This window comes from Clytia hemisphaerica, unplaced genomic scaffold, assembly GCF_902728285.1.
Source record: "Clytia hemisphaerica strain Z4C2 unplaced genomic scaffold, Clytia hemisphaerica genome assembly, whole genome shotgun sequence".
Lineage (NCBI taxonomy): Eukaryota > Metazoa > Cnidaria > Hydrozoa > Leptothecata > Clytiidae > Clytia > Clytia hemisphaerica.
The window spans coordinates 64,293-175,715 of NW_027104599.1; the positions used below are offsets into that span (position 1 = coordinate 64,293).

A 111,423-nucleotide genomic window follows, 5' to 3' on the forward strand; every position below is an offset into this window, starting at 1 on the left:
TGCCGTCTTCAGCGAAATTCCTCTTTAATTCGAGATTGTGCTTACGTTGAGGTCGATATCGAAGAACGAGTTTCTGGCATAGGGAAGATTTATCATAGACATTTGTGTCAATTTAAGACCAAACTTTTTGATAAACACGATGCGTTACCTTTTAAAACCGTTAGAATGCCCGACAAATCTTTTAAAATAACATCGAAAACTTTTTCCTGCATAGGAGCTGAGATCCTCCATATTGCTCGGATTTCTTCTTTAACTAGTAGTTTTCTATATAGGAAAATGCTGGCACAAGATGCAAGCAAAGCAGGGATACGAAGCATCTTGAGCAAACTTTATGGTAGGTGTACGTTTTTTAAAGAGTTCGTTGCTGACATAAAATTATTCAATCCGTTTAAACGATATACTTGACATAAACAATAAATTTGTATTGGAAATGTGTCAATTTTTATGACACCTTGCTGTCAAAGATACCCAGGGGGGACTCGATTTCGAAACAACGGTATGTTCCGCGCAAAATCTGCTTTTCAAAATCGTACCCTTACAGTGCAGTTCAATATGGCTGAAAAGGTACCCTTTCAGTGCATTTTCTCATGATTTACCCAACCCTTATAGTGCACTATATTTTCCAGCTGTAAATCTGCGTGATAAAAGAAACTTGGAAAATTTTCTGTTTCAAAGAAAAACTGAGAAAATTATTCTTGTCAGCTGTAATTATCAGACAAGAGAAACTTTTTCAAACAAACGAGAAGTAAAAACTTTTCTTTTTATCAATTATTTTGAATTTGTTTTAAAATTCGACCCTTGCAGTGCAACCTCACAGAAACACACCCTTACAGTGCATTTTGGGAAGCAGAAAAACCCCACCCTTAAGCGCGGCACATGACGTAGGCCAGATCATATGAGTGCCCGGGCAAAATATCATGCTGATATTTTTTAAATATAAGTTTAACATGAAAAATTTTTCTTTTTAGCATTGTTACGTTCTTTAATTTTTACAAAATAAATCAAACTTTAAATCTCACTCCAAAAAGAATCAAATAATTTTTCTTTATCCCAAAGTTTGGATTTCATTTCTCGCCGTCTTTCAGTTCCTCTATCCAGACAAGAAGCTAGTTCTTTTATCCAGACAAGAAGCTTGACATTTTTTGTGAGCTTCGAGGCAATTTTTCACTCGGCTTTCTGCTTTTTCGACAACAGCAAAACACTGCATTAGGGTTTGAAGGTTTTTGTCCGGGGGACTTGTATCAATACATCTGTTATGCGCAGATATGTAATTTTTGCGCAGATATGTAATTTCTGCGCAGATATGTAATTATTTTGCGCAGATATGTAATTTCTGCGCAAATATGTAATTATTTTGCGCAACTATGTAATTTTGAGCTGCGCAGATATGTAATTAAATTTCTGCGCAGATATGTAAAACACGACCTTTTGGACTTAGTTATTTTTTGAAAAACTGACTCGATATTAACATTAATCGACCGCCGGAGGCGGTTTCTTTCATAGTGGTACGCTAATCTCGTTTTGCCTCCGCTCATTACTTCGTCTACCATTTACTTTCGGTTTTTTAACTAGATTACCCAGGTGTTTCTCTTTTTTTTGGGCTGAATGTCTTTTATTCGGAATTGAATAATCGAGACATGAAAAATGACTATATTGTAATCTGTTTTCAATGAATAATCTAAAATGTACTGGAGATGACATGTAGGCGTTAATAATGTGCGCGCGCTCTTTCGCGAGCGTGATGCGTGATGGAAGGCGGTCGTTTCAGTGTGGTTTAGATCCACACTGTTACCTAGTTTTTCATATACAAGAAGTAATATCTTGAACATTGTTCTTGGACTAAGGCAAACTTTTGGCGATTGTTGTTTTTATTATAAGCATCATCTTTATAAGAAACAAGTCAATATCTTTTTATCAAAGTCATATTGGCTTTCGGCGTTTGGTTCTATCAAAGCAACTAGGGGACTGTGCTAATGAGGAAATTTTTATTTTTCTTGTAAGCATCAACTTTATAAGAACACAATTTATAACTCTTAAACCAATGATTATTAGCTTTCGGCGTTTGGTTTTTTCAAAGCAAATATAGGATTGTGCTTAAGCTAGAAAATTTTGTTTTACTTATAAGCATCAACTTTATAAGAACACAATTTATAACTCTTAAACCAATGATTATTAGCTTTCGGCGTTTGGCTTTTTCAAAGCAAATATAGGATTGTGCTTAAGCTAGAAAAATTTATTTTTCTTATAAGCATCAACTTTATAAGAACACAATTCATAACTCTCAAACCAATAGATATTAGCTTTCGGTGATCGGTTCTTTCAAAGCAAACATAGGATAGTGCTTAAGCTAGAAAATTTTGTTTTACTTATAAGCATCAACTTTATAAGAACACAATTCATAACTCCTAAACCAATGATTATTAGCTTTCGGCGTTTGTTTTTTTCAAAGCATATATAGGATTGTGCTTAAGCTAGAAAAATTTATTTTTCTTATAAGCATCAACTTTATAAGAACACAATTCATTACTCTCAAACCAATAGATATTAGCTTTCGGTGATCGGTTCTTTCAAAGAAAACATAGGATAGTGCTTAAACTAGAAAATGTTGTTTTTCTTATAAGCATCAACTTTAAATGAACACAATTCATAACTCCTAAACAATATTTGTTAGCTTTTGTTTGATAAATCAAAACTTTTGAAAACCTATTCCACTTAGAAAAAAACCTTGTTCTTATAAAATTCTAATAAACTAATGTTAGATTTAGCAAAATTCCCTATTTCTTTCGATAGAGCCATTGTGTCATTGTGAATGCCAATTCCACTTAAAAAAAAATTAAATTCGTCTCCTTTTAGATGGCTTAAAGTCAAATATTTTGCCTTAGTTTAATTTGTAAGGGGAAAATAAGAAAGACATTTAATAATTTTTTTAAATATCTTTAACAATCAGTGTCAAAATATTCCTGAAGTGTATAACATTCTACATAATTTAAAGTTCGAGCGAAAATCACAACTTCGATAATCCCACTCTATTTCATTGGATAATTCAATCAAATATAATGACTTTGCTCGTAGATCGAGCCATGAAAAGGAAAAGGGAGTTTTTTTTTATCATAAATTAGTCCATGTATTGGTAAAGACAACCAATAGAATTTTACTTTATCTCACTGTAATGTAAAGAAATGCAACCCATATCTACAAAATCAATAAAGTTTACATAGGTGTGACTATCTGGAGTCGAGGTTCTATCGAAGATCTCATTTGTACTTTTCTATTAGGTTGTAAAAACTACCGTATTTCTTCGAATGAACGCCTTGGGCGTAATTTTAAGACTTTCAGGAGGGGTGTTAAAGAAAAGGGTGTTAATTAAAAATTTTAAAACCTCCCATGAGGGGAGTCTTTTTTCTTAGAGAAGGAGCGTGTATTCGTAGGAATACGGTAATTACGGAAAAGTATATACTATTCTACCAAGAGTTGTTTTTAGGAAAAATTAATATGCTCATATTGTGCGCCGTCCCTTGTTTACTTTGTAAGAACTAATAGCTGAAGGGTATATCACCGTCTATCAAGAGTTATTGATTTGATTCTTATAAAGTAGTTGCTTATAAGAAAAACAAATATGATCATACTATGCGCCGTCCCTTATTTACTTTGTAAGAACTAATTACCGAAAGGTATATGACCGTCTATCTAGAGTTATTGATTTAATTCTTATATAGCTGATGCTTATAACAAAAATAGTCACATCCATTTAAGACCCTATTCTATGTTTCCTTTGAAAGAACCAATCACCGAAAGCTAAAACATAGTCGTTAAAAAGTTATAGAGAATTTTCTTATAAAGATGATTCTTATAAGAAAAATAATTACTTTCATTTTAGGCGCTATTCCATGTTTCCTTTGAAAGAACCAATTACCGAAAGCTAAAACTTAGAGGTTGAAAAGTTATAGAGAATTTTCTTATAACGATGATTCTTATAAGAAAACTAATTACTTTCATTCTAGGCGCTATTCCATGTTTCCTTTGAAAGAACCAATTACCGAAAGCTAAAACTTAGAGGTTGAAAAGTTATAGAGAATTTTCTTATAACGATGATTCTTATAAGAAAAATAATTACTTTCATTCTAGGCGCTATTCCATGTTTCCTTTGGAAGAACCAATCACCGAAAGCTAAAACATAGTCGTTAAAAAGTTATAGAGAATTTTCTTATAAAGATGATTCTTATAAGAAAAATAATTACCTTCATTTTAGGCGTTATTCCATATTTCCTTTGAAAGAACCAATTACCGAAAGCTAAAACTTAGTGGTTGAAAAGTTATAGATCATTTTCTTATAAAGATGATGCTTATAAGAAAAATAATTACCTTCATTTTAGGCGTTATTCCATATTTCCTTTGAAAGAACCAATTACCGAAAGCTAAAACTTAGTGGTTGAAAAGTTATAGATCATTTTCTTATAAAGTTGATGCTTATAAGATATTACTTCTTGTATCTGATAGGAATTAGCTAAAATACCTTAATTCGAAAAAAGGTAAAAGTAATGGTAAAAGCTATCAAGGGGGTACCATTGATTTTAAAGATCGTGTTTTACATATCTGCGCAGAAATTTAATTACATATCTGCGCAGCTCAAAATTACATAGTTGCGCAAAATAATTACATATTTGCGCAGAAATTACATATCTGCGCAAAATAATTACATATTTGCGCAGAAATTACATATCTGCGCAAAAATTACATATCTGCGCACAACAACATCGTCTTCTATAAAAAGCTCAAAGTAAAGTGAATTTGACATGAATTAAAAAGAAGTGCCTAAGAGGACCTCAATTATTTAATATCGGTTATTGTTGTAAAAAATTTGGTATTTATTCGATTTTGACAGAAGGAAAAGTTACCCTGAGTATCAGAGATTGAGAATATTTCAACCTCTGAAGACCAATAATAGAAATTTTATCACTGTAGAAAAAATCAAAGATGAAGAGCAAATATTACCTTATTAATGTCTAGCAGACTGTATCAGTATGCAGTTTACTATTTACGAATTCCCAAGAAACCTCCAAGTGTAATTGAAGTGAGTTTCTTTCGAAAGAAATCTTTTACTGATCCCCAAATATATAACAGTAATTACTAAACTTTTAATTATGGAAATGTCACTTTAATTGAATCGAAATAATAGACAGACTTTATGTTATGATTCTTTATCACTGACTTTTTTTAAAAAGCATATCGATGACATTTTTGAGTCGTGTTTTCAACGACGGGAATAAAAATATCAACTTTGAACTTAATCCAAGATCATGGATGGTCGTCATGGTTTCTTTGCTCTGCGTTGATTGCGCGCTGAATAGAATCTGGATTGGTCGGCACAGCGCCGATATATGATTTCGACCTGTGCTTTTCACAGAGTAAGGAAAAGTGACATTTTATCCCACAGGAAATGTCAAAGAAAAGTGGTGTTTTTTTTCAAAAAGGAAAGTAGTGTTTTTATCAAGGTGTATAATTTCGTAGAATTAGGTCTAGATTTTTTCAGTACATTGTATATATTTTCTATCGTGTTCCAGGTTGCCACGGGCCTATTTCCCACGAGAGCCTTGGAACGGTTACGGTACAAGTCTGTCTCAATAAATTATCTCGTTTTATTCACTTTTCTTCACTTCCTTAGTTTTTGCTTTCAAGACCTTTAACAGTACCTGCGTTTTGTCTGAAGGATTAGTAAATAAATAAGGTTATTTTCGGTTCAACGATTAGAAAATAAGGTACCTGTGTTAATATATGTTACAAAAAGACCCAAGATTTTGTCGATGAACTTTTTGATGGAGAAGAACAAAATGTTAGGCTTCAAGGATGTCTGTCAAACAAGCGCTGAAAGTTTTATATTTTTTAAATATCTATTCAAGAAAAGTTTAGCTTTTCACCTATAATATCTTTGTCTGAATTGTATCATAAGACAACTCGGATATTTATTTGTTGCTTCCTTTCCAGGGACACTGTAATGTAAGGGTGGAATTTCAACAATATACCAAAATTCTGCCCAAAAAATCTCATTCTTTCTCTAAAAAATTTTAGATAAAAATGCACTGTAAGGGTACGAACTATTCGTTTGGGAATGTGAAGAAGAAATTTTAATAAGTGAAACAGTGCAAACATCATAAGTTTACTCAAAAGTTTAGAACAGTTTGTGATATTAATTTTCATAATAGTTATCGCAAAATTACAAAATAGTGGTACTTTATTGGTTTTTTATCTGTGGACTTTGTTCATATTTACTGCCATCTAGAATTGAGAAAAAGTTTTTGGTATGAGTTCCCGGGGTGGGGGGGGGCACTCAAGGTAAATGACCTACCAGACGTTCGGCCCTTAAGGGTGGGTTTTTCATAGTTCAGCTAGTGCACTGTAAGGGTAGGAAACTACAAAACTGCACTGAACTGCACTGTAAGGGTAGGAAATTGTGATAAAAGGCCAAATTCTTTGGTAAAATTGGCACAAAATTGGTCAGGTTTGAAGGAAAAATTCCACATTTTCTTGGAAAATTGCAAAAATTGCGAGAAATTTTGAAAAAGTGCACTGTAAGGGTATGATTTTTCATGGAAATTCAGTGCACTGTAAGGGTCCAATTTTAGAAGCCAAATTTTGGGCCGAACGTATGGTCGTTTTCAGATCGAGTGCCCCCCCCCCCGGGTACGAGTTTTTAGGATTTTGATTATTTTTCCATCTAAAAAAGCTGAGATGTTTGATTTTCATGTCTGTTCCATATTTTAATGTAAAATGTCTGAAACTGTGGGAAAATATACGATCAAACTTAAAGCTTGATAAAATGTTTTTGTATATCAAGTTTCATCTGAAACCTTTTTATGTTTCTTTCAGCAGTGTGGCTGTGAAAAAAATTCCTAGAAGTTTTTCTTTCAACTTTCAGAACTTTTCTATCTATGAACAGATTATTGCAATGAGTTGACAATTTGTTTATTTGTTTATTTGTGTGTCATACAAAAAATAAACAATGACGAAGCCTACTGAAAAACCTACAAAGTCTTACGTGAGCAGTCTAACAGGATTTATTTTCTAACAGCATTAAAAGCATACAGAGGACGCAGTAAAGGAAGTCAAATGGCTTAGAGCTTTAAGACTGTCAAATACGGTTTGATGCGATTCTTGGTAGTATGATTTGCACTTTTGTAATCAAAGCTGTAATTCATTTAGAGGATTTGTTGTAAAGAGCTTCGAAAGTTTTTATAAGTAGTTCATCAACAAAAAAGGATATTATTGTGGTAGTATTCGAGTGCATGATATTCATAGTTGAAAAGTAAATTTATAGATAGTAAAATATGTTGCTCCATTTTGATAGTTCTTTCTACACCGTTGCTTCATATTGATCAGTCGGGAATTGTCCTTTGTAAAAGGGGTACGTTCCAAGTATAGTGGGCCGGAAAAATTCAGTGGGGATGCAAAAAATAGTACGATGTTTTGCAGTGAGGATTTGTTTATCGGAATAAAATTCTCCCTCTCCACTAGGTCTGTGAAAAGGGCAGAGTGTAATAACAAACTCTCTGGTGTTGTGAAGTATCAATTGCACGGAGGAAGCGAAACTAAAAAGACTGTATTTTGCAGCAAAATTTGACCGTTCGTTTCTAAATAGAGTTGTTTTTGATTGTAGGATGATGATGTATGTGTGCGAATTTTACCAGGTTGTGAGAGTTGAAATACTTGTCTCTTTTTGTAAGCACAAGACAAGAAAAGTTTCGACTGGATGTTTATTACCTTAGACCTCTTGTATAGAATCCAATATTGCACGGTATTGAAGCAACTCCAGAATTCACTTCTCTATAACCAGGGCTTTCTGGTCCAAGCAATGTGGTTTCATATCCCAGTAGAGTACAGCTTTGCAAACAATAACATTCTAGCTATACATGTTTTTTTTTTTATAAGCATACAAAAATCTGAAAACCGGCTCAGAGATGCTTAGGTCGAAAGCTTAATAAGGCTGAAAAATGCTTGAGCGGATGCTTAAATCTAACGCATAAATTTAGGGAAATACTGAAAATCCGTAAAATTCCAGCCAAAAAAAGCCAAAATCAGGAAAAGAACATTTCGTAGGCTCAAGTAATGCTTGCCATATGCTTAATTTTTCCCCATATCTGAGCCTAGATATGCTTATAAGTGCAATGCTTATAAAAGAAAAAACATGTACTGAAGGTTGTTTCTTGTCCAATATACCTACAGTGATACCATGCAGTTTCAACATGTTATTTAATATATCTTATTTTGAAGAGATAATGTATGTACTATTTTAAGATTCGGTATTTTTTTTTTCTTATTCTTTGTGAAAAAACAATATAAGAACAGGAATTTTTTCAACAGGGATATTTTTCAGATAAGCCTTTTACATACTAAGGACCAAGAACTAATTGGAACGTAGAAAAAATTAGCCTAAAAAATCGTGTAACACGGTTTATAAACGACTCAAGTCTGCTTCGAGGGAGATTCGAATCTAACCTATCAGTGATAAATCTTTTCTTTGTTTCCATAGATATCAGTTCGGAGGAATTTCCAGCAGATTCAAAATGCTTAACAACACAACAGTTGAAGAATGTATGACGTCATATTCTGGTCGTGTTTATATGTCGAGTGATCAAATCAACTTTCTTATCGCTTACGATATAGCCACTGGGTTTTTCAACTTCCTAGCTAATGGACTAGTCATTTTCGCTCTCGTACTATCAAAGCAGACTGGAAACCCGTCTCTGAAACTCATTTTCTTGCTCAGTGTATCAGATTGCTGTTTAGCCGTAGTCGTGCAAAGTCTTTTCGCTGTGATGATGTTCAAATTTCCACACACGCAAAACTGTACCTTTGAAATGATGACGCAATTTTTTGGAATATTTTTTACTCACACTTCAGGCTATATTATTGCGTTGATTGGCTTTGATAGATACGCTCGAGTCAAATTTCTTACGAAATATTCAAATATTATGACCTCAAAGAGAGTTAAAATTCTCGTTATCATTGTCATTTTGCTATCAGTAGTTCAAGCTACCCTTTACGTGCTTGGAACAACATTCGGTATTTTCGACAAAACCAAGAAGATAGGCGTTGCCGTTGACTTCATTGTCGTTTTATCAGTTGTTATAGTAACCATAATGGCGGTCTGTGCAGTGAAGTCACATCGTCGAAATGCTGGTGATCAATCAATGATGAAAGCTGTCGATCAAACAGTGACTCGCCTCGCTTCCAAAATCCTGCTGACCATCATCATTTTTTACGTCATCTATGTTATCATAGCTTTCTTGCATTCCGCTCAGGCGGATAAATCGACGGGCGCCAAACGCTCTTGGTTGGAATTCGGTGTGTTTCTAGGTTACCTGCTAACCTACACCAACTCTTTGGTTAACGCTCTTATCTTTCTTAGCGTTAACAACAAAGCGAGGATGGAACTTTTGAGGAGAACCTTTAAAGGCAGAGATTCCAAAGACGATCACACTGGATCAGTATCTAAGAGCAACACTCAAGAGATCTCAATAAAAGACTTATCTTGATTGATTTCTTACAAAAGAAGAACGTCATTTTCTCGAGAGAAAGACCTTTATAAGTAAAACCAGAAGTTATCAAATTTCATCAATTTGAAGACGAATGTAAATTTGTCATACTGAAATGCTCTCCAAAAAGAGTCAGAAACAGAGATAATAGATATTTAGGTCAAGGATTAAAATCTTGTCCAAACAATCGAAACAATCAATTTTCAGGTGGATGACTTTATTAATTCTTCATTTCATTTGAGCTGTAATCTATAAGTTTTTTAATTCAAGAAATATATAAGAACTTGAGGAATCTTCTGTTGCTTTGAATATATTCTTCCATACCTGACAATCAGTGTAAAGTCAACCTTAACTCAACAAGTTTTATGGTCCATTTAGTTAACACACCCCTGTGTCACAGACCCGGTAGACCCCAGCCCAACTGGAAAATTTGGCAAAAGTTTCGTCCCGGTGGGAAAATACCCTGGAATTTCAGCCCCACTGGGAATTTCAGTTTGATTTTATCCCCATTCGAGATCCAATGTTTAAAGATTGGACTCCAAAACCATCCCCACTAGATTTTTTAACCTTGGAACAATAAAATTTCTATAACCATTGAGGTTTCAATAGGAATTTTTATCCTCACTGAGGAAAAAGTTCCACCGGGGCTGTGAGACAGGGGTATGTTAACAATGCCTTAAAACCTTACTCCATAACACAAAATTTCCTTAATATATAACTCGAACAAATTTGCGTTCCCATGCATATTCGAGTGGTGGATACTACACTGCAGTAAGATATCAAGAATGCAATGAAAAGCTTGTAGAGATTGTTAGCTGAGAAGCATTGTGAAAAGTGGTTTTTCATTCGATCTCCTTTGGATGATCGGTTTCCAGCCTGGTAATGTCACGCCTGTAAAACTGGTAGGGAACATGACATAGACTGTAGAAAGGGGATTGAAAACACAGGGATTTCAAATTATATTTCTGAGGCTCACAAATCCAGTACATTTTCTCAAATTTTAGCTTCTCAAACTCCTACCTCATCCTTTTCATGATTCTGACGTACAATGTCCATCATTAAAATGGGTCTTTTGGCACGAAACTGTGTACTTTATCAGAGTTCAGCAAACGTCTTTATAAGAACAAGCCATATAAAAACGTAAGGCTTCGCTGGCCAAAATGCCAAGAACAAGTTAAGAACATTTAAAGGCTCAAAAACACTCTAATTCTTAGGAGAATTGTCAAAAATATTCACAAAATGGCCAAAATAAGAACATTTTTAGGCTTCAAACTCAAAAAGTTAAGAACATCCAAAGTCTTCAAAAATTTTGGATGTTCTTATAAAGGAACTGTGTATCTTTGATAGATTGAGATGTAATGTCAGGGTATTTTTCAACCGGGAACGACACAGTTGCGACACATGGGTACAACAGAAAAAAGAATGTCTACAAATAATAATTTAAAAGTTCTCATAATATTAAAATCCTCAAGGAATTCATCTATTTACAAAATATAACTTCTTTTAAAATTTTAATATTATTATAATATTTTACTTGAGCAGCTTACCCAAACAACCTTTTCTGAAAATCATTGCTGATATTTGACAAGCTGTACACTGGAACAAACTTGGTCAAGTATATTATTGGTAAATACACGGAGGAAATTTGGACATTTTTTTTATCTTTCCCGTAGCTTTTGATCACCCGTTCGGGGTGAATACAATATTTCTGTAAACTGTGTTTTTAAATTCTATTGCCTATGCAATAATTAAATCGAATTAAGATTGCCGAAATTTGTTGTTTAAGGTTGATACTGCCGCAATTTACAAGTGGGGATACAGGACAAGGGTTTTCTTCGTGGGCCTCACTTTGAGGGACTTTGAAGGGAACTTTTGAAGGCACCCTTGTATATATATATATCAATAGGGAAAGGGTGAAATATACATTACTTTGATAAGTTAAAATAAGATTTACAAAGTTATCCAAAATTCTACATATAAAATAAGCTAAAAATTTCATGAAACATTACACGTCCCTATAATATTATTTACAAAATCTCCTCCAATAATTGAAAGATCTACGTCACAATTAATCTAAAATGATACGATGCGTATAATTTAACTAGATTCCAAGTTTCTAATGAGACAGGGCAGTTCGTCCACTGTAGTGTCCATTCTCTCTCAAGTACCGTCACCTTTCTTACTTCTTTTGATGTTTTTTGTTCTATTATTCAAGACCCCGTGGAACCTTATCGATCCCCCATTTATCAAAAAGTCGAAAACATTTCCTTTGTGTGAAATATATTCATTAGGATGCCATAACATTTATCATCCCCTGAAGGAATATAACTTGTTTGTACGCTAGGGTAACACGTGGGTTAAAGGCACTCGAGGGTAGAATGGAATATAACATCTCATTTCTTTTTTTGGTTTGAAGGTTTGTCAGTCATCTGGCAAAACGTTTCCTAGAAAAACCTGGGGATAGCTCCCACAATAAAGTGAGAAAAAACTCTTCAAACTTTATAGCGTTCCAAGTGTATAAAGCAATTCCTCTGGATAAAACTTTTGATGCCAATTTTCTTTTGACGTTTCATCTGTACACGTGATATCTATTGTTGACAATTTTGGCCCTCACTGAACGGGAGGTTAAAGAAAGTTGTAGAAAGACTAACAACATTTGATGTCTCATACGAAGTCGTTTTATTTGTGTTGGACACCAAACTCGATAGCTGCCCAATGTTTAGTTTATTCAACATGACTGTGATATCTCCCTTGAATTCAGTGACCTCTGTTCGACAAAGAATACATCTGAACGACGCGTGATCACGCAGACACGTAGCAATATAGCGCCATGCGCAGCTTCCACACATCACTTGATGCTGGCATGGCAAGGTGAACGTCCTGGGCTGGAACTCATAACAAACCAAACACAAGTTATCAGTATTAATATTACTTATATCTGAAGCTAACGCCCTCCTGTATTCCATTTGCTGCAGTTTTGACATCATAAACGAAAACTCGACAAGGTTGAGCGACTGGATTGAACGTAGCACTCGTGTATAATACAGCCTGAGTAAACAAACAACAAACAAGTAGACAGTCAAGGACGTAACGGTTAGAAATAATAACAACACTGGGACAAAATCCCATATGTTTGTTCCACAAGTCTTGAAAATCCAACCACTAACTTTATAGTTTCCAAAACATAGTCCGATGAATGACAACAAAAGGAGACCTGTATGTGATATCGTTTTTAAAAGAGTTGCCATTTCCAGAGATGTGATTCAAATAATCAAAGTCATTCCAACAAAGTCTTGAACACTGAAATCATCCCTTGGTCTTCTTGTTGTTGCTTCGAATGTTTTTTTCTTTTCTGTTCTTCTTTCTTTTTGTCTTAATTTTTCATCTTCTCTAATATTTATCACCTAGTTGGCAAACAAAGAAAATTCTTCTTTAAGTTTAATATAGTCTTCTAGACACCATCGTGTTTTTTCATTTTCGCTTATATTCAACAAACTAATATCACTATGTATTCAAACCTTTTCCATGATGGAACAGCAAAATCCGAAGCTCACAAATTTCTATTTACTTTTTTTACGCTATATCAACATTTAGAGAGCTTTGTTGAGGAATCAAAAACACAAAAAAAGATCTTTTAAAGCAAAAACCATAACATTGTAATTGGAGAAGATTGTATCTCTCACACGCGTAATTTGCACGATATGCCGCATGACATGAACCGTCACTTTGCGTGTGTTCTTTGGAAGCTCCAAGCGAAAGGCTTGTTTCAGAATCAACCAGAACAAAAAAGTAGCTTTTGTCATGTTTATACTTCTACTACGTATTTCAAAGTTTAAACGAACCGTCCTTCATATTACTTGCCAATCTATCCGTTCCTTAATCTATTCTACTTCCTAACTATAGTCATTTATGTCTGTTTCACTTGATTTATATAGCACTTCCTAGCTACAGTACAGTCATTTGATTGTCCATTTCAATAAGGTTGCTCTAGAGAACAGATCCTACGTCGATCGACCTTTAATCTTCACTGGATCCAACACAAACAGGGCTCCTTAATATTATCGATCTTAAGTGCTAAGCCTGAAGTTTAGTATCTATCTTAGAATATTTCACACTTTTTTCTATGTTCTACGCATGCTTGGTAACTAGTTCTTTTTGTTCTTTTGAAAGCGTTGAGAAGATTTGATTACTATCAATAAAAAAGTTCGAAGAACATGTTTATTTCACACCTCTCTCCTCGTTCATCTCCATCCAAAACACGAAGTCAGTGATGAGTTTTCATTCAAGAATAGCCAATCAAAAACAAAAGAACAACAGCAAGATAAAAAAGTAGAGGGGAAAATATGTCGAAAATCACGATATTGATCGAAAATATCCTAAACTACGTAAAACACAGACAAGAGAAGAAAACGAACCAACTAGAATCGTGAAAAGCAAGCTAATGCGGTCAAAAAGATATAGAATCTCTCCTCTATCTAAATACGACAGAATTTTTGAACCTCATTCAAGACATATGTTACCTGATCTCCTTTCTCTGGTCTGTTTTATAAGGTTTTAGAGAAGCTATTAAAGGTAATGAAACATATCATTGAAATATTCATCCCTCCTACAGTGATCAACGCTCTAAAGAAACTAAACATAAACAAAAGACTTGAAGAGCGCAAGGTGCAACTATCTTTTTTAAGAGGAGGGAGGGTGTTGAAATTTTACAGATTGCATACGTAATATCAAACGCCCACCAAAAAATTTCTTCCTGTTATTTTCAATATCGATTTCAATATTGTAAGAAGGTTTTGAGACTAATACTTTTGTTAGACTAGCTTCCTGTCTAAAATCTACCAGTGAATACACGTTTCTATAAGAACAAACTATATAAGAACATATAAGTCTTCAATGGCCAAAATATTAAGAAGAATTTAAGAGGGAAGCAGACAAAATACCCGCAAAATGGTGAAAATAAGAACATGTTAAGAAAAATTTGAGGCTTAAATCTCAAAAAGTTAAGAACATCCGAAGGCTTCAAAAATTTTGGATGTTCTTATTAAAAAAAACGTGTATCAATTCCTTTGTACTTTAACTTCAATTATAACACTCCAACAAAATGAAAATGTAAAAGCAATTTTGTTCCAGTCTTGTTACTACATTTCATTTGAAGTAACTTCCTAATCTTCAGTTCAATCTTTTCATAAACCTTGTAAAGAAATTTTTTCGAACAAAAGAAAATGAAACGAACAAAAGAAGAATACACAAAATGTAAGCGCGGTATTGTTTGTAAACATACAAAACAGCGTTCGTACCGAGTGTTTTGAGCATTATGTTTTTGCGAAAATGGGCTTCAAAACCTCCTGCGACAAATCGAAATAGAAATGAAGGAAAATCCTTACCGTGGTCTGTCAAAACACCGTAATCCAAACCTCTTCTTCCAGCAGCAAGATGTTGAAAATCTTTGCCGACCTTTATCATTAAGCTTTGTATAAAGTATAAAGAAAACTCTAAGAATCTGATAGCTTGAATTGTAGTGCCTGCCCCTCCTAACGCGTATTTTCCTTACCCCCGGCTCAAAGAAAGGGGTTTAGTATATAGGGTGTGGTCGATTATATCGGAGGGAAATATCTTAGTGCGCACGCGCGCAATTTTTGAGCGGGAAAATAAGTCCGATAAACCGAAAATCCGTTGCAATCCGGAATTGTTTACCCGATAAAATGGAAGAAAAAAGTCAAACTTGAAAAAACTTAAAAAAGAAGGAAAATCAGGAATCTTTTGTGAATCATTTGGAGAACACGATAATTGAGAAATGGTTTGTAAGTAAAAGAAAGGATATATACATTCAATCCTGTCATATGTTTTCTTTTCTATCATTCTGTCATTATCAGTTATCAATGAGTAGTTTGCGTTTGGCAGCATGACGAACTGACAAAAAGGTTGTCTATACGTGTTTTGTTATATAACAACAAAGACAAACTCTCAGTGTGGAAATGATGCAAAGTCTAAGCCAAATTGTTATTTGTTAAAACTGAGGTCTACGCCAGAAAAAGTTCTGCTTGCGGAACAGCAGAGAAAGATTGCAGGGCCGGGTTTTGGGGGCAGCCCAAAAAATGATTATTTAGATCAGAAATTTAGTGTGGGTTTTGTGGTACGTATACCTGTAAAAGCCCCCCAGCCAAACGCGCGGGTCCATGCATGGCATATAGCCCTGCGGTGTGGGTTCAGAGGGGACGAAGCACCCCCAAAAGCCCTGGGAAAATTTGATCTTCTCATCCCCTAAAAGTTGTTCAAATCAAATAATTAGCTTTATATATATTCTATTTACATTTACACGTTGTTGACTTGGTGAAGGCTTCTTCATAAAGACGAAAGACATGTATCTATTTTTTGGATCCGGTATGCAGGAATAGTGTCAGGACCTGCAGGCGACCTGGTAGGGTTGGGTATGGGTGTGGTTTGGGTGTGGTTACGTATCAGATTGGCTAGGAATTGGGTTATTATCAGTTAGGGTTAGGGTTGGAGCTCAAAACAAGCACTCTTTTGTGATTTTCTCTTAATACAGTCTGGTCTGCAGTTTGTACAATATAAATAGCCGTCAGAAGCGTTATCCTGGCATGAATCCGTGGCGCAGTGTATAAGGGGCGACGTCCATATTCAAAGTCGCCACGCGTAACGGGAAAAGACCGTTAGTGGGTAGGTATATCGGAATGTTGAGAGTTAGCTGTGGCATTGATGTCATGACCAAAATGAAACTCCACTAAAAATTCCAAGGAAAAAATCAAAGATCGCTTATCGTAGCGCTCACTTCTTCGTTTTTTCCTTTAGCATGCTATCCAAAATCCTTTCCCTGAGCAATTTAGGGGTGGTTTCAGAGTATAACATTCTTGCCTTGGGAGTTTTAAAAACAAAGGCCGTTTAAAAATTGTAATGGAATTCGGCCGTTGTAAACCTCTGAAAATGGCGACCTTTGTAGCGGGCCGTTTGTTTTGATTTTAGCGGGAATGAAATCATGAAGACCGTTAAGGTGTGGGTAGGTATGTTTTGAAAGTAACGGTCTTTTCCCGTTACGCGTGGCAAGATTGAATATGGACGTCGCCCCTAAGGCAATGGGTTTCAAAACATCGGAACTTTGCATTTAGTGGGTTCAAATCCCACTGGTGGCGATCTGTCGGTAAGTCATTCAGTAAGTTAGAAAACATAGAAAACAACTCACAAAGAACCAGAAAGTCAGAAAAACTACGAACAAGAGACTGGAAAGTATGAAATAAGTCCAGATCTGTCTTTCGTCTTTGTGAAGAAGCCACCACTGAGGGAAAAGTGATAAGCAAGTTAGATATGCGCTTTTTTATAAAACTTGGCCTCGTGAAATCGGGTGTTAGAATGGTGGTGCTTCTCTCATGTCTTAAAAAAGTAGCTATTGAACTTACGCCAATATCTTATTTTTTATCCGTTCCTTACGTCAATACGTCAAAAGTAATTACTGTCTCACTCCAAATTATATTTGGCGTCCCTCCGTCATTGACATTAAAATATAATTTTTTTCAGCCTTTCTTTTTCTACCCCAAATTTACCGGGGGTTACTGGAAGTAAAAGTTTATCAATAGCAGAATAGACCTTTTGCTAGATGTGATGGTTGGATAGGTAAAATTTCCGCATTAAAACAATGAAGAGAAAAGATTTGTGTACACTTGATATATATGCATTTATGTGGCATTGTTTTCATGCTGAAGTTTTTAATTATAAAATAAAACATGATATCCTGACTAGCACAATTAGTTATATATAATTTGTTTTTAGAAAATCAGGACATTTTTCATACCCTTTTAGAGTCTGGTCATCGGACGCTACCCCTCTTGAAATCACTAAGATTTTGGTAAAAACAGCCTTTTTAGCTGAAAAACACAAGAAAAAGTGCCCTTGTTGGCCAGCAACGGACACTGCCCTGCTTTTCTAAAATATGGCCTAAATAGCCCAATCTTCATAATCTTCATGAAACTATAATAAATAAAAAGCTTATTGTGTTATTTAGAATAGTTTTGAAGCTTTGATGTCAAGATTTCATAAGATATTTTACAGTTCATACTTTTAATAGCTTCATTCCTAAGCAAAGTCAGTCAGTGAAAAATAGTGTCATTTCAAGGAAAGGGTTGAAATCAATATTTTCTTCCACCAGGGCATACTATGGTTACACCTACTTAGTCACCATATTCTGGGCCCCTCCACTTTTCAGATAACTGTGTGGGCCCTGATATTGATAACTAGGTGAGCTGGTAAGCCAATTGCTCTGTCTTTGAAATTGATGGTACTGTCTTTCTTATGTTTGATTTTATCGGTTTGTCTGATTTTCAGAAGTTTATTTTTAAAGAAAAAGTTGTATAATAGAATAAGATGATCATTAGAAGAGTTTTCAACAATGGAAAGTGGAATGGTTGAATTTCTTGATTGGGAATATCATGCTGAAGGGAATGCAAACATCATTGTTAAGAACCAACAACAAAATTTAGCTCTCAGAATTCGAAAGTATGCCAAAGTACAAGAAACATCACATTCCAACAAACTCGGAAACCTTTTGTCGTTAGAGCAAGAGCAGTTATTTCTGAAGCTTATTTCATCAACTTATTTTAAAAATGAAAACCACTACCTTTCTCTGTACACACCTGTGTATTTGTCAAAAGAGTTTTTAGTGAAGCTCATGGTAAACATTGATCTAAAGAGACCAGACTATCGCAAAACTAAAACTATATCTTTAGAATCTCAAACTTGCATTTTAATGCCTTTCATTGGCCAATTTAAACCTGACAGATCTTTTTCGAGTGATTTATTTGTCAGCGTTGAGATCAAACCTAAGTGGGGATTTATTCCTACCTCAAAATTCATAAAGAACACAATAAAAAAGAAAGTCTGTAGATTTTGTTTACATCAAAATTATAAGGTGCAAAAGAGTAACAAAACTCTAAGTAAATATTGTCCTCTTGATTTGTTTGGTGGATGTAAAACAGGTGTTGAACATGCTATCCGATCTTTGCTTCAAACACCACAAAATAACCTAAAGCTTGCTGTCAGCGGCACAGTATGTTGTATTGATGAATTGGACTCACAGAGTGCCATCAATTATGAAAGTCTTCCAAAAGTCTTGTCAGAAATATTTTACAAAGATTCTGAGCCTGGTACTTCAAACCAAGAAGCAAAGATACAAATATGTGAACAAAGCAATTTTAAAAGACCCTTGTATGATGACTGTATGAACTTTGGTGTAAAGGGGATTCTGAATTTATTGAGAAAGATGCAATGTTTGGACACACTTGATGTAGAATATATTTTCCCTCATTATAAAGACATTCTTGAGAAAAGCGGATATACAGAAAACGATTTTTTAGATTACCACTCAGACCTATGGACAAAGTTTTTTGGTTCAGAACAAGATTCGTTCAAGAGAACTACACAACCTGAAATTTGGGATATTTGTCAATATCTTGTTTCTGCAACATTCAAAGATTGTAGTATCTTGATCACATTTTGTGAACTGGTCTCTACCAAGGATGATGATCTCCATTCTAAAAGCATAGTCATAGTTGATGGAAAGAGTTATCAATATGACATCAAATTGATCGATTTGGACCCACGTTTGTTGCAAAATATTCCATATTATTATCAGCAAGATTCTGATATTGCTTCTGCTTGGAATGGTTGAATAATATTGTTTTTTGGATTTCAGATTTTGAATGAAATAATATTTTTATATTCCCATAGCAGCATGGTTTTGTATTTCGAATGCATTATTTTTTGTAATTTTTTCATATTTCAAGAAAATGTTTTGTATCAAATTTAGATATTGGGTTAGATATTTGTATAGTAAGACTCACTGACTTTTAGTGATTTACTATTTGTCCTATTCAGAGGCAATTTACCAAAATATTTCTATTCATCCGTATTTTCAAAGGAAAATTTTTTATATCCTTTTATCGCTAAAATATTTCTCGTTTTCAAGCATAATTCCAATTTAAAGACCGTAAATCTGGTTTCTTGGTAGCTTTTTATTCAAAAGTCTTATTTTTTATTTTGTGACGTTACGCCAAAAAGAAGATGCTCAATTGTCATTGAACTCGTTGTGTGACGTCAATTTTTGAAATATGTAGCCTCCATGGAAGCTTTATATTCATTAATATTGGACAGCAAAGAAGCCAATCAAATGTCGCTATTTACGGATAATAATCTTTTGTATTTAAGAGAAAATTCAGTTCCTGTATTTTTGAAGGAAAATGGTTTTAATTATGATATACACGTTTTCTTTTTATAAGAAGCTTTAATTTAGCTCAAAGTCTAGATATTCCTTATTTTTTCAGAGAATTTCAGCCTCGAAATTCCTTAACAAATTATTACATTGTATCACTTTCTCCCCTTTCCTCTTTTCTTCACATCATTTTTTAACAATAATCATAATCGCTCTTTTTTGTTTTAGACACAAAATGCAAAATCATTAAACAAAACAACTTAATTTCTCACCAAAATAAAAAAATGGCAGAAGCCTTGGTTGCTGCAGCCTCGTCAAACTACCATCCAAGAAACCCCACCTCAAAACCACCTATCGGACTATCTAAAGACAAATATGTCAATCAAGTCAAGAAGCAAAAAAATGTTGCAAGTTATCATAAAGATGATGGTTTGTTTGGTGATAAATTGACGGTTGAAAAATCCAGTGTTGAAAAATCTTTGAGTTGGGGTAATTTGACTCAATTATCTTTAACAGATCACCATAGATCTTTAAGCGCAAGCAACATTTATGCTTTACAAGACCCCGACCTTTCAATTAAAGCTGCTATCTCAAAGAAAGCGTATGATAAGCCACATACTTCGTTTTCAAAAGAAAAGGCAAAGTTTACAGCATGGACGCAAAAGTATTACCATCAACTGACTGTTGGTTGTGGTAATCGGAGATGTAAAAACATGTTTTGTAAGTCTTCGTCTAAAATGAAGAAATTTGATCAAAGAATGATTTCCTTAATCAGTATCGAACTCTCAGGCTACAAAAATCAGTATCTGTGTATTAAGGATAAGAAAAGACAAGAGGCGAAAGTATTGGATGTAGATTGTTTTAATATTGACACTCCCACAGAGAAGGATGAACAGGTGCCTTTCTTGTATCGCTTTTACTCCATGTCACCATTTCGCAGTTTGTTTTTACCGTGTCCGTTGACACACTCTGGTCTTGGCTTACATAAGACACACAGTCAAGGCGAGCTGAATACACCAAAGAAAGCAAAACCAATTGTGAATAAACAAGAATCGAATTTAACAGACACTTTCAAAAGTCATTTAACATCCTTTACCACTTCAATTTCGAGCAGTGTTAGCAATATTTTCCATTACGCTAGTAACTCTGATATCAATACCCAAAACGTGGAAAATAACAAAATTACGGACGATGAAGGAAGTATCCTTGATGAAAAGGAATGTGATGAAACATCTTCATCCCCAAAGTGTGGCGATCAGTTTTTGACACGTCGCCGTATCCCAAGTGTCCGCATTTTCGGTGATGAGTATGCAGTGGATAGAGACACAACCTTGCACGACAATATTGATGAGTTTGAGAAAAGCGTTGCAGAGGAATTCAAGAAAGAAGCATCTGAGAATGAGTTTGAGGATTCCGTTTTATCGGAAGAAGATGTGACCATTTTCCATGACGATGACGAAGAGGAAGAGGATTCAGAGGAGCCTGATGGATATTCCTTAACTCATCTAACGTTAGAAATGTTTCAAAAAATATTGAATAACTATCAGGAATGCAGTGATGAGAGTTTCCTGTTGAACACGATAAGAACTGTCTTTGCTTCATGGGATGCACTCATGCTCAGTTTTCTTGATGAAGGAATCTCCAAAAATAAGAAACATCCATTCAGTGTTAAAATTGATGACGTTCATGACGTGTTTTTATTATTGGAGCAGTTTGACAAACATGATAAATTTCGGACAGTTTTAACGGACACTCTACAAGTTATGCTATTGAAAAAACAGTCGATCAAAGAACCGAGAGAATTGAAACCTATAGTGGTGATTCTGTTGATGCCATACTTGTTCAATTACATTGATGTGGTTCTGGAAGTCTCCTCGATGATCAGTCGCTTGTCTTTGGAGCACCTGAGTGTTCTCTCGTCATTTATCGCTGATTGTTTCCAAGAAGATAAATTTGTTTATCTAATCGAGGTAAATATTCAACTGTCTACCTTTTTTTATATACAATGTTCGTTTACACGTTACAGTTTATATTTGGATGATCAGTCAAGTGAAAAATCAGTCTTTGTTAGCGGCCTTGGAAGCTAAACATTTACTTGCTTCTCAATTGCTTTCCACACTCTTAATCAAAGTGAACAATTTTTAATCAGATCAATTTTAAAACTTGTGCACTTTGTTTTGTAAGGCAAGTGGAATCATTTCTCAGATTCCCTAATGTATTTTCGCAACCATTTTCAGGGCATCAAATCGCTCATCGAGACAGAATCAACACGAAACAGTGCAATCTTACGTAACAATGAGCGTGTCGTTTTCTTATGCAAAACAATGCATCTTTTGTATACTGCAAACATAGTCAATGGCGATCACCAGACGGTTGTGTCAAATGCTCTTTTCTATTGTGAAGAATTGACGAGCAAAGTGGACTTTAAACAAGTCTATGCTTATTGGAAGCGAAGGTTTACTTTTCTCTTTTTCTCATCCAAAACTAAAAACATTTGCTTTTTCAATACGAACCACCAGAAGCCAAAGTACTCTAAATCTGCTACAGTCTTATAGTTGGCCATTGTCTGATTTTAAACCTAAATCAATATTTGATGGCCATAGATTATTGTGTTCAATACATCGATGATATCATTTATTCTGTTTTCAGGAACTTCTCGACGACCAATTCTATTTTGAATTATCCCTTTCTTCTTGAACCGGCCGTAAAAGTAAGTTCCTGTATTCCAAACTCGTCTGCACTTTTCCCAGGCTTTATTTACGTTACTAATGGACGCCAGAGATACCCTGGTGTCGGCTGACACTGCAAGTCCCCCCTCGGACTTTTTCAAAACAACACTTCATAAAAAATCTGACGTTACAAAGAAGGCCCTCCAATGGTTCCAAAATCAGACAACAAATGAAATCTTACGCTAAAACCAGACAAAGCCAGGGTATTATCAATAACCATAAAAAGCCGATGATACACAGGGAACGGCGTTGCATGTGCTCAGTATTATTTCTCTGAAAGGAGACGTCTTAAAACTCTATTCTGCTGGAAATTAACAGTACGTAGCCCTGGAACGAGACAAAATAAACTGTTAGATGAATTCTCTATAAATTTGATACACTAAGCGTTCTGATTGTCAGGTTAAAAGAGCATACTTCTGTCCTATTACTTTGATTGATTTTGAAATCTCAAAAAAGCAATTATTGTACGCGTAAAGATTCTCCTCAAAATGAAAAAGATTTTATTGAGTTGAATATGCTAATATCTTCCAGCAAATGTTTTTTGTGAGTGATATATTTCATGATATATAAATAAGATAATTAAACAAACAATAGGTACAAGTCCTGGCTTAATAGTATATAGGTCTCCCTATCTGTTGAGTGGTGAAAAAGAAAGCAGCTATTATTATTTCATTTTCCCAGCTTTCCTAATCTGTTTTGCCATAGGTCAATGTTATACACATCGATGCCATCACTCAAATGCGTGAAGAATATCAAGATGCTATCGTCCATCAAGCCCGCATGAATCAAGTGCAAAAATCGTGGAGTGACTTCAACGACGCTTCGAAGCGGTCACATGAAGTGCGTTCAGCCATGTGTCCATACCTCTTACTGGAAATTCGCAGAGAGAATCTAATTAATGATACGTTGAAGCAATTACAAGAAAAGGTTTGATTCACTTGTGAAGTGTTTTTTCAATGTATTTCTATGGAAGAATTGGGACGAGATGGAGTTTTTACAAGCTCTTATTTGATTTGGGTGGTCGTTAACCAGTAATAAAACAATTTTGTTACTTTTTCTAAAGAACGCGTCATTTTTATTACTTCAAATGACCAATTATCAAAGTATCTTTAAAAACTACATCTCATCTGGAAGAATTGACCTAAAATTACAGCCATTTAGTTCGTCACATCTTAATTTTAGACACTAGCTCGTCAAGATAAATACCTGTCAAGCCTTTTTATGAATTCTTAAGATAATCTTTGAAAAAGTCTGCAAAAACGCATTGCATTTCAAATATCGTTTCCAAATTTTCGCAGAGTTTTAATAAATTTTTCGTTGTGAGCACGCTTTAAGAGATCAACCATTCTTTCTGTCTTCTTTGACAGAATTCGGATTTGAAGAAACCGTTGAAGATCAAATACACAGCTGGTGGCGAACAAGGGCTCGATATGGGTGGACTACAAAAAGAATTCTTTCAAGTTATCGTGGAAACTGTTTTTGACACCAGTAAGTTGTCTTTGTCCAAGTTCTTTGGTTTTATTATTGGTACTCTTTTTCCATTATTTTACCAGTTTACCTTTCTTCAAAATTACTAGCAGAATCAAAACTGTTCATTGATACGTAATTTATTATTGTCTGTGACTGTTCAACTTGTTCCAGTAGAAGGTTCTTATTTCTTTGCTACGAAGCACGTAAATCATGGAGTTGATGCCACCGTTCGATATGATGACACAATATGAGAAATTCATCAAATCTGAACCTGATTTGTTCAACCCAGGGTCGACGTATGGAGCAATGATGTACAAAACGAGCGGACTCATGCAAACACTGTAGAATACTGCAATTAATAAGAGTGTTTTAGCCGCCTCTCTCTTGTTCTCGTTGGCAATAGTCTGATGTTGTTCTTCATCAATATTTGCTCTCACTTGCATTTCCATACTACCTCTGACGTTTGTTCTCAATTTCATAAATGCGAGAATATTGACGACCAAGATAATGTTAGTTAATGTAAAGAGAGCGGCGCTAGCCCAGCTTTGGATGTCAATGTATAAAGCGACGTTCCCTGATTGTTGGATGTTCGTGTAGGCCCAATAATACAAAGCTGCCCACGAATAACTAAACACTAAGATAAAAACACAAGCAGAGTAGACAAGTCTTTGTGGGATACGCTTGAAAGGCCACTGGATGCTGATAAATCGTAGACCCGAAACCACGCCGAAAAGCATGGTACCGGTTACAAGACACGCCGTATTCAAGCTTAAGAAAATGATGATGATTTTGCAGCTGACGCTTTTAATTTTTAACAGTGTTTGAATCACAAGGGCCGTTAGAACAGCCATGATATCATTGATGGAAAGTGCGATGAACAGTTTCTGTGAGATTGTGAAACATCGGTTGGTTTTATATAACCCATGGATGAGAATTGTGTTTGTGATCAAAGTGAAAACGATCACAAATATCGGCAATATGATCTTTACGTAGTTTTCATAATCGTATCCGTAAGACACAGCAAAAGCGCAACTTAATGTCGTCGTTTCGTTCTTCATTTTGAATCAAGTTCGTCCGAAAACCACTTTGTGTAAACGTATGAGCAAGCAGATGGTTGTCGAAATCGTCTCCCTTCATTAGACGTTGCATATTTGTTCTACTAATTATCGCATCTTTAAGTAAAAGTTTTCAATAGACTGAAAGAAAGAGTAGGAAATCTCGACTATTTTTTTTAATAAACTTTTTGGGTAAAAAGGGATTGCTAATAAGTACCGACAAAACGCACCGGGTGTTTGTTATTTTTTCGGTCTTAAGGAGGGGCGTTTTTTCGAAGGGGCGTTTAAAAGAAGGGGGCGTTTATTAAATAATTATAAATCGTAGTAGTAACTCTGATGAAGTGAATGAGCAACTTTTTTGCCCTTGATTTTCTTTGAGTGCAAATTTGTCAAGGCGTAAGAATAGGTCAAAACTTGTTTGAATACTGAAAGACTAGAATTATTAACACATATCTAAGTTTCCCTTAAACTGAATCTTCTTGACAGCTACTTGTTTCAAGGAGGGCGTTTATTCGAGGGACGTTTATTCGAGGGGTGTTTATTCGAAGTAATAAGGTATGAATATAAGGTGAACTTTTCTCTTTCTTGACAGATTACGGTTTATTCAACGAATCAGAAGACGGGAACGTGGTTTGGTTCAACGCGTATTCCTTTGAAGCCACCGTTATGTTCGAACTGGTCGGAATCCTTCTTGGTATGTCTACTGTAATGTTTTGTAGTCAAATGTCGACATGAACAATATCAGTATTTAATTGCTCCATCATTTTTCTAGCAGTATTTGTTAAAAGGTCTTTCGTCTCGGTGAAGTACACGTTTTTTTTTAATGAAACTAGTTTTACCAAGCAGCCTCAATGTTTCTTAAGAAATCGGCCTTTCGAGCCTTAAATGTTTCTTAAATGTTTCTAAACTTTTTGACATAATCAGCTTATTTTTCATGCAAAGAAAAAAAACATTTGTTTTGATTAGAAGGTTCTTAAAAAAAAACAAATTAAAAAAATTTATTTTTTCATTCTCAGCCTCGGCATGTTTCTTAGATGTTTCTTAGTTTTTAGGCATTCTCAGCCTCATGTTTCTTAAAAGTGTATTTCTTAACAAAAACAAATGTGAATATAAAGAGGGTTTTCTATACAATTTCCCAAAGTTTCAAGAATATGTGTTGATTCGCTCTGTAAAATCCATTTTCCGTCTCAGAGGAAAAACCTTGCTTCGACCACTGTTCTAGGCATATCTATTGTTTTAGTAGTTCAAATGCAGTTTCTACTACAACCTTCCAAACATCATTAAATGGGCTTTTCCAGAAAAAATTTTTACCCCCACTGTTGAGGATGATGATTTTTCGAAGTATCAAACCCCCTGGATTCTCTATCCTCTCTTATAAAGATGCTTACCCTGGATATCGTATTTTTTACTTGAAAAGACCCCCTGTCTATCCGCTCCCTTGTAGATATTTAACCTCCTGGATATCCACTTTTTAAACAAAAATCGTTAACCCCCTTGATATCCGATATCCTTAACAGGGGGGGGGCACGGACTATTTCTGGAAAAGCCCAATATACCTTCAGAAGCACTATTGGTGACTTTTCGATTTATGTCATTTCAGGTCTGGCCATCTACAACGGTATCATTCTTGACGTGCATTTCCCGTTGCTGGTCTACAAGAAATTGTTGGGTTCCAAAGTAGCCTTGCAAGATCTCCATGATATTCAACCAACGCTCGCCAAAAGTTTGGAACAATTATTAAATTACTCTGGCGATGTAGCTGATGATTTCTGTCAAACGTTTGAAGTAAGATTTTTTACAAATAAGATTTCGGTCTAATTACATTAAAGCCTTGCACTCTTTTTTTTTGATTTGATAAATTACAATCACGGGTTTGAATTCATCATTCCTAGTTACTTTCCAAGCCTAAAAACATGGCTTTTGAATTGAAAGCTAGAGCCCACATGCAAATTATATATCAAACCTTTTTCTCCTAAAGGTGTCACACTCAGTATACGGCAAACCGACCAACGTCGAGTTAGTTGCCAACGGGCATGACGTATTGGTTACTAATGAGAATCGCCAGCATTTCGTGGAATTATATGTTGATAATATTCTGAACAAGTCCATCGAGAAACAGTTCGAAGCTTTTAAAAATGGATTCTTTCAAGTAAGTAAATCTACTTCTTTTTCGCGCGTCTTTTTCGCCCACGCTAAAGCTCTAAGGGAGCGGGTCGATTTCCCGTCAGAGAGGAACGATAGCTGTTTTTTTATGTGCCGCATTTCCAGTCTATTCAGCTACCCTTGCGCGTAAAGCTGAAAATATTTCGGTTATACCCGTGAATCCCCGAATACGAGGACTGAGTCATACTGCCAAATCCTTGACGCGGTCTTGCTAAATTCTGTAATCTAAATTTTTATTTTTTGCCGACCTTCAGAATTTCAGCGTGTCGGATGAAAATTTCTGCATCCGGGTCCCAGCTAAACACCTGTGGATCTTGTACATGATGTTGGTCGCAAAAGTGTTTGATTTAAAGTTTCAAGTTTATGGTACCTTAAAATTACTTTAAATTTAGAATTCTTCTTCTCAAGTGGGATACTGAAACGATGTGGCTTATTTTATGTAGGCCACTGTTAATAATCATCCTTTTTATCGTTCTTACTTGCAACAGGTGTGTAATGGGCCCATCACCAAACTGTTCACGCCACCAGAACTTGAATTATTAGTATGTGGTAATCCCAACCTAGATTTCTTGGCATTGGAAGAAGCAACAGAATATCGAGATGGTTACTCTAAGACGCATGCGCTTATGATTAGTTTCTGGAAAATTGTTCACAAATTCACTTTCAAACAAAAACAGGCTTTGTTGATGTTTGTCACAGGTTCATATCGCGTCCCCTTGAAAGGTTTAGGTGCGATGTCTTTCTATATTCAACGCAATGGTCCTGATTCTAACAACCTACCAACCTCAATGACCTGCTTTAACCGGCTATTGTTACCTGAGTATATCACTGCTCAAAAACTTGAAGACATGTTATTATTAGCTATTGAAAATTCTAAAGGTTTTGGTTTGACTTAAGACTTGTGATTTTGGTGATGAAGTTTATACTTGAAAACTGTTACTGTTTCAATATTCAGGCTGATGATTTTTACGCTTATCCAACTCGAGATTAAGACGTACCCATTCAATTTTTAAGCTCCATCAATTCGATATAAGGAAACGTTATGTCGTTCTTTCACAAATGATTTTTCAATATTCTGCCTGATAATTGTATCCGAGCCCTTTAACGAACTTGGAAATTTCATTTCTATCAGTTTCTAGTCTATTTAAGATTATTTTTAGATAGAAATTTACATTTATTGTCTGATTAATTATTGTTTATAACAAGGATAACTGCATACTTATAGAAAATGGTCGACAGATTCTAATAAAGTTAGTCTCGACAGCGTTGGCAGTGGAAATGCTTATGCCTTTTTAATGGTTTCAAGGATTTCGAAACGCGATTTTTTCATTTTCAAACTAGTGCAACCTCAAAAGCAGCAGATTTTTCTTAATCTGTGCGTGAACGAGCCTCTGAAATTATTTTTAGTTTTAACAAGATTTATTATACACTGGATATACAAGTGCCTGATTTTTGCTGATTTCTCATGTTCTAGCTATGTCTGCAGTAATGGTGTTATTGTTCACTCTCCTTCCCTCATTAAATGATTTTTCGAAGCATTTTTATTGCATTTCTTATCGAAAATCACTTATCCAATTCCCAAAAGAGAATTAAAACTTTCCTGTGAGAGTCAGACTTTTCTACTTAACTGCCAATTTTAAGTCGTTATGACGTTTCAAGTTATGAGAAAGATGCAAAAGACGTGTTGTGTAAAGGAAATTGAATGTTGACACTGGAAATTTTCAAACTTTAACCACAAAAAAACCACCTTGCCACAACGTGCCACGAAAAGATTTTTCATACCACAGTGACATCAAGACACTCAGTCTATGACTATGGTCTAATGTAACAGTTTTGGAAAGATATTTCCAATTGAAAATTTCGTGTCACTATAAGCATTTTGTCTGAATTTCTTGTCTAGTGATGTTTTTCTCACATTAGATTTCACAAATGTATCCGGCTTGGTATTCTAGCCTTATTTTCAAAGTTTTTTCCCTGCAAAATGACGAAAAGAAAACGCTAGGGAACTTTTTTTAAATGAGATTAATAAAAAGCTTTTAAAAATCAGATGCCTTCGAGCCGCCATGACAGTTGTCCTTTGCGGACATAGCTAGAACATCAATTTTTTCTGAAACAAAGGTAATACGATGGTCGCTCTCCACCGTTTTATGAGTCATTTATCCAGTGTCTCTTATAATTCGTTGGCTTTAACGCATTAAATAAAGGTCGAGGCTAAAATTTTCCGTTGCTTGCCTTCTTGTACATAAGAAATATAGTTTGTTTTTTTATTACTTAGATATTTTTAACATTTTTTTTTAATTTTTTGTAAACGCTTACCTTACCATTTTTCGAAATTTTCTAATTCCATCTGTTAAATATAATAAGCTAAAAATTGACATAATCGATTTACATTGTTCTGAATGTTCTGGACATTGCAATTCTTTGAAAATATTTGTCTGTTTAGATTTCTAACATACCACACCTTTGTCTTCCAGAAAGGATTTAAAAAATGGAAATTATAAAAACGACGATGCTCCTGAAGGTACGGCGATCAATGTCAAAAAAAAACAATATGACAGTCAAGAAAGAAAAATTGAACATTAATCAATTCATGATCATGTACTGAAAAATGAGGTATATACATTATTTTTATTCACATTATTCTTCTCTCTTGCTTATAATTATCTTAGGGAACTTAGTTATGATTTTTGACAGCCTTTTCATTTTTGGAAGTGTTTATAAAGCAGTTTTAAAGACAGTTCTTTTGTGATGAAAACTCTGCTGACAAAGCACAATAAACAAAAGAATTTCTCAAAATTTGTGCTCGCGCGGGTAGAAAGTTGTTTTTCTTTTATAAAAAGATGCTGTATAAGGGGGCCCTATAAGCAAATGATAAGTTAAATAATGTCCTTTAGATTTTTATATTTCTTATTATACAACAGTGAGGTTAAGCAAGAGACTATTTATGACATGGGAATGTGTGTACCCATCTGTACATCGCCCGCTCGAGAATAATCTTGGAAATCTTATGTACAGGTGGGAAAACACATTCTCACGCCATGAAAAGCCTCTTTTTTAATCTCACAAATAATTTACACAAAGTTCCCGTCGTCGATAATTTTTTTGAATATAGTCAAACATTTTCCTAAACAAACCATCTTGGTGTTGCTATCCACCTTCTCACATTCTCTACTCTTGTTCTTAAAGAACTCGTCGAAAACCATCTTCAGCTCATCCGAATAGATATTTGGGTTTTTCATTTTCGACGGCTGTTCCACAGTATTACTCTGAATGTCTTGTATTGTTGGTTTTGTATCTTCCAACGTAAAAATAGCAGCGTTTAGGTTTCCAAAGTCTTGCGATTGTAAGGGTGCAGTGTCCGCCATTTTGTTTGGACCGAAATCTGATGATCGTGTTTCAACTTTAAATTTAGTTTGATTGACGTTTGTCAGTGTAGCGAAATTTGAAGTGTTTGTATCGTTTGCTCCTGATTTCATGTTGACAGCCGGTGCGGCGTTTTGTGGTGACGTGTACACAACTTTACCACCCTTTCGTTCTTCGTGCTCAATCAATCGTTTCATTTGTATGAAATGCCGACCAAACTTCTTTGCACCTCCATCTGACGTATTTGGGTCCACCACTTTCAGAAATTCCGCTTTCAAATTACGATATTTTTGACTACATTGTTCAGAATTGACACTGGTATTGAAGCGTTTGTTGATGATGTTGGCTATGACGCTCCACACTTTCGTTTTCTTTGTCTTGGTGTCGTTAAAATAATTCCTATTTTCTTCATAAAGCTCCAACATAAGGGTCGTTTCTTCGTCTGTCCAATAATGTTTATCACGATTCAACAACTCGGAACAAAAATCATTCATCTGATCAAAAGGCCAGGCGCCCGTACCCGCCATTCCGCCTGCATTTCGTTGATTAGCTTGCTGTGGTGTCTGTAAGAAATTCTGCGTTGGGGTTGGACCGAAATCTAAGGGAGCTAACTGTCGATAGTACAAACCTTGAAAAGGTAGTGTTGGGTAAGGCATGTAATTGTTCATATGATTTCTCATGTTGTTCCTGATGTTATACGTTGCTTTTATCGTATTATCCGGCTGACAAAATTTGCCGAAGTTTTCGTATAATTGTCGATCGAAAGGCGGTAGAGAGTTTCGATTCATATCAAGTTGTGGCGGAGGGGCAGCTTGCTGTTGTTGAGCGACCTGTTGCATCTGTTTCATTTGTTGTTGAATAAGATTGAAATCATCTGTTGTCGAGTTGCCAGGGTTACCCATTGGATTCGGTTGTCGTGCTGTTGTTAACATGCGAGTTGCTGCTTCGTTGCCCAACATTTCTAAAAACAAAGGGAAAAATGAAGCATCGGTGATTTGAATATCGAAAAGCAAAGAAGTGTTCCCTACTTGTCATCAGATGTAGTGATTCGTGAATTTTCCACATTTAAACTCAACACATGCAGAACCATTTCGCCTAAATAGTTTTCCAATTAAATGCCCGGGAATAGTGAAAAGGTCTCTGAAATTCTTCATTACGATGGTTTCAAAGTTTCTTTCTACTCAGGACCTAGACTAGAATAGTCGTTGAATGAAAAACATCACACCGGAAAATCTTACTAGAGTGGTAAAATCGGGAAACCGTATCTAGAACGATATTCTCAAATTTCAAAATTAGCTTGACAAGAGTCTTCAAGTCTGTTATTTTCCTTCTCTCTCGCGCGCTAATTCCTGTGTGAACGTTTTACCGATTATACCTAGCCAGTACCCGACTCCTAAATTTTGTTGCGCGTGGTAAATAACAGACTTGTTTACAAGTCTACTCAGGACCTCATTCGTCACAACTCAAAGTTTTAAAGATCCATCCGAATATCCTGCGACACTGGGTTAGTTATGCCCACCAGAAAAGTCCTTGAAATAGTATCTTAAGACCCCTTATGTATGAAACTTTTCTCAATTGTCCAACCATAGCGGACAACGTTTTTACTGGCAGCTACATATAAAAACTTGATGAGCAAACATTCTATCTATGAGTGTCATAAATTCTTCCTTGTGAACACTGACCTTTATATATCCCTGGACCAAGCTATATCCGCCATCTTCATCATCGAAGTTTTTTGAAAGTTGGTACCCGCAAAGAAGCCATTGTAGTGTTTGAAACTTTGCCTACCGACAAACGGCGCTACATCACTAGTGTAGCGCTCTCTCTGCGGGTACCAATTTCAAAAAAACTCCGATCATAATATTTTGCTTGGCCGGCATTGAGTAACTTGGTCCAGCCAAAGGTCAGTGCTTGTGAAAGCCTTTGCACTAAATCGTACTTGAAATCAGTGAAAAAATGATTGAAATAATCTGTGACATACCTTTTGAATGGCGATGAAAAGTGGTGCTGCTTTCTACTCTCGCCACAACTTTTGATTTTGAATATATGAAAGGAAAATAAATCAAATTAAAATCCAATTTTTTTCTCGTTAAACAAATTTATTGGAGCGAAAGATTGTGCGTGTAAACAATAAATAAGCCGTGTTCGTGTTTGATGGTTCGAAGAATTCGCAATGTGAGTAACTGTTCGAAATCGCTGTTCGAATTTTCTTTGCAATGCTGAGGTTTTACACTCTCTATTTAGGTTGTTTTGACCAAAAAATTGTACATCGAGGTTCTCACTCGAAGATTTAACAGTGTCTTGAATCTGGTTTATCGTGTAAAAGGATGCACACTCAATTTGAAATCTAGCGTAGAAAGGGTTCGATTCTTCTTTGGAAAACTCACTTGCTTCTGATTGGCTGAGAGAAACAAAAAGAGGATCGTGTTTGTTTACAAGAAGTCGACCATTCACGCATGGTTAATTAAATGCACTCGAAACGCATGAACGGTCGTTTCTTTGAACACCTCTCATTGGTTCAAACTGTAAACAAAAATCATTGGAACATTCGAATTAATTATAATTCCAATGGGAATTCATTCTTATGTTTACGGTTTTGGCCGGTTTCATTCGGAAGAACAGGTTTCTTAATTAGGTTTTCTTTAGGTTTAATTTATCTAACAAGTCTTCTTTTATCATTTCTCAATTAGGTTCCCCCATTTCTGAAACGTTTTAAAACCCTTCTTGATTCTGTTTCTTCAAATTTAAACTGCCCAATCCTTGCACAAAGAGAGAATGTTACAATTCGATTAATACTACACTACACCACTGCAAATACCTACCCTCAATGAGTAGTTTCTGATGGAATATTTGCTTGCGTGGTGTAAGTTTTGGTTAGAGAGACTCCAGACTACCTGGACTTGGAAAAGATATTCTTGCTAATTGTCAGCATAATAAACACACCCCCTGACACCAGTGATAAATGGGGCCTGATTTTAGGGTCAGTTCCCTGATTTCGAATGTGGTCACCGGAAATGAATAATATAATAATAGAACGTTAAGCACATTTAGGTTACAAAAATTGGCCCTCAAGTTCAACAAATCTGCTCTAATTTTAATTTGGAAGCAAAAGAATTGCTGTAATTGCGAAAGTTTCTTATGAATTCAGATGATTTTAAGCAACTTTAGGAAACTTCTTCAATTCTAGAACTAGTCGTGTTCCTACGTTTTTTAAATTTCGGCCTACCTGTTCTTATAAACTGACTTCTAATACAAGAACATATAAAATGTTTCACAACTAACAAAAGAAAACTTCAATTTTGACTTATATCAAAAGGATATAAACGCACCAAGTAATTTTCAAATGAGGATTTAAATATTTTTCGGTTAAAAAAGACAAATTACAGTTGGTTAAAAAATTACAAAAAATTTAATGTTTCTTTGGTGGGAAAACGCAGACTTTGACTTTGTTGTCAAAGATCAATCCATGTGGACATTTTCTGCAGAATGGTTTTCCAGCAACACATTGAACGTAATAAGTTGGTTTGTGTGGGTATCGGAAGACAACGTAGTCACTGTGTGGGTAATCAGCGCATAAAGATTTTGGGCCTGAAATAGAAAAAATTGATATAATTTTCTTTAGTGAAAGCTATCTTGCAAAAAGACTAGCTGATCGTAATAAAAACTGCTAGAGCAGTATTATCCGGGAGAGCCAGTGCGGACAAAAAAGGTTAAAGTTTTCCCTAACAAAGCAAGCAAAGATGTCAGCAACTTTTTCTGTATTATCACTGGCAGAGTTTTGACCTTTTAATGGTCTGATTTTAGCTGTTTGAACTTTCTAAGAAAAAATTTCGGTTGCTAGGAAATTCAACGCTTCTTACAGTCATCTTTCTTGTGTGGTTTGTGTGGGTGTGGTTTGCAGTGATGACCTTTACATGCTGGCTTTACAGTACGTCGAATGCAAACATTGAATTTCTCGTTAAACTCATGGTGAGCAGGGCATCGTTGGCAAACTGGTTTTCCATTGCTGCATTGGACGAAAACATCAGGTTGGTGTTTGCTCAATCCAAAGATGGCTCCATTTTCTTTATGGTCACACAAACTATGTGCACCTAAAACAAGAGTTAGAAATTAATAAAGTTAATAAAATTAGCATATATATTTAGGTTATGAACAAGAATCGGAGTCTAAAATCTGAATGTCTTGCCTTTTCAAACAAATTTAAAAATGAATTTAGAATTTAGATACTTAAAAAAAATACTTACATGGGCTGTATAAGTGACTTGCGCTGGCAACTAAAATGGAATGAACGTAAATTCCATTAAAGTGAAAATATAAAAATATAACAATCTTCGGCAAAATTTGAGGAAAGACCACCCTAGAATCCACAAAAATATCAGATTAAAGTCGAAAATTAATCGCACCAGTAAACTAAAATTGTTATACTCTGGTTTCTAACAAAGAGCTGTAACACCCCGGGGGGGGGGGGGGGGGGTAATCGGACAAAATGGGTTACGTGGATACACCGCTGGCCAGGGTACCTTTTTTAACCTCCAAGAGTCCCAGGTAGTGTCACAAAAACACCAAAATAAAAAAATCAGTACCTTGTATGGTGCCCTTTTTGGGAAATTTTGGGAGAAAGTAGAAAATTTGAGGACATTTTGGAATTTCAGTCCCATTCAGGGTCATTTTTTTTCGCAAAAAGCTCAAAATCAAACAAATAAACTTACCAGCGATGATGGCGATCAAGATGATGGTCTTCATTTTTGTTTTTTGTTGAGATCTTCTTAAACTCGATTGGAAGTTGAAGATGATTTGAAATGAAAAACCCTCCTCTATTTATACCGAACCAGTTTCCGGTGGAAAAATTTCAACGATATTAAAAGATCATCCAGCAAAATTAGTGAGATAAAACGCTAATGAGCCTGAAATAATCTCTTAATATTAGAAAGTTTAGAAGAGCAATTACAATACAATACCAACCGGTTTAATTGGTTTTTGTACAGGAAAATTCGAAAAAAGTAAACAATGTATTTAATGCAATGACTGTTACATAAGAAAGAACTTTTTGCCCATTAAAGTTTACAGGCCCTTTAGTAGAGTGCATTTTGTAAACTCGCTCGACTGTTTTATTAGAAGCACTTGTTATACATTTCTGGAAAGCTAAGGGGTAGGGGAATCGAAATTACTATGTTTCCAATTTTTTTTCGGACACTTTGGTGTGATTTTCGGACAAATATGACGGTCTCAGGCGAAAATCATAGGTTTAAAAATTAATGAAAATTTTAGCTCGAGAAAACGGAGACCTGTTGTATATTTTTGGAAAGCTCTCAAAAAATTAGGATTAGAGATATATCGCAAGTATAGGTGATTTCAGTGCCTAACTCGAGATATTGAGCTTCAAAAAGCGCAACAACTGGACAAAATAGCTGTTTCTGGCTGAAAAACACGGTTTTCAAGGGTTAATATCTCGAGTTAGATACAGAAAAAAAGTTTTCAGAGCCCTTTTTCGCTTCTTATACGCATCAAGGAAAAGAAAGTTTCTTAATAAACATTGAGCTTCATGTATGAAATAAAGGGTCCAAACGATTTGAATTCGAAATTTTCTTCAACCGAGGGGGGGGGGTGAATGAAAAAGTACGTACTTACCAGTGGGTGGTATAGCCATTTGCGTACGCTTGCGTACAGGGGGGGAGGGGGTACTCGATTTTCGACATTTTAGTGCGTACGTACTATGTGGACGGCCCCTAACGAAACATGGGGTTGGCGAACGGGTAAAAGATGGATCACTTTAAGGACCTGACTTGATTAGAAGGTTATTTTACTGGAAAAATAAAATCCCTTCAAACAGACGAAGAATTTCTGTGACCTTTTCTTTCGTTCAAAACTTTCAAACTTTCAAGGCCCTAAGACACTACGAAAGCTTAGGGAAATTCCCCATTCTCTGAGTTCTTATGGGCTCTGACAATAGTGAATTTTTCATAATTGTCGTGTATAAAATGTGTTTTTCTGACTGATGCAACCAACAAAACTATGGCATGTTATACTTTTTCTGTTAGGCCAACTATTCCTGAATCTGAAAATTGAAAAATTGCATTGAAAAATTTGATGAAGGAGAAAATGAAGACATTTGCGAAGACAAGTATTCTAACTTTGGGGACCTTATTTTCGGCGAAGAAAAAACATTTTGAAAAAATTTTTGCACTAGATGGTGTAAATTTAACCAAACTAGAAATATATTTTCGGAAATTTTCTGTAAAACCTTCTTTGTCTCAAAATCTTGAAAATAGTGCTTTTTGACCAATTTTTCATCCCAACTTTTCATAAAAAAACAGCCATAACTTCTGATGCATTAATTTAGAAAATTTGTCCAAAAAAATTAAAAAAAGTTCAATTCTTTGCGGACAGTTTGAAAAAACTTTGAAACAAAAAGGTTAATTACCCATTAAAGCTTAGCACTTTTTATAAAAGAAAGTGATGCAGCATGTTATTAACGTCTTTTTAAAGTTCATAGCGTCATTTTTGCAATTAAATGCTTAATTACTCTTAAGGGATTTCATTAAAAAGCAATTAATAAAGGCAATTCTTTGTTCAAAGTGTTAAAGAACGTAAAACATAACTTTTATGTTCAAATACTAAAATCAATTTTTCGACTATGGTCAGAGCCCTTAAGTAAAATTTTACGTACATATGAAAAAAGCTTAAAAGATGAAAAATTTGCAAAAGTTTTGAATTATACGATTCCTGATTTTAGAGGAGGGATCTTTGGATTTACTTTTTTTTAGTACGGTAATAGTGGTATATATGACGAAGCTCGATAGCCAAAATAATTTTCTATCCAATGAAGTAAGATAAAGAGAATTTAAGACTACAAATAGCAGTACACCCTGTTAACAAATTCCAAAATTTTAAATCTTATCAGCCATTTAACTTCACCCGATTCATTCATCGGCTTGACCCAACACCAGCAACATAGACTCTACCAACAAACAGACTGACCATCAAATCGGCACAATCCCAAAAGACTCAACTCTTCACGAAACAGGGGTCTAACTTAAAGAAAGGTCAGTTAAACAAATCTGGCAAGATAACAGATATTCATATGACACTCACAAGATCAATGCTAGAAAGATGCCTCAGAGCCGACCTCCTGCTTATTATAAATATAGAGTCAAGTTGTTGGCATCAAGCAATAAGATTTAAATCGTTGGTGCACTAGATTAACATTGAACAATTGCACCGTGTGTAAAGATAGACCCAACGAAATGCTTTCCTGCAAATAACTACACGCCGCCAACACACCCAGCTAAATGCAAAATTTGCAGAGATTAAAAAGATTTTAAGGGCTTTAGATAATTCGTAAAAAACCCAGGATAATGATAGTTAATTCCTCGATGGTTTATTCAACGGAAATCCGATTAATGTAGAATGAAAACTAGAGTGACTTAACTTTTAATTATATCGGTGAAAATTATATTGCAAGCTATTTGAAGTTTAATTAGTCTATGTAACAAACAATTTGATTTTATCAGAAAATTTGCTGGCACATACAGTGACCATTTTTTAATCCCAACACATTTTCCACCGGAAACTGGTTCGGTATAGATAGAGGAGGGTTTTTCATTTCAAATCATCACTTCAAATTCCAATCGAGTTTAAGAAGATCTCAACAAAAAACAAAAATGAAGACCATCATTTTGATCGCCATCATCGCTGGTAAGTTTATTTGTTTGAATCCCCCCAAGCTTAGTACAACTCTTCAATTTTCAAAACACAAGGGACAATGAAAAAGACGCACGGTTTCTACTTCAAAGATTGCTAACCTATATTCCATCCCATCACTTTAATGAAATTTCTTTTCTTCTCATTTTTAGTTGCCAGCGCAAGCCGAGGCGCAAGCCGCTTCTACAGCCCATGTAAGTAATTTATTTTCCAAATTGTAAATATTTTAAATTTTGATATACTATTTTTTTTACCAGTGAAGACGCTAATAATTTATAAAAGACATCTCTCTCACAGTCCCGGTGGAAGTTTTTCCCTAACTGAAAACAAATTGGCATGAAATGAAAGTCAATTTCCCAATGGGGCTAAATTGTAGGTTATTTTTTCCACCGGTGACGAAATTGGGTTTGTGGTAAAGGGGGTGTTGTGTTCATATAAAAAATGCCATTTCTAATTCTCAATTTTAGGTGCACATAGTTTGTGTGACCATAAAGAAAATGGAGCCATCTTTGGATTGAGCAAACACCAACCTGATGTTTTCGTCCAATGCAGCAATGGAAAACCAATTTGCCAACGATGCCCAGCTCACCAAGAATTCAACGAAAAATTCAACGTTTGCATTCGACGTACAGTGAAGCCAGCATGTAAAGGTCATCACTGCAAACCACACCCACACAAACCACACAAGAAAGATGACTGTAAGAAGCGTTGAACTTTTTAGCAACCCAAATATTCGCTCTAAGAAATTGGAAAAAGCAATTCTCTGAAACTAGCATCTTTCTGAAAAGGACTCCATTTTAGATTTTCATAGTTTTACACCCATTCAAGAAAACTATCTGCAATGAAGTAATCTTCTTCGAAAATGATTATTTTACTTACCTTCTCTTTCAGGCCCAAAATCCTTATGTGCTGATTACCCACACAGTGACTACGTTGTCTTCCGATACCCACACAAACCAACTTATTACGTTCAATGTGTTGCTGGAAAACCATTCTGCAGAAAATGTCCACATGGATTGATCTTTGACAACAAAGTCAAAGTCTGCGTTTTCCCATCAAAGAAACACTAAATATTTTTTTATCTGTTTTTATTTTTAACTATGCGAAATTTATAATTGCAAAAAGTTTTTTTGTCTTTTTTAACCTAAGAATTATGAAACCCTCACAACAAAAGTTCTGGTTCTTATTAACAAGTCTCGAAAATAAGATACCCCAAACTCGATCTCTTAGCTACAATAAAACTATACATCCAATCTTTTATTACTTTTTCTTCAGATTATTGAAGGGAAAAGCATCATGCAGAAAAAAGCGTGATGTCTTCTTGCCTTGCTAATCTGTACAAATTAAAAAAATCCAAACCTCGATATCAAGACCTTCCCATTTATCAATTTTTTAAAACATTTTTAATCGTGAAAATAAAAGTTCCTTATTTTGCTTTAAATAGCCAAGTTTTACTTTAAAATTACCTTATTTAGGGGTATTCAGAAGTAAAGTTTCCTACCCCAGGGCCCCGTTTATTTTGACTCACCGTTTATTACGCACATGGAAGTTTTTTGTGTTTCGTAGCCCACTCTAGTTTACCGCACAACTGAAATATCAAAAAGTACTTTCTTACATGTCGTCAACGAGTATTTGAACTAAAAAGGTTCATAAATTACAATAAAAAATATCTAGTAAAGAAGCTGGACCAATCGGGAAGAAAATAAATATTTCCTACTTTATTGTTTATTATGGTTTCTCCAACTTCTTTAAAGTCAATTTCAAGCATCTCAAAATATGGATTAATTTTCGGGTCATTGCAAGTCCTTCGCTATGAATCAGTTCGTGTTTCACGTCGTAAATATGAGCTTTTAATTGACCCTTGTCGCGTGATTGTAGCCGTATTTTCCCTCGCATTCGAATAGAAGTTTTTAAGAACTCACTGTTCAAAGAAGGCCTTACATTTCTGACCATCTTTCCACAAAAAGGACAAGGCTTCTTTCCAGGTTGTTTTCTCGACCAATACGTCATTTTTGGAGAATTTTCTAGATTTATATCATTTGCTTCTGAGTTGATAATTATATCATTATTCTTATCGGTTACTGAGTCTACAATTACGCCATCCTTTGATTCAGTCATTACGTCAGCAATGGTAGGTATTTCCATTTCGATCGTTTCGCACAGTTCAACAGTATTTACGTCATTTTTCGAATGATCGATTACGTCATCAATCATCGTACCTTCACTTTTAGAATCGATAATTTCAACTTCGTTCATCGCAGATTCGGTTATTTCTTCTTCGGTTGATTTATTCATCGTCTCATTATCCGATGATTCAATTGTTCTATCATTTTCCAATATGACGTCATTTCTCTCACTAACAGTTACGTCATCTTTCATTTCGATTACGTCACCATCTGTATATTCTGTTGATGCATTCTCTCCAGTTTCGTTACTATCCAAAGTCTTTGGATCAGTCATCTCTTCTTCTGTGGCCAAAACATTCGATGATTCTACTTGACAATCCGTCTCGATGTCCCTAGGTGTTTCAGTCTCGATGTCCCTAGATTTTTCAGTCTCGATGTCCCTAGATGTTTCAGTCTCGGTGTCCCTAGATGTTTCAGTCTCGATGTCCCTAGAGGTTTCAGTCTCGATGTCCCTAGATGTTTCAGTCTCGATGTCCCTAGATGTTTTTGGTTGTTTTGAAAGTATCTCAAGCTGAAATGATTGCTCCTGTTCAGTGACAGATTCTTCGTTTCCCTGTTCACTAGTATATGAGTGAGTAGGATTTATTTCTTCATCTTGGTTAGAGACCTCGTTAGATTCTTCATCAAATTTTCGATCAGAAGATATGGAGACTTTGTCTTCGTGTTTTGGTTCTGTTTGCTTCTTTTCTGCTTCGTCGTCATCATTATCGTTCCCTTGACGACGTATTTTCGAAAGCGTGGAGGGCGATAATGGTGCTAAAGAAAGAAACCATTTTTTTTAATTGATCCTGTGGGATACCTTAAAGGAACAATTTTGCCAGGAATCTAATTCGGCGGATGAAGGAAAGTATTGGTCAAAATAATGACACAATTACAGTTTTGACAAAACCATTTGAATGTTGAAATTCTCCTTAATGAAACACTGTTTTTTATATTTTTGTTCACCTACCTCCTAGATCGACATCCTTTGTATCATCATCATGCATTTCCGAATCATCTTTCACGGTTTCGTCACGTGGGCCGCGAAGTTTTGCAAGCGTACTTGGTGAAAGAGGCGCTATAACGAGTGAGAAGGAGCTTAAGGTTAATGCGATAGATGATGTAACACATGTATCATTAGAACCAAACCACTTTCCTGACTTCGACCTCCTTAAATACTCTGGAAGCATAAATGGAATTACCAAAAATCTTTATTGGTTATTTTTCAGCTGGAACAAAAAAGGTGAAATCCTGAAAAGGCGCAGGTATCAAGAAGAAGTTCTATACTTCTTCATACCTCCTAGATCCGTTTCACCGTTTATATGTTTCACGTCCAATTGAGCGACTTGACGGGGTTCCGATAATGAAGAAAGAGGAGCCGCAATAAATGTGAAAGATTTATAGTGGATGTCTAAAAAACCAGTCAATCAATAAATTCAAAAAGGCATTATTGGATTTGAAACTTTTGAAAAAACCTCGTAGCTCCTCGTCAGAATTCTATTTAAATGTTGGTTTCCGCCTCTCAATAATGGTTTGAGTTTAAAGCATTGTGCACTCTTCAGCAGTCTGCAGCAAACGGAGATGAAATAAAGGAGCAAAGTGTTCCGGCGGATACTAGGGTATACCAAAAGGGATGTGCTATTGAGGTTTGAAGAATAGAGCCCTACACGGTAATGGATATCCCTAAAAAAGAAACTAGGCTCTAAAAAAATAATGGGAATCCAAAAAGGTGAAAAAGTAAATCTTTTTACCCAAACAGCTCCGAGGCCAGGCTAAGTGTGATTGTGTTTGAAAATATCTTGCTTTTCGTGGGTTGGGTCATTTTTCCAGGTCCTACCGGGCTTGTAATGGAAGGGAGTTTTTTAATTTAGCTGGTAGACAGTTGATTTGACAATCAATTGAGGTAAAATAGATTCAAACCTCCAATATCCATGGCATCTTTAGAAGGTGGTGCACATGGAGAAAGTGAATTGTTGGACGAAAGTTGATTGACACTTGCCGTCGATGAAAAAACTAGTGAAGAGAAATTATGGTAAACAATTTTTTCTTACTCTTTCAAGATCTTCATAGAAAAACATTTTGAAGGATTTAAGTTTGTTAAATAAAAAAGCCAACACTTAACGTGGGTTCTACGTTCTTCTCGGGAGATTACAGCATTAGATCCAAATTTAAAATGACGGATGTCAAAAATCTGGGCAAAATACGCGTGGTTTCATCATTTCAAAAAAGAATAATTGAACATGAAAAAAGTATGATACCTTCTTTCCCTGCTGCATTCAAAAAACTGCAGTTACTAAAAAATACAAAAAAATAAGATGCAAGGTTTAGTCGCAGCTAAAGGTTTTAGTTATAGCTACAAATTCTTAGCAACACAGAAAGGTCGAATTACAGTTCTAATGTTACGGTATATCTTAAAATGGTTAGCCTGGAGCCCTTCCCAATTTGAAGCTGATTCCCATCATCCCTGTTATTCGAACCTACCCACCTCGTCATTCTATTGAACAAATTCTTTCCGAAATTTACGAGATCCATTTTTCGCTTCGTAATAAACTCTGTATACTCCTACGGTCAAACCTTTCTTATCAGTTTTCTGAGCGTATTAAAATAAATTTTACCTCATTTTGAAATTCTCAAAGTTATGTCCTATCCAAGTTCTTAAAGAGTCAGGCCAAACACCCTGATCAAAAGAATGATAAAAAATTCCATATCAAAGCAATTTATTGTTTTGCAAAATCACGTGCATATAGTTATTTAAACTTACATAACTATTCATAACTATGAATTTTCATACGAGGTCAATGATATTTATATGTTTGTAAGAAGGAAATGTTATAAAAACATCAAGTTTTAATCTCAATTATCATAAAATATAAAAAACCAAGACAGCCCGTTATATAAGAGTGGCTAATGCGTCTAAGAGATAAAATCTTTTTTCTATACCTTGGCCGTGATTCCGTGTATATCTTGTAATATGTCAAGGAAGATATCATAAACTGACGAGAGAACGTTGAAATATCTCTTCACCTCTGACCTGTAAAAAAACAATCCATAACATTAATGTTCAGTTATGCAGTGAAGAAGCATCAAATATGTTCTTGATGCTGGAAAATCCTTCTTAAAAATAGCCATCCCTCCCTCTCGTAACAACAAACATCCCTGTTTCGGTGACGCATATGGAATAATTATAACAATGGAAAAAGTAATTTTACAAAATTTTATCCTACAGTATCTATTGATGCTCAACATAACTCACCATATCTTGCTGATAGAAGCCAATGCAAACATATTGAAGTTAACAAAAAATCCAAAGCCTAGTTGCCCTTCGACCGCCCTGAAACGGAAAAGAAAATGACGAATGACAAACTTTTTCAGCAATATCATACCCTTATGCTTGAAAAAGAAAGCGAAAAGGACTGGATTCTAATGTTTATGTTTATGATTGACATGCTATTGTTTTACTTTAGCAAATCAAAAGCTCTTTAAGTGCATTTAACATCATCCCAAATCTGGAAAGGCAATCATGAAATTTATTTGGAGAAGATACAGTATCGTCGTATACACGCTTTTGTTTTGAAAAGAAATCAGTAAGAGCAGATCCATAACAGTTGAAACTATTCGATGGAAATGAAGCCATTTATTTCTCAGCTGAAACACTTTAAACAAACGCAAGATTGAAAGGAAAACCCATCGTCAGATCTCGAAACATATGCAGCGCGAAAACAGATATAGCGTTAGATTCGATCAGGCGGTGTAAATCATAAGATTTCATTTTTCTTGCTTGAGAAAAGTTGAAGATCCCTCTCCTAACCCATCAGGGTTTAAACTCAATGAGTATAACTAATAAAATACTTATTTATTTCGTATACGCATATAAAGAACTTTTGTTTGAGTTTTAATTTTTCGATAATAAAGTTTGAAAAACCGAAGCTGACGCAAAATTTCATAGTATGTTTTCATCTTGCTTAGATTGTAGAGAACTCGTAACAGATCATCCATTCTGCGCAAACTTCGCTCTTTTCTAAAGTTATACGGCTAACCTACTTCTAATGTTGAAGCTTATGATCGACGTTTGTTTTATGCGATTGTTTGAGCAATTCAGCACGCACCAAATCTCATTCAATATCCATCCCAAGTTTGGATGCAAAGATACAAGCGGCCCGCCAATCCGAGTAGATTTTCTTCCTATGCGCGGAGTAATGAGAATATTCTCGGAGGTCAAGATAACTGTTTCACTCACTTTCTCAATTTCGCTCTCCACTCTTTAGAACGGCATACCGGATAAGTGGGATGGGGGAACCTGGGAACCTAAAGTGGGAACCTAAATGAACACCTGAAAAGTGGGATGGGGGAACCTAAGTGGGAATCAAATGAACACCTGGTGGGATGGGGGAACCAAGTGGGAAAACTGAACACCTGAAAAGTGGGATGGGGGGAACCTAAGTGGGAACCTAAATGAACACCTGAAAAGTGGGATGGGGGAACCTAGTGGGAACCTAAATGAACACCTGAAAAGTGGATGGGGAACCTAAGTGGGAACCTAAATGAACACCTGAAAAGTGGGATGGGGGAACCTAAGTGGGAACCTAAATGAACACCTGAAAAGTGGGATGGGGGAACCTAAGTGGGAACCTAAATGAACACCTGAAAAGTGGGATGGGGGAACCTAAGTGGGAACCTAAATGAACACCTGAAAAGTGGGATGGGGGAACCTAAGTGGGAACCTAAATGAACACCTGAAAAGTGGGATGGGGGAACCTAAGTGGGAAACCTAAATGAACACCGGAAAAGTGGGATGGGGGACCTAAGTGGGAACCTAAATGAACACCGGAAAAGTGGGATGGGGGAACCTGGGAACCTAAAGTGGGAACCTAATTTTTTATTTTTTTTATTTTTTATTTTTATTTTTTTTTTTTATAGCAATATATTTCGCACGTCTATTGACCTCCTATGAAACAGAACTTTTGATTTTACATTTTATAAAGTTTTTTCTCCCTTTCTTTTATCAAACGCTCTTTGAAGACTTGTAAGGATGGTGCTTCAACAATATCTTCTTCTAGATCATTCCAAGGTTTCACACTTCTGTAAAAAAGAGAGTTTCTTTGGTAGCCTCTCATACCGTCATTAGCAAAGTTCCTTTGAAGCTCGTAATCATGCTGACGTCGTGGTCGTGTTCGAGGAGTAAATTTCTCTGATCTTATAGACTCGTCATAAATGTGGAGGTTCTTGAAAACTTCCACCATATCACCAACTTGCCGCCTGGTCTTTAGACTAGGTAGATTGATGAGTCGTAGCCGATCTTCGTATGAGTAGTTTCTATAGCAACTAACTAGCCTTGTAGCTCTTCGTTGGACGCCCTCGATTGCATTGATATGTTTGATTAGCCTTGGAGACCATACTACATGTGCATATTCCAAATGGGGTCTGACAAATGCAATGAAAAGCGTTCGAAACATATCTGGTGAAAGAAATTCGAAGCTCCTGCTAATCAAGCCAACGATAGAGTTAGCTTTCTTGATTTTACTGAATATATGGGCTTCAAAGGTCAGGTCACTATCGATTATCACTCCTAGATCTTTTTCTTGGTCAACATGTTCTAGAACAGATCCTGATAGGGATGGACATATTTGATGTTCCAAAATTTACCCAGTGTTAAAACATGACACTTGTTCGGATGAAATTCTAAAAGCCGGACTGGCTTTGACCAAATTTTAAACCCTTAGAGTGCACTTACACGCTTTTTTTTTTATAAGAATACACTTTATAAGAATGTCCATGATGAAAATGGCCAAAAAATTAAGAATATGGTAAGAATATTGCCATCATGGAATTTAGCAACTGAACCTAAGAATGCCATTTTTAATGCATTTTAACCTGTAGATTGCCAATTTCGATCTTAACCTAAGAATACCGTAAGAATATTTTTGGATGATTTTCGCCAAAAAGTTAAGAATATCCATGATGAAATGAAAAAACACCATTCTTATAAAAAAAAAAGCGTGTATTCTCATTTTTGCTAATTTCCACCCTTACACCCTTTGGGAAGTTTGGAAAAAAGGGCCGCACGTACGGTAGGTCGTTTACCTTGAGTGCCCCCCCCCCCCGTGGATCTATGCTTATGTGTATTGAAACGTGGCAAGCCGTGCAATATGTTCTATTTTACTATCAAACATTTTTAATTAATGAAGTGTATTCACACGCTGTACTGTTTGGTTGGTACAGAAAGAAAAACGAGCTAGAATCCGTTAAATGCTAAGCGACCCCAGCCCTGACCCGAAAATTGGAGCTGCTAATAAAAAACAATGTGTATTGCATCAAGAGTGAACAAAAACTAGATCGTAAATAATGTTTTACTAGATTCTGTATTCAAGCAAATTAGATCCGTGCAAAAGAAAGAAGAGGCTCTAAGTTATCCATCGAGCTATGAACGAACTTCTAATTCCTTCTAGATTTGAAGATATGACGGTTTAAAGTTTAAAGTTTAAAGTCAATTAAGTCAATTTACTAAAAAGAACCTTTCAAAAAGATGCACTATAAAACTGCTGATAAATAAACATGCTTTTTTGAGCTAATTGAATAAATAAATTCCCTTTGTTTTATTTTCAACATTATTGTTTGCGAACCGTGATGTAAAAAGTAAATAACTGGTGTTCTTATTATGATAAAAGGTTTTTTCTTTCCTTGCATATAATATCTTTCTTATCTTTATGTATTTGTTTTTAAAGAAAAATAATAATAATAACAAATTAGGTTCTCACTTTAGGTTCCCGGGTTCCCCCATCCCACTTTTCAGGTAAAAAATATGGGCACATTTTTTCAAAATTTTCAAAATTTGAAAAGTAAACACAAATCGCCATTTTCAATAGACCTATTTATTTAAACATAAAGGAATTCTTCTTAAACTACGATAAGACTTGCTATCGAGCAAGTCTTATTTTTCGCTTATGTATTTGTTTTTAAAGAAAAATATTTCAATTCTATTAATAATTAAACAACTTAGGTTCCCACTTAGGTTCCCCCATCCCACTTTTCCGGTGTTCATTTAGGTTCCCACTTAGGTTCCCCCATCCCACTTTTCCGGTGTTCGTTTAGGTTCCCACTTAGGTTCCCCCATCCCACTTTTCCGGTGTTCATTTAGGTTCCCACTTAGGTTCCCCCCATCCCACTTTTCAGGTGTTCATTTAGGTTCCCACTTAGGTTCCCCCATCCCACTTTTCAGGTGTTCATTTAGGTTCCCACTTAGGTTCCCCCATCCCACTTTTCAGGTGTTCATTTAGGTTCCCACTTAGGTTCCCCCATCCCACTTTTCAGGTGTTCATTTAGGTTCCCACTTAGGTTCCCCCATCCCACTTTTCAGGTGTTCATTTAGGTTCCCACTTTAGGTTCCCAGGTTCCCCCATCCCACTTATCCGGTATGCCCTTTAGAACATCTATATTGAGTTGTGAGTTGTGTTCAAACAGAACTTCAAAAAAGATAAAGAAATACGATGCTTCTTTTAAAGAGAAATTTTTTTCATATAAAAGAATTCCGAGAACCATCATTCATAATTTAATTCACATGAATGGTCAGATGGAATTATGAAATGAACAAACTTCCAATCAATCGAAAAGTTTGTTTCAATGAACAAACATGAACAGTCTACAAAACCACAAGTGAAAAACTAATCAAAACTGTTCAGATGAGTTGAGAAAGGATCGTTGAACTACATCGTGGTCCACGATGAGTAGGTGCACCGTCTGACCATCAGACGTTTATCCTCCTCGATCGGGGCGTACTCAGACCTCGCGTCAAGTCTGACCCCACTAACTCATCACGGATCACACCTTTAAGCTGATATTGACGTAGGGAAGGGGGGCCTTGCACTCGATCTGAAAACATCCATTCGATCGATCCTTAAGGTTCATTTTCTTTATAAGCAAAAAGTGGTCTTATTTTCCAAAATTTTGCCCAAAAAAACTTCGTTTTCATCGTTTTTTTTTCACACCCTTAGAATTCACTTACTTTCATTTCGACCCTTACAGCGCAATTTGGAAGACCTTTAAAAGTCGCAACAGTGGGACGCTTACACGCTTTTTTTATAAGAATGGTGTAAATCCATTTCATCGTGGATATTCTTAACTTTTTTGGGAAAATCATCCTAAAATATTCTTACAGCATTCTTAAGTTAGGATCCTAATTCAAACTAGATTTAACATTTAGTACAAACGTCTCATAAAATTGCATTTTTGTGAAAGGAGTGAGCCTTACTTGGGGGTAATTGACAATTTATAATTGAAAATGCTCTAAAAATGGCATTCTTAACTTGAGTAGCAAAATTCCATGATGGTGATGTTCTTATAGCATTATTCTTAATTTTTTGGCCATTTTCATTCATCATGGACATTCTTATAAAGTGTATTCTTATAAAAAAAGCGTGTACCTTGAAACACCCTCGGTATTGAGTAATTGGGACAACTTTTCATTGAAATCCTAAGGTTCTAAGGGTTAAATTATTCAATGTCTAAAAAGGGCTCGGCAATGGAAAACCGTATCGAATACTGTCAAAAAGTTTTGCTAGATCGGACACTAGCGGTTTCTACGATCTTCACGAGCCCCAAAAAGAGGTGAAAGATGGCTTCAATATAGGTGTATGGGTCTCTCATAGCAATCAGATGAAGAAATTAGTTTTATAAAAATAATCCTCAAACAACGTGGATCAAGATTGATGTCTAAAGAATTGGAGGGATGGAGAAACCAACAAACACTGATCTGCTACTAAAAGTTTTTCACATCAAGAAATTCAAAATTTTACCTTGTACAGTTGATCATCAAAGAATGGAGCTGAAATTTAAAAACACCTTCTTAAATTTATTGTCCAGGATCACTTACTAATTCGTCAGTTACGAAACAGTTCATCTATGCTGCTAGCCTTAATGTCTATTATGGCCTCAGAAATATCATACGTTACTTTACTTCAATAATTGTTCACGGATAATTTCCTTGTCAGGTGATAAGGGGCTACTCATTAGTGACAATACTTTCTTAAGTGATTTCTTGGGCTCGTTCGAAAGAAGAATGTATTTAAACTATTTTGAGAAAAGGTACCGAAACAGGCCCGGCAAAAAAAATTATGGCCGAGAGCCTGACGCTACAAGCAAAGATGTAAGAGAAAGAAACTGCGTAAAAATCAACAATCTTCAAAAGTTGATTTTGATTTCGAGAGAAATGATTATGAGTAGAGCATGAGATTTTAAGAAAAAAGTAAGAACATTTAAAGCCTGGAATCCTGCCAGATCCACTTTCGTATGTTATAGAACAGGAAGCTTTTGGATTTCATAATAAATAAGAACAGCAATACCTTTTCAAGCAGTTTGACGGCTCCTAATAATTGTTCCACGATGATAATGGTGAACTCTTCTTTTGGTATCAGTAATTTGTTGCTGATGAGGGCTCTGAAAATAAAACATTTCTGTAATAGATCTTTTAACCTCACATTCTTGCGCTACGGATATAGATCGCCATCAAACCCGCTGTTCGTGGACTTAAGAGTCATCTAAATCGCAGTTAGTCTCAAGCATTTTTAGACTTCTCCAGTCTTATAGTACGTTATGTAAATTACTTAGTTACTGTAAAATGAAAAAATTACGCCGAATTTTTTGAAAACACACAATCATAAAGTAATCATTCATCCAAAAATAGCAACTCACTTCCTCTTCAAAAAGCTGTTCAAAATATCTTGATATTTGTTCAGTTGGGGAAATAATTCCATCGTTTGAAATCTCTGTGACAATGTACTGATCTATAAATACAAGATGGACAACAAATAACACCATTGACTTTACAAGCCCGAAGGGCTAGACTCGAGACTCATGGATGGGAAATGAAGGCACTTATTTCCCGTCCAGAACGCCCGCGCGTGGTTATTACACAAACGCCGGATTGTAAGTAAAATATATCACTAGATTTCAAGAAATACAGTCCTCGAAAACAAAGGAAACACTAGATACAATCCGTCGTCATGATTGTGGCGAGTTCGAGGCGCGTTCTGGAGAGGAAATAAGTGGCTTTACTTTTTCTTGCCTGGGAAAGTTTGATTTTTACATCTTATGCTTAGATCTCATTATCAAATATATAACGAACTTTTCAGTAATTACCAGTCTGAAGAATGCACAAAGAATTGGGACAAGCTGGAGTTTTTACAAGCTCTTATTTGATTTGGTTGGTCGTTAAGATGTAATAGTGAGGTTAAGTAAATCGCTTTAATCACGACGACGGACGAAAATTTAACAGGCTAGTGAGTTTCAACCAATCAAATTTCGTATTTTCACTAGCCTGTTACATTTTCGTCCGTCGTCGTGATTATCTTGGTATACTTAACCTCACTAATAAAAGAATCTTATTACTTTTTCTAAAGAACGCGTCATCTCTATCAAATTAAATGACCAATTAGTGAAGTATCTTGTAAAAACTCCAGCTCATCCCAAAGAATTCAGTAAATCGTCTTTTTGACCGAAATCGAATTACATCGGAGTGACCTTTCACTTCACTTCACATGAGTAAGCAACATATGAGAGTTGTGAATAAACCGAAGTGATCACACTTCCCTTCAGTGCGGTAACCCGAAGTGAAATGGTACACCAGTTTGCAGAGTGTGGCACGTTTGCTCACAACTTTGTGCACAACTCGGAAAAATTCGAGTTCAGGTGCAAAATTTGAGGTTTTCAGGTGCAAGTGCAGACGGTTTTGTAACCCCAAGTGCAGAGTTCCGCTATTTTCTCTTCAAGTGCAGCTAATTTTAGCAATTTTTTGCCTTTTTAGGCCAATTTCCAAGGTAAAGGTGCACCTTGTCCGGACCAAAATTTATCAGCTGCGCTTTCTTCTTGAGTGCAGCCTTGCCATACTCTGCAAACTGGATGGTACGTGTAACCACCATCCTTAAACAGCACAATACCTTTTTAAGCAGTTGAAAGGACTTATCACGTTTCATCTGGTTGTGATGTTTGTACACTATCTTGGAGAGTGTGGATACTTCATCTTTCAATGACAAACTCTTCATCTCTTTAAGAGTAATGCACAACTTCCTCCAATGAAAACGCCAAGTCTCTAAAATTCAATAAATAAACTAATTAAAATGGTTTCATTATGTATGCAACAAAGAAAACGGCCAACGATTCATGAAGGCTCTGCGACAATATTAGTTACAAGGCGCCGTTTCTTCCAAAATGAACTTAAAATAACAAAGCGCTGCTTTTTCTAAAACGGAAAAAGAACGGACAGCGACATGTTAATGGAAGGCCAAACGCTGGACCAAGAAAAATGATTTTCAGGATTTTTCACGTATGGAACAAATGAAAATGACAAGAGTGACTTAAGATCAATGGGTATAAGAAATTTTGTCTAGCGCCCTGTTATTTCCAAATAATTTATAAAACTTCAAGCTCAGTTTATAATAAAGTCTTACCAACTTTTGCATCTTTCCAAAGAACTTCATCATGTGAAGGGTCTGGATATTTTGGGTGTCTTTGTTGTCTCAATGGTACATCTTTATTCAACATTTTATTTCTTATTTTATATTCCACTAAAATTTAAAAAGATTGGAACAACTTTGAAGACGTACTGATTTTAATCAAGTTTTCAAGATGACATTGTGAACAACGGACAGACGAAAACAGTAAAAAAAAAGTGATAAAATATCAGAGAAACATTGTCTTCCACGATTTATTCATAGTTTTTATGCTCCCCGATATTATTTACAAAAATTAACAAAAACAAGATATTTTCGAAAGCAAGTAACAACTGCAGTACAAGACCATTCACTGTTGAAGGAAATATATCAAATAATTCCCAACTTAAATGTTCCAGCCTTGAATTTTATGTCTCAATCATCGTATCCAATTACACCGAAATAAACCATCCCATTGTATGAATTGTGGATTTTGCATACGCTCCGAATTACCCAAAGTCGACGTTTGGACGTTTGTTATTTTAATAAGATCTCATTTTGTCAGAATAACAATAACACACATGATATGCACAGATCATTATCATGAAATCAAGACTTCCTCCATTTCTCCAATACAATTATTTCTCGAGTATTTCTCAAATCGCAAATTCAAAAGATTCACGATTTCAATGATATGCATAACCTCTCCTGAGCTGACCTTTATTTCTACTTCATTATGAACGATCGATCTCTCCAGTAGAACCACCAGAACTGACACCAGTCAACCCTTCCATCAATAAACAGGTCCTTCTTCACCATCCTCGTCATCTCCATACTTATCTCCACCATCATTGTAATAATCGAAATTGTAATCATTCTCCTGCAATAAAGTATATACGTTAAGTTAGAGCTGAGATTGATCGTGTGTTTGTGTTTGGCTCTCGAAGGGAATAATAGGAATAATCTTATTGGTTGAGAAGTATCTTTATCTGTTATCTTGTAAAAATAATGCTCAGTGTATTAAACAAAATTAGGCCTTTCTCTTGCCCTTGGAACATTTCAACTTTGAGAATTTCGTGAAAATTAGCGTTTTTTAAGAAGAAGTCGTTGCAGTATCAATCTTTGCAAAATTCGCTTTCCCGTGAAAATAATTAACATTTTTGTTTTTTTGGGACCTTTGGGGCTCAAGGTACCCTTTGACTTCAAAAAATCCAAAATTTGCGAATTGACCGTTGACAACATTACGGGGTAAAGGGACCCAATGACGTCATGGGTTTAGGAACAACTTCAAAATGCGATATCTCGAGTTTGAAGTATCATGTACCAAATCTTCTTCGCCGACTGAAAAGATAACGCGAAGTTCGGTTTGTTACAGTTAGGCAACATTCCGTGTCTCTATATAATCCTAGTCTATAGAATTCCTTTCGCTTTGCGAACATGCCTCATTCTCCGTACGTAATCACTTTTACGATTTATATCTTGACAACATTTTTGTTAGCCTCTTCAATTTCAATTGATACCGCTAAGAAATTCACTTCAAGGAGAAGATTTAGGACCACATGAAGAATCGATGATGCTCAGCTGTTGGGTATTAAATCTAATCTCATGAGAGATCATCCATTATGTACACACCACGCTTTGCTTTAAAGGGATGCAGCAACTGTGTTGTTTATTGCTTACAAACGATGGCAAACGAGAGTGCGTTTTAGAGGGGTTTATCTAAAGAATCCTACATTTATCAAAAATAGACAAAAAGTGCGTTTTAATGCGATAAATATAATATTAATTAAATATTAAAATTTGGATGAAATTGTCAAAGCGGTCCATCAGCCTGGACAAATTCTCTTTCGGAGCAATGGCCTTTAGAGTGTATACGTAACAGTCAGGATCTGCTTTAGAGCTGCTTATATTAAATTACGAAGACGTTTGTCAAAAGACACAAAATATATTCAACTTATTATATGGTTGCTGGGATAAACACGGATTAAGAAATGAATAGATGCAGTAAGAGAAATGTGGGTGATACATTTTGTCTGAACTTAATAACTTCTTAATGAGCAGTATTGTGATAAGCAAAAGGATCGATCAATTCATCAGATATTATATATTTTGTCTAAACTTAATACCTTCTTTAGTAAAAACTTCTTAATGAGCGGTACTGTGATGAGCTCGATTAATAAGGATCGATCAATACATCAGATATTATATAATCATAATGAACTGATATCCTGATTACGTTAGTTAAAGAAAATAGTTCAGACATGAACATTGTCGAAGAGGGCAAGATGGTGACCTGAAAGTAAAATCTGAAACGATAATGGCTTCAGCGAATATTGGATTACAAACAAAATATCCGACACAACAACAGAAGAACGGTTTCAAACAGCAACTCTTACGTGAGAAATCTACCAAATGCTTACTTGATTTATTTCATCAAAAGTTTTCAACAAATCCAACGACATTGTATCAAGAGTTGTCACAGACAAAACACAAGAAAGAGTTGGATAAATTGAAAAAGAAAGGGGTACTGAAAAACGACCAGTACGATCAAGTCTTTCCACAATCTCAGCAAACAGATTCAACACAATTTGATATCACTTTGCTTTTTCTTTTGATACGAACATTATGTGGTTGCAAGGCACCTTCCAATGGTTGGGATAAAGAACCAGATGTCAACGATATTGATGACATTGCAAATGCTCTTCGATTGAAACTCGAAAGAAATCGAATGCAGCATGGTCAGGTATCAATCTCCACAGTAGAGTATCGAAAGTCCTTCAGATATCTGGAAAAACCATTACTAGCTTTAGGATGCCCTCAAAACGAACTGAATAACTTGTTACCGTCTTTTGAATATGACCTTTCACCAGCAAACCAAAGCTTTATCGGGAGACAAAACGAATTGGGCGAAATTTATCAACATTTAAATGTTAACAACAAATCTAATGTGGTGATTTCTGGTATCCCAGGTGTCGGTAAAAGTGAACTTGCAAAACAATATTACGTCATCAATAAAACTAATTACGATCACGTGATTTGGGTTAATGTCGATAACATCAAAGATATATTCACGAACATCGCCTCTATCCTCCAATTTCACGAAAAAACCAACGTCAAAATCATTGTGAACCTTCTGAAGACGTACTTTATGAATGAAAGAGTGCTTTACATTTACGATAACTGCACTGATGTTGGCCAATTGAGCGATTACTTGGACCTCTCTCAACACAATATCATCACAACACAAATAAAACATTGGGGACAAGGATTTGAATTCATTCCATTGGAGAACTGGGCTCAACCAATAGCAATCCAGTTTTTAAAAGACCATCTACCTACACCTAGCATCCAGGATATAACGAAACTGACAGACGAATTAGAATGTCATCCATTAGGACTTCAACATGCGGTGGCAACAATACATCAAACTGGAATGTCTGTGGCTGAATACCTAACAGATCTCCAAGAAGATAAAGGTGATGTTTTGTCTCAAAGGGTTGCTCTTGGCTTGGGAATCAACACTTCAGTACTCGCTTCTTTCTTAAAAACCATCAAGAGAATTGAGAAAAACAATCCAGAAGCCATTGAACTTTTATCAGTTGTCGGTATTCTAGACGGTTCTTGCATGAAAGAAGAGTTTCTTGAAAGATGTTACAAACGGAAGAGAGAATATAACAAAGTCAAACAAATTTTGACTAGCTATTCCATCGTTGAAAGAAACGAAAGGATCGTCGAGTTCACTCATAAAAAAGTGAATTATTTGACTATTCATTCTTTGTACCAAGAGGCTATCAAAATTTATATAATACAGAAAAATCGGAAAAGACATACTATCCAAAAGCTTATTGCAATGGCAGGGAAAAACCTTACGATTCAACATGATTATAATGAAGAAAAAATTCTTTGGTATAATCAAATTATGTTCATTTATAAGCAACCATGTTATCGGGATACTTTGCTGCAATTCTTATCCGATGATTTCTTTGTCGTTGGAACTATGATGACAATGCTCAACTTCGTCGACAAGTTTGTTATTTTAAGTTATATTTATAATTTTAAGAAAAATGATCAATCTCATCCAGTGCCTTATCTTATTGAACTGGGTTTTCTGCGAGATAAGCGTATTGAAAACGAACAATCAAGGAAAGCTGAATATATACTGTCAGCACTGGACAGTTTGGAAGCGAGGATTCTTTTAAACGTTCCATCATCGACGGCTAAAGATCGTTTATTGATTTTTCTGTACGCAAATCGTGAACTTTATTCACCAGAAAGTCATTATCAAACCAACAATAGCTTTAATGAAATGGTTTTGATGAAAAATGGACATTGGAAGAAAGCTTTGGAATGTATTAAGAAAATATTCTTTACTTCAAGAGAAACATTTTTGGTAAGCATTTGTTACAAAGAGTTGGGAGAGTATGATAAAGCGTTGGAATTACTCTTCAAAATACCAGAGTTAGATGATGATAATCCATATGGAACCAATAGCAAGGTTCAAATTGCCTGTTGTAAGATCTTGAAAGGGAAAGTCGAAGAAGGTCTTGAAATTATCGAATCATTGGATTTATCAAGTTCGTATGACTCATTTCGTGACATTGGCCGTGCCCTTTATGACGTCAATTTGCTTGAACAGAGTAAAGGCTATTTCAAGAAATGGCTTGCAGTACGCTGCACACATTACGATCTGGATGCTTTTTGTAAAATGACCATCTTGCAGTGTACTACTACGGGGACTACCACTAGGGAACACATAGTCGCAATGCTCCAATACAATCTTTCTGTGTTTTCACCTTATGTATTTTGTCGTCCAAGTCGGGTGAAACTGTTAATTTATTGTCATTTGATTGACCAAAACAAAGTCGAAGAAGCGAGGGAGTATTTACAAACTGAAGTATCACCAGAAATAGATAACCAAAAATACACCGGGAACTTATTTCGTGAAACTTTAATGCTTGCTGAACATTGGGAGAAAAATGAAGAATTTAGAAAAGCATTGATTTTGTATCGAATGATCAAAAGTTTCGAAGGCAAGATTTGCAACCATGAGAACATCATTGAAGACGTTGATTCAGATATTTTTAAAAATGCAGAAGTCAAAATAAACAACTTTTAATAAACTACTTGCTTTTGCCTTTTGATTTGTTATTTAATATTTTTCATGCACTAAAGTTTTCAGCATCTATATAAAGCTGTTTATTCTTTAGGGTAGATCTAATGTCCATTATATAATATAATTAAGGTTACTTTATCATACTATCAAAAGTTGAAATGAAATTATCACAAGCTACATGTGAGATGAATAACCGGAAAGTATCGGTAACTCCGAAAATTCGAGTGCTTCACTTTTTGACCTGTTAGTTAATCAATAATTACATTTTGAAAGTAGCTTTAGCTGCACTTTTAGTATTATATCTTATTTGGGAATACAAAATTACTAATTGTACTGAAATTCTTGTTTTCTTTGAGTTATAATGGCTCGATATCACCACTCTTCATTTTTTAGTCTGATAAATAAGGACATCTTCCCCGGACTGAAAATTCGCTTTGTTTTCTCCATCATCATTTGTACACAGTATCAAAAATAGAATTATGAGTTAATGAACATAAACATAGTTTTTAATTATCATTAGTTCCTTATTGAGGAAGTGTTCTGCTCTATAATCTTAATTATAAGAACAATTGTCAAAGCGTTCTTTTAAAGTGAAAAAATTCTCCAATACGTATTTTTCGTTGTCAAATTTCGTACAAACACACGAGTAAGATACAAGAGAAATTCGTGAGTGTCAAGGGTCGCGTATTAAGAGGCAGAAAGAAGGCCATTAATGAAACGAAAAATGTCACAAGACTATACTATAACTGAAAAAGAAATTTCTAATTTTGACTTTCAACAGCTTTAAGAGATAATCGATTAAGTGAAATGGCACGAGAGAGAGGGGACCATCATCGTTGAATAACGGAAACTAATACAAAAACAATCTTTTTCCTGTTGTACACGCTTTTTTAATAAGAATAGTGTATTTGGCTGAGGGTGAGCATTAATTATTCTTATTTTTCTATTTTTCTAAACAATAGGCCTATTGTTCTAACTCTGAAATTTCACAATGATAATCTTATGTAAGTTATTCTTATAAAAAAAACGTGTATGATTTCTAGAAAGAAAAGAAAAAGGAATTAATAGACAATAGTTGATGACTGGAGAAAAACAACAAATGAAAGGTAAAAGTAAACAACAACAAAAGGCAACCTCTTGAAAAGGATTGAAAAAGATTGCTCTCCCCACCCAAACAGAAACAATAAAATAACTTGAAACAAGGATATTTATGTTTTTTTAAAACCTCCTCAAAGTCATCATCTTCTTCATAAACAACTTCTTGTTCATCTTCCTTCGTACCCTCTGTCGCACCCTTATCACCACCTGTCTTCTCTAGCACCTACAAAAAGATAAGAGGGGAAAAGGGTTAGATCACTGCAGTATCCTTTAATTCAGTAGCTTCAAATATTTAGCTGAAAGCAATTATTCGTGTAATACGTCATGTCAAAGTTTTATAATCATTTTGCCCATCTTTTCAACTTTAAAGAATATTACCTCTAGCCTTTTGAGGACCTCTTTACCATCTACTGCTGTGTTTGGTAGTTTGGTCGAGGAAGATACATTCACCTTGGCTGAAATTAAAGCAAAACTAAATGAAAATCAGCAGTTTCAAAGAACAACAAACAGAATTGTAGAAACATTCATATATCCACTGAAAAAACGCTATCAGTTTCATACGAAATGTATTTTAATGATAACATTGCAAAATGGACTGAGAAAATCTTACCACCACGCTTGGATAGCTTCCTCACTTTTGCTGGTTTCAATTCTCCGGGAATAAAATTCCAATCTTAAAATTTGAACAACAAATCATTAATAAACAATTTGAATAATCACTCAACTTATTTATCGGGTAAGCCTACAGTGCAACTATGAATTGCAGCATTACTCCATCAAAAGATTTAAATGCCCTAGAATATGGCTTGTTGTAGCTGAAAACTTTCTAACTTTTTACATGTTTATTCCACCAAAGGAAGGAAAGTTTATCTTTTATTTCTTTATCTTCCATCTACACAATAATTTTCAGAATAATGTCTGTTTCATTGTAAATTAAAATGCTTTAAGTTGTTTTTAGCGGATTCGAATTGCATTATTCCTCTTAAAATCGTATTCAAAAGAAACCCATTATTCTGGTACCTGGTGTCCAAGTCTCTGTTGCATCACCTTTAGCTTGATTCTGCTTATATCGATCAGTGTAGCGCACGATGTCTAAAGAAGAAACATCCCAAAATCAAAACAATTACAAAATCAAAAATTACAAAGCAGAACTTTAACATTTTATACATCTCATTGATTTCAAGCAGTTTTAAAGGACATTTGGAAAAATTCAAAGCTCTTAAAATCTATCTAGTACAATGTAACTTATTAAAAGATTCATGAATATAAACTTTGTAAAGAAGTTAAGAAAAACCACTTTCAGCACCTCGCTTTATGGTTTTCGGCTTCAGATAGAATGGTGAATCTCTAATACTGCCACGATATTCTTGACTCAGTGCTAACAAGTATTCATCAACCTCAGTGGAGAGAAGAGGGGTGGGTCTTTGATTTAACGGCTGAAATAAAGAGAAAAAAACATAATATAAAAGGGGTTACGCGCAATGATCTGTTCGCAAGTGAATGAATTTTCGGCATCCCGGCTGTCATCGCTACTAATAGACCTTTTCATAAATTACGTTACAAGCATCACTTGCCTCGTTTTGAAATTAGTGTCATGGTGATTAACTCCCAGCGGATTTTATTAAAACTACTTTTTATTCATTAAAAAGTCATTAAATGTCTCAAGGGGCATAATAACCATGGTAATTATTTGAATAAGAGGCAAGTGATGTTCGTGACGTAATTTATGAAAAGGTCTATCCCCACAATCATTTCTAATAATGATCATTCGGCAAATTTAACAAAAACAGTAAAATGAAAAATTGCCTTTTACATTTTCATGTGTTTAAAAATTAAGTTCTTCCAACATCCCAATGCACCAAATTAAATCCTCACAAAAAATTCATTATAGATCAATCTAGGCAAGAATTAATCTACAGGTAAAATATGCCAAAAAAGCTGGTAGCAAAGAATGATGCAGCGTAGCAGCAATGAAGACGAAAACATAATTCAAACGAAATCTCTTTTGCTAGAACTCGTTTCCAATTTTTAAAAATAAAAATTCAAGACATTCCACTTCAATTGCTTTGTACCAGAACAATACTATTTTCAAAGAGCTAAAACACTTACAGGGTAAAGAGGTGGAGGTTGAATATTAGCCTTTGGTAATCCTTCTCCAGCACTGAAACCAAGACGGCTGACATCAAAACTCATGGAAGCTTTGCCTCTTCCTTTGCCTCCTCTTCCTGCCATTACCTCCTTTTATGATTTAAAGTAATTTCTATTATGTTTTTATACTTTCTTCTAAAACAAATGAATATACTGTAAAACAAAGCTGTAATAGTTTTCAAGTGACACAGATTGTGTGAGCAGAACTCGTTAATAAGGCAAGACTTTAATTTAGTTTAGAGATTCAAACAACAAGGTCCCTCATTGGTCATTTATCAAATTTTAAGATGTCAATCAATAAAATTAAATCAGACATGCAGAGATATCTACTACGATATAAAGAATCAAAAAAATATTTACATTCATAATAAATTTATCATCTAAAAAATCAAATCACGATTTGGTTTTCTTTTTGATGTCACCAAATTTCTTCTTTTTTTTGTTTTTTTCATCACCTTTATTTTTACTGGCAAGAATTTCTTTAGCTCTTGGATCTTTGGGATGTATGCCAAGTTTTTCAATATACATCATATTAATCTTTTGTTTCTTTTTGTGTTCTTCTTTCTTCACTTTTTCCGTTCGGATTCGTTCTTTATACTCATTGATCCATTGTGGCATCATCTTCATATTCTCTTCAATTTTTATCAGTCTTTGAAAATAAAAACGATCATTAGTTATTATACTACTTATCAGGAACATTTTATTTGTCCCAAACACGGTTCCTCCGTATTATCGACTTCTTGATGCTTACTGATATTATAGGATAATACCCTGGCATTGTCTGCTTTTCGAATGATGCGAAAGATTAAGTAATACAAAATCAAAACGTCATATTACATTTGTTCCTGGATTTGAAAGGATTGCATACCGTTCAACTTTGCAATATCAGATTTTTTCATGACATATTGTTTTGTGAAGTTCCCCCTATGAGAGAGGGAACTTGCATACACCAGGGTATTCTTTGGGGTCTATCAGTGACGTAAAAAAAGCCTGGGATACACGGGGACAAGGTTCGATCTGTCCTTAAGAGTTAAATTCTTAAGACATACGCTATAGACACTTCTTATTATCAATTAATGACTATTGAGTTGGAGTCGTATAGTTCATCGAAACATTTGTTTAATTTCAAATTGAGCCAAATTGAAAAGTGGTCAACCAAAACACAAAATCAAAAGTCTTACAAACAAAATAAGTAACTGTGATTTTTTTTAAAAATAACCCTTAAATTTTCCTATTTCAACTTTTAAATCAACCGAGTCGCACTTTTAGACTCTGTAATCAGGTGATTATATCGAAACACAACTAGTGATGTTTGTCACGGAAGGACAAGTGTNTTTCCTTCCGTGACACTTTCACCTTGTCTTTCCGTGACGGATTAAAAATATCTTGTTATTTTTAGAAATCTTGAACTTCAATGGGTCTAGAACCATTTGGGAACCAGCTCAACCCTGTATGGAGCTCAGAATAAGCTTAACTAAGGCTCCAGTACAGCGATGTAACATGGCTGGAACCCCCCCTGGCCGCAGGGGGGGGCTAAAAGGTCGAGCAGCGATTGGTACCTGATTTTAGCCTGTGGCTAGGGGGGACTAATTATGTTAGGGGTCACCTAAATTTTTTCAGATGGACCTGGGGGCTACATTCTATGTTTGGTGATTGAATTATAAGCAGCCTACCAGACCATAGGTTGGCATTTCTCAACTTATATTTTAATCTAAGCAATGCTCAAAAACTGACAATTTGGTATCTAATATATTATCTGCAGTGCCGTAGCATGGGGGGCAAGGGGGACTACAACCCCAATAATTTTTTCAAAAATGGTTATTTTGCAAAGTTTTTCTTTTTGAATTTGTCATAATTGTCTTATAAGTGCATGCTTTGAGTGCATTTTCAAGCAATCTAGAGCTCAAATTTTCAAAATTTCCCCCCTCGGGCCAAACCATGGTTGGCCCGAGCGGTATCACTAAACTTCAGCCCCCTAATATGAAAATGCTTCCTATGGCACTGATCTGTAAAAATTCTTTAATCATGTTGCATTTACTTTGATAAAAAATCTGTCAGCAAGGGATCTGCACCCTAACTTGATAATCTGGCAGTAACCTTCAGTACTTAACTTATCTCTAATTTCTTAGGGCATTTATTCTATTTAGCAATAATAAGCTAAACTAACTGTTGTATTTGTTTGATAGTTTGAGAAGGATTTTCGAAAGAATTTGACGTGTCATTGGCTTAGGGGTCACCAAAAATATTTGGCAACCAGGGGTTACCTAAATCTCAGGGGTCACCTGAATTCTTAGGGGGCACCTAAAACCTGCTGCCAAGCCATGTGTAAGCTTACAGCGTAAGCCCAGGGTTTTGGAGGCCTAAAAACCGGTTTTCTGGCAAAACTACTGTTCCCAGCTGGTTCTAAACCCGCAAAATCGCTTCTGCACCATGGAAATATGCTAATTAGAGCCTTTGGAAGTAGCTCACTTGCTTGCAAGGTCGCGTTTTTACGTTTTTTGCTTAAAAAAGCCTTAAAAACGCTTAAATAGAGCTTTTTAAGCGTTTTTAAGCTATTTTAGTGAAAATTTGTCCGTTCTGCCCCCTTCGCTGGACTTCAATGGATCTAATCCATTGCAGGGGAGTGTCCTACGAGGTTTATGACCATTGGGAACCAGCTCAGCCCTGTATGGAGCTCAGAATAAGCTTAACTAAGGCTCCAGTACAGCGCTGTAAGCTTACAGCGTAAGCCCACGCGGCTCTGGAGGCCTAAAACCAGTTTTCTGGCAAAACTTCTGTTTCCAGCCGGTTCTAAACCCTCTAAATCGCTTCAGCACCATGGAAATATGCAAATATATGGTTTTTACGTTTTTTGCTTAAAAAATATAATCTTTCCTGTAAAATTTCCTAATTATTATCACCATTATGGCTTAACATTAAAAATACAGTTCCAAGGTTTTGAAATGAACTGAATTGTAAAAATGGCTATGATTCATGATATGATGTGTCACTCCCCTAGTTTCAGTCAACATTTCTTACGCTATTGCTGATTTTGAAAAATAGGAATTTTTTCCTTCCGTGACGGTGTCCTTCCGTGACACTGACCTTTCTCAGTTGCAAAGGCCTGTAGCCATTGAAATTAATATTTTTGACTCAGTTCTTTTTTCAATGACAAGCAGATAGACATAATTTTCTTCTGGTGGTATTTTGGTTTTATAATTCTCTTTAAATTCACAGGAATCTGAATCAGCATACTTTTTGTCTTTTTTAATGTCTTTGCTGCGTTCCTTCCGTGACAGAACCTTCAAAGTTCGATTATTCAACGAGGAAAACCTTTTATGAAATTTATTTTGGTTTGGAAGTAGTAGTACTATGAAGGGTTTAATTCAAGACTAATACTATTTTCATTAAGTTTACCATTTTTCAAAAATAGACCAAAAAAGGCTCTGATTTCCTTCCGTGACAGAAACGGGACTTTTCAATTTGGCCCAATTCAAGAATTTGATTTTATTACATAAACTTACCTTTCTTCTTTTGCCAAGACATGAGCTTGAATTTTTGGCATAACATCCAACATTCTATCTCTCATTGGGAGGGTTGGAAAATAATGACCAGCTCTGATCATCTCCCGTTTTATCCTACGGAATTTTGCACCAGAGAGTTTTGCAGGAATCCAGGTATCGCCTTCATAAGAAGGTCTGCTTGCCATTAAAACTTCTCTTACTTCTTCAGATACTCGTGGAGGGGGTTCTAAATGATAGTTATCATCAAAAGTCAGGGCAAATAATTCTTTATCTTTAATATAAAAGTTTGACTTTGACTATATTAAGGAAAAAACTAGCATTTAATATTCTGAAAAGTTAAAAAATCTTAAAATTCATGTAACTAGGTAGATGTAAACACCACTATCATTTAGATAGAAACATAAAAATGTTTCAATATATACTGTACCCTCCATTTCCTCCCTTGTTAATTGTGGATATGGTGTGAAGTATTGCGCATTGTGTTCGTGTAACACTTGATGACAAACAGGCAGAACTCTTGGTGCTTTTTCTTTCAACAAACATGTTGCAATAGAAAAACATCTCCTTTATTGAAATAGAATAAAAAACAAACTTCACCATTTGAAAGCTTTTAAGCAATATTACAGCTCTTTAATGAAAATTGTAATTTACTTACACCTGGTAAACCTCTTAAGACACTTGAAAATTTTAAACATCTGAGGAAAATGGTCGATTCTATAGCAGGAAACTTGTTTTGAGTCAAAATAGATTTTTTTCTGATTTGACACCCTATTTTGACACAATCAAGCAACTTTGTCGGCGTTCCCAGTCCAATCTTAGCAATGCACCCCACTTAAGAAATATTTATTAGATTGTAGATAGTTTACTTTTCTCATAGCTCTTCAGTGCAGTGGTTGGAAGACAATTGTGATCTGATTTCAGGTAAGTTTTTGGGAGATGAATGTATATACCTTATTGGAACTAAATTTCGCAAGAACTAATTTTTGAGGTAAAAAAAGAATATCTGAAAAATTGCATTTTACGGGTTTTAATTTTCACAGTTTTTTTCATTCCGAAATTTTCGCGGGTTTGCCCATTATTGGACAAATTTCTTTCATTTTCCTAGGGATTTTTCAAATTTTTCGATAAAATTGGAAGAAATTGTATTTTGCGGGAATTAATTTTCGCGGTTTTTAACTTTCAAAAATTTTCTATCTCTGTGGTTCTTTTTTAACTGACTGCTTTGGGTCTTCATTAAAAAACATCCACTTTGCACACAGAAAATGTCCCGGTGTAACCTGTACTTAAAAACAAATATTTCAAGCACCTAAAAGCAGGTAGTCACAGCTGTATTCCTTTAAGCAAACGCCGTGAACCTTAATCTCCAACTAGAAGTTATCTTGCAATCGTGGCACATGCCTTTGTGGATCCAGGCTTTAGGCTATTTCTTTACATTCGCGGTTGGATTCCAGGATTGCACGATTGCTTGATGAATTTCAAAAATTGAGGTTTTTGGTGGGAAAATGAAAAAAAGGTTCCAATTGTAGCTACCGACCGGCCAACCGACCCATTTTTCAAAGCTTCTAGGCCACGAACCCATAGCTGTCAACTCTCCCGCATTGGGTGGGATGGAGACTCCCGCATGCCAACGTTTCCCCCCGCAGGAAAAAAATTCAGCCAAATCTCCCGCATTTTCAGGATTTTCTCCCGCATCTCCCGCATTACCAAAAAACTATCGGCGCTCTGGAAACGTCCGGAGCAAAAAGTGTCCATTCTGGTAGTTTCGATATTTTGACCAGTGATGCTTTTGAATATGGCTAATGTGACAAATTCAATTTCATTAATTGCAGAACCATCATCCTCAAACATAGCCTAGTTAACTAAGCCCGTATTCACAAGGCTAGGACACACAGCTTATGGCAATAAAGCGTTTTCGGCGCTTGAAGATTTTTTATATTTACGGATTTTAAGTTTGGCTTAGGGAAAGGGCGCGTTCATAATATGAACGCAGGATTCGGTGAGCTTTGGATTGGTCAGAGTGGGTCATGTGGTAAAAAATCGGGAGTTTTCGTGAGCGATAGAAGTTTATAATTATTTTATCAGAAAACGAGTAGAAGAGGATGAGACTCATTGAATGCAAGATCTTTCTTTGATTATATAATATAATGTACTATTACCACGTCTATTACCATGAGAGAGCCGAGAGATATATTTGGAATACTGTATCAGAAAAAGGTTTCAAGACCTGATCCCGACCTGATACTGCTTCTCTTGATTTTGGGAAGAATTGAACTGATGAAGAAAAAAGAATGCTATTCGTCGTAAAGACAGCAAAAGTTGCTTGTTTCCAGAATGGCAAATCATAAAGTAAAGATTTGTGATTGAACATTGACTATCGTATGTGGCAATATATAAGAGAGAGTACTTGTACTTGTACAGATCCTATGCTGTAGTTCTGTATTCTGATTGGATTGCATGACATGATATTTTATTATACTGTAATGGATAGATGATAGACAGTTCTTGGTCTTTGACTGGTTGTGGTTTCTTGTTGTTTTATGAATTTGAGACTTTATGCTCAATTTTACAGACAATGACATCTTTCATTTTCGAAGAACATAAAATTGTCGGTGCTTATTTTCAGTGACAGCTATACGAATTCAAGACTCAAGAAAAAGTTTTTTTTGGGGGGGATTGATTACATTGTTTTGTATACGGTATTTTAGCCTGCTAGTCTAAAGTAATTTTTATTTATTTTGTTGAAGGTTATTTTCATGATGAGCTTTGTAAAAATACTTTTATGTCAAATCACAAAATTATCACTCAAGAAACGAATTTGTCTCTTGTTAACTTTTCCATAATATACAAACATAACTTTTTGAAAAAAATGAACAAATTTTTCCTTCACTCTCCATCGGCACACTTTACAATAGAATTTCACTTTATATTTTACAAAAGGAGCGCATAAACTGTAAGACGGAGAGTTTGTTTATCTAATCTTACAATAAGAGCCAATCAGAAGATAGAAAAAAAGACAAAATAAAAAAATTCTAAATAATGTTTTGATATTGTGTTCTGTGTGTGGTGTGATTTCATATTTTTGATATGAAACGAATTAAGTCAACGACGAATAATTATGCAAATTATGTGAGTTTACGTTATCGCTCGCCGCGAAATTTGAATTGTCGTTGTTGTCAGTTGATAAGCTACAGAGTTTACTGTCCCTAAGCTAGTTATTCAGTCACAACTTAACCATCAGCTTTATCCAAGTGACTGAATCAAACTAGCTTAGATTTCTAGGCTACCTCAAACACTGTAAGTATTTTATTTGTCCATCACCTGGGGACAAATATTTTTTGTAACAATTATTAAACAGTCTAAGCTTAAACTCCTATATCAGGATTAGAAACTAGGCTAGTCTTACCTGTTTTATCTTTCGTTGACACAACACATTGACAAGTAATCCCTGAGAGAAGTTTATATCAAAATCTTTAACAAAAACGAAAGTGGTCTCTTCTACTGATTGCTTCCCAATACTACTTCGCAGTTGTTTATCAAATTTCCACCAATGAGGTTGCCACATTTCAAATGACCCTTCTTTTTGGCACCCGTGACCTCTCAGTGCCTTGCACGACAGGTGGCTGTAAAATCTCACCTTAATATATTTGTTTCAATCCGTGATCCTAAGTTCTAGTTCTAGTTTTGGTTTTATATTTGCATAAAACATAAAATGCCTAATCTCGCAAATTCTATGTAAAAAGGCTTAGGTTTTTTCTCATCTTCAATTTACTGAAGAAAGCAGGAATTTGATGCGAGAGTTAGATTGTCCACAAAGTGCTGTAAAAAATCATTAAATAAAAAAAGAACTTAAAATCTTAAATATTTTCATTTTGAGAACTGGTGCAAAAAAGTGAAACATAAAAGTTTCATTTTTCATTGCATTAATTGAAATGGGGGATTTGGAAAATTTTCTATGTTTTGTATTTTGCACAAACCCATGTAACTATGGGCGAGCACCTCGTTGCTAAGATGTTCGTTGGCTTGAAATCGAAAATGAAACTACAGAAAACGAAAGTAAAATCGGCCCGTACTCGAAATCCGTAATCTTGATATACAAGTTTAACTTTAAGTCTAGATACTGTTAAATGGTTTTTTAGAACGTGATCTGGAAGCACCCGAAGAGCTCTGGAACTTTTCAGAGAGAAAAATAGTGTTTTTTCAGCTGCTCGGAGCGCCGGCAGTTAGTCATACTAGCGTCCTGCTGAAATGCGTATCAAAGATTAATGCTGCAAAAGCGCTATATTGTTTACTTGATTGCAAGCAAACAAATGTGCTGCAAAACTTCTAAAGAGATTCATGAAAAAATAACCGGGCGCTTTTTAATGAAATTAATATCTTCAAAAACTATGAGAAATTGCCTAAAATTTGAGCCGTAGATGAAAAGATTTGAGCCAAGCCAACCTTGAAAACTAATTTGAAGATCAACTTCATAGCATCAGCCTGGGTTTAGGTCCCAGGCAAAAATTAGGTCCCCCCTGAGTTTTAAGTCCCCCTAAAGATTTATTAATTTTTTGTTAGCCCCCAGGACTTTTGAACCTAGACACTTTCAAAAAATTGATCCCTTAAAAGCGGGTTTTCCAATGTAAATTGCGTTCAGTTCTAAGTTTAAGATAAAATATTTCGCACACTTTCTATAAAAACATTGCGCCACAGGCGAAAATTTTTCAGATTCATGAGCTTCAATTTGAGTAATTGAAGCCAACTATCAAGCTGAATTATTTTAGCCCCCACGTTAAGTGATGAGATTTTAGCTCCCCCCAAGCAGTGAGGCTGGAACTTCGATTTTTGAGGATTACAATTTTACCAGTTTTTTAGCAATTTTTGCCTCGCTAACACAAATCTCGCAACCTCTTTACCTTAAGAGCCACATTCTCTAAGAACCAGGTGGTTTTGGACAATTTTGTTAGTATGAAATTTTGTTTGCCTTCATTTTTGGATATTTGGTAGACAATAGTGAAAAACTCAGAATCCCCAAATTTTGGGTCCCAAAAATCCATAATGGCGGATTGAGGGCAAGTTGAAATTTTGGACTTTTTTTGCCAAGTGTAAAAGTCTGATTTTGAGAGGAAATATTTCAAGTTGCAACTAAGGTCACATGGGTTTCTTTTGATTTTCTGAAAGTACTCACAGTAAAGTGTCAAAAAGTCCAAAAAAACCCATGTGACCTTAATCGCATTTTTCATAATGGCGGCCTAGATATGGAAAAAAACTCACTTTTTAACAAATTTAAGCCTCGATTATTCAGCCTTGGAGCATTCTAGGAATTTTATTTTTGGCAAAAAGTGTTCACTAACTAACAAAGATCAAATGTTGAAAATTTGAAGTATTTCACTCAACTTGGCTGGGCTCTACAGGCTCTACAAGAAGGTGCAAATCTCAAAAAGTGCAATATTTGCCTCGATTATTCAAGAGTTGCGACTAATGTTGGGAAAAACTGTTAATTGTTCCTGGTAGAGAAAGTTGCCTAGTTTCAGGAACAAAAATAATACCCATGTGATCTATAAGCAGATTTGAGAAAAATTAAGCCAAAAATTTTTTTAAGTGTGATTTTTCTAGGCTGGCGAGACAAAAATAAGGCCCTGGTTACACCAGAAAACGTTTTAAGGTTTTGAAAATCATTGAAAAGTATTATTTTCCACCCCAGGAATGAAAAAAATCCAAATTTCTAATCATTGTGTAAGCCTGGAATTGTCAGTAGCCTCTGTAAATCCCTTGTAAAGTAACTGGATCTTTGGGAATTATGGGGGTCTGTTGTTGATATAGCAAACTTTCAGGGACTTAAATCAAATATTTGAACAAAAGGAATAGCTGGAAATGATTTTCTGAGGAACCTTACCAATATCTCTCAAGATTTCTCTTAAATGTAACAAGTCTTACAAACCAGTATATGTTTCCTGGGTAACTGAAGGTTGTTTTAAACTTGAGATTTTGTAGATTTTTGGCTACATGAGGTTTTCTTAGTATTTGTAGATGGCAAAATGGAAATTTTGGGGTTCAGTAAATATCTGATTTTCAATAATATGTCAGTATACCATGGAAACTTTAGAAAAAAATCAACAACATGGGTCAGAATCACTTCTAATCAGCTCACAGGACTCATCCAAATTGGACTTAACTCTATGAAATAAAGAGCCCTATAAAGACTAAGTCCTAGCAATCTAAGCCAATATTCAGATCCTACTATGAGAAGATTGTTTCAGGTTTTAGGTCTGGATCTTTGATATTTCAATACTTTTCCAGGCTATTATTGAGAAGTTTAGGAAAAATTTTGGGATTCTGAGTTTTTCACTATTGTCTACCAAATATCCAAAAATGAAGGCAAACAAAATTTCATACTAACACCACCCACCTGGTTCTTAGAGAATGTGGCTCTTAAGGAAGATCGTAATTAGAGTTTTTCAGCGTTCGGAAAAAAATGCAGAGCAGAAATTTTTTCATCTTCACAGGATCGATTCTCAACAACAAAACACATCTTTTGGTCTTTGGGTTTGTCTCTGACGTTTTTCCTTCAAAGAATTTTATTGATCACTTTCCTTTTTCCCCTCGAGTGCGCGAGAAAAAAATGATTAAAGATGAGGCGGCAATCTTGCACTGAGGGTGCTACTTAGTTTCCGCCCTATTTTGCGCCCACGATAGAATGGTCCACACACGGGGTCATTTCAAATGATAAACTATGTCGTTCTGTAAGTGTTTATTTCCTAAGAGATACAAATACTATATTGGTTATTATTAACTTATTTATTTAAGTATTTTTGAGCGTAAATTTAAATATATGGTTAAATAAAAAACAAACAATAACAGTTCTGTTTATTCCTCAAGCCCCCGGGAAAAGTTTTTTTGTCGACTTAGCTATTTTACAAATCTTGGAAAAGAACTCCCATAGGAATTCCGATACCTAACCTGATTGGTTAATTTCGGAACGGCTTCAAGAAAGTCATCATGGCAGATAATTTTAAAAGTTTCTGAGGAAAATGTGTGTAATTTATCAATGTTGATGGCTCGTTGATTCTTTAAAGAAAAAAGATAACAGGTATAGCTTTTTCTAATCCTGGAATATCGAGGTTCCAGCTACACTGCCAAGTACATAGGTCCCCCCAAAAAAGTGGTGTACTTCCAGCCCCATGCTTTTTTGGAAAAAATTTAGCGTGTAAACATAGCCTTAAAAATCGAAGCACTGTCTCTGGAAATGAATGACAAAATTTGGTTGGTTCATATTCTGGCTGATGCACGTTCGCAATCTGTCATTTAGTCTCATTTTAAGTTTTCAAGTTTTGATTAATTGTCTTGGGAACTTGAAGTTGATTCAGGTAACTCTCATCCTTGTTGTTGCAGTTACATCAGGACCCTGACGACGCACTGGACTGTCCGGTGTACTTGTCCGGTGGCAAAAAGTATCCTTTCGCTACACCGGACGCAATAAGTCTGGTGTCAGTCCGGTGTTGCATACAGGGAATTTTGGACGCCGGACATTTATGAAACAAAAAATTAAGAAACACTGAACGCACCGGACTGGTCATGTCCAGTCGAGGATTATGCCCTAAATAAGAGAATACCCAAGTTAGAGGATTACCTTATTTAGGAGATTTTCAGTCTCTTATTTAAGAGAACGTTACTTAAACTAGGAGAATTCTGTACTTTTCACAAATTTACTTCAGAGCAGACTATTTGCGCAATATGAAAATAAGACGTTTCCGTGATTCCGATGACCCAAAAACCAAAATAAAATACCTTTTCATTCTTTTTCAAACTTCGAAAAACCATAAATAGCCTCATTTGCATGTGTTGACGTAATTTTTAAAATAATGAAGAAACACCTTCGACCTTCAAAACGCGTTTTTTCTCAAACCCCCTTATTTGGAGAGACAAGAGCGACTCACTTTCGGTTTGACCTGTGTTTTGACCGCGCTTAAACGCGTTTCTTAAATATGGCCCGATCTATATTATTACTTTTCACGAAATTCTCATGATGTAGATCGGCCTTTAGATTTCTATTTCTATTTGGTTGAGTTGCAGGAGGCTTTAGAGGCCTATTCTCGCAACTATAGACGCTTACTAATGAGCGTCCCGTCAGCACCTTGAATTGACTACCCAATTCCCCTCACATGGCATGGGTTAACCCGGGCGAAGGAACGTTCACTTGCCAAGTGACAGTTACATCAAAATGCCTCGAAAATGTCAATATGAAAATTGCGTAATCAGAGAACGTATGTCTCGCTCATTATAAAAAGGCCGAGACAAACTTTCAATAATTGGATTGTAACATCGAGTTAAGTCTCTTTTGTTAAGTCACCAGGGGGTAAATAAAACAGACCTTGATACATTTATCGTTCGTTTCAACTTGACCATTCGTTTAAAACTTAGCCTCCTAAATATTTGGGATAGGTAAAATATGTACAAAGAAATTCATATTTTTCCAACCCGGCAAATCTTTAAAAAAGAAGCGAACAATAAAATATAATTACCCTTTCCAAATAAACCTCTTCGGTGGCGAGCGTATCTACTCTGACGTAATTGTAAAGTTTATGTGATGGGAGTTTGACATAGTAATGTAATGTTGTTTGGGGAATTATGAAGTTCTCTGGAATTTCGATTGCATTTATTCAGGTTGATTTTTTATGACTTCTAATGGTACTTTTTCTAACGAGTTTGATTACTCTGTTCTCACACTTATGTCTTTTTTTTTCGCGTCCTTTTCCGTGATCACTTTTATTTGTATTTTTGAAGACAGGTAAAAAGGCATATTGATGTAACTGAGTGAACTGCCGGGAGTGGGAATCGAACCCTGGCCTCCTGCACAGAAGCCAAGGTCGACTACCACTATACCACGGCACCTATGATTGATAGACCCTAACCATCCTAGGTCCACGAAACAAAAGCAGAACTCAACCAAATTTTGATAGAAGGGAGAAAAAAACGTGCTGAGTCGATCTATGAAGTTCAAAACTTGCCCAAAATTATGAGAAGGCCAAAAATTAACGAAGAAAGAAAAGTCTCCTAGTTAAGAGAAAGAAATCTCCTACTTAAGAGACCTTCTCTTAAATAGAGTATATCTCTTATTTAGGGCATAATCCTCGACTGATGTCCGGTGTTTTGATTGTCCGGTGGGAAAAATATCCTTCTCCGACACTGGACATCCGACTCCCTTAAGTCCGGTGTAGAAATTGTCCGGTGGTAAAAAAATTCTCATTTTACACCGGACTTTCGCGTGTCCGGTGTTCGTTAAGTCCGGTGCGTCGGCAGGGTCCTGTTACATCCTGTAGATGACTGATGTTGTTTTTTCTGAAAGCTTGATTTCCTAGTGTGACTAAAAAAAGGACCCTGCCGACGCACCGGACTGTCCGGTGTATTTGTCCGGTGGCAGAAAGTATCCTTTCGCTACACTGGACGCAATAAGTCCGGCGTCAGTCCGGTGTTGCATACAGGGAATTCTGGCCGCCGGACATTTATGTTTTGATTGTCCGGTGGAAAAAAGTATCCTTCTTCGACACCGGACAACCGACTTCCTTTAGTCCGGTGTAGAGATGGTCCGGTGGTAAAAAATTTCTCATTTTACACCGGACTTTCGCATGTCCGGTGTTCGTTAAGTCCGGTGCGTCGGCAGGGTCCTCTAAAAAACTGCCTGGAGGGTCCTAAAATTTCCAGACTTCCTGAAAAAAAATAGCCTCTGTGATGGAGTGCAAGGCTGAAAGCCACATGAATATGGTTTATCCTATAAAAGGAAGTTCATTCTATGGTGGCCTATCTTGAAGTGAAGGTGGTTGAACAAAATGTTTTTGGCATTTTGATGTAATACTGTCTGGCATAAGGCAAGTGGAATGGATGTTTGGATAGATAAAGGCATGCATTACCTGCTAAAGTTGTTGAGAGCCATTTGTTGTTTTGAGGTTCAGTTCTGTACCTGTCTCTGTTTGGATAAAAATGATTCTTCGAATTTCAAATTTCATAAAAAAACAAGAAAACACATGGTGAACTTTGCGATTTTGACGTTGTGGTGGTGAAAGTAGTTTATAATCTATCATAATGACATACTATCGGATTTTGTGATCAGTTTAGCCCGTTTTTATTCCGAAAGTCATTTCAAACGCTTGGATTTAGAAAGATCGGGTTATTCTTCAGATGTAGTCTAAATGTAGTTTAAATTCCCATATTTTTGATGTAGTAGATGATGTAGTCTAGATGTAGTCTAGATGTAGTTTAAATTCCCATATTTTTCATGATGGTCTGCAGGGGATACTCGAAATCTTTGTTCAATAGCAAAGTCAGAGGCGGGTCTGATATTTTGCTCTCACTTACCTAGATATAAAATGCCCATGATTCGAGAAGGAAGTCTGACCACAGCTCGAAAATATTACTAAACGCGAGGGAAACAAAAAACATCGTCCCGCAAATTACATCGCTGGCGAAGGAATAGACAAAATCCACCATTTTTCCTCCATCAAGAAAGTTATTTATCATCATTTTTTTTGCACTACCCTAAACAGATTTTATTGCCCTAAATACTTACACACAACATGGCTGATTCTGAAATCAATATTGACAGTCTGATCTCACGACTCTTGGAAGGTAAGATAAAGCTATTTTTTTATTCAGTGTTTATTACAAAAAGTTAGTTTCTAACATTTTTTTTATAGTTTTCGCTTTAAGCTCCTGTTAGCTTCTCTTCTCTCTCTTTCTATCAATATTGTTTCAGAACCCTTTTAAATTTGATGTCAACGAAAGTAGAAACTCATTGATTTTAGATCTTATTAGTTTGATTGCAGACATCGAATATATACCATGAAGACGGGTAACTTGCATCAGTGGAGGCTAACTTGCATAGCCCTCAAATGACTGACTTATCAAAGCACCCAATTTTCAATACAAATGAACTACGCAGCTCTGGTTGCAGCTCTACTCTACCATTTTTTTTTTGATTTAACTTTAAGTATTTTAAGGAGCAGCCAGGTCATTCATTTGACAGGGCTATGCATGTTAGCCTCCACTGGGCCATTCCAGAATTTGTCTGTAACAGGGGGGCGGACAACACAGGATTTCCGAGGGCAAAAGTTTTCACCAAAATTCAAAGTTTCCAAGGTGAGAGAAGAAAATGTATGAATTTCCAAGGCAATTGAATTAAAAAAGACAAAAAAGAGTGGAATTTCCGATGCATTTTGCAAAAGTTCATGGATTTTTATCGAACTTTCCGACCACCACTGGAAAAGAAAAATTATCTCTAAGGCTAGAAAAAATTTAAAAATGCACGTCGTCCGACGAGGGGGTAACAAAAATTTTCTGGAATGGCCCACTGATGCAAGTTACCCGCCTTCACGGTATAGTATTGCAACTTCTCCATCTGTTGTAGACGTAAACCACCCAGTGAGATTCTTTACTACGATTTCCATCCTAAGTTATGAACCTTGGAAGAAGAAATTTTATAAAAAATCTATGCCTAAGTCCTAAGTTTTATCGTTGCTATTGCGTTTGATTGCATTCCATCAGGATGAATTGATTCACTCATTGATTCTGTTTGATTGAAATACACCTTTCCTGTATTTCCAACCTCTCAGAAATAGCCCTGAAAAATGTGTGTTCCACAACTGCTATATGAAAATAGTTTTTTTAGAGAACGGCCACAACCTATTCAATAACTGATTACTCCACAACAGTTACGTAGAGACAGACAGCCTTTCAAATTCAGTTTCTTTGCATTTGTGTCGGCAATAGCCGAAGGTCGACGCAAATTAGAATGGTTGCAAGATAATTTATTATGTTTCTATTGGGCCATTTTAGAATTTGTCTGTAACAGGGTGGCGGACGACAAGGATTTCTGAGGGCATTTCACCAAAATTCAAAATTTCCAAGGCGAGAGAAAAAATCTATGAATTTCCAAGGCAATTGATTTAAAAACGGCAAAATAGAGTGGAAATTCCGGCACATTTTGCGAAAGTACATAGATTTTACCATTGGAATTTCCGACCACCACTGGAAAAAAATTTCAGAGGCTAGAAAAAATTTATTCAATAGGCCATTGCGTTCTCCAAAACAACTATAGTTTTGGAGGTATATAAACGGATGCGTTTTTGCCTGTCATGAGAAGCAAGGGGTAAGGGAAAGTGAATTTTCAGCTTCAACTTTTGATAACGATCTTCTTTTTCAGGGTGGTATAATATCATGAATAGAAAAAACTATATAAATATGAGAGGAATCTGCTTCGCAGAACTCCAGAAAAGCCAAAAAAGTACCAACTTTCCCTAAGGAAGGTGTATTGTCCAGTTAGCTATTTTATGAAGTGTATGGGGCCGTCCACATAGTACGTACGCACTAAAATGTCGAAAATTGAGTACCCCCTCACCTGTACGTACGCAAATGGCTATACCCCCTCTGGTAAGTACGTACTTTTTCATTCACCCCCCTCCCCTTCAGTTGAAGAAAATTTTGAATTGAAATTGTTTGGTTGGGACCTTTATTTCATACATGAAACTCAATGTTTATCAAGAAACTTTTTCTTTTCCTTGATGCGTATAACAAGGGTATAAGTCGACAAAAAAAACAAGCGAAAAAGGGCTATGAAAAAATTTTCTCTGCGTACGTACATTTTTCTTTGACCCCTCCCCTCCCCCTGTACGCAAGCACATGCTTTTGAGAAGACCCCCCCCCCTTAGTGCGTACGTACTATGTGGACGGCCCCTATCCCTCTTTTTAAAAGTACTAAACAGAGCAGGCCAAATTCTAAAAAAGCAGGGCAAGAACCAGACCAAAAAGGGCACTTTTAAAAATCACCTCAACATACAAAGTTCTAAAATTATAAAGCTCGTAGCGTCAGTCTGGGTTTAGGTCTGGGCTAGGTTTAGGCTGAGTTTTAAGTCCCCCCAAAGATTCATGAAATTTTTGGGTAGCCCCCAGGGCTTTTGACCCTCAACAGTTCCACAAAAAGAGGGTTAGGCTGGACTTAAAAAATTGTTGGTTTGCCGTCACCCGACCGACCCTACCTCGAAACCTGCCGACCCAACAAATTTTATTGCCATTTTAAAGTTAAACTTCAAACAATAAAAAATCAAAACTCGTATCTTGTTTGTCTCAAGCAGAAGAATCGTAAATTCCCTGCTAGCACTTCTGCTTTTTATTCAAAACTACCTAAATGTAAACAAACTGTTAACCCTTCCATGGAACCGACCGACCCACCTCCAAAATCTAGGGTCGGGTGACGGCAAACCAACAATTTTTTAAGCCCAGCCTTATTCAATGTAAGCTGTGTTGTTGCAGTTCAAAGGCTAAGATGAAATACTTTGCTCATTTTATATAAAATATTGCGCCGCAGACAAAAAATTTTCAGCTTCATGAGCCTTAATTAGAGTAATTGAAGCCAACATTAAACATCTTTAGCCTCCACCTTTTTCAGGCTTTTTGGAGGATGTAACCCCCTTCATCATGCTATGGTCTATGGCATATTGTGTGCAGGTAGATTAGTCTGATACAGAATGTTTGAAACAGTGTGTGTGTGAACCCTGTTGACAGACTTTCTGTACTTTGGAAACCCAGGCAGACACGCACAATAAACTCAACTTACCACTAAAAACCAATCAAAACATCAGCCACATGTATTTAAGCTTCCAGTCAACAGCCCTTTTGTTTATATGAATCTATGTTCCATTTTCATATAATTTCCTTTTTTCTGCCAAGCCAGCTTTTTCCATAAATTATGTGCGCACATCGAAATTATCAAAATGAGGGCAAAAGTTCTGGTTAGCAATACAGCTTAATAAACAAGCAGCAAAAATATCATAAACTAGACTGGGAACAAAGTATTACGCTTGGATTCCCAGGTTAAGAAAAAGGCTGTAGTTGGGTGAAAATGATTATTGCCAATCTTTTCATTTTCAAAAATCTTCCTGTTAAGTGACCGAAAAGCTGTAAACCAGCAACAAAAGCATCAAAAACTAGATCATGAACCAAGTTTACCACTTGGATTCCCAAGCTATGTCTTTAGAAAGCTTGTTGGAAAATTCTTCAAATTTCAATAAATCGTTGCTTGAAAATAAGAAAGGTGTAAACCATTTTTTTTGAAAATTGAGTTACTGATACCGTTGTATTAAAGAGTTTTATCAATTTTTTGGAGCAAAAAAGGCGTATGTCAAAGGCTTTTCATTATGAACTTACTTCAAAGCTAAATTTTTGTCCAAAAATAATGGAATCAAAAATTTGAAAAAAGAAAGCCATTTGTCAAAATATTTTTGAAATTTTGCTGAATTTTGCCTATGATTACTTAGCCGGTCAATAGTATGCTCAGAAAATATTTGAATCAAAAGAGCGGCAAGTCAATTTTGTGACATTCAATGGCATATTTTGGCTATTTAGAGCAAAATAAGGGACATCTGTATCTAGAAAGGCAAGACAGCATCCGTTAGAAGTCAAAAGGGGCACTTTTTGTAATGTTTTTCTTCAAAAAGGGATGTTTTTAGCACAATTTAATCACTTTGAGAGGGACAGTGTCTGGTTTAAAAGGTATGAAAAATTGTCTGAGGGTTCCTCTTCTTCTTTTGATAGCTAAAAATATTTTAAAATATGCTTGTAACATTAATTTATTTAGTAGTTATTTAGCTGAAATACTGTTTGCTCCACAAAATACGGGGTTGCTTAGCGTTCTAACTTATTTTCTGAAAAATTTGTTTTGACCACCTCTGATATTATACCATATTTTGTCTTGTTGGGTCAAAGGCTATCGTTTGCCATGGTTAGATTATCTAAAAAGCTTTTACTTTATGAGTGCAAAAAAATCTGCTAATTTGAGCCCTCGAGCCTTAGCAACCTGGTTTCTTATAAAAATATGTAGTGTAGGGAATTTTGAGCCGTAGGAAATTCGTTTTTGGGACATATACGCAAATACAGCTATTTAGTTTTTGAATTGCTTTAAGGACCTGAAAAAATTTCATGGTTTTGAAAAATGGCTGTATTTCATTGTATTTTTCGGGACTTGAAAATATAGTATTTTTTAACACTTTTGCGCATAAATTTTTTGTATTGATCAAATCTTTCATCATAACATTTCTGTTGAATATAAAACTGTTGAAATTCAAAAAATTGTTTTTTAATGCATTACATTTTCCTGTTAGCATCGGTTTTGCTTACACTGACAACTTTTATTTTGAAAAAATGCACTATTGTTCAATCACCTTCTTTCTTCATATCTAAGTTTTTGACTACTTACAATATTGGGAACATTATTCCTTTATTGGTCAGCCTAAGCTGAGCATTCAAATCCGTAAAATTCATTTCTTCTTCCATCATCATCAGCAGCATCATAAGACGGCAAAAAAAAAATCCGATTTCCCGATATTTGCACGGATTTCTTTTACACCGGGATAAAAAACGCGCGCGATTGCATCAGCCATTGGGATTATTGCATCAGCTTCTTTTATCTCCCGAATAATGCGCTATCTCTGTATTCGTGATAGCATGATTTTTCTGCTAAATGTATTAGCTTCCCAATAAGTTGCCACTACAGTTGTGAAAATTAAAAATAAGATTTGGCTGGCTTTGCTGGAATGTGAATTTGTACACTTTTTCAATCATCAAGGTGAGATTTCTTTCCTGCCTTCTTTAACAGTGTACTGGCTTTTTATTAGTGTTTAAAAAAAGATAGCAGCAATTGTAATTTTACCTCAGTTGCATAAGCTACAAAGAAAAGATAGCATAAGCTTGTCTGTGTTCAATATCAGACAAGCAGCTACAAAACCCAGAGGTTGCATGCGAGCTCCTTGCATCCTCTTGCTAAGCTTACTTAACCTACTTAACCTACTTAACTTGCTTAACCTTGAACCTATTATATCTACTGAACTTACTGTATATATACAAACTATCATTGAATCAAATTAAATTGACTATTATAATATTGAATTGTGCGAAGGGAAATCCGCACCTAGAAACTTGTGCGAAGGGAAATCCGCACCTAGAAACTTGTGCGAAGGGAAATCCGCACCTAGACACTTGTGCGAAGGGAAATCCGCACCTAGAAACTTGTACTTATATTCATATACTTCTTGAAAACGTTCCACGTTACTTTTGCTAAAGCTTACAGAACTGCAATATGATATCTATAGAGGCATATCGTGTGTGTATAGGAAGTTTTGCTCTAACAGCTCAGAAAAATGTGAAAGGTATTTCTAAATCTATTAAAATTGGTTCTAACCTTTCAGACAATGCTTTTACTAAACTATTGAAACCAATCAGATTTTTAGCCCTTTTTGCACTTCTTTTCTTTGCAATTCCAAAGTCGTATGAGGCAACTTTTTTTCAGACACACCTAGATTTTGTCCATCTTTCAAAAAATGGTATTTTTTTTCAATATCCAAATGCAGCGTTTAATTCAGGAGATCCAAACCTTATTTTTCTCAAAGTTAATTATACCCTTCTATTATCAGGTGATATTGAACTAAACCCAGGTCCAAGAACAACTAAAGAAAACAAAAGTGATCAAGGGTCTGCTACGTACATTGATTTTACAGACATGACCAATTATCAAGTATCTAAAGCTGTTTTAGGTTCCTTTAACCAGGCTAACATAGATTTATTTGGGCAAACCGCAGGAACACAATGTAGTGCAAATTCTTTGTATGCGATATTCTGGTCTCATTTTCGACGTGTTTCTATTTGGAAAACTACAGACCTAGATAGAATTTTAATTGAAGGTGATAGGTTGTATAAGTTGTTGAATACAAATGATTATTTATCTGTTGATGAAATGCCACGATTTATTGAAACTAACGGTATTATCACCGAACTTGACTTTTTAAATTTAGAGACTGGAGAAGCTAAACTAATTGATGACTACCCCACGCTTCAAATTCCACTGAGTACTACTCAAAGTCCTGAATTTAATACCTTAATGATTATTGGCGGTTTTACTATAGCTATTATGAAAAGGTCCCAATGTTTCTTTGTCTTTGATTCACACAGCCGGGACAGCCGTGGATTACTAGTTGAAAATGGAGATGGAGCTTCATGCCTTTTAAAGTTTGATAATATTTTTGAACTTGAAAAATATGTTAAGTTTTTTTATTTAGAGTTTCGGGAAAAAGAATTTCAACATTTTCAAATCCAATTTATTCAAATTAATGAACCAAGTGAAGAGCTAAAAAGGATTCTTCAACTAAGTTATTCTCGATTTGTAAAGAAAAATTCCAGTGCGACACCTAAAAAACGTAAAAATAATTGTGCTGATGGAAATACTAGAAAGCGACAAAAAACACGTCAACAAAGCAATCAAGCCTATTATGAACAAAATAGAGAAAAAATAAATGAAAACAATAAAGCCTATTATGAACAAAACAAAGAAAAAATAAATGAAAACAATAAAGCCTATCGTGAACAAAACAAAGAAAAAATAAATGAAAACAATAAAGCCTATCGTGAACAAAACAAAGAAAAAATAAATGAAAACAATAAAGCCTATCATGAACAAAACAAAGAAAAAATAAATGAAAACAATAAAGCCTATCATGAACAAAACAAAGAAAAGATAAATGAAAACAATAAAGCCTATCATGAACAAAACAAAGAAAAGATAAATGAAAACAATAAAGCCTATCATGAACAAAACAAAGAAAAGATAAGTGAAAACAAAAAAGCTTATAATGAACAAAACAAAGAAAAGATAAGTGAAAACAAAAAAGCTTATAATGAACAAAACAAAGAAAAGATAAGTGAAAACAAAAAAGCTTATAATGAACAAATCAAAGAAAAGATAAGTGAAAATAATAGAGTTTACTACAAAAGAAATAAGGACACTCTAAAAGAGAAGCAAAAAATTAGTGCTCAAAAAAAAAAATCTGCTAAGCAGTCTGATGATCCAGTGAAAAGATTTAAAAAAATTATATATGAAGGTCCTTTTTACATATGCGTTTCTTGCCACAGATGTCTATATCGACGTTCAGTTGCTAAATTTTCTCCTGAAAAATACAACATGCCAGAAGATGATTATTGTTTAGAAGTAATTTCTTTCGATGGGAAACTGTATATCTGCAGAACGTGCCACAATAAGCTCAAAAAAGATAATTTACCATGTCAGTCAGTTAAAAACAAACTAAGCCTTGATGAACTACCAACTGAATTCAGTACTCTTCGCAGACTTGAAAAGGTTTTAATTTCTCGTAGAATTTTATTTAAGAAAATTGCAATAATGCCAAAAGGTCAGTTTCCCAAGTTAAAAGGGTCAATTTGTAATGTTCCAATTGACATAGAAGATATTGCTAATACCCTGCCAAGAAAAACTAGTGATAATGGTCTTGTCATAGTTAAACTTAAAAGAAAATTAGAATATAAGGGACATGTAATTTTTGAGGCAATTAGGCCTGATTTTGTTCAGCAAATGTTAAATTATTTAAAAGATAACAATCCTCTTTATCAAGACATAGTGATTGATGTCAGTAACATTTCTGATGATGAAACTATGGTGGGAAATAATACAGATGTTACTAGCATTAATACAGCCAGCAATGATAACGAAGAAATTTCTGATGAGGGTAGCAGAACACAAAATGACACTTCAGTTTTAGAACTTGAGACGACAGCAAACCCACTCGACTTGTTTCGCTCAAGTGCAAATGAAACAACTCTTATGTCCCATACTCCCACTGAAACAGAAATAGATAATGAAATTTTAACATTAGCACCTGGTCAAGGGAAAAAACCAATTTCTATTTTGAATGATGAAAATTGTGAAATGCTTGCCCATCCTCATTTGTTTCCCAAAGGTAAATTTGGATTCAACGTTCAACGCAATGTTAAATTGAGTCCCTCAAAGTACTTTAACCAACGATTATTGAACTATACTCAAAAATTTGCCTCCGATCCAGACTACATATTTTTTGCTAACTCTGTGATTCAACAAGTCTCTTTGACCAGTCAAATAAATGTTGCCATGAGAAAAGTTGCAGCCTCTAATTTAAATGCGGGAATGTTAAGTCAAAATTTCAAAGAAACAGTGAAACAATTTATTGCAAATGACAAAGCCTTTGCTTTTATGAGTACAGTTAAAGGAACTCCAGCATATTGGAAAAAATTTCAGCAAGAAGTTTTGGCAATGGTTAAACAATTAGGGCCACCAACTTTCTTTTTGACTTTAAGCTGTGCTGATCTAAGATGGAATGAATTGATCTCCATAATTTACAAACTCAAGGGTCAAAATGTTACTAACGAATTTATTGAGAATCTTTCTTATCATGAAAGGTGTGATTTGTTAAATAGCAATCCTGTTCTAGTAGCAAGGCATTTTCAATATAGAGTTGAAGTATTTTTTAAAGAAATTGTTTTAGATGGTCCACTTGGCAAAACAACTTATTATGCTATTCGGGTTGAATTTCAAGTACGTGGAAGCCCTCATATTCATTCTTTTCTTTGGATTTTGAATGCGCCAACATTAACTCCGGAAACAAAATCTGAATACGTAGAATTTGTTGATAAAATAATTAAAGTTTGTTTACCATCACAACAAGAAGATCCAGAATTGTTTAACCTTGTAAAAACCTATCAATTACATCGTCATTCGAAAACTTGTCGTAAATATAAAAATACGCCTTGTAGATTTCATTTCGGCAAATTTTTTTCTGAGAGAACTATTGTTTCAGAGCCTTTGCCACAAGAATTGCCACAAGAGCAAAAACGAACAATACTGTCACTGAGAAAAGAAGTATTAAGTAAAGTAAGGACATATATAAATGAAAATCTTAATCCAAGTAAAAGAAATTTTTTTAACCCAGATGCTGAAAATTTCAGTCCTGTTCCAACCATAGATGAAATACTTAATGAATTAGATATTCCCAAGAATGAATATGAATATGCTCTGTCAGTATCTGAAGATGATGATTTTCACCTATATTTGAAGCGTGATTCAAATGCGTGTTTTGTAAACAATTATTTTACTGAGGGTCTGAAAGCTTGGCAAGCAAATCTGGATATTCAGCCTGTATTTAATTATTACAAGGCTGTTACTTACATGTGTGCATATCTGTCCAAAACTGAAGATGAAGTGTCTCATGCTATGAACCAAGCTGTTCAAGAAGCATTCGAAAACGATTTAGACAAATATCAGCAAATGAAATCTATTGCGCATGCTTATGTTTCAAAACGGGAAGTATCGGTGCAAGAAGCTGTATATCTTAGCATGCCTGAATTATGGCTAAGAAAAGTATTTCCAGGTGTAACCTTTGCAAACACCAATGTACCAGAGAAAAGATTTAGAATGTGCCTTAGTGAAAATGAAATAAGTGAGCTTCCTGAAGATAGTACCTCGATATTCAAAAAGAATATGCTAGACCGATATTGTGATAGACCAACCAACAACTATGCTAATGGAATTTATGTGTCTGTTTCAAACATGTGTTATGCTGAATTTTTGAGGTTTTATAGTATCATGTATGTAGAGAATAAAGAAAATGATTGCCAGCCCAATGAACTTGTAGATGATCTAGTTGAATCAAATCATCCAACAAATGGGTACCCAAATATTGTTCCACTCTTGTCCAGTCGAGATAAACTAAAATGTCGTAAAGTTCCATTAGTACTCCGTCTTCATGAGCCAAATAGAAACAAGCACCCCGAAGATTATGCTCATCATCTGTTAATGTTATATTATCCTTTTCGTAATGAAAATGAGTTACTCTCTCAGGAACACAATTCTTACACACAGAAACTATTTGAACCAGGTGTTGTAGAAATGATTGAAAGGAACAGAGCTTTGATCCAACCATATTCTGGTTTAGTAGATGATGCATTAGTAAGGTTTAGAACTGACATCACGCTCAATATGAATGACTTTGAACAGCAGGAAAATGATGAAACAAATGCTGAGCTTGAAAGTAATACTGCAAATAATAATGATGAATCAGATGATGAAGCTAATGAAGACACAGTACCATTTAGGGCAGCAATACCAATGGAATCTATTTTGCTTCCTGATAATGAAATAAATACTCGTATAAGATCTCTTAATCTTCAACAGAGAGAAATCTTTGATGTAATACACAAGTGGGGAAGAAATTTTGTAAAAAACCTGTCTTCTAAAGATCCTAAAATTGTAGAGCCATTCCATATTTTCTTAACTGGTGGCGGAGGCGTGGGAAAAAGCCATTTACTTACAACAATTTATCACTCATTGTCTAAACTTTTAATGTACAGAGGAGGAGAACCTACTAAACAAAGGATTCTTGTGCTTGCCCCAACAGGTGTAGCAGCGATCAATGTCAATGGAACCACAATTCACACTGGTTTGATTATTCCTACAAAAAAGCTATTTCCCTTGAATGCTATGTCAAAACAAAATTTGCAAAAAAAACTTGCTTGCGTCGAGATTATAATGATTGATGAAATTTCAATGGTACCTAGTCGCTTATTTCGAAATATTGATTCAAGGCTACGTGAAATATTCAGTTCTGATAAACCTTTTGGTGGAAAATCGGTCTTACTTTGTGGTGATTTGTATCAACTCCCACCAATTTATAGAGATCCAATTTACAAAGCTGATTGTTCATCTATGCAAAGTATTGTCGGATTTGAATTATGGAGAAGTTTCCAAATGGCAGAATTGACTGAGGTCATGAGACAGAGAGATGATATTGATTTTGTAGATCTATTAAATCAAGTACGTTTAGGTGAACTTGATGAAGAAAAAGAAGAACTTTTAAAATCTAGATTCATTACAAAAGACAGTCCAGACTACCCTGCTAATATAACTCATATTTATGCAGAAAATAAGCCAGTAGATTTATACAATTTGCAAATGCTTGAAAAATTACCGACTGAAAAGCATCTGATTCTTGCACAAGATGAGGTACCAAAAAATCTGACAAGAAGTGATTTGAATTTTATTGAAAATGCTAAAGCAAGAGATACAGGTGGTCTAGCTCGTATTATTGAAATGAAAGTAGGTGCTCGTGTTTTGATATCAAAAAATATTGACATTGCTGATAGATTAGTCAATGGACAAGTTGGAACAGTTATGAGATTCAAATTTGATTGCAATAATAAAATATCTGGTTTATATGTAAAACTTGATGATGTCACTGCAGGTAAAAAAGGATCCAATTTGGATAGTGTATGTAGAGAAAACAATTGGACTTTGATCGAAAGAGCAGAATCTACCTTTGCGACTAGAAAAAATAAGCAAAAGTCACCTATGGTTAGAAGAACTCAATTTCCACTGATACTATCGTATGCATGTACTAGTCACAAAGTCCAAGGGCTAACACTTCAATCAGCAGTCGTAAGCTTTGAATTATTTGGTCAAAGATATTTCAATGAAGGTCAAATGTATGTTAATTTGTCAAGGGTAACTGACATAAACGGACTATTCTTAATTGGTGAATATAGTAGAAATGCTATCAGAGTCAACACTGAAGCAGGGCTTGAATATGAACGTTTGAGAAGAAGTTGTTGTTTGCAAAAGGTTCAAACTTTTTCACCTGTTTCTACCTCTCCCAAGCATTTAAATATCTCCCTTCTTAATATTCGCTCGATGAATAAACATGCTGTTGACCTAAAAAAATCTGAAAATTTAATGAACAGTGACTTGTTATGCCTTACTGAAACTCAGCTATCACCTACAAGTGATACTAGTGGAATTGATCAAACATTAAATGGTTTTAATATTGAGTATAACAACAATTCAATTAATCGCTTTCAAAACACTGCATGTTGCACAAATTCTTCAATTCAAATTTTAGAGTGTAATAAAGCAGCAGGTTACACATTGATAAAATTCAAAAAAGAGACGTTTAGTAGTCAACCTATTAGCCTTTTAATCTTGTACAGACCACCTAATTCTTCAAGAAACACTTTTCGTGAAGAACTATTGCAACTGACAAGTTATGATGATGTAGACATTATTGTGGGAGATTTCAATATTGATGCACTAGATCCAACAAATCAAGACCTAAACGAAATACTTTCTTCATTCAAAATGATAGTGAATGAACCAACTCATCTTGCTGGTGGCCTTCTGGACCATGTTTATATAAAAACAAGTTTTATTAGCCAAAGAGAAGTGAATTGCTTTATAAAGGATATTTATTTCTCCGACCATGATGGAGTTTGTTTCGCTATTGTGAGTGATTCTTAAATTGTTTGAACTGCTTGGACTGCTTGAAATGCTTGATATGGGGGGGGTGTACAGTTTGGAGGGTGGGATACATAAGGGATACAAAATTCTTCAAGAGTAAAGTTTCTAATATTCATTATAAAGTCGATTCAGTACATTTATAAATAAATAAATCACAGCTTATTCTGATGAATTTTGAATCCCTTACGTATCTATCTTAGAAAAAAAAATCAAAACTGACAATAAGGAATTTGTCTTAAAAAGGTTTTTAGTGCCTTTAAAAGGAAAGAAACTTTCTTGTAAATTTTAATCTTTTGGATGGTTATGAATTTCTTTAAAACGTCACTTGTCACTTTTGAGTGGACACGATACTAGTTACAAAAGACATTTTCCTCAGTCACATAACTTTTTATAATTTTATGTACAGTATTTTAAAAATCTGGATTTTAAGAATTTTTTTCTATCAAATTGGAATATTAACTTTGTACATTCTTTATATATTTTTTTAGTTAAAATTTGAATTATGATATGCATTAACTTTTTAATTTTTTTTTTGAAAATTCTTTTTATAGTATTTTTTAATCAACTCATCAATTTATACAAAATTTAGAATTATAAAATTAACAAAATGAACAATACAAATAAAAACCCTGGACTAAAACTATGTTGGACTGAACTGGAATATTATTTGCGTGTTAATCGTTCTGCTGTAACTAAAATTATATGCTTGGCTGGAGAAAATATATGGTCATTTGTATGATATGATGCTGGTAATTTGTTAATGGTTTTGTTGTAGTATTAATTCCTGTTACGTAATAGTGTTGGTAGAATGAGGCAACCTAAAAGAAAAGAAACAAATTTTTGATTCATTGGCAACTTGGAATAAACATTGATTTCACACCACCAAATTCAGCAACTCTAGATGCTACAAAAGTCACAAAAACAAGAGGTTAGTAAGACTTGATAAACTTTGAGAAAATACTACTCGAGTACTATACTTCAAAGTCACAATTTACGATTCTCTGCTTAAAAAAATTGACAAATAGGTATATTCTTAACAATGGTTGGTATTTTTACAGACAATTGGTATAAAATCTATTGAAGTGGTTATCAATTTCTGAAAAGAAGTAATTTATCACACGTTTTCTCTGAAAAGAAAATACAAATAAATACATCGGGGTGTTTACTTCCTTTTAATTTTATATTTTACTCTGTTATTTTAGATATCAATCAACGATCAATTGTCAATTGGCTGTCATGACTCGTAAACAATTGTCACTGTTTTACTCCGAACTCAAAGTCGATGCTACAAAGTACATTCAGGTAATTTAATTAAACCTTACAAAACATTTAAAAACCTGAAGGCTTTTCTATTTTCTTACATAAGAAACTGTCACATTTGCTGAATGTCTCCATTCACCAAATAACTTAGAAAGTTTATATCATCAGCTTTTATTTTTATTTTTTGTTTTCTCTACTAGATTATATACGATCAACAGTAGTTTCATATTGTATTCGTTTCAATCAATCGGTATGCTGTTCATTGTCAAATTGTCGTCGAAGAAAAACCAACGACTGGCGACCATTTAAATTTTGTTCATAATAGAGTTATTTGTTGCTGATTTTGAAATTCATAACGTTTCTTCGCTCAGTGAATGAAAGTGATCAAATGATATCATAAGTGTTAGCTATACTTGTCCATTAACCATTTCGTACTGCATTGTTTTGTTTTGCTTGATTATTGCAAAGATGCTGCTGGGATTAATATAATGAACTATTATTTGAAAAAAAACTATTTCTATTTGTAAAAGTAAATGGTCAGTCTATGTGACCTGTCAATTGAATTTTTGATAGAATCTTTGTATAAGTTTATAACAGGACATATCTAAAATTTTGTGATTTGTCCCTAAATTTTTACTTTATCTTCAAAATGTTAAAAGTTGAATTTAAATGCTTTAGATACGGAATGTTAATTTTCTATTCAATCTTACTACTAGGAGTTTTGAGTAACCTGAAGAAACATATAGGCAAAGTGATTTTCTAGCTCTATTAAGTTTTCCAATTTTGCTTGATTCTTTATGCATCTAGTCCTTCCTTCCATCGCAGCTATTTAACTTCTTTACAAACTATCCAACTAATAATTTAACTATATTGGCTGACCTTCCAGCCTCGGCTGGTTTATTTAATGATTATTTCTTTACTTTTTCTAGCTCGTGGCAGACCAGGAAAAACAGTTCAAATGACAGAGGCTGAGGTCAAAGGGCTTTGCATGAAATCAAGAGAACTTTTCCTCAGTCAGCCCATTTTACTGGAACTTGAAGCTCCCTTAAAGATTTGCGGTGAGTTTTCCCTTCCCACTACATGAAACATAGATTTGTAAATTGACGATGACATAACAAGATTGCAAGCGTCATCACTTATAATATTTTAACAGATTTGATTTAAGTTATGTTAAGCTCATTTTTGTTTTTGAAATTATTTTTAAGTGTTATGTAATCTAGATGTCTAAATCTATAGCTAACTTTTCCAAAAGCCTGGTATTATTTCAATAGGACGTGCGCGATTGCGCTCACGCTTAGTAAAGCGCTCATCAATCTCGTATGGTGAGCAGAAAAATGCGCGTGTCAATTATATTATGATTCTGTAAAAAGACTTGTAAAAGGCGTTTTCTATGAAATTGCGCGCGCTAATAATGATTGACGAGCGCGATTTTGTAAAAATTTCGCGCGCCTTATCTTTATTACTCGGAGGTTTTGTCACTCTCCTACTTATTTCTTCCTGGAAAAGCCTGGTTGCCATGGCTTTATGGAGACATCATTCATAACTTATCTTCTACCATTATAAAAACAGTATCCCATCACCTCCAAAGCGCTAGAAATCCTATGTTAATTTTACTTTGTCAGCTTCTCTAAGAGGAGTGTCTGGTTCAAAGATCGAGAAAGTTAACTTTTACTGACGCAGTTAGCAGGGACACTGGGCTTTTCATAGTGACCTGGAGACTGCCATGCGCGACCGCGATTCTTGACGCCAGAGGGTAGAATCCATCATCTCGACCGCGGTCGAAAAATGATGATGATATCATCAACTTAATAATCACTACTTTATCTTTTCAGGTGATATACATGGACAATATTCCGATTTATTACGTCTTTTCGAATACGGAGGATTCCCTCCAGAAGCCAACTACTTATTCTTGGGTGATTACGTGGACAGAGGAAAACAATCTTTGGAAACCATCTGTTTATTACTGGCATACAAAATCAAATATCCTGAAAACTTTTTCTTGTTAAGAGGAAACCATGAATGTGCCAGTATTAACAGAATCTACGGCTTTTATGACGAATGTAAGATATTCTCTTATTTTTAATTCTCACACACACACACAGCGTTTCTATTCTTGAATTCTGTTAGGATATGAGGATATCCTCTTCTCTATTATTCTTTTTATTGACGCTAAAACGAAGTATCATCAATGATTGCAATAGGATTAACTGAACAATGATTCTACTATGCTTAAAATACCTCTTGATACACGCCTGCTAATTCTGCTCTTACTCCTTTCATGTTCTTAAGTAGTTATTATGATGAAATCCAAAAAAGACTAATCGCTAAGTAGTCGAGGGTTGTAACTTTAATAATTATTACTTTTTAACAACTAATTGGGAATTTGAATTATCAGAAGTCATTTTGTTTATATTCAACGTGAACTCCAATTTTCTGAAATGCAATGTTTCGAGATATTGCTTAAGGGTTGATTTTGGAACTATTTTTTTACAGGTAAAAGACGATTCAGTATCAAATTATGGAAGACGTTCACAGATTGCTTCAATTGTTTACCCATCGCAGCTATCGTCGACGAAAAAATTTTCTGTTGTCACGGAGGTGAAACTCAAAACCTTACTTTCCTTTCACACTATATCATTTTCCTTTCTCTTGAAACATATCGCACCTAACCGGAGTGTTGCAATTCCGTCCATTTTGAATTTAATAACATGGACTTCCGTCCAAAATAAGCGCTTGATAGCAGAAAAGAGTCAGATTTGAGACATTCCGCCCAGATTCAGCAAAGTCGGTTGCGGCATTGATACTACAATTTTTAGGCCTCCAGTACACTACTAAAGAGCTTGGTATCAGATTATCAGAAACCTTTTGAAACAATTATTTTATTCTCTTTCCGTCTGTACACAGGACTTTCACCCGATTTACAATCCATGGAACAAATTCGACGAATCATGAGACCAACCGACGTCCCTGATGCAGGTTAGACCCCTCTCTCAGCGAATGCTTTGGCTTTCTTTATCTATTTTGGTTTCCGAAACTCATAATTAGAAACTCAGAGCCTTTGGTCGAAGCACAATACTGACTGTTAACGTAGTAATAAGCTTGTTTCTCTCTAAAGAGACGAAGCGGCTATTGGGCTATTAGCTGTTTATTTTTCTTTGTTTATGTAATCCATGACATAAAGATTCCTTATATGATGTTACTCTATGTGACAAAAATAAAACAAGAGTTTTAAATCTGTACGTTTTCATTAATGTTTACAACGTATAATGTATAACGGAAATATGTCATAACATTATATTTAAAGAAATGGCCAATCACTTGCTAAAGCTGTCTTAAGTTGAGTTGTGTGATTTCAAGGCATAAATTTATACATTTGGAGGAGTTTTTGTCACCAAACATAAATCTTTTTTTCGCAGGTTTACTTTGCGATTTATTATGGTCTGATCCCGATAAAGAAATCACAGGATGGGGAGAAAATGATCGTGGTGTCTCATTCACATTCGGTGCCGATGTTGTCGGCAAATTCTTAAATAGACACGACCTCGATCTCATATGCAGGGCTCACCAGGTATCTCATTTTATATTCCCAGATTCTTTAAATGATACTAAATAGCAAAATAAGAAACTGCAACAAACTTAAAGCAAAATACGTGCGTTGTTTGCCTTCGTTCTTGTTCACAGCCTTCCTGTTTTACTTCATGTTTAACTGTATGGGTAAGGTATATATCATTTCTTACAGATCCAGTTGTAGAATTTTCTCCGTTCTTTTCGAACCAGATTTCATAATTACTTTAGATATTAATACGATTCTAGAATTAATTTACCATGAAGTAAAACGGTGTTTAAGTATCTTGGTTATCTGGTTTGAAAGTCTCTATAGCCTACTGCTACTGGGGTATTGTCTTTTATTTTCTTGGCTTTAATCAGATTTTCAATTTTCACAAATTAATAGGTCGTTGAAGACGGATATGAATTTTTCGCTAAACGCCAATTGGTTACACTCTTCTCTGCACCCAACTACTGTGGTGAATTTGATAACGCGGGTGGTATGATGAGTGTGGACGACACCCTGATGTGTTCTTTCCAGGTATGCTACTTATTTTCTCAAATACTTCATGGGATGAGTTGGAGAATAGCATAATGCTACATGGGCCAAGTACTATAACCTCGTTAAAAGGAGATTGGAATAGTTTTTGTTGTCTGACCTTTGTTTGCTCTAGTTAACTCAGCTATTATATTTTATTTTTAAATTTTGAAAGATTTATAGGTTCTTTCTCGGGACGATATAGAAGGTCAAACATCTCAAACTATTTTTGATTATCCGATTTTTATTATCCCACATTGATAACAGTAAATCTTTTGCTTTCTTTGAATATGCTTTTGTTTGTTAAAACCTACTAATCCGTAAACGGTCAATGTATTTTGCTTGACAATCCACAATATTTCAATCCCGATCTTTTTATCTTTACAGATCCTGAAACCGGCAGAGAAGAAAGCGAAATACCAATATAGTGGTTTGAACACTGGGCGCCCTATTACGCCACCACGCAACCAAAACAGTAAAGGGAAAGACAACAAGGGGAAAAGATGAGGACCTTTAGAAACAAATAAAATGAGTGAGAGAAAACAACATTATTCTTTGATACTGTGCATGCCCAGTCGATAGATCTAAAGTAATGTCAAGTTGACAAAACCAGACTTCATCTTTGAGAGGGAAAGAATGAAATGACACTCGCAATTTTTCGGTCAATAAAGACTTTGTATCATGTACATAAAATGTGGACACCCTTTAAAAATCATCGATCTGTGATTTATTTGTTTTTATATTATATAATCTGTAATTTTGTCAATCATTTTAGGTTCAAAAATGTTTGTTTATCTTAAAATACCGTAACTTTCTTTTTATACAAATGTACAGAAAATTAAGTAATCACTTCCTTACATAAGAAACTACTATATTCCACAACACCGACTGAAGTCTCGTTTAATAAGTTTTATTTTTCTAAGAATGTCATCAAAAGTATGAAAACTGTTTTATTTATTTTTAAGTTATTAGCCACCATTCCTTAATTATGTTGTAAGCGTATTCGCCATGTTTTAACGATTTTAAAATGATGGATATTTTATAAGCTGTATCTTTTTGAGCACTAAATATTGCGTTTATATTAAGGCTACCGCTATATAATGTATTGTTAGCAAAATATTTTCTTGTACGATAGACACAAAGGTCGTGATTCCACATCGCGGCTTTTTGACAAATTCGAACGTTCGATATTGTAATAGTTTTTTTCTAATTTTTTAATGAGATACAATGAAAAAGTGGAATAAACAGAATAATGGATCTCGAAATTCTTGCTAACGTCCCCCAAATAGTTTCCGAAAAATCCTGTAAGCGTCTAAGAAATAGTTTCCGAAAAATACTGTAAGCGTCTAAGAAACATCTCAGCCTAATAGTCGAGAAATTTGACCTCAGATTTTCACGAGAAGGTCACGCTACTTACACTTCTAGGGTTTTAAAACAGGTTTTCTCTGGTTGTCTTTACTTATTGACCAGAATAAAAGAGCGCATATGCGACAAAAATGGTTTTTTAAGGTGGGAGTCACATGAAGTTTTGAGATTTGGTGAAAAAATTATCGATTTCGGGATTTTGCGCGTTTTATGACCCTATACCCTTTCTGAACACACTCTGAAAATTTTAAGGCCGTAGCATTTATATTTCCTGAGATAAAAGCTTTTTTCTAGACCCTGGTCTAAAGTATTTTCCTTAGCAACGAAAAATCATACCCGTTGCTAGGGCCCGATTTCTTTATGGCTGATCTAAACATAGGATCATGACATACCAAACGAAAGATCTTTTTACGCCCTTTTTGGGCGTCTAAATCAATACCGCCTTTTTTTCGCGGGATTTCTTAATATGACGTAATCAAAAATGGTAACCAAAGAAATGATATTTTTAAAAACATACAAATTTTGGAGGGGATGCTCTTATATCGGATGGCCAATAGTCACCTTCATTTTTTTATTTTATTTTTTTATCCACGGATCGCTGATAGTCACTTTTCCGGGGGTTAGGTAGGGTCAGGGTTGCTAGTAACGGCTTGTCACTGTGCCGGGTGCATACTCGGCGCCTTGGGCCCCGCAGGGTTGCTAGTAACGGCTCGAATTTCAGTCAGGTTTAAAAAAGGGGTACTGTTACCCATATTATAATAATATTACCCCCGTCTTTTGCCAGTTCGGTATAATTTTTTATGAATTGCGTGGTTTTGCTGTGCGGCGATGGCTCAACGGATAGAGCGCTGGCTTCCGAATCTGAAGGTCTTTCTTTGGTGGTGGTTCGAATCCCTCTCGGTGCGAAAATTAGACTGGTCGAAATTGATGGACAAATGATTGACAGGTATGAAAACTCAGTCAGAAATGAGAAACTAAGTCTCAGAAACTCAGACAGTCAGAAAAGAGAAAAATAGGATAAGAGATAGGAAAGAAAACAAGGTGACGATTGGCCATCCGATATAACATCTACCTTTTGGAGGCTGTCAGCAGTGATTTTGACTATGAAAACTTTCTTTTTGGAAATGTTGGATTGGCTGATGACATTTTTAGCTCTTTAATGTCATTCTTCTCAACTAAGAAAGCTTGAGCTAGGTGAAACCAAAGACTTGATTCTCAAACTCAACGTTTTGGATATGAACTTAGTTTGACGACAACGAAAAACTTATTGAAGGACGAAGACCAAAGGCATATTCAATGATGTATGTATTTAAAGATCCAAGTGTTAAAGGAATTGAAGGCCTGGAGGCTGGTTTAACAATTGTGTGTGATGAATTATTGAAGATCTGGGGCGCTCCCTCCGCCCTCTGGCTGGATTATTTACATTCACGAAGTCGAAGAAATCGTGCACGGCTAGATGTCCAAGTGGATTCTTGTATTACAACAGATCAACTTTAGATTAACCTTTAACTGGCAGAATCAGTGAGGAAAATATACTAGGATGATCTATTATATTGAAAATATGGTTTTTGTTGTGAAAACACATTTAAATTGACTTAAATCAATGTTGACGTGGTGGAGTTTGGCGCAAAATTTTAAGGATTGGCGCACATCACGTGAAAGTGATAATTTGGAATTTCTGGACTATTTTGATATTTCAAAGCCTTTTTTAAAGTATATAAAGTAGAACTATAGTCCATTTTAGTCAAACAGCGAAAGAATTTTGTAAAACGGTCGATTTATTACAGAGAAATAGAGATATATATCTACTTCTGACTTTACGGACCGTTTTCTCAAAATAGGTTTCAGGGGGTTTTCGCACACCTTGGCAACGTTTTCTCAGGATTGACAAGTGCTATGAACTTGAAATTTTCAGGAGAAATTCAATTTATGGTCTAGAGTGTTATGAATGGATTACATTTTTGAAAAAATACTTTTTTGATTTCTAAATTCAAAAAATGCATTTTTTAGTTTCCAGACCCCCTGGAATGAAATTTCAAAAAAAAATTCCATTCATAACACTCTTTATCCAAATATCAACAAGCTGCAAAAAAAATTTTTGTGATAGGTTTTGTAGAACGTTGACACAATATTTTCACAGTACATTACCCCCTGGCTGATTTTACCCCCGTCTTGGCTATTTTTAGACTTTTTTTTACATTTTTGAAATCATCTATTGTTAAGTTACCTCTGTAGAAAATTTCATTTAAAAATCTCTTCAAGTTCAAAAGTTATACAGGAAAATATAAAAAATCAACTTTCTCAATTTTTCATGTGACTCCCACCTTAACCTTTGAAAATGAGAGATAGAGAGAGGCAGGAAGAGATTTTATCTGAAAAACGTTTCGAATATACAGTTTAATCAGTGTTCAGTTCTCTCTCAATTTGATTACAATACATTTCGATAAGGAAATGAGGAAAAACAAAAAACCCGAGAAAAATTGGAAATTTAGAAAGTAGCGAATTAATATTGATAACACAGATTGAAAAAACCTATAGTGCGAGAGACAATTTCGAAAAGTTTCTTGTAATAGAAATTAGAAAAATACTTTTCTTGATACATACACACCCACATTATGTTTTGCAAAAGAAAGTAAAAGTTAGTCGAGAAATTATCATCTTCAGTTACATTTGTGGGCGTAGGCGTGGGTCTTCATAGAGCTCGCTTACATTAAAGGATGGTCATGGGTTACTGCAAAGCAAAGTTAGACTTAAGTTTATATATTTACAATTTTTATGATTCTTCAATCGATTGGGCTTTTCTCCTTCATTTTCAATTTATTTTCACTCCACGGAGAAAATTATTTTTCGAACGAAGGAAGTTTTTTTGGAGAAGCTGTTAAAATGCTAATGGCTAAACAAGGGAAGTGGCAATCTTTGCTAATTCGAAGTTTCTCAAGAATATCGTCCAAAGTAGTACATTAGGGGAGAATCCTCAGAATATGAAGTCTAATTTCAAATCAATGACACGAACTTAAGTTTATATCCTCGCTAATTCGAAGTTTCTCAAGAATATCGTTCAAAGGTAGTACATAAGGGGACAATCCTCAGATTATGAAATCTAATTCAAATCAATGACATTTGATTCCCATCTCTGTTTCAAAAGATAGTTCTCAAGAAAAATCTCCTTTGATTATTACTTTCATTAAATTCTTTTCTCCAGATTTCAACATCATAATCGAATTTGGGGGAGGGGAGATCCTAAACGACTAATCATCGACATTAGGTTTTTCTCATCAAGTTGATTTTCATCTCGGATTATTTATTGAAGAAACTCACAAATGAAAATTATGAGCTCAGTGCTAATATAAATTGTAAATATTCTCAGAATTTGTGAAAGTGAAAACATGTGACTTCAATACACGCGAAGAAGGAAAGGATATTCCTTCCAAATCTGACAACTTCGGATATGTTCAAAGATTTGCGAGGGTTTAAAAGGTTATTTATCACGTCTGTTTCCTGACCACTTCTAGAAATATAGTAGTCTTTGTTTTCCGAGAAAGCTCCGTATCAGTTCAAAAGCTAAAAGGTTTCTTGAGTACCGTGCTATAAGTAGCAGCATTAGTTGGAAATAAGAGAGAATTCAGTAAATTGCTTTTTATCATCAAAGTAAAAGTTTCCTAACTTAAAAAGATCAGATCTGGCAATATAACTGTATTTTTTTTGGCACCTTTTCATTTCCATGCTTAACTATCATAGCTTTACGTCAATACATTTGGACAGAATGGTAAACAGACCTGGCTTGTGCTTCAAACTATTTCAAGTCTAGTGTCATAGTATGGAGCATAAATTCAAGACACTGTCAGCTTACTGTAGACTTGTAACTTGATATTTCAATCAATGGTATTCACGACGTAATGTTTTCTCGACTTATGAATTATGTTTGCTCCACGGCAGTAGCGCCGCACAAATATCGCCATGTCTGGACAACACTGACCAAATCAACAGTCTGGGAAATTTTTCGTTTTGTTTAGATGATTTCCATGGAGATATAGAACCTTAACCCTAACGCAATTTTTATCTGCAATTTAACTAATATCCGATTCATTAGTTACAGATTTAACGAGTTTTTGGTGTCGCGGTACATTGACATGTTTGTGGTCGTGTTTATCTACAAAGGAAATATGAAACAAATGTAAATAAGTTTTTTTGCTCACTTTCAGTTCCGCGTCTATATCGTAACTAGGAAAATTTTACTGTTTGGAATTTTCATTACTTGTAGGATTAGAGCGAGATTATATATTTAGTCATCATATTTGAGAATGGATTGGGGTTGGTACAACGAATTTGTCAGAAGACTACAGTCGTTGATAAAGCGTGTTGTGTACGTGTTTTATTATAATACATCATTTTTTACGGGACAACACAAGTTTGTATAAACTACAAAACGCGATTAATACACTTCAGTTTTTCTTATCATATATCCTTCTTCTCTTTTAGAGTAGGACTTCAACATGCCACTATATCAAAATGTATCGTGAGTGTAACTAGCTTAGTATAGTAATAAATTGCGTTTAAGTGCGTCGAACACATTTTTGCTTTCTAGTGAGTACATTCGCTAAACGCACTTAAACGCACATAAACGCCTTGATTTTGCTAGGCGCACTTAAACGCGAATATCAAAATGTTTTGATATTTCGACGCGATCATCAAAGACACCGCGTGTAAACACTATTCAGTTCTTTTGAAATTTGAAGAGAGAGGGGATTTTTTTATTGCGTTTAAGTGCGCCTAACTCCTTTTCCCTCTCTTTCATTCAAATCACTTTGTAGTGAGTACATAAATGGCGTTTATTAAGTGCGCCTAACTGATAAACGCACTTAGGCGCACTTAAACGCACTTAGGCGCGATTTTTTGCACAAGTAAGTACCAAGCTCAATAAAAACTGAAATTTCCGTAAATATCAGGTCTGTTTACAGATAACTTTAACATGCTAAAATAATAGAAGAAGTTATGTGGTTAGAGTTCTTTCATCTCTAAGAAAAGAAGGAAGGAAAAGTTCCAAATAGTAGAAAACACACATGACCTTTAAAAACTTGAAGAGAGCTAGAAATTGCGATAACGAGAACCACCAACTTTAAGATAGAAGGTAGAATATGGCAAAAAAAGCTTCTTTTTGTGAATTTTGAACTTTTAAACGTACTTTGTAACTGGTGGATACAGTTTCTACTTTTAAAATGTTAACAAGCCCGACCAGATAGAAAATGTAAGTTTATGCAATTACGTCTCGAGAAAATGGAGTCATTCAGAGGTATTCAAACTCATTATCATAAAACGGTTAATTAAGATTCGGAATGAGTTTAATTAAAGCTTACTGCGTAATATACCTGTCCGCATCATGTAATGACAAATGATATTCACTCCACAATTTGACGATATTCATTTGAATTAATGTCTTCTCTCAGTTTGTATTGAAGTAGAGAAGAAAAGTTAGACATGTGATTCTGTGTGGATGATGTTTGGAAAACTCGAGCAGTGGTTAACAATCCAAAAGTCTGCTCAACAATTGAATTACTTTCAATACCACCGATTGGCTGATTTGGCTTGATTAAATCATATTTTTGAGATTTAACCAATCGGTTTACAGTAATTTGATTGTTGAGTGGATTTTTGGATTGTCAATGGTAAGTATGTTGCCATAGCGACGCTTAGCTTTCCGATAATTGCGGGATAAACTTTACGATGGCAGTTTGACAACAGAAAATCACCAAGGTCCGACTTGTTGGAAAATTGAGCTTTTGTGTTGTCTGACAGACACACCAGAAGTAAAGCACCCTTTTATTCTTCACAATGTGCACTTACGGTAAAAACAACTAAAGCAATGCCACACATACTTTGTCTTGAGACTGATTAGGAAATTTTTAGGCTTCTACACGGAAGAACTGAGTAATTTGGAGAAAAGAGAAAACATCCCTATCTCATTGGGCTTTTCAGAAAAATATTTTACCCCTACTGTTGAGGGTATTGATTTTTCAAAGTATCAAACCCCCTGGATATCCTACTTTATTAGTAAAGAACCCCTGGATATCCGATATCCTCAACAGGGGGGGGGCACGGACTATTTCTGGAAAAGCCCATTGTTGTATCGGATTAGCTAAAGTTAATTAAGTTTGTCAGCGTACGCATGTTTATGCAAAGTTCCAAGGGCACTTTGCAAAGGGGTTGTTATTCACGATTGTAGCATTTTCATTTTCAATATTTCGCTTTATCACGCTTTGAAAATTTGCATTGATCTGATATTCAGGACGAATGGAGCATTAAGAATCGATCATCATCAATATTCATTTCAATTTGAAAAAAATGCATGGTTAATGTTCGATTTTAGATTTCCTAAAAGTGGAGAAGATGTGGTTTTACTGAAGTTGTTGATTCTTTATGAAGTGAGAACTTTCGATAGCGTTCCGTGATCGCAAATGTGAGCACGATATCCGGAACGATTCATCCATGTAACGCCTAGACAGGAAATAATCTGTATTTGTCACATACTTCAGGTATGGTATGAATTTTCCCCTTATAAAGTCGCTTAACGCGAAATTGTTCATCTTTTGTTCCGTGAATAAACAAGTTCAAAAGAATTGTGGTTTTTTAGTTTGTTTTGAATCGAAATATTGTACTGGTCACTTTTTTTTATACTACTTGTTTTGACATGGCATTCTTTTATTAAATGTTGTCAGAGCTTGTCTCTTTCTGACAACCTTCTTTTTTGAAAGTGAAGGCTAGCAATGGTACGTGAATTCTCTCATGGTTGTGTTGAAAGGTGAAACTTTTTTGGGGGGATACTTTTAGGTCTTTTCATCTACGTTGCACAATTTTTTGTGAAATATTCCATCTGGCTTTCTAATTGGTTGAGATAGAGGTTAGTTCCCATTCTCTTGGCTCGATTTTTTATGTTTCTGATAGCGCTAACGATGGCTCTCATGATTATATCACGTCTAGCGAAATCAATTAAGTTGTGGAAGTGGCTCTGGGTACGAAATTCTTTGTTTAGAGGACAAAATTTTCTCTCATGAGGTAGAAGTTTATTGCTTTCCGTATAAGGGTAGGAAATTGTAAAGTATTACATATTATAGGTGCAAACTAAATTATATTGTCCGATCAAATGGGAGATTTTTGTAGATTTTATAGCTGTGAATCCTTTTTGGAAAGCCCTTACTTAAAATGGAAATCTGTCACGCGTTTATCACTTATCTAAGATTTCGAAAACCTGTCAATCGTGCGTAATCTGTTCTCCCAGATTTCAGTATCGCCGACATGTTTTTTAATCTTTTTGGAAAACTCTGATTTACTCTCCAAAAGACAGTAAACGAAAACCTCTTTTTATTTGGATAATTCCTCAATTAAAAGATCCATGAAAAAACATCCATGGATAAATCATAATCATAATCTTCAATCTAGACAGTTTGATATTTTGGAAAAATACTTTCAAAAACCATCTGCCTATGGATATCAAATTTTCACCAATTTTTCAAAAAAATCTTTCATTTCGACTATCTAGATAAATTGCTTTTTATTTTGAATCTACGGTTTATCAATATTTTATATTAGAATCGTGAAAAATCTGTCGGGTCACTAATCAATGGCAAAAAAGATTCAACTAAGCCTTGTGCATTCGGTACAGCATTCTTTTACCCATCGGCAGCCTTTTTAAAAGTAAAGATAGACGATCTTTTGATCATGGGTGTTGGAAGATAGAATAATTTTCTAGCCTAACCATCTTCCAGTGGGATTAATGTTTTTCCCACCAGAATAATTTCCTACCAGATTTAAGTTATTGTCTAAAATCATTTGTGGCTTCTTAACCACGGTAATGTAAAGATGTAACCCCATCATCGTGTTTTACCCGGCAATATCTGTCGTAAATTTAACAGAATGTAATAATTTCCATTTCATTTTTTCAGATATAGTACAAAATAACTGGAATTTTACACACCAGTAAGTTCCAAAAAGATGTTGTGCATCGATTGTATTTTCACCATCCAAGTCGTGTCCATGGTCTTTGGTGTCTTGTTCAATGGTCTGGTTCTTCTTGTCCGTTTATTCAAGCTGATCCAACGTCGGCGAATCTCACATTACCACTTCATCATCACGAACATTGCTGCAGCTGATTTGACATTCTCAATCCTTATCATTTGTGATATATATTCAGAAAATTTCCGATGGCCATGGAGCGAAGGTGCTTGTCAGTTTATTAAACCACTTCAATGTATCACTGGTGATATACCAGGGCTGTTTATGGTGCTGCTGGCTTTCGAGAGATACCAAGGAACAATAAAACCACTTGCTCAACGCATTCGATTGAGAACTCTTATGATGATTGCAGCTTTGATTTGGTTTTTCACGATCGGTGTTCTGTTCCCACAAGCTTTTTACTTACAAGTCATAACATACCCTAATGCAAGAATTTGCACACCCAAATACCCGTTTGTCGGTTTTGATAAGATTTATAGAAACATTTTATTTGTGATCTTTGTTGGATTACCGTTGCTCCTGACAACCATATTGCACATCATGATCTGTATTCATATCAAAAACCATAGCAACAGAATGTCAAAAGTCCTTGGCCAGGCAATGGTGCTCCATCAAAGTATTTGTAGTAAAGCATCAACCAAGAGATCCTCCCAGAAAACACCAAAACTGTCAGATAGAACCAGTAGCTCAGACTCAGTTTTTCTTCCAGAAAACGAGAACGAAAACGCGTCAAAGCATTCATTGATCTACCAGCTGCTACAGAAAGTTCTTTTATGTTGCTGTTCAAGTAAAGCTAAAACACAAAGACGCCACAAGACACCTTTCCAATGGGGTATCAAACTAAAAATACATATCCTTGTCACTATCTCGCTGGCTTTCTTCTTTTGCATGTTCCCGACGCACCTTTATCATTACCTATTCCTATATCGTAAATTACATCTGGTGGATTTCCGAACATTGACTCTGTTTTCTTGGATGAAGTATTTCCATTGCTTTGTCAACGGTTTGATTTACAGTTTATTGGATGAACGATTTCGCTACGATCTGTGGATGGTTGTACGCTCGATTTTGAAGTGTAAACCGTACTTTAAGCGTGAATTCAATACCAGATCACGAAGGTTTGCAAGGGCTAGTGTAGAATCGAACATATTATGATTGGTTTGGAAAATAACTCCCTTATAATGTAACCAGTTTTTGGACTTGTAGAGATAACCTTCTACCAAAATTGTCTTCATGTAAATAAACTATACATAAGTTTGTAAAATTATTAGTAGTTTAAGAGTTTAAAGATTTGTAAAAATTGTACATGTCACAACTTACCATTGTCAAGGGTCATATCTTCCTTCTAGTCTTCCGTATGTTTTGATTATTACTCTAGACACATAACTCGCAAAATGTCACCGTTTTAATAGCCTTTTATGAGTAAATATGCTCAAGCAGATGCTTACATACAAAAAATAAATATACTCATGTGCGATACCTTGAGAAGTTTCAGTGAGTTTTGACTCTGTGTCACAGACCTGGTGGGGCCTCAATCCATTGGGAAATCTGATAAAAATTTCATCCTCGGTGGGAAAATCTCCTACAATTTCAGGCCCAATGGAAAATTCACTTTGATTTTGTCCTAATTCGAAATTCAATGCAAAAAATAGCACTTCAAGACTTCAAAACCATCCCAACTTGACTTTTTGAGCTTTGAAATTTTTATCACTGCTGTGGGAAAAGATTCAACGGGGCTGTGGGTGTTTTTTGTAATAATCTCCTTGTAATATGATATTTCTTTCACTTTGGCTATATTTTCCAGTAGGGGTGGAGTCTGCACAGGAGTGTCTGGAACAGGCAGAATAAAGGTTGCACCCCTGCACATTGTAAGAATAAAGAAATTTGTATGCTTTAGATTGAAAGGTCTGGAATATCATATTGGCCTTTTTTTCTATTTCAATTTTTCTCTACAATATTTACATATGGTTTAAGAAGAGATTATTTATATGCAACACAATTTTAATATCAAACATAAGTCAAGTCTTTGCATTTAAATGATGCAATAAAAATTACTCTATCTGCATCAAATTACAGTTATGCATGGAAGGGCTTTGAACTATTCTCTGTGAACTTTAAAACTGAAAAAAAAAATACGCAAAATTTCAGTTCCTTTTTCACGATCGATCCGCATCGTTTTCTGAAGGAAAAACGAATTCTTTTTCGACATCATCTTTATTTTATTGGTTCAGAATGTTCAATCTTTCCATTGCATTGCACTTGCACTTTTACCGAAGGAGTCAAAGCTAGCTGTTCGAGAGGTGCGAGTGCTTGGTATCTCATTGGAACTCCATTGATACATCTGAAAGATATCCAAGGTCTTCAACACCTTCCTGACATCGTCTCGAAAAGTCTTATCGATAACACTGTAGATGATGCCATTGACTGAACAATGCAAATAACGAACATATGTGAACGCCACCAGCACATTCCAATTCATGTGGTGAATAACTAATTTCCAGTTATAAGCGTGGAGGTAAAGCCAGAGATAGGTAGGAAACCAGAGAACGAAAAGAGCGACCGAGATAGCGTACAGAATGTGGATCTTCAGGCGGATGGTTTTGGTGACTGGATGTGGAGCTCTGGTGATTGAGATCTTGGGCTTCTTGGTGACCGAGGATCGACTTGTCTTCCAATTGTCTTGATGAAATAAGATATGTAGAAATTTGACGACTTTGCTTTGAGAATTATTTGCTTCTTTTACATGAAATTCTTCTTGGGTGAAAGGGGTGGCTTCTTTGATGATTGGTGAAATCAACATTCTTTCCTCTGAGAGGCCTTGGTAAGAGCATCTTCTTCCTTCGCTGTAGTTTGAAATATCGCTTGGATCCAAGGAGCATTGTCTTGAAGCCTTTCTTGACGTACCAATATCCCCAGTGCTGCAAGTCGATGTTTGTCTTGTAGCTTTTCTCGGACGTTCACTATTTGTGCTTCCTGTCGAATGATGTCTGGTTGCTTTCTTCTGAGCAATACCACCACCTGACTCGGATGGTTTGCAGAATGTTGGGTTATTGAAAAGCTGGGACGAACCATCGCATATAAGGGACATATTCCGAACATGCGTTCTAATGAAATTGTAAAGCTTGTAGTGAAAGAAAATGGTAGAAAGAAGAGGAATTACCAAAGTAACAATGAGGCGAAAATTGAGGTTCACTTTTTTCCACTGGCCGTTCAAAGGCATTGCACTGCATGTGTCCGGTATTGAGGTATAAGAGATGTTGGTATTGTTTTGTACGGTCAAAGACACATTGGATTTGATTGGGTGAGTGATAGGTTCGATTGAAACGTTGACATTTTTGAAGATTCTTGAATTATTGAGTTGTGTAACGTATTGGTGAGGGCCGGTGAGATTCTGAACATTTGTTGCTTTTGGAAGGTACATCTTATGATCCCACATTTGTATTTGCATCAGATCTGGTAACCTGATGACGATGGTCAAACACCAGATGAAACCAGTAATGATCAAGATTGTTCTCCGTTTCCATTTCTTTGTCAAATTGATGCAGCCGTAATAACGTTCGAAAGATAACAGGAGAATGAACAATCCATCAATCGAGCTAGAAACGATTGACACACCTAGAACAAAGAAAGATAGTTTGTCAGCCAGAACGAACTTCCTGGAAGCTTGGCAAACTCGGGTCAAGCTGGAGTTTTTACTAGTTCTTTGTTGGTCGTTAAATGTTGAGACAAATGATTTTATTACTTTTTCTAAAGAACGCGTCATCCCTATTGTTTAAAAATAACCAATCAGTTAAGCATCTTGTAAAAACTCCAAGGCATCCCGCAACTTGAACTCGGTCCCTTAGTTTACTTTTTACAATTCTGATAGCGCGCATGATTTTACAGCGTCCACTAGTGGTTCTGGGCACGAGATTAGAACCTGATATTTGAAGATAAGTGTATAGCCAAAGTGATAAAATGGGTTATCAAAACAGAAGTTTGAAAAGTGATTCTCGGTCTGTACTCTAAATCCAAAAAAAGCTTTAAACTTTATTTTTACTCAATAAACTTGTTGATTAATATCCCGTGCTCGTCTAAGACGAACTGTTACCTAGAATTAACCCAGTACTTTTGATTGAGAACCTAATTAAAAAAAGTGGCAATTTGACGGATATTTCAGTTTCCCAAAGTACTGAAGGGGTTTTACCTTTAATGACGTAACACATGGTATGAGAGTATGGCCAAAAAAAATGGCTCAACGTATTTTTCATTTCAAAAGCCAGTGTAAGCGAAGTAAGAAGATCAGCTACAGCCAGGTTTGTGATGATAATATGATAAGACGACATTCGTTTGTTTTGGTGGAGTTTGATAGCTCTGATCAACAAGACGAGAAGGTTGATGGGAATCCCAATAAAGACACCGAAACCTTGTAGCAATAACATGAAGTGTATAACAGTTTGGTTGATCATTTTGTTTTCAATTCTCGACGGTTGACTCTGTTTTGGTATCTGTTTAGAAAAAGAAGAAAATATTAATTCATTGTTCTTTGACGCGTTCAGTGCCGAGGCAATTCGATTATATTTAAACTTCATCGAATGTTTGACTTTGGGAAGCTTGTGTAACCTCAGTTTTGCTTCGAATACCTTCAAAATGTATACCAATCGACTCAAAATTTCACCTAGATTACAAAAATGCAGTAAAAAGCCAACATAAGTTTCTGAAACGTTCGGTAAAATATCAATATATCAATTTTATCCTTCAGTTTTTGGTCCATGTAATGTACCGCTTACATTTTCATTTCTATCGAATTCCTTATGCCTATCTTAACTTTTCATACCTCCTTTCAAAACTGTCAAAGCCTCGATCTTATAACACCAAAAGAATTGCCTAATCTTCTACTTTTATATTTCAATTTGCTTTTCTGTTCTATAATTATTGCTAGTTGCTAAGCTCTTCGCTCAGATAGAAAGATAAAACAAAAAGTGATCTTGATCTTGTTATGAGCTATAAAGGGCTGCTGACCGTTGTATGGCGTCAACAAAAAATGACGTCATGAATTCACCAGTCCTGACATCAAATGTCTTTTATCTCCTTGTGATTAAATGTTGTTGTTTATTTATGTACGCAACTATAGAAGGAAACAGGGCTATCCACTTGAGCAGGAAACACACGTGATTTATAACAACCTGACAATACACGCTTTTTTTTTTAAGAATGGTGTAAATCCATTTCATCATGGATATTCTTAACTTTTTGGTGAAAATCATCCTAAAAAATTGTTACGCAGCATATTCTTAGGGTAGGATCCTAATTCAGACTAAATTTAACATTTAGTACATACGTCAAAATTCCATGATGGTGATATTCTTAGCCTATTCTTAATTTTTTGGCTATTTTCATCATGGAAGTTCTTATAAAGTGTATTCTTATTAAAAAAAAGTGTGTAGTCAGAATGTATTTAGCATTTTTATTGAGAGAGAAATCTTTCGAAGGATATTTTCCCGTGAGATTAAAATGGATCCCTGATGAATGGGACTGAAATTACAGAAATTCTAAAATTCCTACTTTCTCTAGAAATCGAACCCATTGGAATTTCAAATAAGTATTCATATCCCCAGTAAAACTTTTTAAAGTCACCGGCTAATGCATTATTTTTTGTTGTCACATTCTTTGTTTGACGAGTTACCGTGAACCACGTGTCAAGTTGGGATAAACCTTCGCGGGGATTAAATTTCGCGGTTGAGCATATCCGAGAAATTCAAAAATTTCGCCGGGACTTAATTTCGCGGGTGGCACTATTGGGTGGCAATATTTTTACGATTTTGTGATTTTCAGTGTCAAATCATGCATGTTGGTTGTTGAAATACGCATTATTTGCACTTCTTTGATGCAAGTAACCATTGAAATAGTATTTATTTGACATATTTTGAGTTTTGATTAGAAATATTTCGCGGATTTTCGCGGATGACACCCAAATCCGCGAAATCCGCGAAATTTAATCCCCGCGAAAGTTTATCCCATTAAAGTATTATAGTATAATTTTTATTTGATAATATCCCATTAATGAATATTTTTTCAATACCAGACTAAAAACAATCATCAAGTCCAGTACATTTTTTCACACACATATTAACACTTACGCACTTCCAGTATGAAGTCAAAAAAATTTGCGAAATATCAGCAAAATTATCATGATGAGGGGAAAAACGTAAAATCCTATTAGTTGAAAAAGAAGAAGAAAACAACGTTTTTGACGGATAGAAAAAGAAAAAAACGTGCAATATACAAAATAAACCCACACTTTCATTGTAGACAGAGTAGACATCTCCAAATCAAATTTGCAATAGATAAAAATACTAAAAATGACGAAAGATTGACCTGATTTCGAGTTTCTTTGATTTGCTGATAATCAATGCTTTTAGTTTTGGAAATTCCGATGATTTTGTCATGCTAAATCATTGATATGATTGAAGTAATAGACAATAAATATTGCTGACGCTCTTAAAAAACAATATTAGTATATTTAGAATTTTCATAGTAAATCACCACTCGAACATACGTGTAATAAAGCGTCATTACTTCCTTTTCAGGGTTTCCCAAAAGGTTTAACTATTAGACACCCCTATCTCACAGCCCTGGTGGGACTTTTTTTTCCTCAGTGGGGATAAAATTTCCTATTGAAAAAATCCCAATAGGGATAGAAATTCTTTTGCTCCAAGGTTAAAAAACCCAGTGGGGATAGTTTTGGAGTGCAATTTTTAAACATGGAATTTTGAGTGGGAATGAAATCAAAGTCGATACAGAATCAGAGGTAGATACCGTGTTTAGTTAGCTATATACCATAATTTAGCTTTGTAAAGTAGCGTAGCGTACCTGTAGCGACGGAATTCAAAGTCACATTATCGTAATTTTTTATATTTTAATGCCGCTGATTAAAAAATTATTCTGGAGGCAACATACTAAAGATAGAAGGAAATAAATCATATTGAACCGTTGACTCTCAAACTTCATTAAAAATCAGAAGAAATTTTAAAGCCCTTCACACTAAAATGAATGACGTATGTTAATTCCACGCCTTCAACGATCCTGTAATGCTTACCATGGTTACCTTAAGGGAACTTATTTTGGCGGAAACTAATTTTGGCGGATTTGCCGAATTTAGGCAAAATTCTTTCTACGGAAGCATTGACAATCCTGTTGTCTCCAAAACCCTCCCGCGCAATTTTCGAGTGGCAACTTTCGCAAAAGTTTACTAAAAGAACGCTGGTCAGGAAAAGCCCATCGGTAGAATCTAGTTATCCGCTCACTACGGAAAGACATGACCAAGCACTGGCGAGAGCAAGTACGTCGGAAACATGCGAAAGAGATCAACACTCGCTAAAATACAATGAAATTACAATTACAAATCTCTTCCCCTGATAAGTTCGACAGAGTCTAAAACCGCATATGATCAAGCTAAACTTCTTCCCAAAGTTATGTCAGCTAAGATTGAATTCATCCGGCCCTTGGAAAAGGCTATATCATAAGTTGAACATATTTGGTAACTTTTCTATGTGGCTCTTGTATTACAATAACAAGGAGCGAAAATTCAACTTTTCATCACTATATTTCTTTACCATAAATTTCGGTATCTCCCGAAATTTCACATCGATGTCTTGCTCTGCAATACAAATGTAGTGAAAAGAAGCTCTCAGAAAATTTAACTTTTAAGTTACAGCATACCACTAAAAGATTGATTATTTTGCATAAAAAGTTATGTAAGGTAAGGTAAGGTTTCGTATGTTTATTTTTTCATCATATTAAAGTCTATTCACGATAAGTGTGCACTCTTTTTTCATTTGCCTATAACTTTTGAAGGAATTCTTCAATCTTTATAAATTTGGTATCGTTGGAAAGATATTACTGAGTGGAACAATTTAAAATAAAAAAGCCTTTGAAAAAATTCTAAAAATGAAGATCTTGTAGAGAAGTGCTATAACTTTTATTTTCACTGGAGTGAATCCTTGATTATCGAACGTCTACACTGTGAAAATTTTTTCAAAAATAATCATTCAGTCAAAAGATATCAAACAAAGTTATAAGCTGATTGACGTCTAAAAACGCTGTTTTCTGCTATTTTTTGGGGTCAATCACTTATTAACTTTGTATCATAACTTTATATTGAATAAATATTTTAGTGAAATTTCTTCACAGTAATGTCCTAAGATCAAAGAATCTCTCCAGTGAAAATGAAAGTTATAGCACTTCTCTAAAAGATCTTCATTTTTTTCTTCTTCATTTTCATCTTCGTTTTTAGAATTTTTTTAAAAACTTTTTTATTTCAAATTGTTCCACTCACAAATATCTCTCCAACGATACCAAATTTATAAAGATTGAAGAATTCCTTCAAAAGTTATAGGTAAAAGAAAAAAGAGTGCACACTTATCGTGAATAGACTTTAGTATTATTCTGGCACTCAAAGGAAATCCATGAGAGAAATCATAGGCCCTTTATCCAATTTCGTAGGCAAAGCAACTTGCACTATATACTTGCTTGATGGCATTTTTTGGTACCGTGAGCATCACAACATAAGAATATCACATATCAAGCTGTCAAGACGGATCACAATTGCATTCAACTTGCATTCAAACCATGGCAATCATCCAGGATCTTGGATGAAAGCCGTATCAATAAAATCACGAATAAGAAAGGATTTAGTGAAAGAGTGTAATTTCAGAACATAACATAGATTGTAGATTCTTTTATAAGCAAGTGTCTGCTCCTTGGTCCAGGCTCGTGTATGTTTCAGTTCTCAAAGCATCCAGGCATAGCTTATGCTTTTGAATCGTGCTTATAATTCACCCCGAGCCACGTTTTTAGTGAATTTTCAGAAATTTCGTAAAGATTTGTTTAGATTTTGGGAGTAGTGGAATTTAGCATGAGTGGAATATCTTTTTTTTTTACATGACCTCTACAAAACCTTTTTAAACAAATAAAAAGATGACAACTTGAAAAATATTTCAGGCTGACATATATGCTTATGTTATGCTTAAGAATTTTGCAATTCTGAGCCTTCATATGCTTATAAAGCGTTATGCTTGTAAAAACTTATTCTCACCCTAAGTGCAAAAGAGATGATCTCTTGAATTTCTCTCTGAGCCTCAAACAATAGTATCTAAAATCCTCACCCATCAAAAATTTACCATCCTAATATAGCAATTTAAGACGTTCATTTTATGCCAACCGTCTTAAAATACTCACTGGGTACAAAACGTTATTTCAACATCTATCTAACGATAATTCAACGTTTGGAACGTCAGATTGACGTCGTTATGACGCTCTGTGCCAGCTTGGAGGGTACGATGCACTGAGAAATATCTAGATAGGTGATGATATGCCCCCCCTACAAAGTCTTGTCAATATTTTACTGAAATCTTCGATTTTTCTTCGCCAATAAAGTTGGGTATAGAGACGTACAAATTTCCCTTTAGACTAAAAAATTCTTGGAGAAGCTTTGAATTTTTGTGAAATTAGAATATTTTCATTAAAAATTAGAATACTTTAAATACACATTCAATGAAAATGATATCTGTAGTCCTTTGTAGGTTACGATGATCTCAAGAAGAAATCTGAATTTATCCAGTGACACTTCAATCCCCAAATGGTGCAACCCAGTGATGTGAATCGTCCATTGTATTCATATTGTTTTGATTTTGTTTTCTTCTTGAAATATCAATATTTTAGAATAATAAGAGGGGTCGTAACTCATCAACGTCTCTCCCAAAATTTGTCATTTTCACTCAATTTTCGAATATCTTTCCCGGCGTATCTTAGCCTTTCTATATCTTTCGCTAAGACACTTGACTATCTTACCAGGATAACCAGATTATATTTCCTCCTTCTCAACACTGATTCCCACTGACAGAATGCATTTGAGTGCTCTT

General features: G+C 35.2%; 12 protein-coding genes and 2 long non-coding RNA genes across 16 annotated transcripts; 6 read left to right on the forward strand and 8 right to left on the reverse strand.

Moving 5' to 3' along the window:
* Positions 1 to 8,558: 8,558 nt before the first annotated feature.
* On the forward strand, positions 8,559 to 9,530 carry LOC136824105 (melatonin receptor type 1C-like). The gene has a single exon (XM_067080268.1). It carries the CDS (start codon positions 8,559 to 8,561, stop codon positions 9,528 to 9,530), a length of 972 nt encoding a protein of 323 aa, XP_066936369.1.
* A 7,636-nt stretch (positions 9,531 to 17,166) lies between these two features.
* LOC136824118 (inositol-pentakisphosphate 2-kinase-like) lies at positions 17,167 to 19,343 on the forward strand. Its single transcript, XM_067080283.1, has one exon. The coding sequence runs from the start codon at positions 17,929 to 17,931 to the stop codon at positions 19,204 to 19,206; it is 1,278 nt and encodes a 425-aa protein (XP_066936384.1). The 5' UTR covers positions 17,167 to 17,928; the 3' UTR covers positions 19,207 to 19,343.
* Positions 19,344 to 19,968: 625 nt separating this feature from the next.
* On the forward strand, positions 19,969 to 28,439 carry LOC136824127 (probable E3 ubiquitin-protein ligase HECTD2). The gene is made up of 9 exons (XM_067080292.1): positions 19,969 to 21,716; positions 21,984 to 22,201; positions 22,396 to 22,456; positions 23,181 to 23,402; positions 23,843 to 23,963; positions 25,593 to 25,694; positions 26,601 to 26,785; positions 26,979 to 27,149; positions 27,652 to 28,439. Exons 1-9 carry the CDS (start codon positions 20,031 to 20,033, stop codon positions 28,057 to 28,059), a joined length of 3,174 nt encoding a protein of 1,057 aa, XP_066936393.1. The 5' UTR covers positions 19,969 to 20,030; the 3' UTR covers positions 28,060 to 28,439.
* A 1,523-nt stretch (positions 28,440 to 29,962) lies between these two features.
* On the reverse strand, positions 29,963 to 32,579 carry LOC136824128 (uncharacterized). Its single transcript, XM_067080293.1, has 2 exons — positions 32,508 to 32,579; positions 29,963 to 31,487 (listed from the first exon to the last, which is right to left on the reverse strand). Exon 2 carries the CDS (start codon positions 31,483 to 31,485, stop codon positions 30,235 to 30,237), a length of 1,251 nt encoding a protein of 416 aa, XP_066936394.1. The 5' UTR covers positions 31,486 to 31,487; positions 32,508 to 32,579; the 3' UTR covers positions 29,963 to 30,234.
* A 1,283-nt stretch (positions 32,580 to 33,862) lies between these two features.
* LOC136824123 (uncharacterized) lies at positions 33,863 to 35,303 on the reverse strand. The gene is made up of 4 exons (XM_067080287.1): positions 35,236 to 35,303; positions 34,771 to 34,800; positions 34,387 to 34,617; positions 33,863 to 34,114 (listed from the first exon to the last, which is right to left on the reverse strand). The coding sequence occupies exons 1-4, from the start codon at positions 35,267 to 35,269 to the stop codon at positions 33,936 to 33,938; spliced, it is 474 nt and encodes a 157-aa protein (XP_066936388.1). The 5' UTR covers positions 35,270 to 35,303; the 3' UTR covers positions 33,863 to 33,935.
* A 3,094-nt stretch (positions 35,304 to 38,397) lies between these two features.
* LOC136824124 (uncharacterized) lies at positions 38,398 to 39,383 on the forward strand. The gene is made up of 3 exons (XR_010849098.1): positions 38,398 to 38,421; positions 38,695 to 38,925; positions 39,119 to 39,383. It is a non-coding gene; the product is annotated as an uncharacterized lncRNA (long non-coding RNA).
* A 451-nt stretch (positions 39,384 to 39,834) lies between these two features.
* LOC136824116 (protein starmaker-like) lies at positions 39,835 to 43,073 on the reverse strand. Of its 2 annotated transcripts, none has more exons than XM_067080281.1 (5): positions 43,008 to 43,073; positions 42,651 to 42,685; positions 42,313 to 42,405; positions 41,363 to 41,470; positions 39,835 to 41,169 (listed from the first exon to the last, which is right to left on the reverse strand). In XM_067080281.1, exons 1-5 carry the CDS (start codon positions 43,010 to 43,012, stop codon positions 39,956 to 39,958), a joined length of 1,455 nt encoding a protein of 484 aa, XP_066936382.1. In that variant the 5' UTR covers positions 43,013 to 43,073; the 3' UTR covers positions 39,835 to 39,955. The 2 variants fall into 2 exon arrangements, with proteins under 2 accessions (XP_066936382.1, XP_066936381.1); XM_067080280.1 differs by lacking the exon at positions 43,008 to 43,073 and adding an exon at positions 42,878 to 42,982.
* Positions 43,074 to 43,337: 264 nt separating this feature from the next.
* Positions 43,338 to 49,212, reverse strand: LOC136824117 (uncharacterized). Its single transcript, XR_010849095.1, has 3 exons — positions 49,182 to 49,212; positions 43,646 to 43,723; positions 43,338 to 43,423 (listed from the first exon to the last, which is right to left on the reverse strand). It is a non-coding gene; the product is annotated as an uncharacterized lncRNA (long non-coding RNA).
* Positions 49,213 to 49,338: 126 nt separating this feature from the next.
* On the reverse strand, positions 49,339 to 51,953 carry LOC136824106 (nucleolus and neural progenitor protein-like). Its single transcript, XM_067080269.1, has 5 exons — positions 51,831 to 51,953; positions 51,321 to 51,472; positions 50,077 to 50,168; positions 49,728 to 49,821; positions 49,339 to 49,455 (listed from the first exon to the last, which is right to left on the reverse strand). The coding sequence occupies exons 1-5, from the start codon at positions 51,922 to 51,924 to the stop codon at positions 49,339 to 49,341; spliced, it is 549 nt and encodes a 182-aa protein (XP_066936370.1). The 5' UTR covers positions 51,925 to 51,953.
* Positions 51,954 to 52,345: 392 nt separating this feature from the next.
* On the reverse strand, positions 52,346 to 60,313 carry LOC136824115 (DNA-directed RNA polymerase III subunit RPC7-like). The gene is made up of 7 exons (XM_067080279.1): positions 60,133 to 60,313; positions 59,330 to 59,459; positions 59,044 to 59,115; positions 58,634 to 58,696; positions 58,402 to 58,478; positions 58,151 to 58,246; positions 52,346 to 52,692 (listed from the first exon to the last, which is right to left on the reverse strand). Exons 1-7 carry the CDS (start codon positions 60,253 to 60,255, stop codon positions 52,606 to 52,608), a joined length of 648 nt encoding a protein of 215 aa, XP_066936380.1. The 5' UTR covers positions 60,256 to 60,313; the 3' UTR covers positions 52,346 to 52,605.
* Positions 60,314 to 60,474: 161 nt separating this feature from the next.
* On the reverse strand, positions 60,475 to 73,725 carry LOC136824120 (uncharacterized). The gene is made up of 4 exons (XM_067080285.1): positions 73,562 to 73,725; positions 64,102 to 64,238; positions 63,675 to 63,900; positions 60,475 to 60,820 (listed from the first exon to the last, which is right to left on the reverse strand). The coding sequence occupies exons 1-4, from the start codon at positions 73,582 to 73,584 to the stop codon at positions 60,565 to 60,567; spliced, it is 642 nt and encodes a 213-aa protein (XP_066936386.1). The 5' UTR covers positions 73,585 to 73,725; the 3' UTR covers positions 60,475 to 60,564.
* A 337-nt stretch (positions 73,726 to 74,062) lies between these two features.
* LOC136824125 (serine/threonine-protein phosphatase PP1-beta catalytic subunit) lies at positions 74,063 to 93,414 on the forward strand. 2 transcript variants are annotated; one of them, XM_067080289.1, is made up of 8 exons: positions 74,063 to 74,276; positions 88,992 to 89,120; positions 89,895 to 90,125; positions 90,559 to 90,663; positions 90,970 to 91,041; positions 91,482 to 91,633; positions 92,018 to 92,152; positions 92,537 to 93,414. In XM_067080289.1, the coding sequence occupies exons 1-8, from the start codon at positions 74,225 to 74,227 to the stop codon at positions 92,654 to 92,656; spliced, it is 996 nt and encodes a 331-aa protein (XP_066936390.1). In that variant the 5' UTR covers positions 74,063 to 74,224; the 3' UTR covers positions 92,657 to 93,414. The 2 variants fall into 2 exon arrangements, with proteins under 2 accessions (XP_066936390.1, XP_066936391.1); XM_067080290.1 differs by lacking the exon at positions 74,063 to 74,276 and adding an exon at positions 81,527 to 86,635 and having other exon boundaries at positions 88,998 to 89,120.
* Positions 93,415 to 101,406: 7,992 nt separating this feature from the next.
* LOC136824111 (5-hydroxytryptamine receptor 1B-like) lies at positions 101,407 to 102,870 on the forward strand. Its single transcript, XM_067080276.1, has one exon. It carries the CDS (start codon positions 101,501 to 101,503, stop codon positions 102,674 to 102,676), a length of 1,176 nt encoding a protein of 391 aa, XP_066936377.1. The 5' UTR covers positions 101,407 to 101,500; the 3' UTR covers positions 102,677 to 102,870.
* Positions 102,871 to 103,421: 551 nt separating this feature from the next.
* On the reverse strand, positions 103,422 to 106,002 carry LOC136824109 (uncharacterized). Its single transcript, XM_067080273.1, has 2 exons — positions 105,708 to 106,002; positions 103,422 to 105,136 (listed from the first exon to the last, which is right to left on the reverse strand). The coding sequence occupies exons 1-2, from the start codon at positions 105,967 to 105,969 to the stop codon at positions 103,758 to 103,760; spliced, it is 1,641 nt and encodes a 546-aa protein (XP_066936374.1). The 5' UTR covers positions 105,970 to 106,002; the 3' UTR covers positions 103,422 to 103,757.
* Between the last annotated feature and the right edge of the window lie 5,421 nt (positions 106,003 to 111,423).

Bases quoted from the DNA above. Each gene is read 5' to 3' on its own strand.
- LOC136824105 (XM_067080268.1), top strand. From the start codon at position 8,559: ATGCTTAACAACACAACAGTTGAAGAATGTATGACGTCATATTCTGGT.
- LOC136824118 (XM_067080283.1), top strand. From the start codon at position 17,929: ATGGAAAGTGGAATGGTTGAATTTCTTGATTGGGAATATCATGCTGAA.
- LOC136824127 (XM_067080292.1), top strand. From the start codon at position 20,031: ATGGCAGAAGCCTTGGTTGCTGCAGCCTCGTCAAACTACCATCCAAGA. The intron at 21,717-21,983 runs GTAAATATTCAA...AACCATTTTCAG, and splicing joins AATTTGTTTATCTAATCGAG to GGCATCAAATCGCTCATCGA. The intron at 23,964-25,592 runs GTAAGTTGTCTT...CTTTCTTGACAG, and splicing joins GGAAACTGTTTTTGACACCA to ATTACGGTTTATTCAACGAA.
- LOC136824128 (XM_067080293.1), bottom strand. From the start codon at position 31,485: ATGTTGGGCAACGAAGCAGCAACTCGCATGTTAACAACAGCACGACAA.
- LOC136824123 (XM_067080287.1), bottom strand. From the start codon at position 35,269: ATGAAGACCATCATCTTGATCGCCATCATCGCTG. The intron at 34,618-34,770 runs GTAAGTATTTTT...CTCTTGTTTTAG, and splicing joins AAGTCACTTATACAGCCCAT to GTGCACATAGTTTGTGTGAC. The intron at 34,115-34,386 runs GTAAGAAGCGTT...TTTCTATTTCAG, and splicing joins ACCACACAAGAAAGATGACT to GCCCAAAATCTTTATGCGCT.
- LOC136824116 (XM_067080280.1), bottom strand. From the start codon at position 42,924: ATGGATCTCGTAAATTTCGGAAAGAATTTGTTCAATAGAATGACGAG. The intron at 42,686-42,877 runs GTGGGTAGGTTC...TGTATTTTTTAG, and splicing joins TTGTTCAATAGAATGACGAG to TAACTGCAGTTTTTTGAATG. The intron at 42,406-42,650 runs GTATCATACTTT...TCTCTTCACTAG, and splicing joins GAATGCAGCAGGGAAAGAAG to TTTTTTCATCGACGGCAAGT.
- LOC136824106 (XM_067080269.1), bottom strand. From the start codon at position 51,924: ATGTTGAATAAAGATGTACCATTGAGACAACAAAGACACCCAAAATAT. The intron at 51,473-51,830 runs GTAAGACTTTAT...ATTGAATTTTAG, and splicing joins TTGGAAAGATGCAAAAGTTG to AGACTTGGCGTTTTCATTGG. The intron at 49,456-49,727 runs GTATTGCTGTTC...TTCTCAAAATAG, and splicing joins CCGTCAAACTGCTTGAAAAG to TTTAAATACATTCTTCTTTC.
- LOC136824115 (XM_067080279.1), bottom strand. From the start codon at position 60,255: ATGGCAGGAAGAGGAGGCAAAGGAAGAGGCAAAGCTTCCATGAGTTTT. The intron at 59,460-60,132 runs GTAAGTGTTTTA...TCTTTATTTCAG, and splicing joins AACCTCCACCTCTTTACCCT to CCGTTAAATCAAAGACCCAC. The intron at 52,693-58,150 runs GTTTTAAAAAAA...ACTTTATTGCAG, and splicing joins AAGATGATGACTTTGAGGAG to GAGAATGATTACAATTTCGA.
- LOC136824120 (XM_067080285.1), bottom strand. From the start codon at position 73,584: ATGGCTCTCAACAACTTTAGCAG. The intron at 63,901-64,101 runs GTACAGTATATA...ACTATCATTTAG, and splicing joins AACAAGGGAGGAAATGGAGG to AACCCCCTCCACGAGTATCT. The intron at 60,821-63,674 runs GTAAGTTTATGT...TTATTTTCAAAG, and splicing joins GTCTTGGCAAAAGAAGAAAG to ACTGATAAAAATTGAAGAGA.
- LOC136824125 (XM_067080290.1), top strand. From the start codon at position 81,652: ATGCCAGAAGATGATTATTGTTTAGAAGTAATTTCTTTCGATGGGAAA. The intron at 86,636-88,997 runs CATTCAAAATGA...TTCTAGCTCGTG, and splicing joins CCTAAACGAAATACTTTCTT to GCAGACCAGGAAAAACAGTT. The intron at 91,634-92,017 runs GTATCTCATTTT...ACAAATTAATAG, and splicing joins TCATATGCAGGGCTCACCAG to GTCGTTGAAGACGGATATGA.
- LOC136824111 (XM_067080276.1), top strand. From the start codon at position 101,501: ATGTTGTGCATCGATTGTATTTTCACCATCCAAGTCGTGTCCATGGTC.
- LOC136824109 (XM_067080273.1), bottom strand. From the start codon at position 105,969: ATGATCAACCAAACTGTTATACACTTCATGTTATTGCTACAAGGTTTC. The intron at 105,137-105,707 runs GTAAAACCCCTT...TCTTTGTTCTAG, and splicing joins CATGTGTTACGTCATTAAAG to GTGTGTCAATCGTTTCTAGC.